This window comes from Ixodes scapularis, unplaced genomic scaffold (assembly GCF_016920785.2).
Source record: "Ixodes scapularis isolate PalLabHiFi unplaced genomic scaffold, ASM1692078v2 ptg000460l_1___fragment_1__unscaffolded, whole genome shotgun sequence".
Taxonomy (NCBI): domain Eukaryota; kingdom Metazoa; phylum Arthropoda; class Arachnida; order Ixodida; family Ixodidae; genus Ixodes; species Ixodes scapularis.
In genome coordinates this window covers 391,470-535,648 of record NW_024609981.1, presented here as the reverse complement: position 1 = coordinate 535,648, position 144,179 = coordinate 391,470, and the positions used below count along the sequence as shown (strand labels likewise).

Here is a 144,179-nt window from a genome sequence, read left to right as displayed (position 1 = left end):
GGACGCGGCATATTGCCTGTCGTCAAGCAATGGCCGCCGGTGAGGCCAGTGACGGGCTCCTAATTCGCGATACAGACTTGCACTGTGAGAGTTCTAATGCATTACACCCACCGGGTGCTGCACGGAGAACAGGCCCCGAATGAACTTGCCAAATGCACCCAGTGCAGACTGATGCTGTCGCCATAGATGTTGTAGAAAAGTACCGACCTCAAACCGAAACTAGCGCCTTTTTGTTCGACGTGATGGGTGGGAATGCCAGAGTGGAGTCGCTGCCATCGTTTAAACGTTGGTTGCTGCAACGTGGAACTTACATTTGTATTTGCGATGACTTCCACTTAAGCAACTCGGCAGTCAGAGATATCTACAGACGGTGTCAGTTTCCGAAACCAGTTGACTACAAAACAGCATACGCTTGAGGAAATTGATGGCACTGTACGCGCAAGAGCTTGCTTTGTTTTAAGCATAATATTATGAGTGAATAACTGAAAGGATACGGCTTATATCTAGTTCTTTGGAACAGCTAGCAATACGTTTCGTAAGACTTCTTATTTCCCTGGCATTGAGAACGAGAGCTTTCTCAAAACAATATATGACGGGGCGAGATAGCTGCCATTCATATATGACTTTGCTTGAGTCTCGGGCAACGTCTCCATGTTTAGCCTTCCCGGACGCTGAGTAAATGCGTCGCAGGTTTCTGCTGTGGGAGCTTTGTCGAAAAATGTTGCACTTTTCACCCATACACAAATGATGCTAGATCTCGCGGCCCCTGTGGTTGTTCTGGGGCTTTCATTGCACACTGGTAGGTTTCAGCGTCTGTACGGCTACAAAACGACTAAAATTTCGCGAATAAAAGACGGGCCGTCGATTCCTCCCTTCGTGAAATATCAGACGCTTACAATTCAAGCTCGCGTTTGAGTTTGTGGCCCGCGGGACGCGATTTCGAGCAGAAAACCAACTTTTTCTTTCAGTTCCGCTGTGCGAATGCCTCATCGTAGCAGACGAACTCTCGTCGTCTGCTCTCGCTCCTCGCCTGGGCGAGGCATGACGGGATTGTCGGCGCTAGAGAGCCCAAAGACGACGTACAGCGAGCGGCGTGAACGCTCGCCTCCCCGCGCTGTCTCGTGCTCTCGTGCATCGCCTAAGGATCGCGGGGGATTTTTCGTCAAAAGTGGCGAAGTTGAGCGCGCGCAGGGAGGAGGAAACTTTGCGGCGTTCTTTTGGTCACTCCCCCCGCTACGTCAAAAAGCGAAGAATGTTTTGCTCCACGAGTTTAGCTACCCTGGAGGGGCACGAGCCCCGATGCCCCCCCCCCCCCCCCCGAAGTCTACGCCTATGCTCAGAAGCAATAAACAATACATTGGAATAGATAAAAACAGGTAATGGAATCGAAAAACAGAGGATTAAGAGGAGGCAAGCGACAAGGCAATGCAATCTCAAGGCAGAGCGGCTAGGCGAGGGACAGTCTCTCCCACAAATCCTCGTGCTTGGGGGATTTTGCAAACGGGCTATTTATATCAAGTTCAAAATGAACAACACTCTTCATTGATGGCTGGTTCACACGACGAACTGATCCACAGACGGATTGATCATGTCCGCGGTTCGTCCGTCTCCCAAGCGCATCCACACGAAGGAGCAGACGCGCAAATGACAGCCAGGACGAGCCGAACATGTTTGCAACCACACTGTGGCACTGTTGTCCAAGATCGAAATCGACGTTTGCTACTTTGAACAAGAACTGTGCGCCGCTGTTACGTGCGGAGTGAGACATAACACCATGATGGGCTTAGTGCGAAGCGCCACTAGCCTTACTAAACCAAACCATGGCAGAGACACAAGCATGGTCCTGCTCGAGGAGACTTTGGCGGGGGGGCGGTGAAGTCCTGGGCCCGCTAAGTGGCATTTGGAGATGCCTTCACTCACTTTGCACTTGCGCCTTCAGTACACCACAGCCACTAGAAAGGTCTTGCTGGGTGAAAGGTTGAATGGAGATTCAAAGTGATTGCGGCGTGGTAGACGCGTCTTTACAGAAGCTTTTCGACGCATATGAGTACCAGATTCTGCGTTGTGTCAGTTGAGCAAAGTTCCTCATGCCAACCTTTTTGGTATGAAAAATAAAATGAAAGAATATTTTGTTGCAATAGTTTGGGTCATTTTTCTTAAAAAGCCTTACTTGCAACTTTCAGGAAAGCACAAGCATTAGAGACCAGCTGCCCTCACAATCATGACCCCCCCCCCCCCTTTCTCTTCCTGGTAGTTGCTGTCGGTGAGCAACCCGATAGCCTTGGGCTTTTCCGCTTTTCTAATAGAAATTAGCGGTTCTTGTACATGTGCAAAAATGAAAAGTATGCTACTGCCATGTTTGTCAGTTTTGTAACTCTTTATTCCCTCAGACCGCGAATTTGTCTTCAGCTTGGTTCACATGCACAGCACATTCATGGTATCTTGTATCCACAAATATCTATTGTGGGTTGGATGTGTGTTTGGGGGGGGGGGGGGGGCATTACTTTGCTGGTTGAGTTGGTAGGCAGGAGATCGCGAGAAACAAAAGGGTAGATAAAATACAACCGTCACTTTTACTATGAAAACCTTTTATTACAGGACTGGCGAAAAAATGTGAACATGAAAAGGTGTGACGTCCTGTTTTCCTCTTACTCTCTACTTTCTGTAATCTAGTCTGGTAATTTAGGATCATATACTACTACAAAGATTCAACGACGTGAAAGGTGTTGGTGCACCTTAACCCATTTTGGACAAGCCTCGCTCGTCCACCTAGGGCCGTTCCTAAACCGTTTAGGATGAGTGTAATTCATCCGCGCACTATACCTCGCCCCTTGGCTCTTTTTGGACATCCCAGGCTTGTTCCGAGCATAGTTTGCGGTGCTGCTCAGAGATGGCAGCATGTGTTATTTTATTGTACACATTTTTAAGGATGGCGACTGATTGTGCAGCTTGGGCCGTATGTGCAATAAGTATAGAAAAAAGAACTTAGGATCAAAAACTGAAGAAAAAATAAACGGTTAAGGTAAACAGTGTGCGACATTATTATGCAGTTTCCTCGTTCCTTAGACAATGTCTAATTGGATACGAGACACACTTTTATGACGTGCAGGCAACGTCAACAGAAGTGTTTGGCGTGAAATGACACGCCAAAAATAGAATATAAGATAGCTAGACTGCTAGGACCCATTCTATGTTCCTGTAATCCTGCTAGATTTGTTTTGAGAATGGCGCGATAGTTTCGTGGACAAATCCACTTATATGTGAATCCCTCGGAGGGCGGATCCATACAAAACTGGAGGCTGGCTTTGTAGCCAGCCTCCAGCGCGATGTCTCCTTGCACGTACTCACAAATTTGGCTATCTTGGCGTCTCGAGCTTCAGCTTTCTCGTTTACCTTCCACGTTTCGAGCATGCGGTTCGTGATGATTACGTCTATGACATCGTTCGCCTTGTCAAAGTGTTCGACATTGATTGCAGCAGCGATGAGTATAATTGCTATCAAGAGATGTTGAAAGCTGTTCATTTTGACTGCGACCCGCTGGCGACAAACTCCAGTGACGGCGAGTTACGGACGAGCTCGTTGTGGTCACTGTCGCCCGGGAATATCTCGCAGGCGCATGCAGGGTGGAAGGTCAACGGGCCGGCGGCGAGAGCGAGAAAAGCATTTGGTTTACCGAGTTGCGCGAGCGGTTTTGATCGTACCGTGGCTAGGAGAGCTTGGGTGATCATGGGGGCCCCTAGAATGAAAGAGCGTTCATGGTCACATGCTTTATGGGCACCATGATGTGACTAACTTGGGCAGTGTTGCCTGGTCGCCAGATGAAAATGATACAAATTCGTAAATTGAATAGTGCAATTACCAGAGCTCTAAAATTGCGTAACTTTGTGTACATACTAAGTAGTCTATGAGCAACCCATTTCAAGAATAATAGATCCGTTTAATTTTCGTGTCATAACCCCTTTAAGTCACTGCAGGCTCCGCTGTCCACTTATGGCCGATTCACATGATGAACCTATCCGCAGATAGATTAATCAAGTGACAAGACGTCCACGGAACATCAGTCCCCCAAGCACATCCATACGGAGGAGACGAGCAGATGACAGCAAGGACAAACTGAACCTATTCCCGGCCCTGCATTTCCGCAAAATGCCTACATCGCACTGTGGCGCAGTTTTCCAAGGTCAAAAGTGATGTTTGCGACTACGATCACTGTGCAGTTATGAAAAAGTATCGTGTGCTGCTGTTACATACCGAGCGAGACAAAGCATTATGACAGGCTTAGCGTGAAGCGCTACTAGCTTTACTAACCACATGACACAAGTATCGTCCTGCTCCAGGAGGCTTCAGCGTCTAAGTGATGAAGTCCTGGTGTTGCGGAGGGGCATTTGGAAATGCCTTCACGCACTGCTTGCTTGTGCGCCACTCTTCAGCACACTACAGCCGTAAGAAAGGTCTTGGCTGGGTTGAAAACTGGGTGGACATGCAGGGAAGCTTGCAGCTTGCTAGACAAGTTTTCACTGAAGCTTCTTGACACCAACCCGGAGGAGTACCAGAACCTGCGGCTTGTCGGCTGGGCAAAGTTCTTGCAGCTTCTTTCACGAGTGGAAAATTAAAATGGTTCGACAAAATGGAACAGCAAACGGACAAAATACAGTGCACTATCTTGTTTGGCTCATTCGAAAACCAAAAATATTGCTCTGCTGTTGGTGCTCTACCGTAAACGCTTTTACTGTTACTCACCCGCTAGAAATCTGGGCATGGGAGGGCACTTTGCCCTTCAGTCTGGGCGTCTGCTGACGAGGTGCAAATCGGAGGAATAGCCGACATGATGGTAACGTGACAAACGGTCCACGGATGAAAATTGCGATTCAATCCATCGCGTGAATCTGCCATTATTTGACAATTGTCCTAATATGATTAATTGATCCCTATAAAAAAATTGTTCTCTGAAACAATGTAATGAAAGGAAGATTTTATAAACAATGCCTGCTCCTTTGACAACGGAATAGTACGAGCCTTGGTATACCAGGAACTTTTCGTAGATCAGACATACGTTTATTCCATGCTCAAAGTAAAGACATGAGTTTGTCTTGGCAATGCCAACCTCCTGTGTATATTCTCTAAACCTTCTTAATGACCGTGGTCAAGGGAGAGGAGTTTCTGCTTTCAAGAACAGGATGGGGTGAAAGAAAAAAAGTGAAAGCCGTTTACAACTCCCTGTAACACCGAATTAGAGCGCAGCTCTTGAGGAGGAGGTGGGAAGGGTACTTGGGGGTGAAGTGACCTGGGGGGTCACGTGACCTTGGGGAGTCACGTGACCATGCCAATGATGTCATCAGTGACGTCACTGATGACGTCATCAGTGACGATGACGATGCGGACTCCGATGACGTCATCAGCGATGATGACGATGCGGATGTCGGTGACGTCATCAGTGACGTCACTGATGACGTTATCTGTGATGATGACGATGACGATGCGGATGCCCCCGGAGTCACGTGACCCCCGCCGAGGTCACGTGACCTCCCCGATGACGTCATCGTCACTGATGACGTCACCGGCATCCGCATCGTCATCATCACTGATGACGTCATCAGTGACGTCACTGATGACCTCACCGGCATCCGCATCGTCATCGTCATCATCACTGATGACGTCATCAGTGACGTCAGCGGCATCCGCATCGTCATCGTCATCATCACTGATGACGTTATCAGTGACGTTACTGATGACGTCATCAGTGATGATGACGATGACGATGCGGATGCCGGTGACGTCATCGATGACGTCATCGGGGAGGTCACGTGACCTCGGCGGGGGTCACGTGACCTGGGGGGGTCACGTGACTTCAGGGGGGGGCACGTGACTTTGGGTGTCACGTGACCTTGGGGTGACCTTGGGGGTCACGTGACCTTGGGATGACCTTGGGGGCCACGTGACCTTGGGATGACCTTGGTTACGCCGACGCCGACGGCGACGCCGACGCCGCTCAAGCCGGGAACGGGCCCCTAAGAGCTGCGCTCTAAAAGTGTCTCGATGAACAATGAATGCTCCAGCTTATCCACTCAGCCAAGTTTCTGCAACATGAACTAGGCTCTAAGAGAAAGACGTAGGATAAGCAGTTTGAAATCTTAAGGATTTGCCAAGGGATAAAATTAATTAAATGCACAAAAAAGTAGGGGGAGGAGGATGGCAAGAAAATTTTGGGGCTTGTGTTCTTACACTTGTATTGTTTGTGCAGGAACCATTACTGAAGCAGCACTTCATTCCTGAGGCAATCATTTATTTCTAGTCAAAGCCTGTTTCCAGAAATGCACATCAGGTGAGCGGCTTTTTTTTTCTCTTAAACATGAGGTGCTTTTAGAGCGCAGCTCTTAGGGGCCCGTTCCCGGCTTGAGCGGCGTCGGCGTCGCCGTCGCCGTCGCCGTCGCCGTCGCCGTCGCCGTCGCCGTCGCCGTCGCCGTCGCCGTCGGCGTCGGCGTAACCAAGGTCATCCCAAGGTCACGTGACCCCCAAGGTCACGTGACCCCTCCAGGCCACGTGACCCCTCCCAAGGTCATCTCAAGGTCACGTGACCCCACGTGACCCCTGAAGGTCACGTGGGGTCATCTTGGGATCACGTGACCCTCGAGGTCACGTGACCCCTCAAGGTCACGTGACCCCTCCCAAGGTCATCTCAAGGTCACGTGACCCCCAAGGTCACGTGACCCCTCTGAGGTCACGTGACCCCTCTGAGGTCACGTGACCCCCGAGGTCACGTGGTCTCCTCTTCAAGGTCACGTGACCCCCGAGGTCACGTGACCCCCAAGGTCACGTGACCCCTCCCAAGGTCATCTCAAGGTCACGTGACCCCAAGTTGACCCCCACGTCACCCCAAGGTCACGTGACCCCCTGAGGTCACGTGGGGGTCACGTGACCTTGAGGGGACCCCCATGTGACACCCAAGGTCACGTGACCCCCAGGTCACGCCTCCCCGAGGTCACGTGACCCCCCTCCCCGAAGTCACGTGACACCCCCCCCCCCCCCCCCCGAGGTCACGTGACCCCCCCCGGAGCATATTAAAGAATGAGGGGAGGAGAAGGAGAAGGAGGGGTCTACCCTCCCCTCAGTACCCTTCACTCCTCCTCCTCAAGAGCTGCGCTCCAATTCGGCGTTACAGGGAGTTGTAAACGGCTTTCATTTTTTAACGTTGCCCTCCAAGCCCAAAATGGTGTCCATCCGTCCGTGCGCCTTGCCGCTAAATTTAGTGTAGACATTTTTGTTGCGTGACCTCTACACAAGTTCAGTTTCCTCTCCAAATTTAGCAGAAAATTGATGTCACAGGACCTACAGACAATTTCAAGCTCTCTGATAAATTTAGCGGAAAAATGGATGTCACGTGAACTATGCAGCAATTCAGTGTTCCCTCTAAATTTAGCGGAAAAATGGATGTCATCTGACCTATGCACCAATTCAGTTCCCCTGCTAAATTTAATGGGAAAATTGATTTCACATGATCTGACATCATGTGACCTACAGACAAATTAGGTTACCTGCTAGATCTAGCGGAAAAATTGATTTCACGGAACCTATACACCAATTCAGTTTCCCCACCAAATTTGGCAGAAAAATTTATAATTCGTGATCTGACGTCATGTGACCTAGAGACAAAGTAAGGTTCCCGCTAAGTTTAGCAGAGCGATTTATGTTACGTGACCTTTGCACCAATTCAGCTTTCCCTCTAAATTTGGCAGAAAAATTGATGTCGCGTAATCTGACGTCATGTGGCCTATACACACATTCAGTTTAAAATAAAATGAACAAAATAAAAAAAACTGCCTTTTAAATACTTCATTTCATGCATTATAGCACTTTGAAGGTAAAAGTCACTTCCAATTTTAAATAATGTTTGTACTTTAAAGAAACAACTTTTCTCTAATTGTTTTGATTGAGCACCAGTGCCGTAAACTGCTAATAGCAGCCTTGAACAGTAAAGTTTGCACATCAGAAGGGTTGCTGATTTTTAACAGTATCTCTTGTCTCTTCCAACTCTTCAGTTCTGGGGGGAATAAGTCATCGCTAGTCAATGCCTGATTCCACAGATGCATATCAGGTCAGCACTTCTTAATGAAACAACTTTGCTCTCATTGTTCTAATTTAACACTAGTGTGGAAAATCTTGTTTTACTACGGTTCTTGAGGTAAAAACGGGTTTAGTATTTCAGGTTAAAAAGTCAAATTTGGGGGTTTTACGTGCCAAACCAACGACAAGCATCTGGCACGCCCCAGCGGAGGACTGAGGATTAATTTGGACCACCTGGGGATCTTTTGACGTGCGACCGAAAGCTCGATTACACGGCGCCTTCTTCGCAATATGCCTCCGTCAGATTCCGGGCACCTCGGCTGGGATTCGAACCCGCCACATGGGGATCCGTAGGCCAGCGTTCTCGCCTCGGAGCCACCGAGGCGGCTATTTCAGGTTATTGAAGTACTTTATAGACACCATGTTTAAAGAAAAACTAAAAAAATAATTGAATTACAAAAAAAAAGTTAGAATGAGGACATCTTAAAAATGGTGTCTTAAGTTTTCTTTTGATCTTGTTAGTAGGAGCGTCATAATCATTCATTAAAATTTCAGCGTAGCCCTGCATGTTGCGGCACTCCGAACAAAGCAGAGCGCAAGAACGGTGAAAAGAAAAACTAGCAAAAGTGACGTTATTGGCAGGGTCCAATAACCCTTGTTCACCAATCGGCTGACTTGGGGATGCCAGCAACGACGTGACGACGCTTTGGACAGATTACAGGTGGAAGAGAGACTCACTGCATGCCCTGCTGCAATCACTGCACATATTTTTGAAAAATAAATGCAGTTTACGTTGACTTTCGCCCAAGTTTAGTGCGATCGCTGAATTCATAAGACAAAATGCTATGGAAGTCCACCCTTAACTCACATGTCTTAAAAAAGTGCTTCAGTTTCTTTTTAATGCTACTTTGACTTAGTTGCACTAGCCAGTTCCAGTTTACATTAAGCCCAAGAAGCTAAGCTATTAATTTGAATGTGACATACGGTAAACTCTCATTAATTCAAATTCCAAGAAGCCACGAATTTAGCATGAATTGTCAAAAGCTCTAGTTATCAGTTCATCAAATATGTTGGAAGATAAATTATGATTTGCTATATGGATGGCTGCACACACAAAACAGATATCTGATGATTTCCTCTACATAGGCCTACTAATAATAAGCAGGTATGCCACTCATGAAACATAGGTAAAATTTATGACACAAGTTTATTCAACCCTCAAAAATGTTGTTTATCGGGGACAGTTTAGACAGCGCATGACACCTCAAAACAAAATTTTGTTCAACCAGCAAAAATGTTGTCTCTTATACAGGGTGATTCAAGGAGAGGCCTGGCTCTTTAAATCGACCGCAAAATTCGGTTTCTTAACCTATCGCGCGACGACTTTGTGCAGCTTTGCCCACAGATGGTGCATTTTTTTGTAAAATTTGCAAAGAGTGAACTTACCTGAGGAAAAAGTAAAGAAAGAAAAAGGCTTAGCTCCTATGGAAACGCAGCGAAGCCACCGGTCTTCAAACAACACGGCGCCGTTTCGCACGGGAGACACGAGATGGCGCAACGAACGCCGCCAACAAACGAGCATACGGCGCCGAGAGCGGGCGTCTTTTGCAGACAATTTTTTCGACTCAAAAGCGGTGCGCGTTCCGCAGGCAGCGACAGTCACAGAAACAAAAACAGGCGCTGTAACAACAAGGAACTGCAGTTCCTTGTCTGCTAAAGACGCCGGCTCTCGGCGTCGTGTGCTGGTTGGTTGGCGGCAGTTGGCGCCGCGACAGCTTGCGCCATCTCTTGTTTCCTGTGCGAAACAGTACCGTGTTTGAGGACCGGTGGCTTCGCTACGTTTCCATAGGAGCTAAGCCTTTTTCTTTCTTTACTTTTTTCTCGGGTAAGTTTGCCCTTTGCAAATTTTACAAAAAAAAATGCACCATCTGTGGGCAACGCTGCACAAAGTCGTAGCACTGTAGGTTAAGAAACCGAATTTCGCGGTCGATTCAAAGAGCCTGACCTCTCCTTAAATCACCTTGTACTTGTGTGAATGCTGCGACGTAAAGCCACGCCTCCACATCGCAGCCTCCACGCAAGTTGCTGTTGAAACTGCCGTGCAGCACCCCTTTTCGTCGCTCCTCTGCTTCAGAGACGTATATAGGGAGAGTTTAACCATTTGTTGGAATGTATACGAGGCAAATGAGGAAGCACCATTGGCTGAAGGTGGGCTGGGCATGTTCCAGAGCATTTTCAGAAATGCAAATATGGTCAGCCAGAAGCTGCGCATAATACCCTGGCGGTGGTTGCGAAAAGCAGAATTAATAATGGCGTCGTGGTAACTCTCGGTGACTGGAAATATGGTGCACATGATGTTTTGATCACGGTCATGCAACATCATGGTGGAAGATACATAAAGATATAGAAGATATAAAAAGCATGCACGACCAACAGAACAATTGACATAATCCGAGCGCCGGGAATCTTCCGTGGAAGCGATCAGACTTTGTTTGAGCAAAACAGAAATCAAGTGGCACACTCGTTTCTTACATCTTCTTGCATACCCATAATCGAAACATTGTGTGCACCATAACCATGAAGAGGTACTGCATTTAACCCCTACGCACTTATTAAAACTGTTTCTCACCACCACGGCTAGGAGATTCTTTTCGGCTTCTGGTTGGCCAAGAGATCTTGTCAAACCCTCTATTTGCGTCCCGGTGTTAGGCATCTGCATTGCCCTAACTTTGTTTGCGCTTTTTTCTCTGTTCTAAACTCCCAAACTTAATTCGAGCAACGGGCGTGGATGGCGACAGTCCCTCGGTCATCGGGACACCATTGCTCGGTTTTAGGGTACACGAATAACGACAGAAAGCGTTAAATACTGTCTGAGGATTTGTGTATCTTGCACGGAATCCGGCAAGGTGAGTGCGGCTGTTTCTACAAAACCCCAATCTCCGGTGGCAGTGGTTAGCTTCTGTAAACTGAAAAGACCTTTCTCCAACGCCATAATCTCGACCGTGCTCGTAACATTTTGTGAATGGAGCGCACACCGAACTTAACGCTGTACCGTTGATGAACATGGGGTACGCTCGCAAGGTGCGTGCAAGTTTTCTCGAGATCATTGCTGTTTCAGGCTGTAACATTTTCTAACTGAATTTATCTTAATATTGATACTTCAAAGTGTTGACAATGACTCAATTTTATCAACTACAACGCTGAGTTGAAGGCTCATTTCCGCCGCCGGGTGTGGTTGAAAATTGTCGAAAAGCTTGTTCTATTGGTCTTCTTGAATCACGAACTCCTGAGCAATACCAGAGAGCCATGAACATATGTTGACCGTCACGATGCAACTAGATTCTTCTTATTTTGAAAATTAGTACATAATGTAGCCGGGAAGAAACCTTCCATTTCTGTTGCTGAAAGTTGAAATATGCTCATGCATCAATTTCGAATCGTTGAATCATTGACCGACTCGCTCCGGCAAAAGGCCCATCTCGGCTTTGCTGTTTTCAGTTCTCGACAAAAGACACACTCGTTGGCGCTGGATCCTCAAATAAAACGTTTATAAACACCGATGCATCAGCATGTTTCTATGTTTATAAACAGTGATGCATGAGCATGTTTCAACTTTAAGCAACAGAAATTGAAGGTTTCTTTCCAGCTACATAGTGTACTAATTTTGAAAATAAGAAGAATCTAGTCGCATTGTGACGGTCAGCACGGGCTCATGGATCTCTGGTATTGCGCAGGAGATTGGGATTCAGGCAAAGCAATGGAACTAACTTCTTGACAATTGCCAACCACACCTGGCGACGAAAATCAGCCTTCAACTAAGTGCTGCAGATAACAAAGTTGAGTCAATGTCACCACTTCGAAATATCTATATTAAAATAAGTTCAGTTCCAAAATGTTACAAGCTGAAAGCAAATATCAGGAGAAAACTTGCACGCACCTTGCGAGCGCACCCCGTGTTCGTCGACGGTCCAGCGTTAAATGTGATGCCCACTCCCTTCACAAAATGTTCCGAGCACAGTCGAGAGGATGGCGTTGGGGAAAAGTCTTTTCGATTTAGGGACGCAAGCCACTACTGCCGGAAATCGGGGTCATGGGGAAAGCGATGGAGCTTAAAGACACTGCAGTCGCACTCACCTTGCCGGATTTCGTGCAAGCTACACAGGCTCTCGGACAGTATTCGACGCTTTCTGTCGTTATTCGTGCACCATATAACTGAGCAATGGTGTCTTGATGACCGGGGGACTGTTGCCATCCAAGCCCGTGGCTCTAATTAAGTTTGGGAGTTTAAAACAGAGAACAAAGCACGAACGAAGTTCGGGCAATGCCTACACCGAACACCGGCAAAGCCTCTCATCTGGGGCTTTCACTGTCTTTAACGCTCCAGCAAGGGGGAAAGTGCCGGTAGCCTTTTTCCCTTTCATCTCTCGCACTCTTTTAGTAAAACAGTTTACACACGGTTCTGCTCTAGTTTAACCCCGTTAAACAAACTTCTTACCAAGCACCGGTGCACTGCGGAAAAGCAACACCAGCGGAAGCAAGCTCCACGGGTGTTGCTTCTCCGCAGTGCACCGGTGCTCCGAAAGAAGTGCGCTCAACGGTGCTGCGAAAACAAAAAGTATGAATTACTTGAAAACATCGTTCGAGTTAAGCGGCTTATGAATACAGTGAAAACGTAGCGGGTCAACCAAAGTTTTGAAATTTGTTTGACTTAACCAGAAGTATTAAATATCAGAGTTTGAATTATCGTGAGCCTACTGTATATACTAAGGGAGATCTGGCTCAATCCATTGTGCTTAATATCACTGAATAGTTGTGCAATTTTAATTGGCTAGCTTAAATTCTCAAGCACTTGATATGTTCGGTATTCAAATCAGTGCAAATTTTTACTTTGGTTCAATTTATGGAGGGTTTATTTTATATGTCATGTCTAGTAGGAGCTAGGCTAGTTGGTAAGCACGTTGGTCACTTACTTTAACCATGCATGTCATATACAATTTGTTGCGATTGTGTATTGAATGCAAATCCTCTTTTGCTCTTTATTTCAAGCTGCCCTTACATGCACCATGAAGATACCGAGGAGGTCTTCAATTGAATGACAACTTCAAGCACAAGCATGGAGGGGCATCTAAATGGCCAGCACAAGGACAACTATAATGTAAATTTTCTTCAAAGTTAAAGCAAGGCATGCCTTCTTCCAATAAAGTTATTGTGGCGAAACTTCTTAATTGGTTCGTTTGTTGAGCTGTCATCTATAGGAACAGCTGAGCTCACACAAACAAAACCCTGGCATTGAGAAGTACAGGTTGTGTGCTCTTTCTCTTTTGCAAAACATGAACTTTTTGGCTGAGGATGAAAAATTATTCAAGGTCATATATTAAATGACGGAGCTATGAACTCTCCATACCAATCTACCCCAAAACTTTCATGTGGCTTGGGCTTGCTTGAATATGGAAGCTTTTTGCACTAAATAATGACGCACTTGACCTTTACGTCTTTTTGAACTGGACTCTCCGTAAAAACAAGGCATATAATTTTGTAGAATGGCGAAATGTCTGTAGCCCACATTATGGACAGCTATCCATATGAAATGTGAAAGCTGTCCGCACTAAATAACGAAGGACTTTACCTTTCCGAATTATATAAGGCCAAAGCTAGGAGTCATGCGCACCAGTCCTGCACCTCCGATACGTCAGGTGACACCCCTGGCAGATCTAGAGCTCTGCCAGGTGAGTCGCCTGATGTATCGGAGGTGCAGGTGGTACGGATGGCTCGAGGCTTTGGCCTTATAAGGCGGAAAGGTATAGTCCTTCGGTATTTAGTGCGGACAGCTTTCACATTTCCTACGGATAGCTGTCCGTAATGTGGGCTACAGACAATCCGTCATTCTACGAAATTATATGCCTTGTTTTTACGGACGGTCCAGTTTCTAGATTACGGCAAACCATACCGGCATATTGAACCGGCAACTTTTGCCCGTAAAATGGGGTGAAATTTTTTTACAGTGTGGAAAGCAAGCGCGATAACCGTTAGGCCACGCGCGCGCTGCCTACTTGGCCAGCTGCGCGCGCGGCTGTGAAGTTCATCGTTCCTGGCCCAGCTGACGCAAGAAATCCTTCGTCTCAGACACACCAGCCATCGCCGCACAACGGCGTACCACCCGCAGACCAATGGTCTGACGGAGAGACTCTACAAGACCATCGCCGACGTGATCTCCATGTACGTCGACGTGGAGCACAAGACATGGGACGAGGTGTTGCCGTACGTGACATTTTCCTACAACACGGCCGTACAAGAGACCACCGGAGTGACACCCTTTCAACTGGTGCATGGGCGCAAGGTAACGACAATGCTGGACGCTATGTTACCCCACGAACCGGCTGTCGACGCAAGCGATGACGCCCAGGTGGTTGCCCAAAGGGCAGAAGTCCGTCAGCTCGCCAGACTCCGTATTAAGGCTCAACAACGCGTCGACACTGGCCGCTACAACCTTCGTCGTCGGGACGTCCACTTCCAGCCCGGAGACAGGGTGTTGGTGTGGACACCGATTCGCCGCCGCGGTCTCAGCCAGAAACTCCTGAAACGTTACTTTGGACCCAACAAAGTGCTTCGTCGACTCGGGGGTCTGAACTACGAGGTGATGCCCGACGGAACACGGACTTCGTCACGCCGCCCCCCACGACCGGAAGTCGTCCACGTCGTGCGACTGAAGCCGTACTACGCTCGATAGGACTGTGGACCTTGTGTGTTCCAAATGACTCTTTAGTTTACCGTTCTTTTTATTTGTTTTGTTTTGTTTTTGGGTTGCATCGGGACGATGCACTTTTTTAAAGCGGGGAGTAATGTCGCGCGCGCAGATGGCCAAGTAGGTAGCGCGCGCGTGGCCTAACGGTTATCGCGCTTGCTTTCCACGCTGAAAGCCAGGGTTCGATTCCTGGCCGCGGAGGCACATTTTTGTTGACTCTGTAAAGCAATGTTCTGGTAAATTTGAGAACCATGTTGCTTGTTCGAGGTAAGAATGTTCTAGACGCCGAACCTTCTACGCCGATTATTCCAGAAGCCCACACGTGTACATAAGGGGCTCCGCGTGGCGATCTGCATTCAGTTTTCGCCCTAGCGTTCGTCTCTGCTGCTACGCCGACTTCGACGCCCGCGACGCTCTGTTATCTTTTGTACCCTTTTATTTTTGGCACAAGTTCGCCACATTAAACGTTTATTTCTTCCTGTTTATTTATTGGTTTTTGGTCACCACCCGTGACAATATGCATATCATACATATAAAACATGAAATGGTTACTGATCATATGACTCCAGCCACTAGTCGTCCTAATGACAGAAGTGCCCCGAACGAAAAATCCATCAATGTAACCCTGTTTGGCAGTTAATGTTTTCTAGTGGCCGCTGGCTTTGCCTGACTGTACGTCAAGCATGTCTGATAGGCTAAAATGTTACTCTGGCCGACAGTCAAACTCCACTCAGACTCCACTTGTCGCTTGTCTGGTGGGTGGTGGCAGTCGGTCGCCGCGAAATGCCGTCAAGGTTTCTTGGCGGCGATTCTGATTGTACATCGATTGTCTCCGACGGTACTTACTGTACGTCAAAAAGCTTTGACGTGCAGACAGACGTAGGGTCAAAGGACGTAAAGTTTGTTCGGATACCACTATTTCGTCAAATCTATGAATACGAAAAAAAATCTATGCACGAGAAAACGATTTCGGGACGTGAACCCATAAATCCGCTGATGTTAGAGATATCGCAAGCAGGGCACCCGACAACCCTGATCAGAAGCCCGCCGAAACGCCAAACACGCCACTTTCTACTTTCGCTTCGCTCATAGAGGCTTCGCCGAGCTTCCATGAACGATCGCTCTCGACTCGTTTTGTTTGCCCGCTTGCTCCAACCTGTCGATCCTGCCCGGGCTCTGCAATGTCTTTTGTTTTAGTAAAACTTCTCCTCGACAAGACCCAGTCTGTCGTGAGTTCCGACTATGCAAGAAACTTTAGCGGTGTAGTTGAAGACGATAAGGTGTACCAGGTGTGCTGGGCCAGAGACGCGCGAACAAAAGGAGGGTTCTACGACGCGGAATTACTCTACATGGCAGGTGAGTAGAACTTAAGTACGGCGATTGATGTACGAGTGCTTTGCATAACATGCTCAAGGCTGAACGGCATATGGAGCCGAACCATTCTTTAGAGCGATGCACTCATTGTCGGAACCTCGCGCTGCAATACTGAAATGCTCTTCAGTCGGTCCGAGAGAGTTAGGCTAGAAAGTTTGTACCTTTCTATCTGGTGTGGGCTATTGACCTTACCGCAGTGGCGCAGCTCATTATTATTGTTTCATGAAGAGCACAGACAGAAAGCATTCGCGTGCGTAGTTCAGATATGTCTGCTGCTCGCGTTCGTCCATTGAAGCCAGGGCTGTCTGTCGTAGCATGCATGCTTGCTCTCTAGCTTCAACGGAGTCACATACGTTTTGTGAATTAAAGTGTTTACGGTCGTCCCAAAATGTTCAGACATCGAGGGCGTTTCTCTAAAACATGCTTAGGGTGCATGTGGGCCCGCTTGTAAACGAATGTCCTTTTTGCCAGAAATACGCAAATTTCAAAAGTGAAAAAAATGAGGACTGGTGCACACTTTTCCTGATTTTTGATGGCATGAATTACATTTATTTTAGGGACTTGTGAGCCATTTCATAGCCCTGCAAGATGGCGCCTTGGTTTGTGAACCGTTTCATAGCCATCCGAGATGGCCACCTCGGAATGGGAGCTTTTATATAAATGCTGCCCTTGTTAATGAAATTCCCTTGGCAGTGGCAGTCAGACGTCATCTGATGGACCATCATGGCACGTTCCACCTGGGCTGTTGACTGGCAGTCAGTGTCCCAAATTACGTATCTTGATGGAATTTTCAATAGGGATGACACATCGCAAGCACATTTTAACGCACAATATATTTTATCAGCCGGTTTTTTTAGCGTGAGCTACACTGGCCGAGGTTGAGCAGTTTCGCGTGGCTCCTGGAGAGCCGTGCTGCGCATGCAAAAGGAGCAGTGACGTCACACGGCGCACAGCATGCGCCCCGAAGCCACCGTCGCCGCGCGCTCCGCCGCCACCGCGCGCGCCTTGCCGGTCTGCGCATTCCAGAGGAGTGACGTCATAGCCGCGGCTGACGCACTGGCGTCGCCGCGTGCCAAGCTCTGCGCCTCCGTTGCGCAGTAGCCAAGTCTGACGCTGCACCGGAGCCGCTTTATAGCGCCTCTCATTTCGTGCGCATGCGCAGAGGTATCAGTGGGGGTATACATATAGCGGGGCGTTTGCCAGTGTGGTATAGCCATGGAGAAGGAGAGCGAAATCACTGCTCAGCGGCGCAGAAGAGAGGAGAAGCTTTACTCATCGGGTCCCGACGTAGCTGCTTGGCAATTAGCAGTTAAGCGTAGGAAGAACGAACGGAAGAAGGCTAAACGTGCTGCGGAGATACCGGAGCAAAGGGAGAAACGTCTGGCAAAGCGGCGTCCCCAGGAGAGTGAGCGACGTGCCCGACCATCTCAGCAGCAGCAACAACAAGACGCTGTCGATGACGCCAAGGCTCGACGATTGCCTGACTATACGGTGAAACGTATCGAAACCGCCAGTACGACTCGGACCTTCGAGACGGACTTCGTAAACAGCCCGCTTGGATATGTGTGCGACGTGTGTGAAATACTGTGGCACATGAAAGACTTGATGCTGGTAAGTAGTGCTATGCGTGAAACGCTGAGTTTAGCGGCGCCGCCTGAGTGGGGTGAAACCGTGGCACGGGTTTGTATAACGTGCAAGAACTTGAAGATTCCTCTCGTTAGCGTTACCAATGGGTATCGTTTCCCGCCCACGCCACCAGGTCTACCGGTTCTAAACGGTGTGGATGAACGTTTACTTTCGCCACGGATTCCGTTCGTTCGGATCCGTCGTTTAATGAACAGGAGAAATGGTTAGTTTGGCATTAAGGGACCCGTGGTGAACGTGCCGGTAGACACGGAGGAGGTGCTAAAGCAGTTGCCTCGCAGTTTGGAAGATGATAAGTGCATAGTGGTCAACATAAAGAGGAGAATGTTTGCCAAGGCTACCTATCTGTCGAACATGGTTTCTCGCGATGTGCTTGGACCATGGGTTGAGGTACCGAGAGACTCGCCACTGTATAAATACTACGGCATAAACATTGACCACGGACGTTTAGAGAGGCGGTATAGGGAAGCCGTCGCGCCAGACGAAGACGTTAAGGTGGAGACTTGTCCGGCTCTCGCCGATTTAGATGATCCGATGAATGTTTCCACAGCTTTGACATTGGACCAGCATTGTTTAGTGTACGATGAAGATGCGGTCTTAACCATCGCACCGGGAAAGGGCAAGAGACCTGTCAGCATCTTTTATGATACACAGGCTGAGGAGCTGTCTTTCCCCCAGATATACTTGGATCATACCACGTGGTGGAAAGTTTCAAGCGCATAGAGTTTCAGCGTAGGGGTAGCCCCCATGCTCATCTGCTCTTATGTCTGAATCAAGCTCCGGATGAGGAGGTGGAAAACGACTTCATGCCAAACACGGTGAGGATGGCAGAGCGCGCCTCCTGTCCGTGGATCACGATGCTTTGGAGCGGCCGAGGTGCCAGTAACACCAGCACACACACACGTGTTATAAAGGTGGTCGTAAGAAGTGCAGGTTTCACGCTCCGCTCTGGCCGATGCCGAGGACTAAAGTGCTTATTCGCTACAGGCCCTTGCCGACGACGACGAGGCCGGTTAGAAATGATATCGCTTCCTGCAGAAGACTCATGATGCGTTCCATAGTGCTCTCGACACCACTGCCTATCTCAGTCCTTCGCTGAAATGCTTCAACATCACGGCATACGTGGATTTGACGAGTATGAGGAGGTGATTCGCAGTGGACTGGCCAGGCCTACGCTGCTGCTTAATAGGGATATTAACATATCGAGTAGGAGGGACCACGTAAAAAAATACGCGAAATAAAATGTCGAACTAACTATATGATGTTTTTTTTTTTTTTTCCGAGAACTATATCGGAATGGAATGAACTGCCGTCTGATATTGTATCAGCTAACAGTGACTCTTTTATTAGCCTTATTAATGCAATGTAAGTTTCTGTGTTAAGTACATCATTGGTTTTTTCGTAATATTGCTATTGTGTGCTGGTGTGAATCATGTTTATTGATGTTGTTGGAAATTGCTGATGTGTGCTGTTATGTGACTTTCCAATTTATAATGATATATGTGAATCATGTAACGCACTCCTCTGCTGTAATGCTCCGGCGCTGCAGAGAATAAATAAATAAATAAATAAATAAATAAATAAATAAAATAAAATAAATATGGATCAGACGAATGTCAACCCCTTTAACCCTGGGATAGCCTCAGTGCTGAAGTTTAACACAGACCTCCAAGTAATTCCTGACGTTTATGCCTCTGCGTCTTATGTGGTGGAATACGTGAACATGGCCAACCGTGGCGTCTCCAACTTGGGCAGAGCCATTAAAGCTTTAATCGAAGGGGACCCATCGGCCCAGCTGTCGTTTAAAAACGCTATGCGACAGCTAGGGGTGAAGATGCTGAATGGAATTGAGATATCGGCCCAAGAGGCTGCCTGGTTTCTCCTGCGGTTTGACATGTGTATCACTAGCCGAGATGTCATTTACGTTAACACCTAATGGCCAGAACAACGCCATCGGAGCCGCAAGACGAAGGCAGTGTTGGAGGAACACGGAGTATTGCCCGCGAGTTGTGACATTTGGCACAAGACACCGATTGAGCGGTACGAAGACCGTCCAGCCGAAATGGAGGTGGTGACGTTCGCCGAATTTATGGTCGAGTACAATCCGAGTAGATTGAAGAAGCGTCAGAAGGCAGCCGTGCTCAGGTGCCGAAACTACAGCATTGACGATGTGGTAAACTATAAGAGGGAACATGTCATGCTGTACGTGCCGTTTCGCAAGGAATTCGACATTCTGGATAGCAATGCCTTTGAGAAAATTTTTTGACGATACCAAAGAAGCCAATATAAAAATCAAGCAGATGTACTCTGGTGGTGTAACCGTTTCGGAGTAGATTTCTACTTGCGAGGTGGTTGGCCGTTCGGAAGCAAGTCAAACAGAAGAAGTGGAACAACCTGAACAGAGGCCGTGTGCAGTGCCGACCTTGGTGGACATGAACGATAATTTCGACTTGGTTCCTGACGAAGCGACGACGAAGGCGCAGCAGAATGAGGTTGCAGCCACGTGCCCGGGAGTCTGCCGTAGAGACGACGTTATGCCGTGAAGCGATTTCTACGCGCACATGAAACTGCTTAACGAACGGCAGGCATCGTTGATACGGGAAGGGAAGTGATACATCGCGTGACTGACCAGGCGGCTAAACCGCTGCAGGTCTTCTTTACGGGGCCTGCTGGCTGTGTTAAGAGCTTTATGTTGCGCCTCATCATGGACGTTTACAACCGTTACTCTCGTAATCGTACCATTTCGTTTGGGAATTGCCAGAAAAACAGTGCGATGAATGCGTATGTGGCCTTAGCAACAGCCGGTAAAGCAGCCGTTGCGTTGAACGGAGTAACCATACATTCGGCATTCAAGGCCGTTATATCCAACAGGACAGAGGACCGGTGACTTTCATGGAGTGATTTGAATAAGTTTCGGATGCTGTATCACGACGTGAAGTGCATCACTGTGGATGAGGTGAGCATGCTGTCGTCGGAGCTTCTCAGAATAGTGGACATGCGCTTGAGATAAATCAGGACTTCGAAGATGACGGAGCCCTTCGGAGGGTTCTTCTGCGGGGGCCTTAGGCAGCTACCTCCAGTGCGAGCAAGTGAGGTATACAAGAGACCGCGGGGCCACTGAAGCGTCTACAATACGTCCATGCTTCTGTGGCGCCATCTCTCATACTTCCCTTTAAGTGAAGTGGTTAGACAGAGTGATGCTAGTTTCTCGGGTCTCCTCACCAAGATAGGCGACGGAAAGGTGTTGAACGGCGACGAGATTCGTGTGTTTACCAATCGTTTCGTCACTCGTGAACAGGCTGCTGTACAGTGCCCCATGGCAGTCCGTCTCTTCTTTAGTAACAAGGACGAGGACGCCTATAATAGAATGGTTGCTGAGTTTTGTGAGTACAAGCATGACAGCGCCGATGGCCAGTCAGACGGGGTGGCTGGCCATCGGAGCACATAAGAAGAACTGGAGGCCCTCGCGCGAATCGAAGACCTCAGTCGTGTAGAGGGTGGCAACTTGCTATCTGTGGTGACGTTCTGTACGAAACGGCCGTATATGCTGCTGAAGAACATTGATGTCACGGATGGCTTTGTCAACGGCATGGTCGGTACGCTAATGGAGGTTGAGCTTAACGTTGACGGTACGCCTAAGATAGCTTGGCTGCAATGTCCCAGTGGTGTGGGAACGTTAACCAAGGCCAAAGTGAGCTACCGTTCGGGCGTGAGGCGGTATGCACAATGGGTTCCGATCGAGCCCATCACCATGCCATTCGCCATGAGGGAAAAGGCTTGAGGCATGTATCGGTGCGCAGAACCCAGTTTCCTCTCGTTCCAGAAAGCGCCATGACGATACACAAGTCGCAAGTGGTACCTTCGACACTGTGATATAAAACTATGCTAAGACTCACCCTCAAAAGCTGGTCTAGGTTGCCCTTAGTCGTGTCACTACCCTCCAGGGTTTGTATCTGACCAACGTGGAGGAAGACCACAGATTCTACCACCATCTTAGCAATCCAGATGAGGCTTTGGTCTCAGAGTTTGTGCGCATAAACAAGCACGGCCTGGACACAGCATATGCTCGCTGTAGAACGCTGATGACAAACCCCGCCACGGTCTACACAATGGCCCTGCTCAATGTCCGATCGTTGATTTGCCATATGGCGTACGTTTGTGGTGACCGTCTCTTGACCAGTGTTGATGCTCTCCTCTTTACAGAGGTTGGTGTTGCCACGGGATCACAATCTGTCACAATCCCCGAGTTTAGCATGGTTGCTTATGCCAGTCGTGTTGAAGCTACCAGAAGCTCGGGAGTTTGTATCTATGTGAGGAATGGGATTGCTGCCAGTGGAACTGCCAAACGTAGCGGTGTCCAAGGGTGAAGCATGAAGCCTGTGCCGTTCAGCTTAACGAAAGTGGTGTGGTCATCGAAGCCGTGTACGTGTCGCCGAACAATTCCGTTAAAGACACTATAGAGGTAGTGGCCACGTCTATACCTAGTCGTGCGGCAAGCGAACTGTGTGTGGTGGCTGGTGACCTGAATCGTGCTCCAGACTCTCTTGGGGTTCATTTGAAGGACATGTTTAACCTAGACTTAGCCAGTGTTCAAACTGTACAGGCGACCCAATGGGGAACCATCATTGATCTTGTGTTTCAGAGAGGGACAATCGATTCCAAATACTGCGTTGGGGCCATAGAGACGGCAGCATGTTACAACACTGACCACCGAGCCGCCTTTGTGGCAATAAAAAAGCAAAGAGGCGTTGAGGGAAAAAATAAATATACATGTGTCACAGAATGCGTATACCGTGTGTGAGTCATTGAAGCAGCAGTATGCATGATAATCAAGCTAATCCGAGAGAACCAGGAAAGCTAAGAATAACCTAAGCTCACGCCACGTATATCCTGGCATGGCCAAGCTAAGCCACAGCAATTTTTTTATGAATATTTGTAAGAGTTAATTGTAACGCCGGACTGTAACAAAAAACCTACTCCAAAATGCGTTACGGTCATAAGGAACCATGGAAAAAAATCAAAGGAAGGCAGTGTCCGGCAATATTTGAAGCCACCCAAGCAGCGCAGATTTGACCGATCGTTGATCAATGGTTTGCAATGGTCTTTTGGCCGGTGGCCAGAGAGTGGCAGCCATTTTCCGATGACTGGCCTTTCTCTGGCCATTGGCCAATGGTCACTGGCCATCAGTCATCGGCTAGCCATTGGCCGAAAAGACCATCGCCAGCCATGGGTCAAGAGTGGGCTCGGGAGCAGTGACGACGACATGGCTCTCATGCCGCGTTTCTGCATTTCGCAGGAAATCCTGGCGTTTTTTTTTGCTCTGGTTTTTACCCTTGGCTTCTGCTTCGACCGGGATCTCGGTTCCGCTGATGTCATCTTCTGAGATCAGCAGCCACGTGTGCCTCTTCAGCAGAATCACCTTGGATCGGCCGTCTCGGATACTCCCAACCTTCGGCAGAACGGCGTCAGCAACGGAGACATCAGTTCCCGTCCCCTACTTAAACAGCATGCCACGCGAACACTACTCCAGTGGGCTCGGGAGCAGTGACGATGACATGGCTCTCATGCCGCGTTTCTGCATTTCGCAGGTGTGTAAACAATTTTCACTCTACGCTAAAAAATGCGACAATCGTTGCCTTCTTTTGCTCCCGAGCCCAGGAGAGCTGAGTGATATTGCTTGTGATTGTTTTTCGATGGTGTTATTGTTGTTGCGCTCCGGCGACGTCGAGACGAATCCGGGCCCTCTTACTCGTTCGGAGGCTGCCCTTGAGGTTGAATCTCTACCTGATGAGCCCTCCGAGCAGATGACTGTTATTTTTAACCTTCTGAAAGACCTTCAGGCCCGCTCTATTCATTCGGCAAAAAGTCAGGCTGAATTGGTCGCCGACGTAAAGTCAATAAAGGCTGGTCAGAAAAACATAGAAACTAAAATCGGTCACATCCAGCAAAGGTTGGATACTTTAGAAGAAAAAAACAAAGAAACTTGACAGTTTAGATCAAGATTTGGCCGGTGTGTTGGGTTCCGTGAAAGTCTTGACCACCCAGCATGACTCTTTACAGTCGCGGCTAGACGAACTGGAGGACAGGTCACGGCGCGACAACCTTATGTTTCAGGGAATTCCTGATTCTCGTGAATCATGGGAACAATCGGGGGAACAATTGCGGAAATTTCTTGCGGGAACTGTTGACACCCTTTCGGGCGGTGCAATTGAGCGCGCTCATCCTTTAGGGTTCTACTCGGAAAATAAATGTCGCCCCCTCATAGTTAAATTTTCAAGCTACAAAATAAAAGACAGCATACTTTCCGCACGCTCCAAATTGAAAGAAAAGAACATCAATGTTAGCGAGTATTTCTCTCCTGCTACGCGTTACGTTCGGAAAAAACTAATTGAGTTTGCTAAAAATCAGCCAGAAGCACCACCGTTTCAGCTTCGCTATAACAAACTAGTCATAAATAGGAGACAGTACACTTATGACACTGCAACTGAAACCGTGATACGACTTGCGTCAGATCATACCCCTGATAACCAACAGCCCAGTCTGCCGACACGTGGTCTAAGATAAGAAAACGCGAGGGGCAGTGGACGAATTTTATCTAATGTTTCGGTACCTTTTTCTAACATTCGGAGCGTTATTAACAAGCGTGATTCCTTAACTTCTGCAGTTGATAGCTGTAGTGACGTAATAGTGCTAACTGAAACCTGGCTGCACTCTCAGTTCCGTGATCATGAAATTTTCCAAGACGCACATCGTTTTTCTGTTTATCGCTGTGACGCATAACCCGTCAGGGAGGCGGTGTTCTTTTGGCGATATCTAAAGAATTTCCATCTCAGTGTATATATGTCCCCAGTGACTTAGAGATTGTGTGGGCTATCATGGAAGTGGGCCACAAAAGAATTGTCATTGGTGTTTGCTATCGCCCCCCCACTATTTCGTCTAGTTTTGTGAACGATCTACACGATGTAACCAACCTTGTCAGAACTCGCTATCCCATGTTACCTTTATTTTTGTTTGGTGATTTCAATATTCCAAATATAACATGGGATGGTGAGACACCCAGTATGGCCCCCTTTTCCACCTTAGCTAATGAATCTTTAGAAATGTGCTCTGTCTTTTCATTCACACAGCTTGTGAAACAACCTACCAGAACGACCTCATCTGTCGCGAACGTCTTAGATCTCATACTAACACCTCAGCCCGATCTTGTATCTGACATCAGTTATTTACCCGGCCTGAGCGATCATTCCCTGCTATCACTACACATAAACCTGTCGCGACCTAAAACCATTAAAAAAGTGAAAACTATTCGAAACTGCAGGAATGCGAACTTTGAAGCCATTAATTCTGAATTATCCGTGTTTCTTGATATTTTTTTGAAGGATTTTGATAAACGTAGCGAACAAAATAATTGGGATATGTTTGTAACCAAGGTATTATAAACCCCTAAAAATTCGGCAAATCTGTTCTAAGGTTAAAGTGCGCGAATTGAAATAGACACACGAACGACCCCGACGAGCGCCAACTTCCAACTAATTTAATGTAACACCAAACATTGTGAAACTGTCGATCACCATAACCTCTAGACAACCCCGCGCAACAAAATGAAGGTTCCTATCACTCATCACACGCCACCATCAAGAAACACAACTTATTTATTAGCGGTGATCTCTGAATACTCTTTCAACAACGCAGGGTGTACTTTGAGATGGTTGACATGGGGCATTGCCCAACCTTTGGGCGTCTTAAGCTTTGACTCGCATGCCGCACATTGCGCCATCGATGCCGTCACCCTCGCGATTCCAAATAGCACTACTCTCTCTTCACGTTGGTGACGTTTCCCGTATGTTCCTCCGCTTCGCAGACGGTTCCCCGCAATCACCTCTATTCGACGTAAAAGGGGTGGGCGAACGCGGAAGTGAGCACAGTTTAAAATGTGAGGAGTTTCAAGGGAACAGAAACTCACAGACTCTCGTTACCGCTGTCAATGGGCCTTGCTTGCTAAAACTGAAACCAAAATGAAAACCTACGCTTGCGAATACGTTCTCGAATGGTCGATTAATTTTGAATATTTGTGTTACGACGAATATTCGAAAAATACCAAAGACTTAGTTTACGAATCGAATACGAAGATTAAATGTATAACATTGGATCAATATTCAAAATTTCGAATGTAAGCCCACCCGTACTTATTACTTAGCAGTATACTATATCGCTTGTAGTTTACGTGTATGATCACTGTAACTCTCAGCCCAGTATAAGTCAGTATTCTGTGAACGGTGTGATATAAGTAATCATAAAAAAACTGGTCTATTATAAATCGAGATTTAAATTAAGTTTTAAATATTGATTTAAATCGTCGTGATTTTATTCTCCCGCGCCAAGGTGAAAAAAGTAATGTGATCAACAACACTTTATTAATATATTAGACGAAAACCATCTTAATTTTTAAGTTAGTAATAAATCTCAATTTGTTTTTTCTTTCCCGTTTCTGACTTTCTTGGAAAGGACAATACTCTTTTTATTTTGTTGTTTCTTTCTTTAGCGTTCTAATTATCCTTACGCAACTGACTAACTGGAAGGTAGAAATAAGGCTCACCGCCCTGATTGCTCAGGCAAGCACTGCTCGATGCCAGTGTTCAGGCTGATGTAAATATGTTTTCTTTGATGATTACTTTATTTAAATATGAAGATACGAAAACAAAAAGAAAGCATCAAATTATAAATAAATGATAAATGAAAATATAACTAAGAATATATTTACGCGAAATATTTGACTTAAATATTAAACTGGTTGAATTTATTGATTCAATAATTAAATATATCAATAATTAAATATTGATTAAGTTGTCTTGATTTTTATTTTCGACCCTGGTTCATACATTTGTTTCCTTCTATAATAAGTGTATGGAACAAGCTACCAAATGAGATTTTGTCCATCACCTCTACAAAACTGTTTTTATATAATTCATGCTCTTTCATGTTTACGTTTTTTCCCCTTTTACATGTAATTATAGCTGAAACTTGTGCATGCTCATGTCAAATAATCCTATATTTGTATTCTTTTAAATGTATAAGCATCCCCTCCTCGCAATATTACATATTAGGCGCTACATGGTAACCTTAATCAATAAATATATCAAAGCATACGTAGTACTTGATCTTACTTAATATTTTACAAGTGGCGCCACAAGACGAGATTAGAGAATTCCAAGACAGCGGAGTTTTATCAAGGTGAGTATAGTCTTCTCAGATATGACTTTCCCTTAATAGTATATATGTTGGATGACGGTAGGTATCATAATTAAAACGGCGCTGTATAATGTTGAGCACACGTATCGCTCATCTGGGTCTGCTTGCGTTTTATTTTTAGTTCCTATGGCTTGGGACGCCACATTTAAAGGAATGTAAGATGAGAATTAGAAATACGCTACATATATTTGTGAGCACGTGGGGCAACGCAATCAAATTGTTCGAGATGAGACCTACCAAGCAATACTTTATTGATAATATAAATATATGTCTCTAACTGTAAACACAGATGCTCTTGCCTCTTCAAGGGTTTCTGCCACTTTATAGAGTAAGTCAGCATGCTCTTAGTAAATAGTTTTGCTTTATTATCAAGGAATACGCAAAATAGCCACGTTTCAAGTTTTTTTAGCACATCATGCTGTTTACACGGCAGAGGACGTGACACACTGAGAGCTTCTCCTAAAAAGCCAGTTCTAATTTGAGCTGTAATCATCCTCATCGTAACTAGTATTGTCTGTATACTGGTCGTTGTTGTTGGTGCGGTCGTTTCGGGTGTAGGCAAGGTGGGTAGCGGAGGCAGATCAGTGCTGTATTTCCCACACTTGTCTCTGAAACATATCTGAAAATAAAATTAGACTTCGAATTAGCAAATCACCACGAGCTTTGTTTTTGACAGCAGCACAATGCAGGCTCATTAAAAAGTAGAAGAATGCAAAAATCAATTTGTGTGAATAATGGATCAGTGTTATGCATAAAAACCGTCCAAAATGTCTCAGAAATCTACTTGGCAAAGCGATCAGTTTTTTTTTTAGTATTTTGTCGTTTTAACGATTTATCATTATAGCGAAGTACCGTTTTTCAGCGTGGAGTATTTTTGCGTTAGGCGAGATCTCATAGCATAACCTTTGCAGGTTAGGCTTAAAAAAGAAACAAAAAAACGTGCACTCTTTCTCGAATACTCGACGTCTGGGCATATCGGCGTGCATTATCGGACAGTAGATGCGCCCTGTTGTGTGAAAACATAGGGGTTGTGAGGCGGTTTTATCAGAAAACACGTGAATTATTGTCAGGCCAGGCCATCAGGGTGCCGTCAGTGACCTTGTCATCGAGGAAACTACAGTACCTAAATTATTTTCGGTGAACTGATTTTTCCTGTCCATAATTTTAGTGTTCTGTGTCCATTTTTGCATTAAATTTTTATAATGTTTTATTAATCACTTTATTGAACAAACTTAAAGAAATGAATCCAGCTAAATTTGCAACGATATTCATTAGAGATGTTATTTTTATCCTTGTGTTTTTTTTTATTCTTTTTATTAAAACGTCAGTTGAGAGTAGAGCTTCTGTCCAGATTTCCACTTGTCTTTTGCCGTTCACGCTTACAACATTTGGGGCGAAAACGTTCTAAAATTATATTTCGTTTCTGTTAAATATTAACTTGACTCAGTAAGCACTTGTATTCAAGAAAGGAAGTAAGAAAAGAAGAGGAAGACTGAGAAGTTAACTTGGCTAATTGTCCCGTTTGGCTACCTTGTGCAGGGGGAGAGGAATGGGGAGATTAAAGGGGAAATCAAAAAAGGAGGAGAAAATGAAATGCGTAAAAGTTGCACGCGTCGTGAACACTAAAGACACGGTAATGTTTACGAACAGCAAGGTTCGTGGTTTATAAACGGAAGCCAGACCTGTTTCCTTAAAAGGTGAGGTTTTGAGGCTTTTGCTCTTTTATGTGGCTCGTTCGAGGCACCAAGCACCGTTGCCACAGATAAGGACAGGGTATCAAGGTATGCCAATGTACTTTTTAGTTAGCTTTTTTCTACATCGTAAACACCATAATCGCAAATGCTGTGCTCAATAGCTTCAATTAGTTCACAACTCGGACACTGGCGTTGTGGTTTGGGCTATTTGGTCAATTAAATTTTGTGCAAATGCTCGACCAAGTGTTAGTCAATGAATGGCAGTCCCCCCGACGTGGCATGTCACGATAAAGGTGGAATGATATATTTCAATCTAAGGCATAGAGGGGTGCTACTGATGTGCAGCAGTATGCAATGCATATCTTGTTTTATTGACGAAGTGTTAATTGATAAACAAAGGAATTTTATTTTGGTAGGCTTGTACTTTGATACATGAAGTCAGAAAATGTGATGATTTTGCACCAGCATCTCCTTGGGCTTTATGAATGGTAACTGATCCCGTTGTAAAGAGGATATTATATGGCTAAACTTAATTAAACAACAAGTTGAACTATCAGAACTTGTCGACCCATCATCATAAACATTACTCGTTGAAGCGTTATTACACAATATGTTACATAAGATAAGTTGCACGATCACAAATTTCTGCGTTTTTTTTTTTCCTGATTACATCTATTTCATCTATGACGTGTGGCACAGGAAGGCTGCATGGTGGCACATTTAAGTATAGGATTGCGCAAGATCATAAAGCAAATAGGGTGTAATTTGGAACATAGCCCTTTAGTAGCTAGATTGTTGCCATTTAAAGTCAATATTAGCAAAAGAAAGATTGGAATGTTTTGTAATGTTTCTTAAATTACAATTCTTACTGTTTCCAGCAATAGTGGGACTTCTACTGTTCTGGCGTGAGCCTCTACCGGTGTGACCACAGTCGAAGTACAAACCGGTAGTCCACGATAGCCAGGAAAAGAGCGTGCTTTTATACTTTTCCTTGCCTTGAGACCTGTTTGACAAGTGCATGAAGTATGGGAAGACTATACCGGAGCAAACCTATGACTAAAGCCCAATATAGCCGCAGCAGAGCCGGTACTGTCGCGCCCCATGTAATGCCCCTAATAAGGCGAGAAGAGTAAAAGGAATTTGTTAGTTTATTTTTATGTAAGCAATATACGGTCTTCATGTCAATCCCCCGCCAATGTATACACCAAGTAACACATGTGTAGCTACATAGAGAATCGTTAGCAATATCGATCCATAATACACCAAGCAAATGCGACGGCAGCTGGTTTAAGTGGAAGAAAGTTCAATACCTCGCTGGCAATTGTATTTATGAAGCTTCTTCAAAGTGATTTCTACTCTTGCCTTCGCTTGCACCCGAGTAAAGCCCGATTCCCATATGCAGTTAAAATATGCATACAATGACGCATTAACGTTGGAGGGTAACACCGGGTAGTCGAATCATAATTATATTCAATAGTGTTAGGCTTAAGACGCCTCCCTAAGGAACACATTAGGTGTCGTAGTGATGGACTGTTTCATCTTCATTTGTTGTCATAAAGATGGCACGCTTTGAAATGGAACTTTTTATCCATGCGTATAAATGACCTCCTACATCAACTTCCCCAGACGCTTGAAAGATAGCATCTCGTGTGGCACGATTGAATGTTCCCTTCACGTCTAGGAAAGCAGCGATCGGAATTTTTACTGGCGTTAGTTCCTCTTCTACAAAAGTAACAGGGTGAATAAAGGATTTTATTAAGCTGCGGCCTATACGGGAACCATTCATTATTTTCGGGAACGCATTTCATTGGAGGCTATCTTTTTTTTTTTTTTTGCCAAGGAACGATTCTTGACCGTTTCCATGCATCGTGTAGTCCAAGAAAAGACGGAAAAAAATGTAGCAACCATTTCCTTAAATCTGTACTCATGTGTATGAAGAATGCATATGTTACGCTATCCGGAGCCGAGCAACATTTGGATTTACTAATATTAGGTTGTTGTTTTTCTTGTTCCACTAGAGTGAATAACTCGTCCAAGCTCATTTTATAAGGTGTGGGTGCGTTACTCCTGTATATTCTGCGGAACCTGTGTATTTTTTACCATCCTGCTTGTTCCCAATATGGTATCCAGTGTGTAATAATAAATAAATATTCGTTTGCTGGGTCGTGTTTGACGTGAAAGAGATGAAGACTTCATTCGCAATAGATTTTGCAGAGCGTTTCATTGACAACGAAAGTGCCCGGAATCGGTGTTATTGTTGGGGAGTTGTATTAAGTCCGCCCGAGATCTTCGAAATTGTGCTAAGTGGTTTTCGGGAAACGATTTATGCCCAGAATCCTGGTTCTCGACCCTGACCAAGTTTATCTAAATGATTACTTCTTTTTTTTTTTTTTCAGCCTTCTCACCACAAGGACATCTGTTGTTTTTTTAGATCATCTTGCACGTCTTTGCGCCTGTCGTCGTTATGTGCAGAGACGTTCATACTCCGTATCAATTACTGTTCGATTGGTTTGAAAATATGTAACTGTGCGTGAATGATTTTGCAGAACAGATAATGTCATGTTACAAATCAGGAGGATTAGTCATTTGTTTTTTTTTATTTATCGCCTCGTCAAATTCCCACCGATTCATCTGTTAGAATAGGTTTTTCTCGTGTTTTTCTTGCACAATTTGTGGAATATTGTATAAGTGGGGATATGGCCAGTTCCTCATATTCATACAACTGTGAACCACGTTACATGCGATTCCAAACTCGATGACATAAACGTTAAGTCAAGGCAACTGCTGCTACCTGTACCATGTATGTACGTGGAGGTTACGATACTCAAGAGGAATAGTTTATTAACATTCCCTATATCAGCAAGCCATCTTCCATGAGGATTTATTCGAACACTCCCTATAGGTTGTGATCGACATTAAAATCGCCAGTTTTGATATAGAGGAGGGGGCCTGTAATCAGGACGTTTTCTAGACGTCCTCTGCCAAATTTTGATATCGGCGGTACTTATATGTAGGGTGCGCACTTCCCGGTGTTTATTTGTGGGAAAAATCGGCGTATGTTTTTCGGCGTTGATTTATTTCCGAAACACCGGTGTATTTCGGTTGAACGTCTCACGACGAGGCTAAAATCTGTGATTATCGGTGGAAAAAAATGCAATTGATCACGGACAGAGAGTTCCAACTTTATTCACATATTTTATACGCTTATTTTCGAGGAAGCATCTATTTCTCACGCTTGGTTCTTATAGTAGATGCAATCATACTTCGAGAGGCTTGCATCCGTCATGGCAGCACGTTCCTTGCGGTTCGCAACCCGCAATTTTGAAAACGCACGTTCCACATTTGCGCTGGACACAGAAATCCCAGAATGTCCAGCGAGGCTTGGGACAGTAGTGGCCAGTCAGGTAAATGAAGTTTCCAAAATAACACTGGATCAACGGTGCTAGTCACAGCCTACTGGCGGTAACAAAGAAACTCTGATTTTAGGCCACTCAGCTTGCGCTCGTCTCGGAGGACCAGCCGATAGATACTTTCATAGGGCACAAATCCCTCTGGCAGCTCCACTTTTATGCACGGATTAGCAATTTGCACGCGGAACCAGAACGACGATTCCTCCATGATGAAGGATGAAAACCCCCACGCCAACGAAACCTTTTTTTCGTTTCCCCAAAAGCCAATGGAAACTAAACAGATAACAATGAACGCATCTCAGTTCTCAAAGGTCAGTAGCCCTGTACGACACGGATGTTGGCAGTGTCTTCCAGGAACCACAGCAACCTCTGAATACGTTGCTTGCACCGACATCACTTGGCCAGACACAATGGGGAAAGCGCACGTGAGAGCGTACCTTTGCTGCTATAATTTTTCCACAAAAAAGGGGGTCATGGGAGACACAATGAGGGAAAGGCGTGTGAGAGCTTAGGTTCCACTGCGTTAACTAGACGCTTTTTACCCCCAGAAAGGAGGGCGGACTGACACCACGTGCAAGCCATGTATAGACACTGGAAGAATGCAGGATCCACGAGATAACACGTTTGACAAACCTCTAGGGGGAAGGGTTTCACTAGGTCGGTGTTTTTCAACCGGTATTTTTTGGTTTTAACCAGGACGAAAATATCAAACCACCGGTGTTTTTCGGTTTTAACCGGTTTTGTATTTTCGTCACCGACGGATGTTTATCGGTGTTTTTCGGTTAAAACCGGAAAATACACACCCTACTTATATGTCGCAATTATCGGGAAAAAGGGGGAAATTTAACGAGCAGAAAGCTCGCGCTAAAGAAGCAGCTTCCATATTCCGTTTCACCTGATGTTGTACCGCAGAGTGCCGCCGAGATAATCCCTAGAGCTAGAAGCTCACCCTTGTAGCGTTTCCCTCGGTACATCATAAGGTTAAACATAGTATAGTCTCAGCATAAGGGTGAACTAGGGTGCCTTCATGTGCGCTTTGCTAAGGGTGGAGACATCTGGCCATTTTTTAACACACTTTTTGTCTTTTTCAGAGGCGCGTACAAGTGTGTTTCCCTGCACGCGTTTGTAGCGCCGACTGTGGTATGGTGACAATTTGTTTTCGTCGATTTCTTTGCATTTTACCCGTGAGGGCGTGCTGTCGGCATCGGGTGCTACAAAGAAAGCCGCTATATGTTTTAAAAGCAACGCAAGTTTCGTCGATGCACGAGGCACGCGCAACGTGCAGCACATAGTGACACAGCTACAGTGTACTAGAATACTTCGGTAGTTTTGGGACCGAAGCGACTCGGCAACGAGAGCTCGTGGTGGCGCGTGTATTAACAGTTTCTGACGGCGCTGTAGTCGAGTTACCCAGAAAAAAAAAAGGGGGGGAGCGGTGGCCGAGTGCGCTAAAGCGCACACCCAGCTCGACGCGCGTGGAGCGAAAGCTCGCGCTGCAGAACCCAGGGATCCTGGGTTCGAGCCCCACCCCTGCCCGTTTCGATCTGGATGGGCATCGTACCGGCGTGCGGTCGTGTATCACTACTGCGTGGCGCACGTTAAGACCCCAGGCTAGCGGTTGTACTGCACTGGCTAAATTGCTCATCTACAGCGTGTGACTCGTCGCAACTTTAAGTGGCTTACCAACTACACGCTGTATAAATATCCCCACAACCCAATTTTTTTTTACCCAGAAAAAGTCGCTCAGCTCGCCACGTTTGGCGAAAAATGCGTTCTTTTTTTTCTATTTTTCTTTTAGCGTGCGCGCGTCGGGAAGTCGTCCATGATTTTATAGGTCCGTGTGTTCGATCAAAATATGTTTTGAATCTAGTGTGTTCTGATTTTGCGGACGGTGAACGCGTAAAGCGTGTTAAGCGTGTTTCACATGCAGCGGTTTTGGCCCTAGAGCGGCGCGATTTCTTCCTTCGCGGAGCTCTGACCAGCACCAGCGGTTGAGCGGCACGAGCACCGCGACGGCAAAAATCGCGCCGCTCTAGGGCTAAAATCGGTGCATGTGAAACACGCTTTAGGGTAGCGCCGAAATGACGTCGACGTAACGGCGACAGAACTCTTGCTGCGCACTTCGTTGCCAAACGGGCTACATTCGAGTGAAAGGCGTGAAACGGCGTTCATTTTTGGTGTTCGAAAGGACGGAGCCACAAAAATATCTGGGAAAAAAATTCTGCAGTAATCGGACAAGCGTCTTGAAGAAACAAGCGCTGTCTGCGAGCTGCACTTCAAAGCCCGCTTCATCCTTCGAGACTACGTCGGCGGAAAGGAAGTGATGATTCGTCGTGGTAACAACCCGCGTTTGCGCCACGAACACCTAGTGGTGGCCCTTCCTCAGGACGAGATGAAAGGAAGCGGAAGGCAAATCAACCAGAGCTCATCGGTGCAAAGCGTTCGGGACTCGCTCGGTAAACTGACCAACTGACCCGTTGTCACCAGCGGTGAACAGCGAAGCTCCTTCCGCGATCCCACAAGGAATCGACCGCGACGCACTCGGCTTTTGAATTTTCTAACTCCGTACTTGGCTGTTCCCAAGTTCAGAAATTTTCGCGGTGTTGCTTATTCGGAGACTGCTCTTGAGCCGAAGTTTAACAAGATCAGAATCGGAAGGGCGGTGCTCTTTTGATTCGAGAACTTCCCTGATGTGGTATGCCAAGTATACTTTAAGACGACTACTTGGTATACCAAGCGCACCTCATGACGACTGCGTCACTATTCTACGCATCATTATCATAACACGGTTTCTGAATCAAGAGAAGAAAGGCAAACATTTAGCGATGAATTTCGCGAACCTCGTTGCCTTTTCGCGAATTTTCGAAATCGTGTTAGCCTTTAATATTGACTCCTTTTGAAACTGTAATTGCAACATGGCCAATAAATCCGTAATGAACAAGTTAACTAAATGATTTCGGTTAATTATTAAACATTGCAACGGTTATTCGTCCATTTATTGTCCACCGAACCCTAAAGGTATAAGTAAAGACAGCATCCACGTATCTGCCCCCTCCTTTATTTTAATCTGTAAAGTTATGTAAAAAATAAAACAAAAGCACCTTGTTTATCTGCGTGAACCAGGTACGACCCATGTGGAACCATTGGTCTTTAACTTCGAATACCCAGTTCAAGCGAGACTTACCTGGCTGTCCGAAAGCTGCTGTCGGTTAGATGTATATTGTTATGGTGTTTCAGATGGTTTACTCTTAAAAGGACAATGCGCTGCATACTGTAACCATGTATTTCAATGCCGTGCTGTAAACTATTAAAAATTTTACCTTGCCTGATTTACGTGTGTTATTTCCTGCTCTAAATAATGTGAAATAGTTGCTTGTTTTTCTTTTTGATCTTATAAAGAACTACTTGTTCAGCCGACGTTGTCGCAGTTTTTGGACTTAAGTTCAATAATAAAACGCGTGATAATATAAGCCATTTCTTACAAGTGAACGTCGGGTGGTCCTCGGATGGTCGTGACAGCCATGAAGAAATATCAGGTTATCCTCTCTTTTCGCATAAATGAACATAATATTGAGTGACAAGGGAAGCGAGTTCATTAAGGTCAAGACGAAAAAGAATACGGGCAGAAAAGAGGAGAGACGTTAACCTCGTGTACTTAAAGATAGACTAAAACAATCTTGGGCATTAGTGCGTGCCGTATCGTTCCACCATAAAATAGAAAAAAATTCTTCCGAGTTTCAGATATTCCCGCCAAATACATAATGTTTGGGCTTTTGCAACCAAGGAAATGGGCATTTCATTTAAAATTCCCACCATTGACGAACTGAAAGTCGCAGCTACTTCTACACTGAAACAACTTGCAATCCGCTTCTTGAAAGTCGCAATTGTTTTTTATGTGAAGGCAGAGTAATGTAGCTTGTACCGTCCAATACGTAAAGCATCATGTTGCCAACGATCGTGCCGCAGCGTAATTGATGCCGCGGTACGACCGCTGGCAGGTCGTAGCTGTATCAAAATTCCTATGTGCGCTCTGCCAAAGCGGCACCGAAAATTCACAGTTTCGCGCTTGCAGCCGCGCATGCGCACATTTTTTGGGGAACACGCCGGTGTCGACACCTCTCGTGATCAATACCACGCGCCTCAGGCGAGCCGCTTCGGTCCCAACACTACCCAAGTATTCTAGTATACTGTAGCACCGCGGAGCACTGATAGAGTGTACTAGAAGTACATTCTAGCACTGAGCTAGATTTCAGACGCCATGTTCTTCCCAGAAAGGGTGAGCGGCACGTGTCTTGAGCATTTCTACAACAATGAATGGCGCCAATTTTCCCAGGATAGAGGTGCTTTAAGTATAAAGGGTAACATCACCCTAAACAAAAGGACATTGAGGCACCCTAGGGTGAATGGAATATAAGCGTTCCGCACATGCGTGACGCCGCCATAACTGTAGTTCACAGGAGGCAAGTTCCAGAGCACGAGGCACCTCGTGTCATCTCCTGTTCCACAAACGCGGGCCAAATCGTTCCTGCTTTGTTCCTGCTTCTGCAGAGAGCGCGTGAGGGGCCGGCACGCAAAACGCGCTGGGCTCGAGCTTCTAACATTCTAGCTACAGTGTAATTCTAGCATTATCGGCCGTCGGGTTTGTGCAACGGCCGATAATCATGGTGTTGATTATGGCTGCGCCCAAGCGCCACCTAGAATCTGTCACACTCCTCCTTCATCCGCACGCACCAGCTGATGTTCTGCCCATGTTCATGGTGGGAAACGCACCACGGTTTTTTTTTTGTCTTGTACTCCTCCTTGGTATTGGGGTGCTAGGGGCAGCCATGCCCTGAGACGTAGCTTGGGCCGAAGCGGCCAAGACAGGCTGTGAGTCCACCACAGGAGACCCTTGAATAGGTGCAGCCTCGACAGGGAAAGTGGCCTGATGTGCTGCTTCTGTTGATGCTGCGGTTAGAGCAAGATCAGGATATTCTCATTCCTGGTGATCTGGTGTTTTAGTGACTTGAGCGAGATCCGGACGCAGGTGCTCTTGGTGACGCCTCCAACACCGGCCATCTGATCGTGTTACGTCTATGATCTGGTCGTTCGGCGTCTCGATCACCGTTGCCGGGACCCATGGCGGACCCCGACGAAAGTGGCCTACATAAACTACATCTCCTATCCGGGCAGTCGGCACCAGCCGAGCGCTCTTGTCATGCGCCATCTTCTGCCTAAGCGGCCTTTGTGACAGTGATGATCTCATGTCTGGATGCAGAAACGTCAGCGCTCTCTTCAACCTACGTTTCTTAAGCAGTTCTGCTGGTGTAGATCCTGTGGTCTCGTGCGGTGTAGTCCTGTAGTTCAACGTGATGCGGGCCAGCTGACGGGCGAAGTTACCGCTAGCGGCTTTCTTCAACTTGGACTTAATGGTCTGGACGGCACGCTCCGCAGCACCATTCCATGCTGGGTGTTGGGGCGGCGTTTGAACGTGCCTTATGCCATTATTTTGTAGGAAGTTCCTAAAAATGCCGCTGACAAATGCTGGCCGGTTGTCGGATATGATAAGGTCCGGCAGCCCGTGACTTGCGAACATGAGTCGTAAGCAAGGAATTGTGGCTTCTGCTGACGGCGGAGACAGTGGAACAACCTCGATCCATTTCGAGTAGGCATCGACCACGATAAGCAAGTACCGATTGTTAAGTGGTCCTGCGAAGTCGATATGCAGCCGAGACCAAGGCTTCTCTGGAAACGGCCATGGCATTATTGGTAGTGGCCGCGCAATACGTTGGTTCTCTTGGCATACACGGCATCCTCGTACTGTCGCAGTAATATCATCGTCCGAAGATGTCCACCAGACATGGCTACGTGCCACGGCCTTCATTTTAGCGATACCTTGGTGGCCTTCATGCAGAAGTCGCAGCACATCTGGTTGAAAGACTCCGGGAATGACTACCCTCGACCCCAAGAGTATGCAACTTTCTTGCACAGTCAGCTGAGTTGCTCGGCCTGCGTACGGTTTCAACTCTGGGTCGTGCAGCTCAGCTCCAGACCACAACGCCTCTCGAAGCTTCGCCAAGGTCGGGTCCTTTGATGTAGCCTCGGCCACAACAGGCGCAAGTAACACCTTGAGATAGGCGTTCTCAAGCATGAGCACCTCGGCTGGCCGCTCGATGGGGTGCGCAGGGACAGGCAGTGGCAAACGGCTGAGGGCGTCTGCGTTCGCTATGCTTGTACCAGGCCTGTATAGCAGCTTGTAGCGGTATGCAGACAGCATCAGCACCCAACGTAGGACACGCGGTGAACAGGTCTCGACCACAGGCTTGTCCGCAGCAAGCAGTCCCAGCAAAGGCTTGTGATCTGTGACAGCTTCAAAGTCACATCGCCAGAGGTATTGCCGAAATTTGGTCACGCTAAAGATGAGGGCCAGGGCCTTCTTATTGAGCTGGCTGTAGTTGCGCTCAGCTGGCGAGAGAGTTCGAGAAGCAAACGCAATCGGCCGCTCAGCGCCTGAATCTTTTCGATGAGCTAGCACAGCCCCAACTCCGTACGGTGATGCATTACAAATCTGCTCAACAGCTTTCTTTGTGTCATAATGCACCAGCACCGCGGCAGAGAGCAGCAACTCCTTGCTCTTACGGAAAGCTTCTTCTTGCTCAGCACTCCAAGACCATGGCGTTTTTGCCGCCAGGAGACGATTCAATGGGTGCAGCACACTGGTCAAGTTTGGCAGGAATCGCCGGTAAAAATTAACTAGTCCCTGATAGCTTTACAATACTTTGACATCCGTAGGCCTCGGTGCTTTCAGAACAGCCTCAGTTTTCTCCGGGTTTGGTTGGAAACCCGCCGAGGTGACGATATGGCCCAAATGTTCAACCTTGGGAATCAAGAAAGCGCACTTGTCTAGCTTAAGCTTCAGCCCAGCTTCCTGCAGACGATTTAGTACCTTTTCTAGGTTCTGCAGGTGATCTTGGTCATTCTCGCTAGTCACAAGGATGTCGTCGAAATACACGACGACGTGCTTGAGATCGTGCAACAGGTTGTTCATTTCGCGCTGGAAAATCGATGGTGCCGAGGTCACACCGAATGGCAGGCGCGCGCATTGGTAAAGACCGCGAGGAGTGTTGATGATGACCAATTTTGAAGATTTTTCATCCAGCGCAGCTTGTAGGTAGGCATCCTTCAAGTCCAGCTTGCTGAACTTCTTGCCCTCACTCAGCTTGGCACACAGATCTTCTACCCGAGGAATCGGGTCCTTCCCAGGCACAGTCACAGGATTTACCGTCACCTTGAAATCCCCACAGACGCGAGTCTGTCCACTCCGCTTCAGGACCGGAACAATAGCGCGTGGCCCATTCCGACGTCCTCGCGGTACGGGGGACTCCCTCCCGTTCCATACGCTGTAGCGCCTCGTTAACCTTGTCGAGCATCGCGAACGGAACTGGCCGAGGCTTGAAAAACCTTGGCGTGGCGTCGTTTTTTGTAGTTATCCTTGCAGCCACGCCCTTGGAAGTTCCTAGGCCATCATTGAAAACACTCGAGTACTTAGCGACGACATCTTGAACAGACGTCGCCACGTTTATTTCTTTTGCCCCACGCAACTCAATGCCGAGACCCTTCATCCACCCCCGCCCAAGTAGGGACGGACAGGCACCCGGAACGACGTACAGAATGTCCTGGCACCGGCGGTCTCCAAGCTGTACGGTTGCAGCGAGGCTTCCGCGCACAGGAGATAGTTCACCCGAGTAGCTCTTCAGCATGACGCTTGACCAGTCGAGCCGCAACGGCGGGAATCGTTCGCGAAGTGTTTCTTCCGACACGACGGACACGCTGGCGCCCGTGTCGAGTTGCATCAGTAACGGAGTCATGTTCACCGAAACTTCCACCCGGAACGGCTGACCATCGACTGCAGGGGCTCCAGTTGCCACATCTCGTAGGCCTCCGGCGGGGAGACATCCCTCACGCTTCGCCCACGGCTTGGACCGATCGTTGCGGCCTGGTTGGCGGCGCTCGGCCACCGAAGCTCGCATTCCCCTTGCAAACTCGTGAAAGATGGCCCTTGCCCCGACATTTGTGACAGATGATACTTGCGTGACGACACTGGGTGGCGAAGTGCTCACCCCCATAGCGAAAGCAGAAAATGGCGCGAGTCCTTTGTGTCCATTTTGATGCAGCAGCACCAGTAGAGGTGGTAGAAGCATCATGCGACACTGCGTTTTCAGCCGTAACGCTCGGCAGTCTCGGTGTCGATAGCTTCTGCGAATCCTTCGTCGCTGCTTCCACCGCGATGGCAAGTCTTCTTCGCGAGGTCGAGGGTCAGGTCCAGAAATTCCAAAAGCCGCCGCTGTGTCGCCTCATCATTGATCCCCACGACTGTACGGTCTCGCAACATCCTGTCACGGGACACGCCGCGCCGCATTCGTCCGCAAGTTTGCTTAGCCCGGCGAAAATATCTGCTACAGGAAGCGAGGTGTATGAAGACAACAGCAGTCCAGTGTGATGCGGAAGCAGTGTTCCTCAAACGCGGGCCAAATTGTTCTTTCTTCGTTCCTGCTTCTGCAGAGCGCGCGTGAGGGGCCGGCACGCAAAACGCGCTGGGCTCGCGCTTCTAACATACTATAGTCGGATGCAACCTAAGAACAATCTTTTAGCTCCACCCACAAGCGCATTGCGCTCATCTGAAGTGCCTCCGCCGTCGAGAAAGTAGTTCGCTAGCAACGTTGCTTTTTCTTCCTCCAGGAAACCTGTCTTAAACTACTACAATATTTATTTAATTCATTCAGGACATTTAAATAAGTTAGAATACGTTTTTGTCAACGAAATAGCTGTTTAGTCATCATACCAACTCGCCCAACTTACTACACTTCTGTTTAGTAAAGAAAGAAAGAAATTCATGTCCAATGTACCGTCTTCCCAATTCATTTTCTGTCCAAGATACTGTCTAACATACCGTCTAACATACCTCTCAGCAGTGCTAAGCCTCGCGCCCGCTTCAAAATTTTCGTTGGCGATAGCGTCGCTGGATTCTCACGTTGTCGCGCAAAAACTGCTGCAAACGCAAGCCGATACCATCAAGATTTCGTGGCGTAACCTCGGGCACGTAAAACACGGTGCAAAAAAGCAGAATAATTGTCACGAGAAACTATAGCATCGCGTTGCTAAGGCCAGCAGCCATGTTGAGCTTTTTTCTTTTTCAAAAGGATCGCGATTGGTCCACAGAATCGTGACGTCATGAAAACAATTGGCTGGCGTTTCTCGGCGTAGGATTACATTTTCCTCTGAGAGGGATTTCCGGTTTTTTCTTAGCTTGCAACCGACTATAGCATTATCGGCCGTCGGGTTTGTCCGACCGCCGATAATTATGGTGTTGATTATGGCTGCGCCCAAGCGCCACCTAGACACTGTCACAGTTAGGTGTCACCACCCTAAGCCAACGTTACTAAAGCACTCAGTTGTGAAACTCACGCTTGAAACCTGGACCGTTCACGTCCACCGAGACCAAACTGGATACGATAACAGCGCTGCGATTTAGATACGAGTCAAAATATGAAAGTTGACTTATGTAGCTACGGCGAAATGGCACTGCGAAATGGCGCCACCAATTGCATGGCTCGACCTGAACCAATACGTGCAGCGGTGCAGTTCCCAGAGTGGCCGCTGCGGGAGAAATGGTGGCGTTGCGATCGCCTTTAGTTTGGTTCTCTAGTACGAATCGGAGCCACCTTTACAAAGCAGGTACTACGGCAGTTTCCCAACTGAGTTGTTCTAGTAACGTTGCCCTAAGAAAAGCGCACATGAAGGCACCCTAGTTCCAACGTTACTAGATTACCACAGTTGTTGAACTCCGCGTAAGGGGGTACCCCCCTAACTCATTTCGGTCCGCCTCCCGTCGTTTGAAGCGCCATCTAGGTTGCCGTTTGATAACTGTGTGTTCCATAGAGTTGTGTGGAACGCCATCTAGACGCCGTAATTCAAAACGTATGCATTCCAAAGAACACTGCAGTTACCATAGCAGCCGTCCGGCATGTCGAACAACGGGAGCCGAGTAGCCGAGTCATGGTGAGTGAGGGGAATAATGCTCGTGTAAGCGGCGTCTATGAGCAGTTCCGTAACTGAGATAATCTAATAACGTTGCCTAGTTCTCACGAGCGCGCAGATCACTGTTCTACCTGCGACAAACGGCGCGACGTATCAGCTTCACCGCCAGTGCATCTTTATCTCACAAGTGCGACGCATGCACGCCGCGGCACCAAGACGCGCGGGTGTGCAGGTTGACTCCGTACTCTCGTCAAGCTTCAGCTCGTGTTCTGCTTTGGGCGGCTCACGGATCCAATGTCGATGATGTAATCCGCAGGTCCGTCTTCTAGTGACATTGGATAGATGCATACGGCTCAAACCATTCAATCGGGCGGCGGCTTGCGCCACCCTGCTGAAGTTTTTAAGTTAAACAATTAACTTCGACCCATTTTAAAAGCGAATGAATGTTTACAAAGAAATTTCTTTTGCCCTCTTTACAGCAACTGTGGCCATCTAGTGGGCACTGCACGGCAATCGTACCTCCATCTTTACTGCACGAAAATTGTGTATAAAGATGAATGTCAAAGCTTGGGTTCCTTCATGTAACTTTGGTTAGGGTGCACTCTAAGAAAAAACGGGTGTAGTCGGGTGTATCAGCAGCACATGCACCCCCTTCCTGAAAAATACACCCTCCGCTGCCGAGCCAGTGTATTTGTGCACCGACAATGAGCATCCTCCTCTCCCTTAAAAACCTCTAGGTGTATCAGTGCACCGCCACGCGCCCCGACCAGCGTGTGCTTGGAGGCCCTCTTGGGGGTCACTTTTTGGTTGGGCAGTTTCTTAGGAAGTATGGAACTGTTTTGTTCACTCGGAATTGACAGTAGAGTAGACGCTATGCTTGTTTTAGGCCAATCGGGTCTCTGGGTAGGATCACGTGACTACAGTCTCCAAGCTAGAGATAAGGCAGAGCACGGCACCTGCCTGAAGGCCAAGGCCACGGGTAGCATCCACCGCACTATTAACTTTGGGTCGAACTTTCAAGAGGATATAGACCAACACGCGGCCCTGACGTCAGGCAGCTGCGGTGGCGCTGTCGACGGCACTGCGCGTGCGCAGACGCTTCACTCCACCCGAGTTCGGTTTGTGCGCACGCGCATTGCCCACACCTGGTGTGGGCAAACGCGGGCTTGTTTGTAAACAGCGTGTCGGTCTATAGGGGATAGATCCTCCAGCTGTGTTCATTGTTGGGATAACCCTGAAGATAAGCCTTCGCGAGGGCAGCCACTTTTGGCCTTGGAGGAGCTGCTATTTAGTATTTTCGTATACTCCTCTCTTTTCTTTCTCTCCCTAAGCTGAAAGCGTGGAAGAGGCTACGCAGTCGTCGGACCAATGAACCGGAGGCTTTTTTTATCCCTTGAGTCCGCTGTCTGAGCGCGGGTAATGGCAGGATCATGATCATGTGGCAAAGGTTTCACGGGTGACGTGGTAGCTCTTTCCGATCCGGGAATGTCTGATTCCCGGCCTAGTTTCTTGTGTGCTGTGCTGGGACCAGCGGGGCTGCCAGAGATTTCGTCCGTGACAACGTATTCGAGTGTACCAAGTCCAACGTACATCGGCAACAAGCGATTTCTTCAAAAAAAGCCCAAGGAATTCATGTGATGGGTTTAGTGTTCGGTTTGGCAAATTACTTCTTCTGCCACATCGTGTTGAATCTTCACAGATCCCTTTCTTTCCGTGTTTGTGTTTGTGTGGTTCTGCAGTGCCCGTGTCAACATCTATCTCGGATTACATATTTCAAGTCCGGTATTTTCATCGTAAGTGCCCTGCAACCTACTCCTATGCAGCTATTGACTGTTTCGTTCCGGATTACGTCTAAAATTAGGCAGCGCCTATTTCCTAGCAGCCGGGAGAATAATTTCCCCGAAATTCTATCGGCAGTCGCCTGCCATTAGCTGTTTACAATCATGTGATAACTGCAGGTGACTTTCTTATTCTCCCGGCGTTTTGTGAACACGCGTTTCATGGACACCTTTTCGTTGATACACGTTTCCTAGACACGTTTCGTCGACACTAACGTTTCACCGTAACTCGTTACGCGAAATACACGCTGTAGGGACATATCGTCGCGCGTGTGTCTCTGAGGCGCGTACTCACCGACCCAGCCAACCCGTTCACGTCGCTTCGTGGCGACAGTATGCGGCGGCTCATTAAAAAAATGTTTACCCTACCTGTGATACCCGTATATATCACCTCGCGCATATAGTCTGCGGCAACTCATTACAAAAAAAGAGATGAGGTGCTTATAGAGGAAAGCTAACCTGAGCTGTCGATGAAACGTCGTTCGATGAAGTGATTATATCGCCAATGAGTGACGACTGCCGGCACGATTTCGGGTAAATAATTCCGAGGGCTGCTGAGAAAATAGACACTACCTAAGAATCATCCCGGTTCTTGTTCGCTCAGTAATCTCCTCACTTGTGTAACAGCTTCGTAGGCACATCTTCATATATCACAGATTGCTTGCGCGTTTGTACTTGTTTACGGAATAGGATGTCTAATAAACTTATAGATTTGAAAATAATCCATTGTGTCTGTTTACCTGCCTTTTTGCAACCATCTGGGCGCGTACATTTTTTACAGGTTTCCTTGAGGTGGGTACATCATTGAATTAGGTGTATATATGTTCCATATGAGCGGGGTTGGTGTAAAAGACGGTGTAATAGTAAACCTTGTTGGCGGGTGTATCTGTATTCCCTATGAGCGGGGTGGGTGTAAACAACGGTGTAATAGCAAACCCTGTTGGTGGGTGTAGAGTAGGGAATACTTGTACACCTTAAATTGGGGTGTACCTGCACACCGAAACGACAGTGAAGGTGTAAGAAAGGAGTAGTGACACACCCCAGTATGGGGTGTATCTGTGCACCCCTAAATGCTGAAGGTGTATAATAGGGTGCACATATGCACCCCTAAAGAGGGTGTATATATGCACCTCGTTTTGAGGTGTACTTGTACACCTTTATGGGTGTAGTATATGTGGCAGCACTTACACCCCCTGTGGGTGTACCCACTACACCCTTTTTTTTTAGAGTGTGATGACATCTGACCTTTTGATTCAAAACACTTTTGTTTGTTTTTTTGTTCCTGAGTGCGTGAAAGCGAGTCTCCTAACGAGCTTTTGGCATTTTGCATGGGTCGTTTTTTTTTGCTGATGTTCCAGAGCGCGCGAAAGCGCGTCTCACAGTCCAAGCTCTTGGTATTTTGTTACCAATTTCTTTTCTATTTTTCTAGAGAGCGCGTGCTGTCGGCTTTGGACTTCATTTCACTTTAACCGCTCATTCACACTGGAAGCGGATCCGCGCTCGCAAAGCGGTTGCGAAGGCGGTTGTATAAAGATCCAGTACAATTGCACGCGCACTTGACGTCATCGAGTGCGCGTGCAATTGTACTGGATCTTTATACAACCGCGTTCGCAACCGCTTTGCGAACGCGGATCCGCTTCCAGTGTGAATGAGCGGTAAGTGTGAGCATAGCAGTAGCTAGAAGGGCGAGCTGCTCTTGGCGTCCTTTCCAAGCATGCACGCTCGTGTGGTACAAACACTCTTCAGGGCCACATGCTCGCGCTTGCAGCCCTAGTTGTGTTTGGACTTGATTGGTTGATTGATTTATACTTATTTGACTCAGGAGAGCCGCGGCGCCACAGAAAGACAAGTTGCCCATTTCGCGAAGGCCTGCGGCACGACTTCTGATGATGATAAAATGGTATTGTACCTATGAATGGTATAGGTGATGATGATAATGATTATGATGATGTTCGAGGTGATTACAATGACGATGGTATAAAAAACAGGGCGAAGAGCGTCAAGCCTAGCAGTGATCATTGCAACAGCGGTCTTCGGGGAGCCGCCTTGGGCTGCTGACTTCTAGCAGGCAGGTCTCGGGCACCTGGCGAGAGCTCCCTACGTGCCTAGCTTGCAGACGAGCCGACCGAATCTCCGGTGATGCAGAGAGTCCAGCACCCCCGTGGTAAGGATCCAGGTGTTGGCTGGCCGGCAGTCTTCGCAAAAGCGGATCTTGAAATCTCTCAGCTTGCAGTCGTGCTTGTAACACACCAGCGTCAGCACTCTGTCGATTGAAGACATGATGCTCTCTGACGATGTAAGAACACGTATTACACTTAGCTGGTTTGCTCTTCATAAGCTGGAACGAAGTATACAAAGCATAGCATCTTCCTAAACTAAAGAACATTGAGGCACCCCAGTGTAAGCTGTGGCGCAGCTCGGGAGAGCAAAGAAGGCGCCGCTCGAAACGTTTGGGTTTAATGCTCTCAAGTTAAAACACACCGGCCAAAAGCCACTGCTGAGCCTTCGGCTAGTACCACTGAAATTACAGCTGAAGAATACCGGACCGTCCTCTCCGTCTACCTACAGATAAGTTGAGCTTCAGTTTGGTATTTCTGCACATAGATCTGGCAGCTCGGTCATATTGAGTACCAGACTTCCGAGACATCTTTGAGATGTATTCGATAGCCGGGAAATCATCAAAATAGGCCAGTTTCAGGTGAGTCACCTGAAACTTTTGTAAAAAGGTCAAATTCTGCGTAGAAGGTCGAACGTGCCTGATTATCGCAATAGACAGCAGAGATGTCAAGCTCAAGCTATTATGGCCTCCCGACCACATTAAAGATCAGCATCTCGAGAAAGCGCTTCCACCATTTGGTGCAGTTTGTTCCATCGTAAAAAAAGCGGAGTTGCGCCGGAACGGAACAGACGGAGATGATCAGGAAAGAAGTGACCTTGACGCTTCGTGAAGGAATGAACACGAGCCAGCATTCATATCAGCTCACATTCTTTGGCTGCCAAAGCTTCGTGCGCGCGACGGGCCGTCATCTATTGCGCTTTTAATGTTATTGAATATGTCACAATCATCGTAAGTGTCAAACCGCACGATTTAGGGAGCGCCGTCGTTCTGGGTACGCTTCGAGTGAGCGTCATCACTCCCACTGCTTCGACAAGAGAGGTGATCACTACCACTGCCTCTAGAGAGAAAACTGAGCTGGGAACATCAACACAACATCGACACAACAACCCCTGCCCGTCAGCTCTGAGGTGATAGCACGTATCGATGGGCCAGGACCTATAGTACAAGACGACTTCATTATGGAATCGAAGTGAAATTTCTCAGGTGGCGAATTCGTTCCCGGGGCCATGTTTCTAGGGTCCTTCGCTGGAGAATACATCGCAATTCGATTGCATTCCGACATCTCTTTGAAGAGAATAATCCGCTTATTAGGTTGGCACGACCCTCATTCTCTTACTCGGCCATCAGTTGTAGGAGCACGAGGCCTCCTTACTTCCTTGTGCGTAGAAAAACGCTGTTCTCCCTTTTCCTGCGTCCGATGGGCACGACCAACACGCTGAGCATCAGTGGCCGTCCCTTCTCTTTGGGGATGTCCGCTTCATTCCTCTCCTTTCACCCAGGAGGCAATGTAGACGACCGTAGGACGTTTTGCAAGGGTATGACTTCTGCCTTATTCTCCTTTCTGAGTCCTCATTTGAAAGCGTGCCCTTAGCTGAAAGCTGTGGAATCCTTGCACAAATGTGGACAGACGCGCGAGCTTCTTGCGCTCGATTGCGCCTCGGCTACACGAGCCCTCGTGGAGCAGGAGCGTCGCGTGATTAAAAAAACGTTACTGAAGTTTAATAACACACGGTTTACGACCAACAGTTCACAACCCCCCGGCCACAGTCAGGGTGAAAAATACGTATAGGCTTGGACATGTTCGGGCGACGGAGCTGCCAGAAAGTGTCTTCCCCTTAGTTGCAAGCTGCGCCACCAGACGGCTCTTCGAAACACGGCAAATGGCAGCCATTGGCGGGCCCGGTTTCCCATACTTCTCTATGAAACACATGCTTGTTTTTAAGGCAATTTCCTGGTTGCGCCACGTCATGAAAGACTTGGCACTTGCGCTACGCGTGGTACTTAGACACTGCTTCGTCACCAGTTCCGTACTTCAATGGCGGCAATAAACGTTTTGTGAACGCGTTGAAGCGGTCATATCTCTGGCGTGACGTTCCATCCGGTGTTTGTCAAGGACAGAGCGGATGATCCTAGCGGAAAAAGCGCACGCTGGGAACGAAACACTTTTTTTTTATTCTATTTTCCACAGTTGTGCTGTCTAAAGCCCCTTGATAAAGACGGTTTTTTACAAGTACCGCCAACCATTGCTGTGGAACCGCGCGAGACGCGTGCTACGAGCGGGTGCTCCGCCGCCATTCGTTTCCTAGGGCCGCTCATTTCAGTGCTGTGCCGCCATACGCTTCCAAGGGCCGCTCGAGACGCGGGTCTCGTGCACTCGCGCATTTGACGCTACTTGCACGACAAACGCAAACATATCGAGGGGCTTTAGTGCTGTCTGGACGGTGGAGAGGCTGTTGGCTGAGCCCACTCGGACGCACGCCAGGAGGACTTTATGTGGTCGATGGCGTCGCAGCGTTCGATGTCCAGCGTGTCCTTACCTATATACCAAATGTACCCCCTCAAAAAAGAATTAGCGGGTTTGTTTACCGCAAAACGTAAACTACGCGTCGTCGAACACTCATTCCCCGCCCAAAGGTAGCGCTAGCGGTCCGAACCCGATGCCAATGTGTCAGCACGAACCATTATTTTATTCAAAGCCGTTAAGTTTTGTTTGAAACTTTCAATTCGAAAATGGCAGCCGAAGGACCTCTCTAATGCTAAAAGCTCTATGGCGATAACTACAGAAAGCGGGCGAAATTGGACCAAATTGTCCAATTTAAATGTTCTGAAAATCGCCTAACTTTTGGATAAGGTAACGGTTCGCGCTGCTACTTTGGCGTTTGATTCGATCCGCTAGCGCTACATTTGGGTAGCGAATGAGGGTTAGAGAGCGAGCAGTTTACGTTTGCAGTAAAATAAACACTCTGCATTTTAGGCTTTGCGACATGTACATTTTGCACCGTGGCAAAGGTGTAGCTCTCGGAAATGCCAATAAGAAAAAGTTGCATTGTCGAGAATAGTGCTGACGGTCATGGGGCAAAGGGTTCGATTACCCTAGGGGTACGTACTGTAATAATATTGTTTTGTAAGTCCGAATAAACGGGGCAAGTAGGGGGACAAAAGAGGAGGAAGAGGACACAGCGCCCAGGGGATCTCAGAACGTTCTACACGTAGTGTTGCTTGTTACCCGGTACGACCGGTACAATCAGGTAAATACTACCACACGTACGATGGGCCCTTTGTTCCCCTTAATTCCTTCACTTATCACTTTCCCGCGCATGCGCATTCGTTTCAAATTACAAAGCCAGTTTTTTTTTTTTTTGAGGGGGGGTGGGGGAGGGGGTGTCGACAGGAATCAGCATCAAGTGGCCGCACCGATGTTATGTGGAAGCATCTAGGTTCTTTGGTTAAGGGTGCTCCTGTGTCAAACACCATTGAAACGTTACTATACAAAGGTGTTTACGTAACCGGTAAAGACTTAGGATATGTATTTAATGATCATTTTGTAAATCTAGGTAGCACTGTCGATGGTTCCGACTCCTGCAAATATATTCAGCAAACGAACTGCAGCTCTATTTTTTTGAGAGCCAATTACCAGCACAGAAGTTACAAATGTGATAATGCAGCTAAAAAATAGTGTAAGTTGTGATGTTGATGAAATGAGAATTCGTCCAATTAAATATGTCATTGATATAATTGCTCCCCTGTTCACGTATATAATTAATCTTTCTTTTGAAACTGGTGTATTTCCTACACGAATGCAGATAGCAAAGGTGTCTGTTTTATATAAAAAAAGGCAATAAAAATGAGCTAGGCAATTATAGGCCCATTTATATATTGCCCGTTTTTTCTAAAGCTTTAGAGAAATTAATCTATCATCGTTTAGTAAACTTTCAATCAAATATAATCTTATTACCTCTTCTCAATTTGGTTTCCGGAAGGACTGTTCTACTGAAACAGCGTTACTTACCCAAAAAGAATTCATTTTGAAAAATTTTGAAAACAAAAAATAGTGCCAGGGTCATTTTTAGATTTCACGAAAGCATTTGACTGCCTAAGTCATGATGTCTTATTTAAAAAACTTGAAATGTATGGTATCCGTGGAGAGGCACTGTTGCTTTTGCAGTTTTACTTGCAATATCGAAAACAATTCGTATGCATCAACAGTAACTCGTCCACGGTAAAACCCATCACCTCAGGTGTTCCGCAAGGAAGTATTTTGGGACCCTTTCTTTTTAACTTATACGTAAACCACATTGTAAACGTTAACAGGGAAGGAAAATTTGTTAACTACGCGGAGGATACAAGCATATTTTTTTTTTCTTTCGAAACAGGTGATGACTTAATAGATATAGCCAACCACACTTTATCAAAGATAAAATCCTGGAGTGATTGTAACTCTTTAAAGGTAAACATTAATAAAACGAAAGCAATAATTTTCTGTTTAAAAAACAAATCTGTGGTTTTATCTTGATCACTGAGTTTAAATTCTTGTCCAATTGAAGTAGTTAGTTCCTTCAAAACTGTTGGCGTATTTTTTAATGAGAACATGTCCTGGGATTGACATATAAATTATCTTATTCCAAAATTATGCCGAGTAATTGGGATCCTAAATCGCAACCGTTCTTTGTTGCCCACGAATGTTAAATTGTTAGTTTACAACTCTCTATTTTACTCTCACTTAATATAATGCCATCTAGTACGGGGTTCATCGACACCAACCAATATGCAAAAACTGTTTTTGTTACAAACAAAATATTAAGAAGCATATGCAATGTCCCTTATGATGCTCACACTTTTGAAATATTTAGAAATTTTAAGAAAATTACTTTTTACAAGTTATAAAATTATAGACTATGTTCTAGTTTCAGGAGGGAAAAAATAAGGGGCTCATGTTTTTTAGAAAACCTTGCAGGTTTACAGGAAACTTCTCCAGCATACCCCACTCGCGGCGCAGAGAAGTGGAAGATGGTCACTCAGCGCACGAACTATGGTTTCTACATGCTTAAATTTGCCCTACCATGCTTGCTAAATAATTTTTATTTTGATGGTGTAGATTTTGACTCTAAAACTTCGCAAGAATTGCATGTGTATTTTTGCTCCTGATTTGTACCTGATTTCTATTTTCTGTTTTATTTTGCTCCATTATTAGGCAAGAGTGCATAGTTTTGTAAGTTTTAATTGTTGCTTTTTATGTTTTTCTATTTGCTTCAAAAACAGGCAAGTGCGTAGTTATGTATCTTTCAGTTGTTACTTTTTGTGTGTATTTCTTTTTTTTTTTTATTTTATTTTTATTTCCGTTCCGTTGCTGCTGACCATTGTAGGGACCCGAGGACCAGTCAAGCTGCATATCGCAGCTTTTTTCCACGGGTCCCACCATCACAATCGATGGAAATGAAAAAAATTATTATTATTATTTTTATAAGGCTATCGCATGTAAGACAAACGCTTATTGCCGATTTTCATTTTTGCTGAATACTTTCAATGCAATAGAACTGTAGCCCCACACCTCAAGACCGGTTTGTATGCCATGCTGAAATTCACACGAAAAAAAAAAAAACCACAAAACAGTACGTTTCAACCAGTATTCATTTATAGCCTTAATAAAAGGAAATACAACGAAAACACGGAGCTATACACGCAGAGGAAAATGGAATGAGGAACACACGCTTTCCGCTTGTCAAATGCAGTGACGTCTGCCGATGAGTGCACTCTCAGTGTCAGTAGAGAGTTCCACGATAATCTTAGAACGTAAGAATGAGCATTTTAAAGCATTTGAAATATCGCGAATTGGTCTTCTGATGTTAACCATAATTTTGTAACGAGGAAACATGTTGTTCGTATATCTAGTTATGTCTGTCACGCTACGCTCGCACATTTATATAATTTTGAAGTCCTGTTTCGCCTTCACTAGCAACAACTGTGTTCATAAACTAAAGCTTGAACTTGCGATTTAAGGATCGTTCATTTTGCTTTCTAAAATGGCCAGATGATAGTTAATAAAGAAATAGTTGGCCTTTAGCCTTCAGTGACGGAAGACTTCTTACTGGCTCCTCAGTTAATCTCCCATTCCTCTCCCTTCAGTAAAACCATACTGGGACTACAAAAATTTTGACAATAACGCATGCACGATAATTAAAAAAAAATTATATGCACGGCTAGACGTTTCGTGAGTACAGGGCGGGATTCTAGAGGTCCACTAAAGCTTTCGTAAGATCAATGCCCTTGACCGCGAACCGTCAACTTTTAGTTCATGTACTTGTTCACTAGGCTGCCCGACCGTCACGAACAGGCCGGCCAAGTGTTCAAAAAAAGAGTAATATAAAATTAGCATTTAATCTTAGTAATAGGTCTTTAAAAGAATCATGCGGAAAAGAAACATTTTCACTCATAACGAGGTAGTTGCCTTTAATTTTCATAAGATATAACGCGTCGAAATGAATGATCGTCAACGGACTAAAAGGCCCACTTCACTTACCTTTCTACCGCCACAAGGCATTCCATCGACAAGGCGGTGAGTGAATAAATAGCGGTCATAATTGATCGTCGTAGAACACAGGAATTTGCACTTCTGGAATAATGTCGAGTTCTGTTGAACAAAGATTTCGATCAATTAGTGGAATTATGCCAGTTAAGAGCAATATTAAATCTTGCTTCGTTTGAAGCAAGATTTAGACCTGCAAACTACGTATTGTTCATTAAGAAATTCGTAAAGCTTGCTGCATCACATGTAAGCTCTATCATTCTTACAAAGGCTGGCAAGCAGAAAATGTGTGATAGACCTTCCACTTTTGGGCGTTCGTGGCTTTGTAGGAGCCACGGCCACCATGGAAGCAGAGAAGGGCGTCCGAACAGCACCGCATACCTAAGATTGGCTCTCATTTCTGGCACACGCCGTGAGATGGCGTAGCATAGCCGGCCGCGAAGCCCGCAACCGCGGCTTTTCGTGCCGCACCAATGTGTTCGCTTTTGCCTGTTAGCCACAACCAAATCTGGGTAGCCCGACAATTGAAGAAAAAAAGAGCTGGATAGCTCGGTCGGTAAAGCATTTGGCTCAGAAATCTCAGTGGCGTGAGTTCAAATCGCGCGGGGACTGCAGTGTTTTGATATGGTTTCCTATGGACTTAACGCTTTTCGGTGCGCGGTTTTCATTACATCCGGCTGCTACAACTGGCCGTTACAGCCGGCCGTTCATCTAAACGTCAAAAATTGCTATAAAATCGGCTGATAGAACACATTCTGCGTATTCATGCAGGTGGTAGATTGGAGAGTGAAGGTAAGAGTCAGTTTGTTTACTTGTTTCTTCACTTCGGGCACAAAAGTTTTGGGATAAAGGACAAAAACAAATACACTTGACGAGGCCCAGTCACAGTAGGACACTGCCTTAACAGGAAATAAAATACCACCGTTAAATAACAACCAAACGAAAATAAAAAAAAACATTATTAGACATCTTAATATATCCACAAACAAAATGATTCTGCGCATCTTGTAGAGGGAATACATTGAAGAGCAGCGCCCAAACCAATTATTAAAAATGCTCGTTACAATGCTCTACAAAATGAATGGGATTACAGTTTATTTACAGATCAAAATGTATACTTCGGCCAGACACTGCATAGTCAGAATGAATAAAACAGCTCGAAAGAGACAAAGCACGAGTAGAAAGCACGCGCACACACACAGCGCTGACACTCATACCAATCTATTATTTTTAATTATAATATTATCATTGTTGCCATTGGCTATGACTACCGCATATTATCTTTTTTCTCACTTTCAATGTAGGGCGTATTTCTTGTTGTTTCACCCATATAGAAAATTGTGATAACTTAATTATGATCGCAAAATTGGCATACACGCATACTGAAACATGTAGTATCGAACAACTGATAACGTATGATGTGACGTAAACACAGTGGATTCATGATGTATCATGAGGGATGAGATTACGTAAGCATGGTGGAGCCATGATGAATCAACCGTGCTTAAAAAAAAAAAAACACCCGTTCTTACTTTTTTCAGTATACGATATGCTACCACATGCTTGTACGCTTTCGCCACCATAATAGTTATCCGAATTTTCCCCTAGGAATATTTGTGATTTGACTAGACGGGGATCAATAATCAGTATCCAACGCACAAAATCTGGATTTTTCCCCATTTCCGCACTAATTATGTACGTGAATCTCTTGCTCATAACTTGCCGACATTGCTTAAAAACGTCGTCATCGACCACGTAGGCATTAATTTAAAAAAAAACAAAAAAACAGTGTGCGCTTATTTTGTTTAGGCGATGGTGTTTTTGTTTCATGTAAAGTTGCACTGCGTTTGTTAGGCGCAGGGACACTGAACCTAGTCTAGCTTTTATTAAAAACTTTTTGTTCGTTGTCCTGGGCGAAATTTTGTTGTTATAAAGTTTGTAGTTGGAAGTACAATCGCCTTTCGTTTTCTTTCATAACAAGCTACATCTGCATAAAAAAAAAAGAGTAAATAACATGAAATTGGACCGGACATCATTCCCTCAAAAGACTAATTATAACGTCAAAACAATCTGTCAGGCTGGTTAACAGGGGACACCAACATCGGAAATAGTAAGTGATTTCATACTAACACACACGAGGAATGAAGAAAGAGAAATACGTCACGAATTCCCCTAACGCTCTTATTTAGAGGTTCAGCCAATATTTGAGTAATATTCAACTGGGGAAAACGGCCAAGCTTAATGCAGTGCACAGCTTAGTGTTTCGATAGAACTCTCCATAAAGGCAAAGAGTCCTCACGAGCCCTGCTGGTCTGGCCTTCCCAAATTTTGTTACAGGAAAGAGGGCTTTTCTAAACTAACAACTGCGCATGCAACACATTTGCAACGACGTGTTACCTCGGCTCCAAATTGGTTTCGTCCTACGTTTTAATTTGAGGAGCATAAGGTATATATTTGTGGAAGTGCAGAAGCGATCACCGCTACATTGAACCTGGCAGCAACTTTAACCCTGTCGGAAATAATTTGGCGGTGCCTAATCACAACTGGACGCGAGGTAGGCTAAAACACTGCTCCACAAATGAGTCAAGAAAAGCTCTAAATACCTTTAAAGTGTTTTCCCCAAAGCCTAATACAAGAAGTTATGTTAAAGGACTACCGACTACACTCTAAGAAAAAAGTTAGCCTCAAGGGACTAGCGGCAGCATTTGGTCCTCTGAACTCCCAGTTGCTCCCCGAAAGGACCATCTGGCTCAAGCTAGGTACCGTCCGCGAAAGCTGGGGACTAACTGCGCTTGACTGGGACCAACCGATAGGCGTGCGCGAGCAAAAGCATCCATTAGTCCCCCTCAGACAAGGTGCATCTGCACGATTTAGTCCCCGAAGACAAACGGAATGTTTGCCAGGAGGACGGGTGATATTTCGCTTGTCTTGGGGATCGGCGAGACTCAGCCCAGCACGGCTGGAAGTGTTGACAAAACTCGGACGAAACTGGCGAATTTGTTTAATGTGCCACGAACGTTAAGACATTACATGGTAGAGCTTCACGCGCTGTGTGAATGCGAGTTAACGAATGTGTTGACTCGACTTCACCCAACTACCTCGTCAAAAAGGATCTGTTGACATTCCACAAGTCCCATTTACGTCATTTGCCTTCGCGCAAAAAATGTGCATTTATCCAAACGCAACACCTCCAAATACTAACACTTGTTTTTCTTTTTAAAATTAAACTTAACAGTTTGTAGAAGCCACGTTTTTAACACCGGTGTCTCGCAGTAAGAATAAATGGTCACTTCAATCGCTAAAACTGAGCATTCCCACCGGCGATCTAGTCGCATCGCGCGACCATAGAGTAATATACACAAGGTAAAGAGCGGACACTGCCATAGGCCCCAGCGGCCCAGATAGACCAGTGACAGGTAGCGCTCCTAGCGGGCGGTATTAAGTGTAATCTAATTCCGTTTCCGGTCAAGTTAGTTTCGGTTTCGGTTTGGGCGTTTCTGCTCCGGTTCTCCGGTACCCTTCTCTCTCTTTTTCCTCCCCGCCTCGCTCGGCTCTCGGGAGTTCCTTGACTCCCGAAGCCGCTGTTTTTTTTTTGTTTTTTTTTTAATACACGCACTTTTGCTTTATTTTTTACGATAGAGTCCGTGCAAAATATATCAAACAATATTTCAACTTACTTCACAAGGCATAAGTATATATATTTCTAGTTCTTTTTCTATTGTAAAGCATTGAAGTTACACAATCGCCGCATTGACTCCTGGCTGGTGGAGCATTTTGGGGTCAACAACAGTAAGTGGTTCCAACACATTTTATTGGACCACATTCATGTATACATGATTTACTTCAGAAGCTCTGTATGTTTTATACGAAAGAGATCGATACTCTCAAAAATAAATGAATATGAAGGACTTCGGCATATCGTACACTTCGTAATAGATTCTTAGCGGAACCAAGTTAACAAAACCTTTCCACGGATAACATGCTGTATGATACATTCACTTTCACGCCGACTCGGGTACGGGAAGTAAGTGCAAAAATAAATAAGACATCGCTGTCATTACCAGTCAGAAGAGTATAATAACAGTGCGAAGCACACGCCGGATAGTACAAATTCCCGATTTCCGGCACATATAAGAAAACACCAATTTGCATGGCCTCAAACCACTGCGGGCGCGCCATTACCAAACAATGAGAACTCTATTCGAAATCTGACAAGATTCAACGTCCCTAAACATTCCCCGAAATTGTTCAAAAAAGAAATATGGCTTCAGAAAAAAGCGGCTAAAAAACTATGGACAGTGGATACAAAAGTGGATACATTTTCTTTCAAATATTTTCAGCCTCTGTACACTATTTTCTATCAAAATTTTGTAGAAAGTGGACAACTATTTTTGTTAGGGAGCCGTGATACACATTCGCTGGAAAAAGGGGAAACAAATATTTGCAGAGCAAGCTGCACCGCCCACTTAAGCACTTTTTTGTTCTTGGTTTGGCAACCGCCTCTGTTAATACACTATTAACGGTTAAACCTGTCTCGTTCTTATTAACCACTGAAGAGTGCAACCGAACTTTGTCCAAATTCCGGTTAAGAAATCAAACATGTCAACACAAGCGTATTCTACAAAACAACTTTAAAAAACCCTTTGTGGTACTCCTCTGGGCAAAGGCTAAAACCACTCAGACCTCAAAGTGTGCTATACAAGGCGGCACAGACTCCTCGAACATGTGTCACACTCTCTATTATGGGAAGAAAGTGATTTTCTAGTTGCTGAATAAAATGAAAGGCAGCCTGTGATGGTACTACTAAGTTCCCGAAGAATTTTCCAGGCACGTGGTATGCTTTAGGAACATGACAGCACTGGTGAGGCCTGGTCAAGTTATTAGACTCATCCGATAGCAGCTGAAAACAGCCATAGCTGTAAGTTGTCTGTTCAAGCAAAAGCTTGATCAAATAGCCCCAAACGTAATAAAAAAAAGTGGACGAGTCATCAATTATGTTAGACCTGATGTCTGATGCCAGCTCAGAAATATCCTCTAGTGGCGGGAAGTTACCAATTGGAAGACATTCTACAATGTCTGAAATTAAACTTTCATGGTGCGAAGATATTTGCAACTCCTTTAGGAGGTCAGCCTTGTCATTCTCTACGTTTTCATTGTCCGACAGTTTGAACAGTTTCTTTATCCAGAGGTGTTTTAGTCCTGAGGTGAACTGATCCACTTTTGGGTTTGTGTTGCAGCCCAGCATTTGTCGTATATAGCTCCAAAAACGTTCTCAAGTGTGTCTTGCTGCAGGCGTCGTGTAAGTAAGAACTTCAAGTCATGGCTGCTTGAAAGCTCATCACAGAGCATGAGGAAACTTTTTATAGTAACTTGCCACCCAGTGATGGCTTATGGCTGCCTCCTACTTTGGAACTGCCATGCTGAAATCCATCCGAGTTACTGGTGGAAAAAATCAAGTATTTCAGATTCTCCCTTCAGAATGGCATGACGCAACTTCTGCCCCGTCTTCTTGAATTTTTTAGCTATTTAGACAGTCAAAAAGTATGCACATCCTATCACAGAAAAAGGCTGTAGCCATGGCTGCCTCAGGAAGTTCCTTGGCATAAACAAGGGATATGATTGCAAGAAAGAGTGAGGCACCCAGTACCTGTGGGGCACAATTTTCTTCCTTGTTACAGAAAGGTTCTTGAAAAAATGTGTCTCTCAGTAAGTTTCGGAGCCAATTGCAAGCTCATCTCATGGATAGAACATTAAAGTTCAACAATAGAAGACCACTCAATAACCTCATTTCAAATGCAAAGTTTGTGGGCTTGGAGATTGCTCTTGGTTGTTTTGGGAAGGTGCGGAACCTCAAAGACAAAGTAAACGTGTTCGTTGTCAACTTCAAGAAATGGCTTATCACCACACACACCAAGCTGATGTTTGAAGCCCCCTAACCACAGACCACAGCCTTTACTGTAAAGCCAACAGTCTTAAAGGGGCAATGCACTGATATTTTTATTTTGCGCAAATACCGCTTAGAACGAATCCCTGACGTTAATGATCTGTGAAATACCCGTTAGTTTTTACCACAGGCAATCGAAGTCGCAGAAAAAAATAAAGAAAAACGAGCAGAGTTCACCCCCTCAACTCGAAGCCATAACAAGCGGCCCCGTGATCTGGAGCCGATTATATGCCGCCAATGTTGATCGTAGCCATGCGCTGAGTTCAAGACATTGTTATGGTTCGGCTGTTGTCGTCATTGCAGCGATTGGACACAGGACACTACACGAATGTTTCTCGAACTATCGATTATCACGAGCCCAAATCGAGTGTCCACGCCATGCTCGGGTCCAATCTATGAGCCGTATTCAAATATCGTCAGTGGGCGGTACTGCTACCGCCCAGCTACGTCATCAGGTTTTTCGAAGGAGAGATTGAATGAAAACACTCGGTTTTGTCCTCGAACTTACAGCGCAACAAAGGAGTTTCTTGGTTAGTGGCGTTGCGTGCGAATATTCTTGAGTCCCACTAGTGCCAGTAAGCTTGCGTAAAGTGAAGAACATTCCCATTGAATATCGTTGCACCGCCCCTTTAAGCTCCCGAATGAGAGAAATGAGGAGACTGCGTTAAACAGAAGACGTTTTTGGAGTGTGCACAACAGGGTATACAAGGGGCTAAACGCACCTCCTGGAAATTTCAGACAGCATAACAACCAAGGCTCTATCTGCAATGTTAGAGGTTCGTTCAACACCGTCATCTGTAAACCCATGGTCAATGTCGTGTGCTGCGTCGTAAGTTAAATTCTTTTTTTTTAAACACTCTCATCGAAAATCAACATGCACACAGGTTCAAGTGCGGCCAGACAGCCCGGCAGAAACAACAGCGCGAGAAGCTCGAACCGATCGGCTCCACGAATTCACGCCGAGCATGCGAGCATGCGGGCGGTCATGCGTCACCTTGATTGATGCAAAGTCGACCGAACATGATGCAGCAGAAAGCACAGATGGACGGCACGCACGGCACAGACGAAAGACGCAGGGACGAGCAGAGGCCATGCAGAATGATGCAGAGGCGACGGCGTGCAGGCAGGCAGGCCATGGCAGGCGCCATTAATCACGTGGTTTTTGTCACGTATTTGATTTAAACTATTTAGCCGTTGTAAGTACTTTAAACAATTTTAAAGCATTGCCAATTAAAAAATAAATACTTTTCACAGAAAGAGTTTTAATTAATTGTAACCAAATTGCAGAAAAGCGCCACGTAGCGGAGGGTATGAAACGCACTATCTGGGCCGCGAATCGGCTCCTGTGTCCTCTCTTTACGTTTACTATATTACTCTATGGCGCGACATCGCAAAAAAAAAAAATAGATGGTCCCACCGGCGTGTGCGATAAGCGAGTCCAACACCTTCGTTGGCGAGTCGTTTATCCGAAACTCTCGCTCCGAACGTCGTTGATTGGCTCAGCCGCTCCGCGACTAGATCGCATCGCAAAAAAGTCGGGTCGAGGAGCGACTGCTCAAATCGCGTCGCTTTTTGCCCGCGATGGTCGCTTTTGCGATGAAAGTTATCGCGCGACTAGATCACATCGCCGGTGGGAACGCGCCTCCGTCTCTGCGTGACAAACCTTTCTGGGTAGTCCAATGTCGAACTCAAAATTCGCAACGACACACTTGAAGCACGGCACGTTCCACCTAAAGAGCACATTCAGGGGCAGTATCCAGACGCCTTCATGCCATCGTCGCCGCTGTTTCCGATAACAATCCAGATGAACAACGAAGAACGAACCACGCCCGGAACGTCACACCTGGCAGCACCGTACTAATACAAAACAAACGCAAGCTAAAAAAAATCCACTCGAGATAGTGCGAGGGACTAACTGACGGGGCGCAACAATTTATCCCGTTACAGTTGCTCCCCTAGGGGACTAATGGTGGTGGCAGCGCATTTGGTCCCCCGAGGGACTAAGTCGCGCTCCCTTTTTTCTTAGAGTGTAGAGTCTCTCGACCTGACTAAGAAATTGTTCCAGCTCTTGTGGAAATGGGGCTTTGCTACAAAAACTCTAATACATAATTTCGCAATACCTTTCCTCACAAGCTTGGACTGTGCGGAGTAATTACTAACGGAATAGCTTCTACTTACGGGTTCATAAGCCCAGTATACTTGTACATAACCTTGCTCAAGGCTGATGTTCCCATCCCGGCAACGCGTGACGCCAGGCACGTTTAATTTCCCGCCCAGACGCCCTGGATAGGCGGGAAATTTACAGCGTTTGCTCCGTACGCTCACGAGCGTCCACTCGTGAGCGTACGGAGCAAACGCTGTAATGCAACGCAACGCAAAAAAAATATCGTTTAGAAGTGACTTGCGCTACTCGACCTTACGGCGTTTACCAAATCTGGTTGATGTTTGCATCCTTCTTATTGACTAGGCTTTAAACAATGACGTCCTGCCCTTTCCATGTCTTATAAGATCCTTGTATTCTCCTCTTGTGCTTCCATCTTCTTGGACCTTGGACCATGATGACCTCTAAGGATCTGTTTGGTGCCGAAGCTTGTCGTGGCGTGCAATGTTGCGCGAATGTAAGACGAAGGGACGATTTAGAGCGCAGATTATTTAAAAAAAAAATCATCATTGTGTGCGCGAATGATTCAAATTGGGTGGATGCCGCGGCGAGCTTGGGAGGGACGGCCGCAGCTAATACGTTCGAAATCGGGATAAAATTCGAACCTAGGCGTCTCTGTAGAAATGTTTTGTTGTATTGGTTGAACTTTGCCGCACTGCCTGCACGTCAAAGGAAATGCTGTGGCAATATTTTTATTTAAATTTTTGTTTCACCTCACATTAAGATTTTTTTCTACATAAAACCGTTCTTTATTGCACTTACACTCTCTCCGTTTCGTTCCTGTCGCCTCTCAGGAATTCCGCCACTATGACGTGGAGATATTGCCCGACAGACATACCGATATATCTTTAAAACCCACAGAGACACCCCAGTTCAATAAGATTCACTGTTTTTTTATGTAAATACGATCACGCATATTACAATATTATGTTTTAATACAGGTCATACAAATCAAATATAACAATTTTAGAAAACAATATTTTCTACGGAAACACACAATGAAGTGTTTCTTTGAGAGCATTAATTTCACGTGTGTAACCTTCTAAACTTCAAGCATTTAAGTTACGATATTGCAGGAAATGACGCGCAAAAATAAATGACTTCAATATATTTATAGTGCTCACTTTGGGCTTTCCATGCACATGATAATTTATCTTGGCTGGTCGCCGACATCATACATTTCAAATCCGAGACGGGTTTGAAATGAAAGTTATTAACCAGTTTTACTGTGTTTTTACCCACCCTTAGCAGAAATAAATCTGTCAACGTTCATACGCAATCAACGTTGGAGGTGAGTTCGACGAATTCTATAAACAAAATAACCTCCTAACAATTACATTAAAGCGATTTACCGGTTTTCACATAGATCTAGACAAAAACAAAGAGAAATCATAAAGACAAAGCCATTAAAAAAGAGAGAGTCAAACATGCTATCTTCGACAATTGGGAAAAAGGCTCATATCAACCGCGGTTATTTCTGGCTTCATAAATGGAGAACAAAGAAGTATTCCCAATTAGTGGCTATCCTCTTTTTTTCTAAATAGATACTTCTCTAGAACATATATATGTTTACTCAAAACTAGAAGTTCGACCTTCTTTTTCCTCTTGATTTGAGATGAAATAACTCATGTAAAGATTGCTAGGTATCTTCGAATACTGAACTAATTGATTTGCTGCAACTTACAGAGAAGCCCCTTATTTCAGGGGCGTGAGGATGGAGCCTCTTGCATAAACCTGTCATGCTCAGTCCCACGCCCGGAAGTTGGCCCGGTGCTTGGACGGCTGTCTTCGACTTTACTTCGTAACATTTCGCCGTCTGACGTCTGAAAATATTAGAATAGTTATGAGCATCAATGCTAAAAATAAGTGGGCACAAATTAAATTATGCTTATGCGTAGTCTAAAAATTCATAATCAAATTATTTTAATCTTATTAACAAAGTCGAAAACAAAATGTGGAGCATATTTAAAATACAGTTGCGTTTCTGTTCGCCTCAATTTCTGAACCCAGGAAGACACGCTACACGTAATTTTTCTCCCAAACTTTCCCGTAAAATGAAGGTTCCGCTAAACATAATCCATTGCCACTCGTGAGTGTTCGTACGATTGTTTAGTATAAAAAAAGAAATGAATAGTCTGCAGGCGAGATAGTGAAAATTGATCATAGTGAAAAACCTGAGAGCTTGTTGCACAAACATTAAGTTACTTTCGAGTCTAGGGAAAATACAACATAGGAGTAGGAATCTGCATGTCCATAGGCGTCTATGACGACCCGTCGCCGGATGCAACTGTGTGATCGCTTGATAAGGACATGTGATTGTCTACTCAGGCTCGTTGCGCGTATGTACAAGTCGTGACAGGTTCCGCTCCCGTCGTCCAGCCAGCGAGGCTGAACGACGAGCATCGGGCTGCAAATCGAGAGGGCTTCGATTCGATTCGCAAGGTAGCGTGGTTACATTATTTTTTTTTTAAATTGATTTCTTATCAGCAAAATTAAAAATACTTATGTTAGTGATTTCAGTTGTGATGTTAAGCGTGTCGCGGTTTTAATTACGTTTTCGTAGCATTAGACTCTTCTAATGAAAATGAGCCCTATAACGCATTCCTCGTTAAAATGGTAGTCTGTGGTGCTACGTATACACTGATGGAAAATAATCTCGTTTTTTTTATTTTCCATGCCCTGCTCAGCTCACGAAGCATATCTTGTGCGGCAGTAGAGGCCTGTGGAACAATTTCGACCAAGTGCGGATTTTTTTAGGCGTTTTTTTGTTTTTGCATGTTAAAATCGCGTGTCATTGAATTCTCGGTTACACGTGGCTCTTTCCGCAATAAGCCTCTACCAGATTGTGGGAACCTCAGTCGGGAATTATAAACCAGCCACCTGGGGATCCGAAGACCGTCACATCCCTCAAAATAACTGCTGTGTTCACGGGTCTAGAAATATTTAATAACAAATTATGCTTAGTGGACATTGACTCAAATCAATTACCGGGAAGTATTGGCGTTGTTAACAAAGAAAAATCGCAAACACGGCACAATCCGCAATAATGCTGATGTTTTTTTTTTCGCATCTATAAACGATAGGATTTTCAAAACTGTGCCTGCGTGTTGCCATATATATATTATCGCTGTGCTAAATATTGGTTTCGTGGTCAACGGTAAGAAGATAAAAAACGCTGAAATGTGCCATTTTACTAAATGCGGATTATTTTAGAAGTTAGTTAAAATATTTCTAACTCCTCTATAATATGTATGTACTAAAAAATCCTTCAAAAACATTTTGCTTTAGTTTTGTGACTTTAAAGTTATAACGTGCGAAATCGGAGCAAACTGAGGCTACCGCAGTACCGCGAATAGGGCATGAACATACCCTTAGTTGACAACTTAATTATTAGTGCAGGGTGTAAAGATGCACCGGGGTTGTCAGAGGGAAACACATTGACAGCACACGTGCAGACGGTAATTTTAAAGGGATAAGTCTAGGAGCGTTTTAGTACTATATATAGATTTGAAAAATGATGAGCATGGGCCAGAGGGATCCAAAAAGGTGATCATGTGGCAAACTTCGCAGGACCTGCTTTCAATAGGCAGTGAGTAACGTGCTACTATGTAGATTCCCTGTGTACGTCACGTTAAGAAGTCTGGTGGCTTGCCAGGACTTTGCACGCGTGTGAGACCACTGATTCGACGAGTCTCTGCCGCTTGCAAGAAATGTCCAACAACACCCGAGACCACTCGCTGCCTGGTGAAATAGACTGCTATTTTTTCGGTAGTGTTCAAATTTGGAATAACGCTGTGCTACACGATTTTAAGCTCTATTCCTACACCCCAACTTCTGTTTATTTAGCGCTGACTTTTGACTTTCTTTGTTATACTCCCCGCATGTAACACGCGATCGAAGTGATGATTGTGTTTAAAACATCTCTATGCATCGTTTGACAAAAGGTCAGAGCGTAGTCGACGCCACGAGTCTCCAGGGCCAATTAACAACGATAGAAGTGCAACGCCACGCCGTTAGTTCCCTTTTTGTGCGATGTCCTTCCCGGCTGAAGTAATCGAGCACGGCGACTTCGCATGCAACTTACCGGTTAAGTATACGCGTCTGTGGTTTAATGTATTCTAGCGTTTGACTGCGCTCTGACCTGAGAATAAATGAAGTATAGATAGAAGGCTACATTTTGCGAAGTCTACACAGAGACAAAAACAAAAATTAAAGTGGCGTACACATTGTAGTAAAGTTGACATCTGTGCTAATTGGTAGTCTACCATATTTAAGTATTTAGCGCACAAAGGAGAGAGAAGAACAGGACAGAAAAGACGCTCTTTTGTCCTGTCCGGTTCTTCTCCTCTCTACGTGGTGCGCTAAATACCTTAAAATGCGTACACATTGGTTTGAATATTTTTGATCCGCTGCCTTAATGTTTGTGATAGTTTTTGCACGTAGATTTTTTTTTTAATTTTTAAGCGAATGCAGTTTTAGGACGTAGAGAAAAAAAATTCTTTAAAACATATTCACATAAGAGGCACGTTACTTACTTCACAAAAACCCTCATGTGTTGCAGAGAACAGTGGGAAAAAAAGCCATCATTTCTGCCGCCAAGTGAAGGTGCCATGAGATATCCCGACGTCGCCGAACATCGTTTCCATGTCACCTTTGGAACATGGTAGGGTGGAATCTGCCCATCGTGAGGCATTCCCAGTCTGTGAATGACAAATGCCGCTGAGGACTGTGAAGTGTGAGCAACACAAAATTCACATTCTCACAAGCAGATGCATCACGGGAAGAATGAGTTAGTAAATACATTTCCACATTTCCAACGCACCAAAACATAAAAGTTTTATATATTCTAAACATATAGTCATTGCTCTATTCTCATTAAGCATCAAAACGGCTGTTGATACGCCGTGGTGCATAGTTAAAGTGTTATCTCTGTCATCTTATTTTTATTTTAACTGTCGTAAATATTTATATCTAACACATCGATGTCAATCACGAACAGTTAAAACAAACCTGCTTCACTTGACATTTATCTCATCCCTTTTCTGCGTATTGTCATCGTAGATCACATATCGCTTCTGGCCGGTTCCCTTTTCAGTGTTTGCGCGTTTGCGCGTGATTCGCTCGCTTTCCCAAGCTACGAATATGCGCGTGCTAGGCTGAGGAGTTCGCACTCTGGGTTGAGTACTCGTAAACATTGGAATGGTGACGACGTACTGCAGCAGGCGACATGGCTGAAGTTGAACGTTTCTAAAACCCAGGACGGAGGCTACAAAGAGCGGACAAACACAAGACGTGTATAGGCCGACGCGCAATTTCCAAACAAGTCCGCCCAAGGTGTGTGGCAGTGCGCGTGCGCAGAACCCAGACTCGCGTAAAGAGGAGCGTCTGCACATGCGCCCTGCCAATAGCAGTGCCACCACAGCGCCGTGACGTCAGCGTCGAGTGTTGGCGCATAGACTCTTTTCATGGCAGACGCCCCCAGGCGGTGCTCCAGCCTTTGACGTCCCAGACAACTTCCGCTTTACAAAGAGAATGATCAACGCCCATGTTAGCACCGCTGCTGGAAATGTCGATGAAACATTCAACCGCCAGTTCTCCAAAAAAGAGAGAACGCGGAGGCGTAAGGTATGGTAACAGTTTTAGCATATTCTTGTACACCAACTTGCGTCCTCCTATTTGTTAAATTGTACACTCGAAGGTCCTGGTTAAACATTCTCCGACTTTGTTGTCCGTGTAGAAGTTATGCCCCCTTGCAGTGGTAACGTGAGCAAGATCGACAGGCTTGCAAACGACGGAGCAACCGGAAGTGGCTTGGAACGTAAGCGGCAGTTTACGTTTCTAAACAACGAAAATGGTCTATAGTCTTTAACACGATGAGAATGGTGGTCCCACCACTATTGGCAGATGCATCAACACTCGTCTCAGAGACCACTTTTGTCGAAGTAAAATGGGTATCCAGTGACACTCTTTAGCTGATTGTGGACCGGAGCCGCATTTGTTCGAACTATGAGCCGAAGCTATCGGTAAATACAAGGACAGCCTTGGAAGATAAATAATTTAATCCTGTAGGATGGCCGGTGATGATTTTACGCTTGCCTCGCCTTCTCTATGGTTATACAAGATAGAAATAAACTTCTTGTGCCAGGTGTAAAGTAATGCCCTCCTTTTCTTCTTAGATTTTTTTTCTCGATTTCTTCGAATACATGAAGGGATAAAAACATAGAGAATGGGGGCGAAAACACAACTTCATTCACTTAGTAACATGATAAAATACACAAAATATAAAAATCATCCTTAAAGATTTCAACGTTCTGGAAGGGGGAAAGAAAGGAAATTGGTGAGGGAAAGCGAAAAATACTATAAATTTAAAAGCTTTAAAAAGCACAAGTGTCACGATGAGGTGTTAGTAATCTGGTCATTTTTTGGTTTTAAGAGTTTGACTTTTGCCTCTCAGTGATACTAAAGGTGTAGAAATATTCTTGTCGACATTCCCCATGGCTAAATAAAATAAGTTCCGTCTTTTTTCCCCATTCTCTATGTTTTTATCCTTTCATGTATTCGCATCTATTTAACCGACACGCTCGTTTTCAAGCAATATTTTTAAACCTTTCTTCCGTTCTTATTCTTTTTCATTTTCTTTCGATAACTGAGCAGTTCGCTTACATTCTTCTTTTTCTCTTCTGCTTTAACACTCTTATTTCTCCATGGTTTCGTCTTTTTCTGAAGGCCTTTTTTTCCTTTTCCGAGGAGTTTTATGGGGCAGGGAAGGGAAGGGCTTACGGCAGTGATGGTGGCATCATTAAATGTCTGTTGCTTGTTTCAAGAACTCTACTGTTCGTCATCGTTCCTACATGTTTTATTCTTCACTGTTTTTTTTTTTTCAAATCTTTATCAACCCGCTCTCAGTTAATTTTCATTTTGACGTTTCGTTTTGATTGTCTTCTATGATGTGCCTTCACCTGGCTCATATAGGACATTATGTTTTGGCTATTATTTTTATTTAGCGATATTTTGGTTCAATATATTATAAATGTTATAATTTTTATATATATAAACTCGTGAAATATTGTATGCAGAATAGTTGTATTAGATAAAAATGATTGTCTTGACCTATTTACACAGATAAAACTACATGATTTTTATATTTTTTTCATAGAAGTCTGTCTTATAGCAATATCGACTATGAGACTCACCGGTACATTAAAGCGCAACTCCGGTCCATACTTTCGATATTGAGATTATGACAGTTTTTAGTGCTGTCAGTGTCACTGAATTGCAAGGTGTCATTTTTCTCGTTATTGTGCGTAGTTTTAAAGATATCGACGCCTCAAAGTTTTGGTTGGGGCGCGGCCAACGAAACCGAAACTAGCCGGTCGAGGCCCCGGCAGCACTGGAAATCAGCCGCTATGTGAACGTGACGTCAGGATCGTTCTCGCTCAACGAGTACGCAGGGCGAGCGGCACCTACCTCTGCTTCGCTTGCAGTTTAAATGTACGAGGTAATCTTATTTTGTTTTAATTCTGTATACGTGGTAGCTATCCGGCATGCGTAGCAAGAGTTAGTGTGTATACCCTAGAGCTAGCGACTGGAAAACCTGTGAACTCGAACGGTGCCGTACTCGGCGGCCACCGCCGTGCGTGCGCTATGCCGTACTCGTCGCTTATATACCCAAAAGCTATAGCGACTCAGATACGAGTGAACTCGTTCAGTGCCGTACTTGGCGGCTTTCGCCGTGTGTGCGGTGTTCCGTACTCGTCGCTAGGCCTAAATTGTCATCAGAGAACGGCGGATGGAGCGGCGTTGCTCGACGCCGCGCTGCTAGTGACGTACACTACTGGGGGCCCTCTCGCTTTCGTGCTGTGGGTCAGTCCAAGACACGAAGTTTTGAGGCTCTCTGGCGCGGGCCGCGGCGCCCGAACACGCGTGCTGGGCTGTACACGTCTGTTTTTTAGTTCTTTTTTCCTCGGGCGCGTAAAAGCCGAAGTCCAAAGTCCACTCGTCGAAGAGCGTTCACCTACACCTTCTCCAATTTCCGGTTCGTCGGAAACTTGTTAAAAGGCACCTCCGTGTTGCGCGGCGGGTTGTTTGAGCAGCCCACAGCGCTACAATTTGCACTCGGCATCTTTCGAGGAACAGCTGGGCAGTCTTGGGCGCACCGAGTTCTCGCTAAAAAGAGTCTTGGAGTCCTCACGAGCAAATAAACAAAAGGCTATATACCGAAGCTACACGGGCTACAGGTAAAAGCAACGGCTAAACACGCCAATCAGTGGTTGTGGCTCAAAGAAGCGCACTCCGCGCAACGTCCGGGCCGGAGGAAAAGAAAAAGTGAACGATAATGACGTCACGGCCCAATGTTGCTTTAGCGATCGGCAACCCGCTGGCCACCTGCTAAGGAGCAGCGGCACGAGGCGGGTCGCATTTTTATTATCGGCGTTAGTTAAGAATGCGGCGTCTCACGGACGTAATATTTTGGCTGGGGTTGTGATTTGTGTCACTACAGCGATAGCAGTAATTTATTTCATTTTGAGTTTTGGCCTGAGTTGCCCTTTAAATTCGTTCGCTAGGGCAGTTTCTACGCACCGTTTCAATTAACCTAAAGGTGGGTTCTGCAATACTCAATTTGATATAGAAAACAAGCAGAAAAACAAATAATATAAAATACCACTTTTTATCCTTAGTTAATGATTGTTCTTATGCGTCATTCAGAAAACACTGCTTGTAAGAATGCTTTACCAGTGACCAGAACTCTTAGATATTATTTGTAAAAAGACTTACATATGTCCCAATTCGTGAGCAGCAGGGGAAACCATGAAGTATGTATGAGGGACATCTGCCACTATACCGAAACGGAATAGTTCTTGGCAGAGTCCGTAAAGGTATGCGACACCTATGCGAAAAAGAAAGAAAAAAGAAAACGCAGGTTCAGCTCAAGTTTTTTTGCCAAGTCTTTGAGACAAAACATATTTCAGCGATCATCTTAGTGGCGTGTAAGAAGAAATAGATTGTGTTTTTTTTTTTAAGCTTTACAGATTTGTTTAAAAAAGTGTGAAAACTACATTTACGCTGTAGGTGCAGGTGAGTTATGTCAGGGGGACATAGTAAGGGGGGGGGGGTAATCGTAACAATCAGTCCTCTAATTAAGTATCATTTGTTAGTTAACTTTTTAAAGGGTGAAATTAGACATAAGGTTCCAATCAGAAACTTGCTGAGCATCATCGGAAACCGCTAAATCAACTCTTTTTAGGGAGAAATATGACAGGGACAGCGTTTTACGGCGTTTTGAAAACGCACTTACCATGAACGCGTTTCTAGATTCCGGTTTCTTATCTGAGCGCATCTTTACGCCCGCGGTCCTGCTCCCTAGTGGTCGCGGCGCGAAGCCACTCCCTCGCCTCCTTCGTAGGATCGAAGGACGTTGTGGGCACGCGTGTTGTGCGTCGCAGTCACTGGAGAGAAGGAACGCGGGCGCAGAGATTCGCTCCAATAAGACATCGACACCTAGAAGTGCGTGCAAATGGAGCGTTGTTATGGAACGCCGTAATGTGCTGTCCCTGCGTTATACCCTTCTGAAAAGAGTGGATTTAGTTGTTTTCGATAATGCTCGGCAAGTTTCTAAGTGGAGTCTAATTAAAATTCACTAATTAAAGAAGGTAATTAACAAATCTTGCGTAACTAACAGAATGAACGCTACGATTAGCCCCCTATACTATGTCCCACTAGCCGTATTACTCACCTGCACAAACCGCACAAGTGTAGGTTTTGCGGTTATTTTCAAAACTAATATGTAAAGCTTATAATATGTAAAGCTTAAAGAGCACTTTGGACGAAGGATACGTTGAACAATGTCCATCTGATGTTTTTGGGGAATCGTAAACTTTGACTGCTCGGGGAAAGAAACTAAAACAGTGGCGTCAAATGAAAGCCCTTGGCTGCGGCATTAAATTCACACTTTCTGGACACTACTCGACGGCTTTTCAAATAAGAGAGTGCAGTTAGTTACCCTTGCAGTAATGTTCGACTGACGTGGTCTTTAAGGGGCCCTCCGGAGCGTTCTGCGATGGTCTATTTATGGCGGTAACTCAATCTACTGGCCCTAAGCATCCTAAAAATCATAAAATTACGGTCTTGCGCGGCGGATTTGTCTACTAAAATTGCTATCAAAGTCCCGGCACCCCCCCTTTCTAAGATGAACCCCGGAAAACGGGAAGGGCATCTCTGTACGCGTCAGCCAATAGCAAGCGAAGGATTCCGGCGTCACTACGTGTCACCAATGTGGTCGACCGCCGACCCGCGGAGGAATCTCTCGAACACGCGCTGACCGTCGTCAAGGAACCCGGACTTTGTGCTCGGCAGTCGTCGTTCGTCGCACCGCACCGTCGCGCTGCTACTGCAATATGCAGTCGCATCCCACAGATGACAAGGAAAGGTTTGACTCGATGACGTGGAAGGATCGCAAAGCTGGCTTCGGAGTCGGGATCCATGGGAAGAAGGAACACGTGTCCCGCAATTGCACGCCTGTAGACGCCCCGGGAAGCAGACAAGCCGACGCGCCGACGCATCACCCCCTAGCAACAAGCTTGCGGGGAGAAAACATAGTTCGCTGGTTTTGGAGCGATAATTGCGGACTATGTTTCCCGCACCACAATCAGTTTCCGTTTTTCTCAAACTCTAATTTACAACAAGCTTAAAAAGTGTTGCAATAATAACGTTCGCATTCACGCCGAGATGCAGCATTTCCATTGGTCAAGTTTTAGCGATGGGTAGGGAATGGGGGATTGTCTTCCAAGAGAAAATAGTCCCGATTTATTTCTTCTGCCATCTGCTTAATAAACGGTTTTGTAATCTAAAACTTTGTATACATATTAACTTGCACCTACTACGCAATATAACACCGTAAACAGACGATCGCAGAAAGCTCCGGAGGTCCCCTTTAAGGCCGGTTCTCAGATTTGCGTTCGGTTGTTATCTAATGCGTTGACTCATTTTGTTCCACGGTACGCGTTACGGAGACTTGATACTAGGTTGGGTCAGTTTTGCAAATAATACTTAAACATTTACGATCGCGCAACCAAAATCTCGGTTACACTACACCTTTACAATTAGCCTCCGTCAGATGGCGCACCTCGGCTGAAATTCAAACCCGCCTATGAGTTTTTTTTTTGTTTGTTTTTTCTTACAAAAGTACCAAACGCTTTAAATGATAACGTTATTTTTGCGACAAAAACGCACACATGAAGATAACTTTTTTTCTCCAAGAAGGTCAAGGCTGCCCAAACGGTCTACCTATTCAGGTGGGCGAAATAAGGCCGCATACGCACTTATTCTCGCCTGAGCGTTCGATCCTGCTGTTTCGCCGCCATCGACGCCTGCGACGCTATCCTTTTTCTGTTCTGTTATTTGGGCACAAGTTCGCCTCATTAAACGTTAAGTTTATTTAGTTATTCTCTGCCTCATCATTTGTCATTCGTGACAGTATGTAGGCAAGCCGGTTAGGAAAAATCATAATATAAAGCCTAAGTCAATGAGAGTTTTCCGTTATTTGATTTATCCTCATCTCAGGGTCCAGATTATGACGGTAACCTAGCCTTGTTTACCAGTATTTCGCAAAATTCTAACAATATTTTTACAAGCGACTCGGAAAGCCGCTCGACAAATTTAGGAACGCGTAATTAAGAGTGGTTGTTGTTGCTGTTTTTTGGCGACACGTCAAAACTTTGTCGGCGGCATATCGAAACTTTCTGCTTGTAGCGCATTCGCACCAATGCCGAAACATTCTGCACAATTATTCTCCCGGCTGCGGGGAGATAAACACGGCCTAAATCTAGAGGTAATCTGGAAGAATACCTTTAGGAAAACGATCAATTGTCGCGAGATACGTTGACGACACGCGACTTGAAAGGTGTTATCCGAGGGAGATGTCGACACGGCCACGGCAAAGCCATCACTCGAACACAGAAACGAGAGGGTGCCCGTGAAGATTCAACACGATGTAGCACAAGCTGTCGTTTGTAGAACCGATCACTAAACGCATCACAAAAAATTCTTGGGCTTCTTTGAAGAAATCGCTTGCAGAAGCAGACATACGCACCAGCTACAGAGGGCGAATTCACTCGCCAAACTGGGTCCGGCTAAACGCATTTCGAGATCGGCAACGACGAATGCGTCATCCGTCAAACCACGTGACCACTCACCTTTTACAACGCTTTCAGCTTAGGGAGAGAGAGAAAATGATAGAAGGAGAGGCCAAAACTGAGTTTCACGAACAAAAGGCTTATCTTATGGGGCCACAACGCGGGGATTTGTCACTTGTAACGAAGGTTGACAGTGCAGTGAATGCTATGTGTGGCCTTGGGCGCCGGGAAGGTACGATGTCTTGCTTTGTCACCAGATTCTTGACTGTAGTCACGTGACCCCAACCGGAGACACGATTGGCCTAAAACACGCGTAGCGTCTACCCTGTTGTCAATACCGAGTTAACATACAGCTCTATGAAGTCCAGCTTTTGAACTTCCAAAGAGGCTGTCTAGCTCGAAAGTGACCCTACAGATGCGAGTTTGAAGATACTATGTTTTACGCTGTATGACTCCCAAATATTCAGTTCGCGTTGGCGTAAAAGTAGTACCTATGGAAATATTAGGTCCTATGGCCCACGTGCGATGGCAAAAACGACAACACTTTTCCCATCTGACAGCCGCACTTGATAGCTCATAAAATATTTTCAGTTTCTTCGCCACTTCAGAAACGCTTGCGTAATTCTTATAAAATAGGGCTTCGACGTATAAATACGCGACCTGTTCGATCTCTCTCTACTCTAGAGCTTAGATCCGTCTATATATTGTTCTTAAGAGCATTTTTACGAAAATCCTCTTAATAAATTCTAAACAATAGAGGTGACATTGCGGAGGCCTGTTTCACGGCAAACAATACATTATTGCGCGTTGTTGTACGTCCGTTAATTTAGGTGGTACATCCGGTCTCTGCCATTTGAACAAAACACATAATAAATTCGCCCACTTTTACACGTTTTAATATTTTATACCATACACAGCGTTGTACGCGATTGAACAAGAGATTGAGGAAAGTGTTGTAACCGATTAAATGTTTTGTTTTATACAATACACTGTGCGTACGATGCTCCTACTGTATAAGTTGTCTTTTGCAAATTATCCGCATGTTTGTGCTTGACCAGTGTCAAGGGCCCGAGAACCACTCAAGCTGCCTACAGCAGCTTTTTCTTTTCCCTTTGGGGCGCCCATCATGATCGATGGAAATATATCAAGTTATTGTTAAAGTTATTATTAAAGTTAAAGGTCCGAAGCAATGCCACCTCATCCAGATACTTTTCACACAAATCTAATATACATTTTGCGAAGTAAATGTTTGTTACAGTACAGCTTCTTTAATGAATCAGGTCTGGAGCTCTTCAATTATTTCAGAAATAATTTCTGTAATATTCTGGCGAGAATTTGAATCAATCCTTTATGATCCACTTTACTGACCGCTATTGGTCGATAGGTCTTTATAGTTTTGTAGCTCTTCATCATCACCGACACTTGGGATTAGCACAATATGGTTTTATATATGAATGAGGTTGACACCTTTTTTGGCGTGCTTTAAGTACCACTGCATGAAGGAACCCAACCATGATGTTTTTGCAATTCTCATATATTTCCGCAGTCAAATCGTTGGGTCCTGGATACCGTTTAGTCAGGAAATCATCGAATGCAGTGAAATTTCGGCCACGCCTATTGGTCCTTTCAGCCTCTCTTTTATCTCGTCATCAAGAATACGCATAACCGCCAGATTAGGGTGCCTTCATGTGCGCTTTGCTTAGGGTGGAGACATCTGGCCATTTTGTCCCACACTTTTATTTTTATTTTTTGTTCAGAATTGCGTGAAGGAACGTGTCCCTGCACGCGCTCGTGGCGCTGGCTGTGCGACGGCGACATTTTGTTTTCGTCGATTTCTTTGTATTTTACCCATGAGCGCGTGCTGTCGGCATCGGGTACTACAAAGGGTGGCATCACCCTTAACAGAAGGACATTGAGGCACCCTACGCCAGATACTCTTGAAATTTTGCGTCATTCTCATGTTCCTTCCCCTGGAATAGATTATACTCTGTTTCACCTTATGATGTACCACAGTAAAAGGTATAAGCGCGAGCTCCTTGCTCTATGTCACATCTCACTGGTACAAGCTCTCGTGCGTTAAGCGCAGCTCCCAACGCTATGAGCTCGCGCTTCTAGCCTTCTCTGCGGTACAACGTGAGATGAAACGGAGTATAGTATAGCATTCAACGAATGCTCCCTAAATGATTTCGTGCACTCTACTCGAATGACCAATGTATTGTTTTAGGGGCGAAGCTCCCTAGGGTTTAGCCTTGTCTGTCCGACGTCCGTGCTCACATTGATCTGGCTGGAGCTCGTGCTCGTGCTCGTGCGCTCACGTGCTCACGTGCCCGTGCACGGCAAAAAATTAAAAAAAAAATGATGAAAAAAATGTTTGCGCAGTCGACAGGATTCGAGCCTGTGCGGGGAGACCGCAATGGATTTCTATACTCCGCTTCACCTTATGTTGTACCGCAGACAAGGCTATAAGCGCGAGCTCAGAGCGTTGGCAGCTACTCTTAACGCACAAGAGATTGTGCCGCCGAGATGTGCCCTAGAGCAAAGAGCTCGCGCTTGTAGCCTTTCCTGCGGAACTTAATCAGGTGAAACAGTATAGTCCATCGCCTTAACCACTCGGCCACGACTGCGGGACGAATAGGGGGCTCTGAGATGTGGTAGTAACTCAAGAGCTTGGGATGTCATGGATGAAACGTTGCATGTAGCCGCTCAACGTCTATACAGGAGAGGGCGCTGCGGTCAAATGCGTATATAATCGCGTTAAACTTCGCATGCATTGGCTCCACGTTTATAGACGAGAGGGCGCTGCGGTCATATGCTCAAATGCGTATATAACCACGTTCCATACCACGCATTCTCTTTCTGACATAGATGAAAACGAACGAAAGGCTTGGCATGCTGCGGCTCAGCGTCTACGCAGAGAAGCACCACCAGAGCTTCGCCCCAATTAACATCATCCACCACGTGGAGATGCGGTCAATTTTTCTGTTTCAAATATTCTTCTGTTTACATGTCCAGACTGAGACCTTAATGCTTTTTAGTGGGACGCTCATCGAAAATATATCTTTCGGCACATACGCGTGCAAAGTCACCTCTATAGACCTCTTGTTTGTATTTTTCGGGGGGGGGGGGGGGGGGCGGCTGCCATGTTTAATTTTGATGTAGCTGAGTTGGGGCGATGGAGCAAGTCACTTTATTTGCCGATGGAAAGGCACAAGAAATCTATGGGTTCGTGGCAATAGTTGTACTTTTTCGTTGGCTATAGGTTTTATTGTTGTTATACATAAAAAATTTACTCTAGGTTTCGTCGCCCAACCCAACTACATCTTATTTTACCATGGCAATCGTCACACTAAAACGGTCTATACTTCTATGCTTTCTGTGCGTATATTGCCACGCGCGCAGCTGGCCAAGTAGGCAGCGCGGCCGTGGACGAACGGTTATCGTGGTTGGCTTTCACGCGTAGAGCCAGGGATCGATTACTGGGAGTAAATTTCAGTAATCGAACCATGGCTCTACGCGTGGGAGGCAAGCACGATAACCGTTAGTCCATGGCCGCGCTGCCTACTTGGGCAGCTGCGCGCGTGGCTATATCACGCACAGAAAGCACAAAAAGCATAGAAGTATCGTATTTTTTTTTTCTTTCAGTTTAATGTTCTGGTGAATTCAAGAACATGGTTGCTTATTCTAGATCCGAATGTTCTACGCGTCGAACTTTCTACGCCGATTATTCCGGGAGCCCACGCGTGTACCTAAGGGGATTCGCATGGCGAGCAAAACCTAGTCTCGCCCAAGCGCTCGATCCTGCGGCGACGCTAGCCTTGTTCTGCTTTCGTTTTGGGCACAAGTTTGCACCATTAGACGTTTGGTTTCTTCAGTTATTCGCCGCCTCATTATTTGTCATTCGTGACAATATTGTTCTTTACTAACCTAATGTCGTTCACTAACTTTCCCCGATATTCGCATTCGAATTTACGGGATTCGCTCAAAATCTTCCAGAAAAGAGACTATCCTCGATTTTTTTTCCAATAAACTGTCCCACAAGAGCGCTCGAAGTTTTAACGAGCGTTTTGAAGTTCGTTTAATTTTTCAGGTGCGCTTTCAACGCCCTCCTGTGTCATACTGATCAGTTTCTGTACTGTTTCATCGTTAACGTCATCCTCCAGAATTCTGCTTCTGAACTTTCACACATCCGACTAATACTTGGACTTCTCAAGTTGCTCACCTATAAAAAAGGAAACTAAGACGTCATAAAAAAGAGAACATATCGTATTTCTCATGCCCAATTAATATTTCGATCGAAGGGTAAATTCTGTCAAGGTGAGAATCGCTCGTCGAATGGAAATATGTAAAGAGCGAACTTGCACTGGCTCTTCGATTGTTCACAACATCATGAATACAAAATATTATGTCATTTGTGTTAAATATTTTGCGTAACTATCATACTGCTAAATATTGGTAGCCCTAACAGTCGCTTCATAAACGCAATTGAAGTCAGCCAGCAGCACAACTTTCTTTCACATTCTAAGTAAGGCAGAATACTCTCAAGGAACACTTTTCTATTATTATTGTCATTCGGCACATACACGTTAATAATTCTATTATTTACATTACTTACGTTACAGTTACAAATAATTATATTATAACTGCCTGATAACACGCTTCCCACACTTGTATTTCCTAATTTTCTTAAAAATGTAAACTTCCCTTGTTCATTTTAGTAAACTCAGGGAACACAGAATATGTCCTTCATGCATTAGCGTCACGTTATAATTTCTAATGCGTGGTTACCGGAAGCTGTGGGTGGATTCCGACGCGCTGCGTTCAAAACACACACTCGTGCTCCCCTGGTTCATCAGATATCAAGGCAAGTTTCATCTTCTTCAGGAGTGCAGTCTCTCATGGGCATCCTTTAATGAGAAGTGTTTCATGCGTTCTGCTTTTTTGTGGGTGCGTGTAGGTCCCAAAATTATTTGTGCTCTTGGTTTGCGAGAACCGTCTTGTCGTAACTGAAGTAATACCGAAGGGAGGAGGTTTATCCTGCTCTTTACGGTATCTATTGACTGTTGTCTGAAGTAGTGACGCTACATAGCGATCTGCTCTATCCCTTGGTACTAAGATAAAACAGCGCACAAAACGTCGGAGGAAGTAAAAAATAGTAGAACGAAAGAGCGCTGACTCCCAACTAATTTATTTATAAAGATGAGAAAAGGAGTTAAAAGAAGCCACGAAAATAGAACCCCACGTGAAGTGACGAAAATATAAAAGAAAACGAAACGGAAGAAAATATGTACGCACATGACAGAAAAAGAATAAATTAAAAAATAAAATAAAAAAGAGAACTAAAGAAAGTGGAAAAGAGAAAAAAAAATACAAAAAAGACACTTTCACGCCTGGCCGGCCAAAGTTAGTGCGAATAGGCGTTGGCCAAAGAAGGCACCTCCTTAGCACTCAGCGACAGGGACGTTGACTGACGCATTGGTGTCCTAGTTTTTGAATTTCAAAAGCCTCGCAGATCTCTCGAGCAGTCCTGTCTTGAAATTTCCCAAGGGCAGTTGTTTCACCAAAAGTCGGTGTGCATAGCAGGAGCGACAGTGTGTAGGCAGGTGCCCTCCTACTGTGGCTTGAAGTGAATAGAAAAGTTCTCTATGCGGTCGTTAAGGCATCGTTCAGTCTGGCCTATGTAGCATCTGCCACACGTCAGAGGGATCTTGTAGACTACACCGTCCGTGCAGGTAAAAACAGGTTCTTGTGCTTCTTTTGGCATTCGGCTCGTGAACGATTGTCAAGGATGTAGCCCACATTTGCGCAGATCTTGGCTAACCTTTAGGCGGGGGGAAGTGGGGTTGCCGAAAGCACCACGGGGAGATCATAGCTGGTTGCGATTTGCTTTAAATTGTGAGACAACTTATGCAGGTACGGGACTGCGACCGGACGCTTCTTTTGTAATTTTTTTTTTCTGCTGCTACTATCCCTTTAACTTTTTTCAGCAATGACCCCATGACCTCCATTAGAACTGCGTGAGGGTAGCCGGATGCCTTAAGGCGTTTAAGTATACAGGAACAACTGGCCTTTAAGCTAGGAAAACGCAATTTTTCCAAGGCCGAGCCTAGAATGGACATGACTATGCCCCTTTTTATAATCTTAGAGTAGGAGGATGTGTAGGGCAGTATGGTCTTTTTTGACCGGGGAGAGTACGACCAGCATAGGTGATTCGTGTGAGCCTATAGCGATCAAGCTAAAAATTGCAGGGTTTCATTCTTGGGTTTCTCGAACGTATACATTAGTCCCGAACAGAACTTAACGAAGGTCTAGACTACCTGATGTGCAACATCACCTTCCACCCCGTCTCGTAGACAATCAAAAAGTCATTAATATATCAAACACTTTTCGTACAGGCAGTGAACTCAGGGAATCATGGATACTTTGATGAAACTTGCACAGGAAGATGTCGCCGAGAACAGGGGCAACGCACGACCCAATAGATACAGCTGACTTTTAGAGGTAAAGTTCGTCCCTTCATCTGATGTACGTAGACTTCAGGTAGAAAGTTAAAAGCTCTAGGATGTCCTCGACGGAGATGCCGGTAGCATTTTGAAATGCGAGCTCGCCGTTACTTTCAATACACGATTGAACCGCGGCAAGCAGAGGTGGATGGGGGATGGAATAAAAAAGATCTTGAACATCCACGCTAAAAATCTCATAATGGCCATATTTCTCCAACAGCACTGACTGCGCCACTGCCTTAGAATTGCGGAACAGAAACAGATCCAAGTGGCTTAATCTGGAGAGGTGCCTTTGGAGGTAGGTGGCCACTTGGCGCTAAAATGCCTTGCTCCGTGACAATAGCCTGGAATGGGCAGGCCTCCTTATGTGTCTTGGCATAGAAGAATACCTGGAGGTGCAATCCTTCCGCTTTCTTGATGTTGACAGCCAGCTGAGGCAACGACATCGTGGAACAGAGGTCCACTGCCCTACGTTTGGCCTCTTTGAGGAAAGCAGGCTCTGGGTGAAAGTTCTTGTTCTCGGCCGCATTAGCTAAGTTTTGGAACATTCCCTCTGATATGAGCGCAGAGGATCCTTCCTTGTCTTTTGCTGAATGCGCACCTGATAGTCTAATGCAATTCTCACCACTGGAGGGGGATCATGAAGACGTGTGGTGCGGGCTGGCATGTTGCAAAGAGCATCTACACATTCCAAAACAAACCGTGGTCTAAAGCCTTCGTTCACTCTGCTGGACTCACTTCGAGATAACTGCAGAAGCTGAGAAGGTTGGAGAGTTTGCGATGTGCAGAACGTTGGGACCAAGGATAATGACCTTGCCTATTGTAGGTGACGAAGAAGAAGCAAACATGGCGACGGTTTGTGCGATTGCTTTTTTGGCTCCGGTGTTGAGTGTCTACAACGTCCACGTGAGAAGATTCCCCTGCCCTTCGAAGTTATTGCAAGCACCACGAGTGGCACGAAAGATGTGGAATCATCGTCTCAACTACAAAATAAGCAGGCCTTCACGAGCAACAGCGATGCCGAGCAGGCGCTCGGCACAGTTGTGTCGTGAGATGTTTTACAACGCCGAGGTATTTTGATTTATCATTTGGAATGGCTTCAAGAGTGGGAAATTAATCTATTTCGCGGATTGTTAACTCCGAGGCGAGTGCCCTCCGTTGCAGTGCCGTTGTCGCGCAAAGTGCAGGGAAAACCGGGTGGCGATGGCGGCGGTGCTCTTTGATCGCTTTGATCTTGCGCCGTCGGGTTCATGGTGTCCGGAGTAAACGTGCGTACCTGCGTCTGCTGATCGGTGTTTTGGACTGTCTTAAAACTCTTTCTCACGTGCATTTTCCTTGTGAAGCTTAGTAGCTCATTACACCTACTCGTCGACTGCGCTCATTTGACTACGACGGACGAGCCTGCGTGATGTGAATTTTACTGCCTAAGATCCTTCGTGTGTTGTAACGAGGGCTCATAAAGTATCACCGCGAACTTCTGAACAAACGAGCCGAAGTTTTGTCTGTTATCATAACTGATCGCCTGTCACAATATTAATCAGTAGCGTTCCTAGACTCCGCCCCCACAGGCACCCTGATTCCTTGCCCTATAGTAATTAAGTGTCTCGTAGAATTCCAGCTCCCACTTCAAGTAAGTACCATCCTTTAGAACTGGCAATTAATAGTTTCGAACCCAGACGCTCGCAGCGTGTGTGTGTGTGTGTGTGTGGGGGGGGGGGGGGCGTGCTAACATACTCGGAGTCCTCGTTTACGCCGCTTCGCGGCGGCAGACAAGGCGGCACATTACAATAGAAAGCTAATCCGAGCTGTCTATGTAACTAGACCCATTCGCTAGTCATTCGATGAAACGTTGTGGTCTCGTTTTCATTCGCTAAAACGGCATTCGATCAAGTGAACGCCTCCCACTTATTTCGGCTCGGCAGAGCCGCACTGCCGCAGAAGGGCAAGCAGATTGCGAAAATCGGTCTCAAACGTGCCAGGAACGCATTGTCGTATACAAGAAGCCAACGATCAAGCATTTGAAAGCTACAAGAAAGCGGTAGCGAAATATTTACTATGCAATGAACCCGGAATGAAACGCGGATGTCAAGGGTCAGCAGACACCGAGAACATTTAAGACAAGAAAGGTTTTTCTTGTTTTCTTGATCGAGATGGGTTCTCGAATGTTCACGACATCTTATCTGTTGAAGAACGGCCCGCGGAGGCTTCGGGTGAAGACATCTTTCACGATGTGTCGGTGCATTCGGACAGCCTGCCGCATCCAGCTCCCCAAAGCAACGCCGCGAACGCAGCCCCCCCCCCTCCTGCTTGCCAGTTCTCTCCGCGTGGTGGCGCGAGCGTAGATAAACATGGCGGCGCCCTGGAATTGGCGCGGACACTGGCCTATAAGGTATAGGGTTCCGAAGAAAGAGGCAGCCTTACAGACTTTCATTTCGGGGCTGCGTTCTGGATGAACATAAAATAAAGCTCTGGATAAAATAACTCTGCCAGTGAAGTTGAGCTTATTTTCTTTTTCAATGACAGCATTAACTTGGGGTTTTGCGGTTTTCCCCGATTTCGATGAAACTGTCTTGCAGGAAAGCTTTCAGGGTTCACTGGTATTTACCGGTAACACGAAACCCTCGCAAGGATCAACCCATGATGCCGTGAGTTCAGCAGCGGACTTATGCTTCGTTATTTAGGAGCCAGTTGCGCGCACCAACGATCGCCGGCGGAATAGCTATGCTGGCCTATGTACCACACACCGCCGATGGTCGCCTGCGAAAAAAGTATGCTAGGTATGAGTGGTAACTTAGTAGCGTACTAAAGTATGCTACTAAGTTCCACTCTTCATCGATCGTAACTTGCGGACTAAGTATGACTAGTCGCAGAGCGTCGCCTGCGGACTACAGCAGGCTGGAACAAATCTGACTAATTCGAAGCCTTCTCGCTTTTGTCGATATTCGAAAATTTCCTCCTTAATTTTTTTAACTAGTAAATATTACTCGCCGAAATACGCTGAAAACAGGGCCCATAAAATTGCCCAATGTGTTTCGGATTACTCCTGCTATTTAAAGAATTTCGGCATACTATCCAATATCATAAAGTTGTAATATAAGGTTTTCTTTGCATTCCGCATAAAAGAGGGTCTATTTGACTGTATTATTTGGGCCTTTCTTTAACGTTGCACCAGCACTTGTGTGTATGAAAGGTTGACATTACTGTGTATCGGGTGTCAATAATTATGTAAGCAGAATAAATATTTACACAAAAGTTTGTAGTTCCGATATATATCTACACCAAGAGTAATGACTTCATCGTATCGCCTACAGAATTACTCCAGCAAATGATGCAACGTTTGTTCGTAATCACTGCTATATATTTCCAACAACCCAGGATGAATGCCTGATGATTACAGCATAATATGGGGCGTAACCTTTAGTTTTTACGGAACGATGAGAAATAGTTCTTGGCAGGGATACTTGAATCATTACTGATATTCACTCAAGCTTTGATTCGAATATTCAGACCGACGCCATTTTCATTGACTTCTCCAAAGCATTCGATAAAGTACCCCACCAACGTATTTTAACAAAGCTTACCGATATTAATATTCATCCCTCAGTTGTTAAGTGGATTTCTGAATTCCTAATTAACCGTAAGCAATATTCCTCCGTTAACAACGTAAAATCTCCCACCTCTACCGTAACGTCAGGTGTCCCCCAGGGAACCGTACTGGGCCCCCTTTTGTTCCTAATCTATATTAATTATCTCCACCTTAATATCGCTTCTTCTGTGCGCCTGTTCGCCGACGATTGTGTCATTTACCGACCCATTCTTTCATACCATGATCATCATGCTCTGCAGGAAGACCTAGAGTCTGTAATCCATTGGTGCGAAAAATGGCAGAAGACATTAAACTTCAATAAATGTAGATTCCTATCAATTTCCCGCAGTTCGCGTGCCACATCATTTTTGTATTACCTCTCTAACACTCAAGTAATAGCATGCTCATCTTATAAGTACCTGGGTGTTCATCTCACCTCTAACCTATCATGGACTCCTCACATAACTTCTGTTATTTCTGATACTAACCGTTCTCTGGGCGACTTGCGCCGTAACCTTAAACTTGCTACACCCTCCGTAAAACGACTAGCGTATACTACTCTTATATGATCGAAATTAGAATACGCCTCATCTATATGGTCCCCATGGCAGTCTTACCTTGCAAATAATCTAGAATCCGTCCAAAACAGAGCCCTTCGTTTTATTTATAACAACTACTCACCATATACCAGCATATCAGGATTACGCCAATCAGCTAACCTTCATTCACTTTCCCTTCACCGCCGAGTATCACGCCTTTCTCTCCTCCATCGAATTTTTTATCACAATAGCCACCTCAATGAATCACTGCTATCACCTCCCCATCGTATTTTCCCGCGTCTAGATCACCTATGTAAATTACGTCCAATTCGATCATCAACTGTTTCTCACCAGACTTCCAAACTACCATTGGCCATCGAGGATTGGAATTCACTACCTCATAACATCGTTTCTATTAATGATACTACTAAATTTGTTGAAGCCATTTACAGTGTTATAATTGTGTTTACTGTTCTATTTGTTTTTGTTCTATTGCCACCCCCCTGTATAATGCCCCACGAGCCCTCAAGGAAAATAAATGATGATGATGATCCATAATTGTTTGAAAGGAGGAACTGAACGCGAATACTCCGTTTTCTTGTCACGTTAAATGAGGGCGTGCCCGCTACGATATAATTAATAAATTAAAAGATAACTCACCGTAAATTGAGTGGAGGGCGAAATAAACTTAGAGGCTAAGCAAATGATTGTTCAATGTAAATTGCTTTCTAGCTTTAAGAACAGGGTGTCAAGCCATATCCAAATTCACAAATAAAATAATAAATATGTGCAAAACCGGAACAAACCCAGTATGTTTATGTAAGCGAAACAAATGAGCAATCAAACATTGCGTATTACACCCAGACCGGAACAAAAGGACAATTTCATGTGGCGGCTGCCGCTTCATTAAAGAAACCGCTCGGTATAATAGATGTGATCCGCGAATGCTTTTACGGGTAGCTGCGCGTTGTAAATTGATAAATTCAAGGCAGGTGGGTCAGCTGCGCGCTGTTGGCTAAATAAACGTTGGCGGGAGACTGCTCAAGAGTACTGAAGCAAATGAAGAAATTCCATGTCTGTCTGCAGCACGACAATTGTGATCAGCGGGTCTGCTGAGAAGCGCACGCCAGCTGTTCGAGCCAACATGATGAAGAACTATTATTAGTTGACTGATGTGTTGCGGTTAAATAAACATGAGAGCATAGTTTTATACGATTTGATTGTATTGAACAGTCTCTTTCTTGAGTCGCTGAAGCGTTATTACTCGACCGAGGAATGCGTTTAACACTTCAAAAACCTTGATCTGACATGAAACGTATAGGCAGCTCCGAACACGCATATGTGGCAGGCACGATTACCCACCCGGAGATACGAGCTGCAATCAGAAAGATTTGATTGCGCGTAAGCTTATTTCATATTTGGTTATGGCGAATGCAGCATAACAGCGTTACGATCAAACTTGGCACCCGTTGCTCTGACATAACATTCATGAGAGGTTACCAGACTGTTACCAGACTCAGTAAAAATATAAAACTATTTTCCTTTCCAAGCTAACCAGATGACAAAAAAATTAACTAGTTGTTCCTCCTACCTATAGTTCTTATCTTTCTGAAAATATATTCACACCAGCGATAGGCTTCGAAGTGTATTTTATATTTTTAGGTATATTTACCTCCATGAAAGAGAATTGTCAGGTTTTTTTTTTTGTTTTTAAAGTTTCACACTGTATGAAATGCGTTATTTCAGGAACGATGGTTTACATTCGTTTGGGAGACATTTAAACAGTCGTGTCCGGAAGTGAAGACACATGTTTAAACTGACAAGCGCGCGCACACTTGTGTGCGACGGTTAGGCGTTTACCGAGCTCCTGTGGGACAAACCGAGAAACATGAATTAGAACAGCGCGGCGGCGTCGGCTAAAACCAGTCACTTGGAGAGGAAGGACAGCCAGATGACCCTCCAGGCTCTCTCTTCCGGCAAGCGACTGAGAACGGCCGCGTTCTTTCATGGACACCCCAAGGCACTCTACCAGATAGGCGACTTCGCGAACTTTCTAAATGCCGCTTTTGAAATTAAGAACGTGGCGGCACTTGGCGCATTCTATCTCAACCACGCGTGGGTGTGCACGCAACACAATGTGTCGTCGTGTGACTGTCTGACTTCCCTCGAAAAGTTATCTTTCAAAGAGAGAAAGTGCGTCATCGTGGACCCCAATGTGATGGAGGCATCACTTCGATTCCACCTACGTGAACAACGAGGAGCACTCTAAAAACGTCTGTGCGTCTACTTCCACGCACAGCACTCAGAGACCCAATCAGCGCAACTTACGGAGGCAGCTCATGGAATGACGATGCCGAAACATATGTTTAGACCAAGAAACGCAGTTTGAGTTGTGACATCAAGCAATGCAAAACGTTACGCTTGCATTGCTTAATGTCACAACTCAGTTCGTGTGTTTTGGTCTAAACAGAAGTTTCGGCATTGTCATTCGCTGAGCTGCGTCCGTAAGTTGCGCTGATTGATTCTCCGAGTGTTGTGCGAGAAAGTAGACGCACATATGTTTTTTAGAGTGAGGTGAGCACCACCTTCCAGCCCTTCGGCAGGCGTAAGATCTATCGGGATCTATGGTGGGTGCCGGCTGGAGATTACGAGATCGAGACTTTGTCTTTGTCTCCGCTGTTAGCAGCTGGAATACAAAGGCCGTCAATGTTAGGCACCCTGGCGGCGGGAGTGCCGTGAGGATGGGCATGTAGAAGAGGACTACATGCCAAGTTACACAAACAATATTAAACGGCCCATGACCTAAACTGCAAACATACCGATAATGGACGACCAGGAAATGGAGGCAACATATATAGACGACCTGACCATGCTTTCGGCCGCGGCGGCAGAGAAAACGGCAACCACGGAAGGCACGTAAGCGAGTGTCGCCACTTGGCCGGTGGACGCACGCGGCACAGAACGCAGAAATTAACGGCTGCTAATTCGGAAAAAAATATAAGCCGCCAGCTTATGTTTCCATTGAGACGGCTGCCCCAACAGGAGCTGAAACAATGAATTCGTCGTCGAAGGCAGATGCTGTAGTGAGAACCTCTTCGTAGGGGATCTGAATATCGGTGATTGAGAAAAAATTTAAAGGCGCCGAGATAGTCCACCAAACAAAGCGCGAGACGACAGAGGCTTAATAAGAAATGGGCGGCGCCATCGGTCCTTTAGTGCGCATAAAATTGGACTTTGCCCGAACTTCCTATCCTTTAGGAAAACAAACTCTGCTCACGACAGTTACCTGACGAGAGGACTGCATTCCTTGGGACGCAATTTCGTTGAACTTGAAGGACAGCTTTTTCTTCTCCCTAACAAAGTCAACAAGGCGGTGGATAAGTGTAACGGTAGCAGCTCGCAGAAAAAGCATCTCCAATCTCTGCTGAAGCCCTTCTCGCCGACGTTCACAGAAAGACATGGGAACCCCGATCTCCAACGGCACTGAATTGAAACCAGGGATGCGTGCACTCCCCGCGGAGGTTCAATCCGAGAGCCATAAGTGCTCACAAGCGGGAACTTCTTGATGCGGCGCTCACGGAAATGATCGACACAGGCGTGGTGATCTTTAATTCGAAGCTTCGCCGGTGATCCTTGGTTCAAAGGACGGCACAGCAAGTCTTTGCGTTGATTACAGGTGCGTAAACGAAGTGTCAGTCGGAGACAGTTACCCGTTTCCCACAATTTCCTCCGTAACTTGCGCTCTTGAAAACGCGACTGTTTTGGCAACTTTCGACCGCAGCCGGAGATTTCTCCAAATGGAAGTTCATCCGGCTGATGCACAGAAGTCTGGATTCATTTGCCGCAGGGAGTTGTTTTAATTCACCCGCCTTCACCTTGGCTTGTTCAACTCTCCCGCAAGCTTTCAGTTCCTAATGACCGTTGCCCTCCGTGACGAGAAGTACGAGTTTGCGATGGCGTTCAAGATTAACGTAGTTTTATTTTCACGAACATTCGAGGTGCATCTCGTGCACCTTCGTGTCATACTTGAACGAATGCGCCAGGCCGACCTTATGATTCATCCAGATAAACTTCAGCTGGCCTCGCTTGTAGTCAGCTTGGTTATAGATAGCGGCACGCTCGGCCCGAATGTGGACAAGCTGCGCTCAAGAACGGAGCACCCACCCCTTCACGGTGTCAAACGCCCACAGAGGATCTCGTGATAATTCCGTTTTATAAAAATTTCATTCCGTAATGTGCCAAAATGGCAGAACCTTTAGACCCAATTGATTCGTAAAAAAAAAAAAAAACGGGGGGGGGGGGGGGGCACAACAAAAAAAAAAAACGCATTTGAGTGTCTTTCATTGGCTGTCACTGAAAATTACGTGTCTAGATCTTCCCCACTTGTATCGTCCGCTCATCCTGCAGACCGACGCAATCGATTGCAGAGTAGGAGCGATTCTTTTACAAGAGCATGACAGCGTTCTTCGTCCCGTAGCCTCTGCCAGTCATGCACTTACTGGAGCGGAACGAAGCTCTTGAAAATATTTTCGCGCTGAAGAAGTTTGACATGTACCTTGACGGTTTTTTGTTTTGCATTCAAAATGACCACATGGTTCTCTCGTGGCTCAAAGGGCTTAAAAATAAACCTGCAGCACCGGCCGCTTCATGGGATCTTTCGCTGCCGCGCCACAATCACGCTATTGACTACAAGCGGGGAGGGAGTAATCACGTTACAGATTCGTTGTCGCGGGCTACACTTTTCGGGCAGGAATTGCATGTGGATCTCGACTTGATGGTACTGGCCAATGCGGCGCTCATCACACAAGATTCGCGCTTGGGAGCCCTCGTGAGCGGGGAGGAGCTCTGAGCGGCCTAGCTGTCTGATGGATTATGCCAGTAGGTGATACATTTGCTGGCAGTAGAAAGCTCATCCGGCATCGGTAGTCTCAGAAACTTAGACTGATTCTTGCAGAGCAGCGACAAATTCATGGTGTGGTACATCCACCGGGCGAACGATGGGTTCTGCGGACCGCTCTACCGAACCTCGCGAACCGTGTCACTCATTCGTAAGACATGCATGATTCCGCCAAGGCAGGCCACAGAATTTGAAGCAAAACTTACGAAAAGTTGTGCCATATTGCAACGTGGAAAAGTTTGAGGCAGGATGTAATTACGTACGCACGTAGCCGCACGGTATGGCAGAAAGCGAAGGCAGGAAATGGCCAAACGACAGGTTTAATGCAGTCAGTCGAAAGCAAAGCGCGTTGCCTGCAACCGTTTTCGGTCCCTTCCACGTAGTCCACGTGACGAACAATATTTGCTAGTAGTGACCAACCACTTCACAAAGTGGGTCGAAGCGTCGCCTTTGGACATGCTGGACTCTAGGAAAATATAGAACTGTCTAGCTGAGACTTTAGCGCACTTTGGATTTCCGGCATCGCTCATTGCGAAAAATGACACTTATTTTGTTAGCAAGATTTTCATAGGTGCGAGTAAGGCACTAGGGATACCGCTAAGACTAACTTCGCCGTACCATCCACAAACAAATATCATAGAAACAGTCAACCGTAACCTGAAGCTGATGCCTGTAGCGCATACAGATCGGCACAAAATATGGGAAGCAAAACTGGCGGAAGTGATATTCCCTACCCGACGATTATCAACCAACTACGGGTTTTATTTCGGCTCAACTTCAACTTTGGAAAGAGCTCGCATCTCCCCTCGGAAGTGGCCCTCTTTGCACAGATGCAGCAAGTATGCAGCGCACCACTATGCACTTCGCAGAAAATCTCCGGAAGCGCTTCACGGAGAATATGCGGAAAGCTGGAGAGAGCCTCGACGTCTCGAGACTGCGGCACGCAACCAGTACAGCAAAGGGAGGAACCTGCAGTTCAAGGTACATCTGGTGCTGAGGGAACTCATCCGTTGAGTGATGCTGCTAGAGGCTTCACGGCCTTTTCAGCAAATAGGTGCGAGGTCCTGTACCGTGTTAGCAAGAAGCTCCCCAACCTGTCTTATGAGTTAATGCATGGCGAATATGGTGACGTGTGCCAGTCCATTATGTCACCAACCTAAAACCTCTTTTAAACGCCAGGAGGTAGGCGTGTCGCAGGTTCCACATGGCAACAATCTTGACCACCTCTCGAAAAATTCCCCACCGTCTCTGCCAAGACACAACCTGCGACGGCGGTGGAGACCACGAAAGGAGCATGAATCCTAAGTGCACTATTTTCATTCCCACTTTGGTATTTTTGTGAGGGGAGAAGAGAAAGTAGCCCTACTCCCGTATTGCAGTTGGGCAGGCGTCGTCCTTGGGCGCAACCACTTATTTTTGCCGAGCCATGGAATCAGTTTGCTTTTAATATCTAGAGCATCGGGCCAGAGACGTCGTGGCGGAGACGCAGCTCGCATCATCAGAACCACCACAGCCACACCGGTACCGTCTGGAAGTACTCAGACCGGATTTCGGTTCGTCGGCGGAGGCCCTCTTTGGCCAAGAAGGAAGGCCACCCTAAGATTTGCTAAGACATTTCCTGTTGTGTTTAGAAGGGGGAGATGTGTGGGCAAGCTGGGGATCCAAAGCGTTGGACAAGTTGGCCCGCATGCCAAATCGCTCATAGTCGTTTCCACCGCGAGGTGTCCAAGTGCATATTTAGGTATTTAGCGCAGAAGGAAGAGAGAACAGAAAGGAAAAGAGGGCCACTTAAACTTATGTTTACTGACAGAAAAATAAAGAGAAAGAAAAAGAGAGAATGACCTACCGCGGAAACGTGCATTTATCACTATCCCCGTGAATGATAGTGGCTCGTTCATCTAGGCTCGTGTTGGCCCTTCATTGTCTGCTGAAGGAATTATCTTTACTTGTTTGACAGCGTCGCGGATTCTACACTAATGCAGTTCATATACGCAAGAAGATGTGGAAGACCTCCAGCAATTCGCGGGTTGATTTGTTATCTTTCCTGCCCAAGATGCTTGTCTCGCCGAATAACTGTCTGCATGTGCACTCCTAGAATGGATTGAAAGATGTCCGCCCACTGTAGGCCCTCAAAGAGTGATCATGTTTACAGAGTCGACCATTGGGGCATCTGCCCGTTTTTCCTATACAGCTCTTTCCACAACAAAGCGGTTTCTTATATATTGCCGCCCGCAGAGCCGAGAAGGCAACGCTTGGTCACGGTCTTCTAGAAGATTCCCGGTCATTCTCGCAGCAGACGTAACTTTCCCTCTGCCTTGTTATTCTCGAAAGTGCCAGTTCATCCTCGCCCCGAGCGCGCGACGCTCGAACCTTCTTTGCCGAACTTTCGAGATAGTGACGCAGGGTAGATAAGCAGCTCCCGCGACCTTGTCGAGTCAGTCCCAGTTTCGCTAGCGCTCTGTAGTGCCGCCGAACCGCCGCCCGCTTTTCTGCTACCTCGACGCTCTTTCGTTATTTATTTTTGGTTGGCACAAGTTCGCCCATTAAATCTTTATTTTCAGTTCACTGTTCGGCTTTTCGTCACCTTCATTCGTGACATTTCTGGTGGAGGTGCGGGGTACTTTGCACGGGTTTCATACGGGCTACTGCCGAAGAAGACCAACCAGTCGACGAAGCCGACCATGGACCCCCAGTCGTCGCAGACCCCGACTGTCGCCCCCGTCGTCTACCTGCCCGTCGCCCCTCGTACACCGACGTCCTTCCACGGCGAGATCTACGAAGACGTCGAAGATTGGTTGCAGCAATACGAACGGGTGGCGCTGCACAACCAATGGACTCCGGAACAGCGTCTTCAAAATGTCTATTTTTCCCTCGAGGGAACGGCGCGACAGTGGTTCGAGAATCGTGAAACCTCGATTACGTCATGGGACCAGCTGAAAGGAGAGCTCCGAGGGACGTTCGCCAGTCACCACCGAAGGGAGAGAGCCAAGGACCTCCTTCGGACGAGGACGCAAGGCCCCAACGAAAGCGTAACCAGCTTCGTTCAAGACGTCCTGCGGCTGAGTGCGCGGGCCGACCCACAAGCCACTGATGACAAGAAGCTGCGTGTCCTCATGCGCGGGGTGAGGGACGACATCTTTGGGGGCCTCGTCCGCTACCCGCCGACCACCGTCGAAGCGTTTGTCACGGAAGCAACGAACATGGAGCGCGCCCTCCAAGCACGCGCCTCCTACTACCAACGACTTCCCGGCGTCGTTGCCTCCACCGACATCGGCGCCCGCACCCGGGACATACGCGACGTTATCCGGGACGTCGTCCGAGAGGAGCTCCGAAAGCTGCTCCCCGCTACTGAGCGCCCGGCGTCGCTGTCAGTCGCCGAGATCGTGCGCGACGAGGTACAGCGGGCCTTGCAGCCTGAAACTCCCGTCAACGAGCAAGCCCCTGAGGAACCGAGGCTGACCTACGCCGCCATGGCCAGACGACCGCCGCAAGCTCCCCGCCAAGCTACGGTGCCACCACGACGTCAACCTCCAGCGCCACAGTACTACCAACGTCGCGAAGAACGACAGCACGTGCGCCCGGAAAAACCAGCACCCAGGAAAACTGACGTGTGGCGAACGGCCGACCGACGCCCGCTTTGTTACCATTGCGGGGAAGCCGATCATGTCTACCGCCGTTGCCCGTACCGGCAGCTGGGGTTACGAGGCTTCCACCCCGACGACCCGCGACCACGCTACGGAGAGCGACCTAGGGACATCGACGAATACCTCCCCCGTTCGCCATCCCCAGGACCGTCTCCCCGCCGCGGTTACCGATCGCCATCACCGCAACGCCTTGCATCGCCTCATCGTAGGTCCCGCCGAGAAAGCCTGTCCCCCCTGCCTCGCCGGGAAAACTGAGTGCGGCAATACCGGGAGGTGGTATTGCCGGTGACGAACGACGCCAATATCCTCCACAAACGTCGGAGGGCTCCCACACTAGCGACAAAACGGATAGGAACGACGCTTCTGTGACGGTGTCGAATAACCTCGACGTTACCATCGACGGCCACGACGCGAAGGCACTCGTCGACACCGGAGCAGACTATTCCGTTTTAAGTGGGAAGCTCTCTCGCCGCCTTCGGAAAGTGATGACGCCGTGGGATGGCCCGAAAATACGAACCGCCGGCGGACATCTCATCACACCAGTGGGAAGGTGTACTGCGCGCGTGGACATCTACGGAGAGTCCTGCCCCGTCAAATTCGTCGTCCTCAAAGACTGCTCGAGAGACGTCATCCTTGGCATGGACTTCCTTTGTGAGTACGGTGCCGTGATCGACCTTGGAGCAAACAGGTTGACGCTGCGAAAGCCCGTGCTACCTCCGGAGGAATCCAAAACGTCGCCAGCCGCCGTCCGAGTCATTGCGGACCACGTGAACCTGCCGCCACGGTCGAGTGTTCTTGTGCCCGTCGTTACCGACGCAGTCGCCAGAGGGAAAGTCCTTCTGGAAGGCAACGTCCAACTGCTTCTCGGAAGAGGAATAGGCGTCGTAAGGGGCGTAGCAGAGCTGCAGGATGGACGTTGTGTGGTCCTCGCGACGAACTTTCGACCGGAGGCGCAGCATCTCACGAAAGGTGCCACTATAGGACACGTCGAGGAACTCCCGGCCGACGCCGAAATCGCCGCGATCTCCGACGAGCCCTCGCCATGTCAGCCGTCCAGTACTGTGCCGCCACAGCTCGACGTTAACCCCAAGCTCAGCGCCACGGAACGACGACAGCTCGGAGACCTCCTCGCCGAGTTCTACGACTGCTTTGCGACGACGTCGAGGGTGCGCCAGACAACAGTTGCGAAACACCGCATCATTACCAACGAGGACGCGCTCCCTGTGCATCGGCCGCCGTACCGGGTCTCCCCAAAGGAACGAGAGGCCATTCATGAACAAGTACAGGAGATGCTCAACGACGACATCATTCAGCCTTCGAACAGCCCGTGGGCCTCTCCAGTCGTGCTTGTAAAGAAGAAAGACGGAACGCTTCGATTCTGCGTTGACTACCGGCGGTTCAACGCGGTCACCAAGAAAGACGTGTATCCGCTCCCCCGCATCGACGACACGCTGGACCGGCTGCGCCACTCCCGGTACTTTTCGTCGATGGACCTTAAGAGTGGCTACTGGCAGATCGAAGTCGACGAACGGGACCGAGAAAAGACTGCCTTCGTCACGCCCGATGGACTGTTTGAGTTCAAGGTGATGCCCTTCGGACTGTGCACGGCGCCGGCAACGTTCCAACGTGTCATGGACACCGTCCTGGCAGGCCTCAAGTGGCAGAGCTGTCTTGTTTACCTCGATGACGTCGTGGTATTCTCGGCCAACTTCGACGAGCATTTGCGACGCCTTCGGGCCGTTTTAGAGGCAATCAGGATCGCTGGACTCACACTCAAGCCGACGAAGTGCCGGTTTGCCTACGGCGAACTGAAGTTCTTGGGCCACGTTGTGAGCAACGAAGGTGTAAGTCCTGACCCTGAGAAAACTCGCGCCGTAGCGGCCTTTCCACCGCCCACCGACAAAAAGGCCGTCCGAAGATTCCTTGGACTTTGCGCATACTACCGGCGATTCGTTCAGGATTTCGCCAAGCTTTCTGCGCCGCTAACGCACCTTACGAAAGACGCCGTGAACTTCGACTGGGGTGAAGAACAACAACAGGCATTCGACGAACTAAAGCGACGGCTCCAGTCACCACCGATTCTCGGCCACTTCGACCAATCAGCCGAAACGGAGGTCCACACGGACGCCAGTAATACAGGACTCGGAGCGGTACTGGTCCAACGACAAGACGGTGCGGAGCGCGTGATCGCATACGCTAGCCGGACGCTGTCGAACGCGGAACGCAATTACTCAACGACCGAGAAGGAATGTCTGGCCGTCGTCTGGGCCATCACGAAATTCCGCCCATACCTGTAAGGAACTCCTTTTCGGGTGGTCACCGACCACCATTCGCTGTGTTGGTTAGCGAGCCTGAAGGACCCATCGGGACGCCTCGCTCGATGGAGCCTACGACTGCAGGAGTACGACGTAACCGTGGTCTACAAGTCAGGCCGAAAACACAGCGACGCCGACTCCCTGTCCAGAGCCCCTGTCGAGTCAGCTACCGGATGTGCCAAAGACGACGACGACGACGACGACCACTTTCTTGGCGCGGTGAGCATTCACGGCATGGCAGCGCTCCAGCGGGACGATCCTGAGTTGCGTGCATTGATCGACCACTTGGAGGGACGAGGGGGCACGATTCCCCGAGCCTTCTCACGTGACCTGCCAAGATTCACCGTCCGGAGAGGTATCCTCTATAAAGAAAACTTCAGGGACAACAACTCGACGTGGCTGCTGGTGATTCCTGCCAGTCTTCGAGAAGAGATCTTCCAAGCCTGCCACGACGACCCAACATCTGGTCACCTTGGCTACAGTAGGACCCTTGCACGGATCCGAGAAAGATACTACTGGCCCAAGCTTCCGAAGACTGTCCACCTCTACGTCCGTTCGTGCCACGAATGCCAACGACGCAAGAAACCACCGACGAAGCCGGCAGGTCTCCTGCAACCGATCGCGCCCCCGATTGCACCATTCCAGCAGGTTGGAATGGATCTTCTCGGACCTTTCCCACAGTCGGCGCAGGGAAACCGGTGGATAATCGTGGCAACTGATTATCTCACCAGGTACGCCGAGACAAAAGCACTCCCGTCGGGGACCGCCGTGGAAATAGCCAAATTCTTCGTGGAGTCTATCGTCCTCCGACACGGCGCTCCCCAAGTCCTGATTACGGACCGAGGATCCTCGTTCATGGCGCAACTGACACAAGAGATACTCCGCCTGAGCCACACCGACCACCGGCGGACCACGGCATACCACCCGCAGACCAACGGGCTGACGGAGCGACTAAACAAGACCATCGCCGACATGATTTCTATGTACGTGGACGTGGAACACAAGACGTGGGATGAAGTGCTGCCCTACGTCACGTTTGCGTACAACACGGCGATTCAAGAAACTACCGGCGTTACACCCTTTCAGCTGGTGCACGGCAGAAAGGTGACGACGATGCTCGACGCCATGCTGCCCCACGATCCAACGGACGACGGCACCGACGACGCCCAGCTGGTCACCCAACGAGCAGAAGAAGTACGACAGCTAGCCCGTCTTCGAATAAAGAACCAGCAACGTGTCGACGCAGGCCGCTACAACCTCCGCCGCCGCGACGTGGAGTTCCAGCCCGGAGACAGGGTATGGGTGTGGACGCCCATTCGCCGCCGCGGCCTCAGCGAGAAACTGTTAAAGCGCTACTTCGGACCCTACAAGGTCATCCGCCGCCTTGGGGACTTGAACTACGAGGTGCTCCCCGACGGAACTCGACCATCAGGACGCCGCCTGCCTCGACCCGAAGTCGTCCACGTAGTTCGACTCAAGCCGTTCTACGCGCGTTAGGATTGTGACACTGGATGTTTGTTTTGTTTCGCCGTAATTGTTTTAGCCATTTGCGTTTTCCTTTCGTTTTGCATCGGGGCGATGCACTTTTAAAAGGGGGATAATGCCGCCCGCAGAGCCGAGAAGGCAACGCTTGGTCACGGTCTTCTAGAAGATTCCCGGTCATTCTCGCAGCAGACGTAACTTTCCCTCTGCCTTGTTATTCTCGAAAGTGCCAGTTCATCCTCGCCCCGAGCGCGCGACGCTCGAACCTTCTTTGCCGAACTTTCGAGATAGTGACGCAGGGTAGATAAGCAGCTCCCGCGACCTTGTCGAGTCAGTCCCAGTTTCGCTAGCGCTCTGTAGTGCCGCCGAACCGCCGCCCGCTTTTCTGCTACCTCGACGCTCTTTCGTTATTTATTTTTGGTTGGCACAAGTTCGCCCATTAAATCTTTATTTTCAGTTCACTGTTCGGCTTTTCGTCACCTTCATTCGTGACAATATGAAGCCCTTATCACATAGAAGAAAGTATTTTGCATGCTTCTTGGCACAATGTGCTGTGTGGTACCCTCAGCGTGCGCATTCATTTCAGGGCAACTTTCACTCTTTCATGCGGTAGTGAAAAACTTACTCTGACTCCATAGCTGCTTGCAACGTTTTTCTTACATTGTGCGACATCCCATGCAGGTACGGTATTACCACTGAGTCCTGACCTTGTTTTCTCGACACTGGTCTGATTCGTCTGAGAGCCTTTTATTTTCTTCACAAGAGCATTTGCCACATCAGCCAATAGGACTAACGAATAGACAGCTTTTGTTAGCCTCTCGGCTTGCCAACTGAAGCTGGCTGCCATATAAGGAATGCAGGACCTTTGTAACGCAGAGCCGTTAGAACTATGCCCCTCCTGATGTATTGTGAGCGGGCCGGACCATGATCTAGGATATTTTCTTTGGATCGTGGGCAGTACGACCAACAAACTTTGGTGACACACTATTAGAGGGAAAGGTCCAAGAAATCAAGTTCCCTTTCTTTGGGTACCTCAAAGGTGGACCGAAGGCTCCCTCCGTTCTGAGCAAATGTCGGCCTAATACCTGCCACTTGTATGTCCCTACGTTCCCCATCTTCAAGAATTACCAGAAAGTCATCAACATGGCGGGCGTCCATGTTCACTTTTTTGCTTTCAAACGCACTTTCTATGGCACAGTCCACTGCCTCCCATGTGGATGTCACTAAGGACTGGTACAATGCAGGAACCGATACATACTCACGACTTCTGCAGATAGCACCAATCCCGCCACCCAACTATCATAGACATCAGGTAGGAATGTAACAGCTCCATAAATCTCGTAGTGGGTACCCCGCTGGAACTTCGGAATGCGAGCTCTCCACTGGATTCTTACACATTATCACCGACGTCAATATCTGGTAATGTGGTAAGGAATAAAATGGTTTCTCCACATCAACCCTGAATACAGTTGAGAATTCATCCCAATTTTGAGTGGCAAGAGCGACATAGACCAAACGAGCAGATGCCTCATTGATTGACTTCGTGAGCATGATCATTCCTTGAAGGCTACAATGAAGGGACATCTCCCATTTCATTGTATGGAGTGCACATGCCCACCATCATTCGGCGAGACAAACATCTTGGGGAGGAACATTGACAAATTGACCCGGCAGGTGCTGGTGGCCTTCCACGTTTTCTGTGAGGACAGGAAGTGCATAAGTGTAGAATCCTTGACGCTGTCCACGAAGAAAGAGAATTCTTTCAACGGACAATGAAGGGCCCACACGAGCCTAGATGAACGAGGCACTATCATTCACCGTGCTGATCGTAGGTGCAGGTGTCCGCGGTGGATCATTCTGTTGTCTTCTTTTTCTTTCTTTTCCTGTAGTAAACATGGTGTTGTGAGTGGCGCTATTTTCTGCCCTGTTCTTTTTCTCTCTACTTTGTGCGCTAAATACCTCAATCTGTTAGACTGCCAACTAGCTCAAATGTCAACTTTACTACGGTTCAAGTGCATTTGGCCACGCGAGTGGCGGCCCGCTGCAGACGAAGGGCAGTCGCAGCGTATGCGTGGGGGGCTCTGGGGATCGAGGCGCTGGAGATAGCGATCAATAAATTTCTGCGTATTGTTAAACCAGTGAGTTACGTCGTTCTCTGAGATGGATAGTAGCAAAGATATTCCTACAAACTGACTTTGACATTCCGTCAAATTAAATGGAGATGCAATAGCACTTGATTGGGTTGATGGGATGGGAAATGTTCATCTTGCTTACTCCGTAAGAGGGCACTGTAGAAGGGAGGAATGAAGGGGAGATGGGAAGTGTCGGCGTTGTCGCGTGACGTGAGGTTTGTAGCTCATGTAATGTCACATGACCTCGATTTTCCTACTGAATTTACCGGGGAAACGAAAGCGTCCTGTAAATCGTGGCGTCAATTGTGTCTTTTATAAATTTAGCATGAAGTACATGAGCGGCTATTCATATGGCATTAGAGCCTTCCGCTAAAAAAATAACTCATGTTGCAAAACAATTTATCATTCCTAGGGGGGTCAGATGGGCAATCATAGCCTTTGGTTTTCGCGTGTAAGTTTTGTGCGAAGCGTCATAATTGCGCGGTTTGTACCGCGCGTTGTCTTTCAAGAAGGTGAATAATCAGGCACATCTTCACCACATAAGGCCAATTGCCACACAAACATGTTTTTTTTTAGAGGCGAGTTCATTCATCAGTATGTTCACTTCATTGTTTTATGGCGTAGTACACAAAGAGTCAATGTTGATTTTACTAACCTTTAACATCGGCATTAACATCTGCACCATTTTGGTTGGCGAGCTCCAACCTGTTGGAAATTGAATTGAAGGGTGAGTTTTATTAACTAAATGATATAAACGTCCCCGTTGTGCAAAGGCTAATAGTCATTATTGAAAAATACAGTTGAATCAAATAATACTCTATAACCTACTCAGTGCAATGTATTTCCACAGTGGCTGTATGGCGCAATTTCGACCAATATTTTTATTATGGTTTATGAAGCTTTGTTAGCAGCATTTTTTATTCTTGGTGTACAGGAACGCCACGCTCTTTTACATGCATAACAAAAAGCAATTCGTATGTTTTTGCGTTATTCCTTTTCAATATAAAAATAATATTTCCCGATACAGAAACAAATTGTCACCCGGATTATTCAAAAGTTAGTCAAAATGTGAGCTGAGTAGAACAGAATAGGAGCGGACTAACTCGGTAGGTAAGGTCTTATTGGTAAATAGGTAACTGAATGGATTCTAGGGTTTATAAATAAGGAAAGTAATGAGCAGAGTTCCGTGTTTTTGGTGAACGGAGATAAAACCAAAACACAAAAATGAGCCACCGAGACGGTTTCAACAAAATGAATCAACGAGAAACAAGTGCAATGTCATTGAATGAGAATGACCCTAAGTTCATGGGAAGGAAACATTGATCTACAGTTTTTGCTTTGTGTAAACCCAGAACAGGGCGCCACTAAACTCTCCCCTGGGCTGCCTGTTTCTTGGGGAAGCACGACTTCGTCGATTTTCTTTCTCTTATTGCTGCCAGGACGTTTTTTAAGCGTTCGATATACATGCATATGTTCTAGGGGTCTATGAATCCCATTCACTAAACTTGTTTTTTTAACTTATGCTCTGATAAGCGGCGATGTTTGTGTGACACTCAATATTGCCACCAAAAAAAAAACCGAACATATAAAAAAATATCTCCTCCTCCCCAAGCCTAAAAAACACCCCAAATTTTGAAGACAATTGAAGACCCTAGTAGTAGACAATCGTTGTAAATTCGAGCCCGTGGGGCTCTACGAAGGTTTATTTTTACACGACGAAATCCAGTATGGTAATGTGAATTAACATAAATCTGGAGCATTAGTAATAATTCTCTCAGTTGCCACTCCTGCCGAGACAAGCCGTTAGACACAAGGTTGGAACGGGTTCTTTCGATCTCACGCTAGCGGGGTGTAGCTGCACTCACTCTCGTGGGTAACTATTAAAATTGCTCGGCGTGTTAGGCTAATGGTTAGTTTTTATGGGGAATGACGTAGATACTTCGCCCTTTAATTTTGTCTTGTGTCCTTTTAGTGAGTACCATTTAGATTCCGCGACAGCAGGTATAACAAAAACAAACAAAAATCAAAGAAACGTCATATTACCATGATACCTCGTGAGGAGGTCAGTTTTAACCTTGATCTTAGTGTGACAAAAGCTCCCACTTCCCCCTCTTTTGTTTTGGCAGTATGCTGCTCTGATTGATGTTTTTTTTTAAAATAGTTTATATTCAGGTCTCCTGTGCGCACTTTACGTGACCCCGGACAATATAAGCTGCAATATTGAATTTGGCCTTGTGTTGGGGTGAGATTTTACCAGCTTTAGTATTTTTTTTGATAAGAGACTTGTAACGATAAGTGCTTGTAACTAAAGTTTAACATTTTCCTATCCAGACAATACCTTCATTCAAACTCTTACAGGTACAGTACTGATTCAATACAGGCTTTTCATATTCATATTTATAGCAATCGAACTTCGCTCACGACTGATTCTAACCTTAAGTCCGTCGAATATTTTTTTTTACAGATCATCCTAATATATATAAGGGGACAGCTCGGAATCATACGAATTGAAAGCACAAATGGATGTATTTTTACTCTCAAACATATCTTAACGTTTAAAAAGCAAGTTCGCAGGTTTACGAGGAAGTGATGCGTCTTTATTTTATTTCACTTTTCATATTATAAAAATTGTTACAAAGTTTGCCAACCAGCTAATAGCACACACATTAGAATGTATCAAGCGTGTATAGTTACCGAGAAGCAAGCGCAATAAATGATTAATAAGCAAACCACTTATGCGTTCGGACTGGCGGCGTGCTTCATCAATGAGATTAGGTATATCTCCCGCGCCATCAAACAAAATATATCCTGGCTACTTATTTCTATTTGGACTTTATATTTATGGGGGCTCAAAGAATTGCTTGTAAGTTTGCTCTTCCAAGTGCAGCTTTAGTATGAACATGTAAAAAATACCAGCAGTCTAATCTAAGCTGATAAAACGTTACAATCTATCGACCTGTTACGTTTTCCGAGTATTCAAAATGCAATTTATATTAACTTGTCAAATATTTAGTATTTTCGCTGCCCATTAGTTTGTTGTTTGCGTATCTCTAAATTAACATTTCGTGTTAAACTAAATGAAGGTCTAAACATTTTCGAATATTTTCAAAATGTTTGAACTTGTTTTATGCTTTTATGACATTATAAATATTATTAGTTGAGATGTGATCATTAAGAGCGAAGCTAGTGGCCGGAACTATTCAGTCCAAAAAACAAGCCAGCTCCCATGTGTTAAACTTAAACTTATACGAAATATTGATTCTGCTCCGCGCTACTTTTCACTTACACTCAAATGATCCACATAATTTCTTTCTTGCATTCATAATAGTATATTTATCTAGTTTTTTTACTAGAAACCATGTGAGACTATATTTTGCTGCGTCCAACACATGTTCTATAAAAATCTTAATTATTTCTTATATTATTTGTAAAATATAATTATAGAAGTAATTCAAATCACGTAGAATATAGTTTCTATATCATATTACGTTTAGTAGATTTCGCACGGCGCAAAGCAAACGAAGACAAAGTAGAACGGGTAACACAGGACAAGCAGTTACTATCAACTAAAGTTTTTATTCCAAATAAACGCCGAACTGAAAAACAGCATTTCACACCATCATGGCCAACTCAGCACGTGTCCACATAACTGATCTTTTTACTATGTAGAAGGACCGATGCCCGGCGCAAACGTCGCCCGGTTCCTTTTTTTTGATCGTGTAAACTTCTAAAATTTTCCTAGTCATCTGACCTCCCCCCGTTCGAGCAATCGTGACGTGATGGAAGTTGGGTTGCCATCCACAATCTGCACAATGAAGCGGCATCTTCATTTGCCACTTCATTGTACAGTTTGTAAATGCACGCCCAACTTCCATCACGTCAGGATTGCTCGAACGGGGGAGATCAGATGACTAGGGAAATTTCAGAGACCCACAAGATCGAAAATTGCGGGACTGGGCAATATGTAAGAAAAACATCGGTCCTACATAGCAAAGAGATCTCTCATCTGGACATATGCTAAATTGGTCATGATGGTGTGGAATGCTGTTGTTTACTTCGATGTTCATTTTCAATAAAATCTTCAGCTGAAAGTAAGCGCTTATCCTGTGTACCCTCTTCGTCTTCGTTTCTTGTGGGCTGGGTCCAATCTACTAAGCATAAAGCAACTAGCCCGCATCGCCACCCTAGTTCATATTATATGTTCGTATGTGTTTCTTCAACATATATATTTTACTAGTTTTCTTACCCTGTGACGAGCATTGCTGCGTCGCACGTGGCGTTCCTGTATTTCTTAGCAAACTGGGGTAATGTTTCGACAGGTGAGGTATAGAATTTGAATGGATGATCGGGGTTGCTTGGATCTGAAACTGAAATATTTCGCAGAAAATCTGTCCCCTAAAAATAATAGAAGGCGCAATTAGATTTCACTCACACTGCTTTAAAATGTAAGAAATACGACCATCAAATGAAACCCACCGGGTCCTTAGTTATATTTACGATGAGCAGTTGTACTTTTGGGTTCCTTGCGTTTGAATATCTGATGTTCACCTTAAACAAAAAGAGCAGGTTTAATTATGCAATTTTATTTAATAATTTAACAGAAAAATTTATTTAGCATAAGTCATTTTGCTTATCTTAAAAGGTCAGTCACGAGCGACCACTGGACCCGCATACTTAGTATACACAGTATGTCTCGCGTGGTAAGGCACCAAGGAATCGATAAACGTGTTTGCCCTTTTCGGTTTAACTTTCACAACCTTCGGTCGGTTAGTAAATCAAAGTGTTCACATTTATTTTTGCCAGTTAATAACCTGAGTCTTCAGAGTACCTTGCTCTTATTCCAAAGCGATCCATGGTTCATACTCCTGCAGAGGTCGGAGACATGGGCGGTTTGTTTAAAGCTAGACTCTCGCGTTTTAAGCGCCTATAAATGTTTCCAGTACTGGCAGTACAAAGGTAATAAATAAAGAAATAATAATTTGCCAGACACAATTTATTGTCTATGTTTTTCTAACCCCATTATAATGAATAAGGTTTTTAAAGTTTTTGCTGTCATATCGGCTATGAGGATATCACAACATTTTTGTACTGACAAGTCATTACCTTTTTTAGTTTCATTGAAAAATTCCCATCAAGACTTCCATTGTGATGCATAAGATATAACAATTGAACTGATCTATACTAATTGGGTTTTCACAATATACTACCTGAGTAAAGTGAGAAAAAACAAACATTATGCCGTCGTCGCCTAAACAGTGGTGAGCGGTGCACAGTCTGCGGCAATGTGAGCTGACCCAATTCAGTGTTTGCCCAATCAAACAAAGTCCTCTCTGGGGTGCCTCCGGCATACTAAGCTATGAAACCGACTTCAACATTGCGACACTATAATGGATGGTAGTTCAGCATAATAGGGACACCCATAATAACCTTGAGACGAAGGAAACATAAAAAAACGGACAGTACAACGAAGTTGTACTGTCCGTTCATTTTATTTTCTTATTTTTCCTTCGTCTCAGGGTTATTATGGATACCATTCACCAGCTCGCCTGTGTTTTTTACCCAGCATAACCTTTGTTCAGACCCGGACTGAACAACGCCGGGCAAGCTGATATTGCAGGACGCTGTTCATTGCTCTGAACAATTATCTGGGCAGTCAGGTAGAAAACTTATATGAGAACGCACATTGGAAAATAAATGAAAACGCAGAGTGCATACCGTTGCCATAGCAGTGGCCATATATGTTACAAGCTGTTCATCGGTGTCAAAGTTTACGTAAAAATACTTGTCGACGACAACCAGTATTTCAACCAAAAATGGGTCTGGAACTTGTACTCGTACTTGTCTTGGAGAGCCTGTAAAAGTGAACTTTGCAATGAGTGGTACTGAATGTTTTGTACACGATTGTCACTCGTAAAGCACGAACTGCAGATAGTTAATTCGGGCCAGACAAGTTATTTCCAAGTAGTATGTTTATCTGTGGAAATCAAAAACACCCCGCAATTTTTGTTTTATGCTACGCTTGTCTCTGCTTCGATTTATGCAAGAGTAAAATATGGTAGGTTGCATCACTGAGTTTCGAAAGATCAATGTATAAACAATGCTGATTGCAGTTTTAGGTGCTCATCTTAATATTTCGCTCGAGGATATAGTTTCTATTATTTGTTACCTGGTAAATGTATCCACTGGTTGCGCTATAGTCGTTTGTGAATGCGTAGAAGCTCAAATTATTTGAGACATCTACGTGCCAGGAGTCCGAATATACAGGATATGCAATATATGTATAAAGTCTTTTTTTTTCGAAACATACGTATATATTTTATTTTTATGCAAAATTCTTCTTCTTTAAATAACCCTCCTTCACACGAAAACTGCTCAACACTATTGACTTTGAAGCAACATACATTTGTATACAACCTTCGTTCCGAAGTTGGTAGCATTGTAAGTAGTGTTCGCGAAATTAAAGAAGAATCAAGTCTTCGTTTAACATCTTTGATGGGACAGCGGCATGCAGATATCTAGGGACATATCAATCATAAAAATTGCTTTACATTGTTTAGCTTTTTTAGATAATAATACTGTATAATTTAGCATATCTCAAGCACATTTAGACTCCATTGAGTGTGTAACATTCTAAGCCCTGGAAAGTCATTTAATTACTTCATAAAATTAACTTACTTAAATTATGTCCATTAAATCGCTCTTCCAGTTGAATGTTACTTGTTTCTGCAACATGTCGGGAAATCATTTTGTTACTATGAACCTTAGATGTTCACAACAAATTACTATGGCTGGGCACTTGGTGAATTAACCTACCGATTAATGAAGTATTGTTGTAATCGCTAATATTCTCTCCTAACTGGTTAATCGGTTAAATTATGAGAAGCATCAAAAGTATAAATTCAACGCTTTCAATACGCAGACGTGGTCGAGTGCACCAGTAGCAAGGCAAACTTTACGTGAAGTATTGCACTAAAGTACGGGCGAGACTGGTAATTTTAATCAAGGGGAGAAGGCTAACGTGACCCAGCCACTTTAACGCCACGTGAGTGTCCGTTTAGGGCAGCAGGGACTATTGTGAACAACCAAAGGATTGTAAGCCGCGAGAGAGTGCAGGCGAGCTGGTAATTAATCGACATCTTGTAAACCCTGAGATTTTTTTATCGTTCCCCATCTCAGGGTTTACAAGATGTCAACCAAAGGAGCTCGTTATTGCCGGAGAATATCAACCAAACTCTGTGAATCTGCGGAGGAATTCATAATCTGTGAGTATAGCTGCTTTTCGGCTGTTTCGACCTATACGTTAAGGTTGATCTAAAGTCCAAAATCGTTCCTTGCGCTGTTTATCACACATTCAGCAAAGGTTAAGCAAAAATGCAATGTTTTATTTCATAAATATTCACGTCAATAACGAAAACGATTAATCGACTAAAATTATGCAAAGGAAGGGTTAATCTGATTAAATTTTTAATTGGCGGCCGGGCCTATAAATTACTAAATATCCGATTAGGTGTGTGGAGCTTTGTGCTTTCCGTTTCATTGTCTCTAGCTCGTGGGTTAAAATGCCAGTATTGAATGAGCTTGCAGCCAGCTTTAGTTTCAATATCTGATAGAGCATTACTACCCAGGTATTCATTATTCACTTTTTTATAACATGTTCGACGACATTTATGCGGACAGAGGTAACATGTAATATTTAGCATCACAGTAACACAGTTTTTATATTATTAATTGAGACTGGAGAAAATGCAAATGTATTTATGTTATCAAACATATCTGCTTTGCAAAATCTAAGTATTTGCACAACAGCATTGGAAAACGCCCGGTCTAGTAACGTTTTTTGTCAACCCAGGCTTTGTGAGTTAATAAGGCGGGGCGAGGGGGGCACTGTGGAAGTGTATAGACAAAGGGCAGGTTGGAATTTGTTCGCCATTTTAATCTTAAATATTTTGACTGTTGGGCCTTTTTTTACTGTTGGGCAAGTAAGCGATTTAGCGAGCGACGAGACGAGGGACGAGAGTCAGCGACGAGACACGGAGATTCCTCTTTTGCGCTCGTCGCGGGGTTTGGTTTTTGGATTTCTAGAAAAAATCGTTCATCACCTTAGTCGCTTGCTCCCGTTGCTCTCATGCGGTTCGCCTTGTCACGCGACTGACCGAGCGACAGCGAAGGGGATCACCGTACTTTGTCTCGTCGCTTGCCAAATAGCTTACATGCGGTTTATACTTTATACTCTTCTCAGGTGTAAAGTGACGCTAACAATAAGGATGCAAAATACATATCGAAAGAGCTTTTCCTCTTGAAATGATCCGAATATTTGTATTTTGCACCTCTCATACCTGCATATTTTTATCTGGTTGTTGAAAACGGTTCGTGCAGTTGAATATGACTATGCATGAAAAGTTACCCGTTCCTTCAGGTCTGCCTGAATGATATGTTCTTCGGCCGCTGCTATTAATCTTATATATTAGTAACATGAATCAAAGATGTTTAGCGGATATCAAAATTACAAGTTTTTCCCGATGGTGCTGTCGGTGGTGTGTTCGAAAGTACCAGAGAAGCATTGGGTGTCCGGAACATTGCTTAGATAAACAGCCTCTATTTTATTGCCTGGCTCGAAGGTCACGCGATAGCGCGACATGGCGATAGCTTGGCGCTGCGCAGCTCGAATTCGTTTTGTTTAGGCACAGTGAGTCCAGTGTATTTTGCAGTTTGTGTGACTCTGACATCAAAGTGAATAGGAGGGCTAGTTGGTTCACACTCTTTAAAAAGTAATAGCGCCAAAAACACAAACAAGAATGAAGACGAAGTGACCAAACACAAGGCGCCTTGTGTTTGTTCACTTCGTCTCCGCCCCCTTCTGTGTTTTAAGTTCTATTACTTTTTTAAAGGCCGTGACGCGTTTGGCTCTACTACAACGGAAATACATCTTCAGAGATATAGACATAAGATGCTCGGAAGAAAATAAATGATCGTTTACAGAAGTTAACAGGCCAGTGGGACGAATGGCAAACGGAAATCTACAAAAATACTCGTGTATATGTTAACACAACGCGAAACAAAGTACCAGCACTGTTTACCTATACTGCTGGGAGACGCCGTTACAACATTGAGAGAAGTGCAAATACCTATAGTGTGGGACGAGTCGAGAAGGTGAGGCGAGGAAGAGAAAGGTGGGAGAGGAGGAAATGGCCGGAACGCTGACGAGGGGAGGAGAAATGCCCCTCCCCTCGCCAGCGTTGCGTCCGCTTCCTTCTCACCCCCTCCCTTTCCCCCGCCCTACGTTCTTAACCTGCAATATACTACAGGTGTTTTTCGCTAATCGAATGCGAACTGGAATTTACACATGAAAAATGTTTCCAATGAATCGCTAAAACAAAATTTGGACACGTAGACAGAAGTCAGATATTCCAGACCAGTGCAAAAATGAACACTAAGTAAGTAAGTGATATTTCCAAATATTGAATATAGAAGCCTCGTTTGAGAGCTATTCATACAACTAAATATTTACGAAATAGAACGCACACAAAGTAAAGCTGTCCGATTTATCTTTAATTGCTATCGATCCACAGACTTTGTCTCCGTAATAAAGTTCGATGCCAACCTTCGGCACATAAGTACCAGTATAATGTTGAGCAGAATAAGGATACATTTCTACGAGGTTATTACTTTGTATACATTCAGAAATATGTTGCATATACAAACTTCAAAAACCCAACTAAACAAAATATGATTCTTTTTTTCATCGTATCGCTTTAATACTGCCTTGGTTAAAATATTGGTTTGATATGTCGATCAATGGAACTGGGTAACCACGAATACTGTAAATAGTCAAATATCTGTGGGTTTTTTTATATCTTTTTTACACTTAGTTGTGCTTGTTCTTTCTAAAATAGCTACAAACCTACTTTGGTCTTACGGCTTGCAGTATGGTAATATATACAAACAAAATAAGTCTGATTAGTATATTCAACATTGGCTTCCTGAGCTGTGCCGAGACTAGTCATTCCTGTACTAGAATAAATTAAATGTTGAATATCTTCGTAAAAGATGACCTCACATATATATGCGTGGGTCCCCTAACTGTACTTTCGTGCAGTCATCCTCCGTCCAAAAAGGTGCCCGGTGATCGTTTTCCAACGAACTTCCTCAAAGTAGCTAAGACTGAATTTAGTTAAGCACTTACAAACCTGAATCTTTGTACTTAATTTCAAACAGGCGATTTTGTTTTTCGACTGGTGTAAATAATCGAGTGCCATAATTTCTCTAAACGTGCTACACTATTAAGAAACTGAATTATTTATGTTGCTGAAGCACTCAGCTCTCGTGGGAAAAATGAAGACTCCATTTTTTAGACGTTACGGTGACATGCGAGACGCATCAGAAGAAAAATAAGCTGATTTATTATCACATATTATATTACTAGATAAAAAAAAATATCATAATATTATAATAATATTCTTATTTAGGTGTCCAAAAACAACCAATATGGTCTTCACTTTGGCACCATCGTCAACAGGTAATAGAGAAAAAAAAACATTAAAAAAAGAATGGACTTTTACCAAGCAACAAATAAAACAAATTAAGAGGCAGATAAGTGCTCATTCAATCTGCTGCGGGACAATGCTATTGATAACGAAATGTCCAGGGAAGGTGAAACGGTGATTTTATACCTTGGCAGGATCCGAGGAAGTGGTGAAGTTTGACACCGCGAGCTAACATGAAAGCTAACAAAATGTCTCGCTACACGGAAAGGAAAATAAAGATTAACTTTCCCAAGAGGCTGCGCACAATAATTGCCCCATTCATAAGTTTATGCAGAAATACAAAGTCACGAACAGTTCTTCTGGGAGACAAAAGTGGAAGGGAAATTGTTTTAAATATATAGTAACAGTTATAAAGCGACGCTCAAAGAATCTATCATATACAATTCGAATAACATATTTCTGAAGATTTTCTGTGCTCGTAGCCCGCGCTTTAGATATCGAGTTTCATGTGACAGACGTAAATTAAAGTAGTGACCTCACTAAATAATTGAAATGCACGTATAAGAGTGGGGTTTTATAAATCCTTCATCAATCGAGATACTATTCATAGCATTTTATAGGCATTGCACGCGATAAAAGATATTTGGTTTCTAAAAGTTCAACCACTCTCAACACACACGCCAATAACATTTTATAATTGACACCTGCTGTATTGGTCTTCCCCGTCACGAATATATGTAAAATAAACAACAGTACGCCGTCGGCAAAAAGGTAACACCTTTGTTCTTTGAAGGTTGAGAGGCAATTTATTTAGCTTACACTAGTGAATTAAAGACACCTTTTTCTAGTATATTACAGTCTTAAATAGTGCGAAGGCTCATGAATAACGTAATATCACCAGCCAAAAGTAGCAGTTTATAATTAATTACACAATACATTATGTTACTAATAAATATCCAAATCAAGAGGGAGCCCATTATTTTTCCCTGAGTAACTCCCGATGTCGAACGATATAAGTCGGAGGACTGTCAGTGACTCCAACAGTGTTCGAAATTTTAGGACCTAATATCCATTCATGACTAACTCTTTTGTACACTTGCGACATATCAAAATGTATTGTGTATACCAGTCTTCTATTTAAAATAGGCGCAGCGTAATCTACAAAAGTACGCAGTACGTCATCCTGTGTATTCCGGTACTCTTTTTGGCTAATACGAAACAAGAAGGAATTTTATTTTGTCTGGATTAGTATTGGCCGCCCGAACAAAAAGAGAAAAGAGAAAGATCAGAAGCGTTTATTTCGCGTTTTACGAACGTCACGTTTGTTATACATTTTACAACGAGTATCAATGACTCGTGGACAAACGATGCTAGAGTACTTTGACCTCTCGGCGCTGCGACCCAGCTTTTTTTTTTTCGTTGCATAAATGTCTGTAAGGGATGATTGAATTTCCTGATCTAACGCTATATTTTAACATTCGTGTTTCGAGATGAGCTTTTGGAGCTCTGCGACGTTTCATGAGACTCTAGGTATCTAAACTAGCCTCATGTCACGCATTCAAGCTGGCTTTAATAACCGTGCTGTAGCAGAGTTTGATATCGTTGACCCATGTTTTATTGCGTTTAAATCGTTCTTTACTAACTAATACACAAGCTGTGCATTAAAATGATTAAATGAATGAATTAAGTAATAATGGTATTTTTTGGTGGCATACATTGAGACCTAACTTTCTTATGCACAGGCTGGAGTCTGTTCGCGAAACGACTGTATTGAAAAGCTTTCACAATTTAGACATACAATTAAATGCTCGAGACACACGTTGTCATTCAATTGGACGCACACAACAAAACACATCAGTGCAGTGATATATTTTGTAAATCTTGAATATACTTAAAACAACAAAATGTACATGAATGGACATGAAGGGACATTTTCTGCCTCATATATCTGGTGCTTAGTATGTGAAATATATATTAATTTTAGTGGGTCGACCTACTCTATCATACTAGAGGCTAGAGTTGTTTTAAATAGAGCGCTTAGCAGTGCGAGGAATATTTGTAACCAGTATTACCATATTTTTTAGCGAGTTTTATTGAGTGTGTTTTAACTTCCTAAACATTATGTGTTGCATAACGCAAATGCATGAACGAGACCTTATCATGCACTTTTAGGTGCGGTCATAATTATTTACTAAACTACATATATAAATTGTTTTCGCTGCGTACCTAAATTAACAGTCGTTTAATACTTACCTTGAAGCTTCATGGCAACGTACTAAAGTTTCTGTCCTTAACGACTTAAGCGAGTCTTAACAGACTTGTAGTAAGCATTACTAGACTCCCACAGAATCCCAGTGTGCTGTGTATGTGACTCCTAGACACGCGGAAGGTGAAAAGATAGTTGCTCGAGAACTAAAAGAAAGATAGTTGGGTGGCGTCGCCTTATGGTCCTTCCCTGCTACGGGACATCCAGAACTTGCTCAAAATGGTTTCAATCATCTCAACAATCGTTAAAAAAAATATCGCACGAAGTGTTTCAGAAGTCCAGTTGAAGCTAGAAATCATAGGACGCTTGTGGTCACGATATGTCGTCGATTGTTTCAGTTAGAGCCCGACGTAAGGGAAGTACGTTGTAAGTCTTTTCACTACCCCAAGTAGTGAAAATACTAGATTAGTGCAGATATGGTAATTTTATTTTATTCACGCATAATTCACTGGGTGTTTAATTCTTTTTGACACTTGACAGTGACCTCATCGATAAAATGTCAAATTGCAAAAAAAAGCGCGTTAAACACATTTATATTTTAATACATGCACCCCAAGATATCTGCAGTACATGTGTTAAAATTGATTCGTCACATTACCAAGGTAGTCATGTGCACGGTGAGCTGGTGCATCCACTTGGAAAATCTTGTGTGCGATAGACCCGTCTTCAGCTCGACCCATAAGGTGAAGAGGGAGGATCCTCAGAGTGTCGCTGATCACACCGCTCTGGAAAGAGGATTAGGCAAATATATATTATATTTAGTTTTGCTTCATAAAGCGTCTCAAATATTGGAATTTTCAAAAAAGACTACCTTATGATTGACCAAAATACATTTAAGTGTTTTTCTTCGAAGGTGGTAACATTTTAGCGATAATCATAAGGGTACCAATACTTGAAAGGATAAAACATCTAGGACGGGGGCGGAAACAGGACTTCTTTCAGAATCCTGTTTCCGTCCCGGTCTTAGATGTTTTATCCTTTCAAGTGTTCGTAACTCTTCACCAACACGCACGTTTTGAATCATTCATTCGGGTGTTAGGTTGACGCTTGCCCTACGGTTGAAGTTCCAGACGCTCTCAAATACCAGTTACTCTGCAAGCTTAAAGCGGACTTCTTTAACTACATAGTGAGTTCGAGAATTAAAGAAATAAATAGGCAAAATATATCCATCAAGCGAGTTTCATTTACTTCGTTAAAGCAGAAATATCTAAAATAAACCATTAATGGCGAATAATACCCAATGATATTGAAAATATTCTACATTATTTAATTATTTATTATACATTTGCGCAGTTGTTTAAAACACCGATATATAGTGAAAAATACAAAATCGTAACTTACATAACATATGCTGTCTATCGCGCATAGAACCTCTTAAAAAAGGCACACACAAGAGCCGGGTGATAGATCGGTGTTCAAACACGTACTTCCTTGTAAGCGCGCGCAGATACATTCGTTAGCAGAGCTTTCTCTTCTAGCAACATACGTAGGGCATTCACGAATTTCAACTAGTGGCTAGAGGAAGAATCGTGCCGGGAAGTGCATTTAAACAACCTGTGAACTGAACAAGCCATGTTTGCCATATCGATATCTATACAAACGTTATTAGCAGTCCTCACTAACTTGTGATGTACAATGAACTGAAAGATATAGCTTTCCGGCTTCCTTTCTGCGGTTAGACTTCCAATCCATGACGCTGTTAGCACGAACGAGCCATCGCGTGTTTTTTTTTTCTGGTCTAAGACTCGAAGAACTGTCTATAAAACTATAGTTCTAGAAAGCAACATCTACTCGAAACGTTTCATCCACAGGATCCACAAGAAGCTACGCCGCCCCATATGTGCAAGCTCCCGGCTCACTCCAGCCGTGTCTGCCTGTCGTAAGCAAGATACGTCAGGGAAACCATTGCGTGTGTCCTTTGTAAACATGGGATCGCGGTGACTCACGAGCCGGTTTCCACCATCCGTCACCGACTCCATTTCCCCAAAGAAGAGACAGGCAAAGGAGATGTCTCAAGGCCTCGTCTACCGCATCCCGTACGGGGACGGGCCTGCCCTACAGGAAGGAAACCAAATATTTCCTGGAACCGCCAGAAATACGATGTGAAAAAATCTCTTGGGTTGCCAAAGGCATGGTAGCGCTTTTTTAGACGAGGACAAAAGAAAGAAAGACAGACACGAGCGCTGACAGCAACTATTTAATCAACATATATACACGCTTCGATCCTATCAATCAGCCAACCCCAGGCCTGGCCGCCATTTGCATGAACTGCACCTCCTTATCGAAAAGGTCGAAAGATGCAACGCTGACACACCCTAGCCCTGCCCTTTTTATCTCGTCCGCTTCGATAGTCTCCCTAATAGATCTATTTTTATGTTTAGCTAGTAAAAATAGAACTGTTAGGGAGATTATCAAAGCGGACGAGATAAAAAGGGCAGGGCTAGGGTGTGTCAGCGTTGCATCTATCGACCTTTTCGATAAGGAGGTGCAGTTCATGCAAATGGCGGCCAGGCCTGGGGTTGGCTGATTGATAGGATCAAAGCGTGTATATATGCCTCATTTCCATGTTGATTAAATAGTTGCTGTCAGCGCTCGTGTCTGTCTTGTCTTTCTTTCTTTTGTCCTCGTCCAAAAAAGCGCTACCATGCCTTTGGCAACCCAAGACCAATACAAACTAGCCCAGCATTCAGCTTTAAAAAAATCTACGTTCAAGGTAAGTGCCCTCGCCGATCACGAAGCAAAATCAGGTCACTGCGAGTCTTTCAACAAAATCGAAATCCTCTGCATAGGGCGGCACTCGCGAAAACGTCTGCACCATGAATCCTGCTCCATCCAGACAACAAAAGAAAACATTAACAGGTCTTCGGTAACTCTCCGACCTGTGTACGTCTCAGGACTCTGCCACATCATCAAAAAAGCAAGGCTCAGCCAACCTACATCAGCAGCACTTTTTCTCTCCACCTGACGGCCACCCGTAAACAAGGGATCGATATGGTTCTAAAACGTCGGGAATTTCCTTTTTCTTAAAACTGTGGTGAAAGTTTTTATCCTTCGTCAACGTACTTCGTTAGAGCAGCAAAGCTCGAACTAAGAACACTTATCTCCACCCGATAACAGAACTAGTGGTTATATATATATATATATATATATGCGTGTGTGTGTGTGTGTGTGTGTGTGTGTGTGTTACTTTTTTCAATGCAACTTAAATTTAAGAGTGGTTGAAATTTAAAAACAAAATAAGGAAAGAAATGAATTCGGTGCTACATAGCTTTGTGATTATGATGCGACTCTGTTCTCCTGCGCCAAATATTTTAGGGCTCATAAACAAAAAAATAACTGTCTTTATATCACAAAAGAAAGTGCATCTCCTTTTTGTTTCTGTTTTGTAATCGGCAGAATCGTGGACGTACCAGGTTCTTGACCTCTATCCTTAGAAAAAAAAGTTTTTCCCCGAATTGAATGGAAGCAGAAGTAAACGTACTAATACAAACTAAAAAAGCGCAGGGAAAAATATCTGTACCCTATTTTCGGGAAACACCTTTCATGCCTGAACAGTTGAGGGGACGTAGAGGGAAAAAGGAGTGCAGAGTAGAACAACCGCAAATCTTATCAGAAAACAGTAAGTCGCACTCAGCTATTGGTGAAAAAGCAACCAAAGTATCCATTTTAATTTTAGAGATTCGACCACTGTCATAGAAATTTAAGAAACAAGTGTAAAACATCTAGAACTACTGTAAAGCTCCTGCATGCAATAAAGCGAAATTTAATGAAACGCAGTCAAGCGATTTGTTGAAACGACGTTCAATCGGTTTTCGAGGAGATGTCCACTTACTCAATAAATTGGCGTTCAATGAAATGTCCGGTGCAGCATTTTATTTGGACCATCAGTGTGTAAATTTTGTCTATATGCTTGGGCATATCATATTACGTGATTGTATTATTTCACTCATATCAACGACATAAATATTAAAAATGCCAAGTCTGATGAACAGGCCAACGCACATTGCCGAGTCAGTCTCCTGATCGTTCGATGTCCGAACGTTCTCGGCCGAATCTTTGAGATACCGGGTGTGATAAATAAGGAGCACAGCGTGGTCTTGCCGACTCATTCACGCGCTCTTGCGCTAGTGAGATGTCACGCCCACGCCCCGACGCTCGCTACTTTCTGGACGCTTGTTTTGTTTTTTTTCTTTTCATTTGTTAACGGAAGAAGTTTGCCGATTAATTCTTTATTTCCCCTTTTACACTTGTCTATCTTCTTTAATATATGACCTTCCTGGTGGAGGTGCATGGTACGCAGACGTCCATTGATGAAACAACCAAGAAATAAGTCGACGAACCCAGAGATGTTTCCCCAGAGCCAGCCGACCGAGAACCGTGCAGCTACATTCCCAGTCGTCTTCCTCTCTGTCGTGCCTCGCACGCCGAAACTCTTCCGCGACGAAGTTCACGAAGACATTTACGACTGGCTACAGCAGTACGGACGGGTGGCAAAGACCAACCGATGGACATCAGATCAAAGCGTCCAAAACATTGCTTCTCTCTGGATGGAACGGCCCGTCTTCAGTTCTAAGATAAAGAACCGTCACTCACCTCCTGGGAACGTGCAAAGAGCAGCTACGCCACGTCTTTGCGAGCCAGCAGCGTTGGAAATGCGCCAAAGAGCTACTCCAGGTGGGAATTCAAGAACCAAATGAAAGCGTTTTCAGTTTCGTCGAAGGCGTCCTCCCACTATTCAAACGCGCGGATCCTCAAGAGAAAGGAGCAAAGAAGCTCAACATTCTCTAGTGAGGAGTAAAGAAAACCATCTTAGAGGGCCTCGTGCGAAACCCGCCTGACATCGTCGAGGCATTCGCGAGAGAGCCACACACATCGAGCGGGCTCTCCAAGCGCGAGCTACCCACTCCTAACGACGGCCCAACGACCCTACACCCCTGTGGCCTATAACCTTGACGCCCGAACTGGCCTCCTTCCCGACATTCCAGAGATGATCCGCGTCATCATCAAGGAGGAGCTCAGAAGATTGCTGCTCGCTGCCAATCGCCCGGTTTCCCTCTTCATCGCCTGAGTACTATAAAAAGAAGTCTAGCGACCCGTTCAAATGAATTCTCAGATCAACGCAGTAACAGAACTTGAAGAAACGCCGGCGGTGACGTATGCCGCAATCGACAGGAGGCCACCAGTAGTGCCGCGTCAGTACTCGGCGCCACCTCGACGTTACACCCCGACGCAAGAAAACGTTCGACGCCTGCACAACCGGGCCCAGTACGCCCGCCCGGAGCCATTTGCACCGAGAGAGACCGACATGTGGCAAACAGCCGACCGTTGACCGCTATGCTGCCACTGCAGGGAAATCGACCACATCTACTACCATTGCCCTTCCGACAAGTAGGGCTGCGCGGCTCTCGCGCGAAGGACGCACACCCACGCTGTCCTGAGCGACTGCGGGAAATCGACAAGCACCTTCGGCGACCTCAGTCTCCACCGTCTTCCCTTCGCGGCGGGTCCCGGTCGCCGTCACCACGACGTCCAGAGTCGCCGATGCACAGGCCCCACTGCGAGAGCCTCTCGCCCCTCGCTTCTCGTCTGGGAAACTAAGCGCGGCGACCCATGCAGGTAGAGTGGCCGAAGACCAGCGACGCAACGAACCTCCACGAACGTTGAAGGGTACCCAATCTAAAAACGCTAGGCAAAGGAACAGCGATTCTGGAAAGACTCCAAACGATTTCAACGTTTTCATCGGCGGTCACGAAACATCAATTCTTGTGTAGATTAACGTGGACTACTCCATTTTGAGTGGAAAGCTCTCCCACCGCCTAGGGAAAGTTGCGATGCCGTGGGTTGGCCCGCAAATTTGAACCGCCAGAGGACACCTGATCACGCCCGTCGGAAGGTGCACTGCACGAGTCGAAATCCACGATGAGATGTGCTCTTTGAAATTCATTGTACTATAAGGCAGCGCTTGAAACGTCAATCTCGGGATGGACTTTATGCGCGAATACGGAGCAGTCATCAACTTAGATCGAACCGTCTAACGTCTCCGGAAGAACCCAGAACGACGCCAGCTGCTGTCTGAATTATCGCTGACGGCATGGACCTGACGCCACGTTCAAGTGTTTTCGTACCCTTCGGGACCGACAAAACTACCAGCGCCGAAGTTTATGTCGAAGGCAACGTTCACGTGCTTCTAGGAAGAGGAACGGACGTCGCAAGTGGCGTAACACAACCACAGAATGAATGCATTGTGATCCACGTTACAAACGTCCAGGAGGAGACGCAGCATCTCACTAGAGGAGCCTCTTTGAGTCAGGTTGAAAACTCCGGGAAATCGCCGATGTCATCGCCTTTAGTGTAGAAACATTGCCATCTCGCCAGGACACCAAACCGCTATCGCAACTCGACATTAGCCCGGAGCTCCCTCCTCTCGTCTCGCTAACGGCTGAGAGACCACATTGCCTACTTTGTGACTTCTTGCCACATCGTCGAAGGCTTGCCAGACAGAGCTTGCGAGGCCTCGCATCGTTACCATTGGTGACACGCTCCCCGTGAATCAAGCGCCGTACCGGGCCTCATTCAAAAATTGAAGTCATACAGTAGCAAGTTAAGGAATTCCTAAACGACATCTTCATCCAGACTTCAAGCAGCCCGTGGCATTTGCAGTGATACTGTTTAAAAAGAAAGACGGCACGCGCAAGTTGTGCGTTGACTACCGTCAGCTCAACGTAGTGAAGAGGAAGGACGACCACCCCCATCCGCGCATCGCCGACGCACTCGAACGGCTGTGCCATTCCGGTACGGTTCGTCGATGAACCTAAACAATGTCTACTAGCATATCGAAGTAGAAAAACGGGACTAAAAAGATTGCCTTCGTCACAGGTGCCCGATGGAGTGTACGAGTTCAAGGGATGGCGTTTTGGTCTTTGTGCAGCATCAACACAATTTCAGTGTGTCATACATACCGTGCTGGCAGGCATAAAACGGCGAAGTTGTGAAGTTTACCTCGACCAAGTCGAGGTATACTCGGGCGACTTCGGCGAGCACTTGAGAAGTCTACGATCCAAAACCCAGGCAATCAGTACCACCGGACTCACCCTCAAGCCGACGAAGTGTCGGTTCCCTCATTGTGAATGGAAGTTCCCGGGTCATTGTGAGCAACGAAGGTTTTCACCTTTACCCTAAGAAGACCGGCGCCGTAAAAGCGTTTCCGCTCCCATCGGACGAAAAGGCAGTAAAGAACTTCTGGGATCTGTGCTATATGGCAGACGCTTTGTTCGGGATTTCGCGAAAATTTCTTCGCCGCTGACCCACCTCATGAAGGACGCCCTAAACTTCGAATTGGGCGAAGAAGAACGACAGGCATTTTAGGAGCTAAAGTGGAGACTCTAGTCGCCCCCGATCCTCTGCCACTGGCATCAGTCTGTGAAAACAAAAGTTCACACGGACGGCAGAAACGAGGACTCCGCGGGTTACTTCTCCAACGGCAAGAGGGACCGAGCGAGTGATGGCCTGCGCTGGCCGCGCTCTGTTGAAGGCGAAGCGAATTTACTTGACGACTGAGAAGGAATGTCTTGCCGTTACCTGGTAAATAACGAAACTCTGCCAGTGCTTGTACTAGTACACGTTCCGAGTGGTCAAAAACCGCCACTCGTTGTGTTCGCTCGCCAACATTAGATACCCATTAGGACGCCTCGCTCAATGGAGAGTACGGTCGCAGGATTTCGAGGTGACCATAGACTACAAGTCAGAGGAGAGCAACCTTCGAGTCAACTCCTACCGGCTCCAGCGTCGACGATGACCAGATATTTCTGGGAGCAGTAAACGTCAATGAAATTTTAAAACTTCAATGACACGATGTTGTACTGCGCGTTCTGATCAAGCACTTCAGAGTACAAGAGAGTACAGTTCCCAGTATCTTCTCAAAAGCATTGCTATTCTTACCCATTCTCCAGGGCGTACTCTACAAAAAGAACTTCGGAAACAGCAACTGGACGTGGTTCTTGGTGATTCCTTCCGGTGTTTGAAAGTATAGATCTTCCAAGCCTGCCATGACAAGCCGACGTCCAGACACCTCGGTTACAGCAGGACTCTTAAATAAATTCGCAAGAAGTGCTACTGGCATAAGCTTCCGAACAGAATTCTCCAGTACACAAGATTGTATCTTGAGTGCAAACGCCGCAAAAAACTTTTAACGAACTCATCAGGACCCCTGTGACCGAATGCGCCGCCAATTGCTCCTATTCAGCAGATCAGAATGAACATAGTAGGACCTTTACCAGCGTCGGCGTCATGGAACCGCTCTATAATCGTACCTACAGATTACCTGACACGTTATGCCGAGAAAAAAGCCTTTGCCTCTGGCACTGCTGCAAAGGCCGGCAACTGTTTTGTAGAATCCGTCGTTTTTGGGCATACCAATTTCATGGCCAATTTCATAAAGAAAACTGCTTGTTCAAAGTTGTGCACCATTGAAATCACTCTTAGAAGTATCTTACCACTTCCACAGCTCCATTCTCCTCCTTCACTACAACCGCCGCCATTTTCTCTTTGTCATGGTACAGGTTACGTTCCATATATTTCCCGTTCATCTGAAAAACCCAACGCGAACTGAATGAGGTATGACAAATTTTTCAGAAACGTTATATTGTAAACAATTTAGTTTTTACAAAGACCTTTTTTTCGCGAATTTCACGAATCGCTTACGATTCGCGAAAAATAGGTCCCGCAAACAATTCCAGTAAAATGTAAACACATTGGAAGCTATATTCAGATTACACCTCGTCGCGAAAATTAGATTCCGCGAAATATTCCAAAGCTTAGGCTTTGAAGTAAATTGCGAAATATTTAGCCCGCGAAATAAATGAAGTTTACAGTATTTTCTAGTCACAACGAACACAAGAGAAATATTTATATTGAGATGAATGAAACTAATATCTCATTTCTCACGTACCCTTTTTCAAACAATATTTTTTTATGATTTTATGCAACAATGTCCTGTCCTTGTCGCTTGCTTTACACAGATAGGTAGGACGCTAACATCTTTAAGAATGACAAAACGTAGAACGATTAGCTCCTGACTGTAGCGAGATTGAATTTGAAAACCTGCAAGCCAATGCTGGGAACAGCGTGCTAAGAACGCGGGACGGAGGCATTGTTAATCATCGTAGAGCCCTGCGCGGATAACAATTGGATTATCCGCATCCGATCCGCATCCGCAGACTTTGTATCCACATCTGAACCACCTCCGCAAAATGTGGAACCAGATCAGACTCTCCATCCAGGCATTTATTGTATATCATACCATCAAGCGAGAATGTAAAAAAATACAAATGACACTTTTTTAGCTGTTTGTTTATCTTTGTGCAAAGAAATCTTCGGGTCACCAGTCAAAGGGGATGTCATTTTATCATTATGAGTTTCATCGTAACTATTAAAAACGATCAGCCTTCCCGAGGCACTACGCGTCGAAGGAGAAATTATCTCAGTTATGTGATCGTCCTAGGATTCCGCGACACTCTGCCCAGAAGAAGCGCACGAAAAAGGATGTCGAGGCACTTCTTTTGTTTTTGGAATAATGACCACACTACTCATTGTGGAGAGGGGGACGTTTCTTCTACTTTCTTGTGACTTGTACGATTAAGGTTTTCATTGCCTGGAGAAAGTTTCCGCTTTTTCCCTGCCAATGAATTATCTTTCTCGGTACGATTGATGCCCTGCAATCTTTGCATTTTCTATAGATAGCATTTTTGACGAGAGGCAACACTCTAACTGAAGCGATCTTCAGTGACAATCAGATATTTTTTAGGATCCCCATCGTTTCCTCGAAACGCGTTTTGTGGAAATACGTTTCGTTGACAACTTTTTATGGACGTACATTTCATAGATACACGGTTCGTCGACGTTGTACGTTTTGTGGGCACATGCCCTTGTGACGTTTTGTTGACAACGAATTTCTTTACTAAGCCGCTAAAAGCTAGCTCGCGATTCACTAAGGCGCTCAGTAAGCCGGAAAGGCTTACTGAGCGCAAAAACGCCAAAAAACAAAAGCAGAGGCTGGCATTGAGCGATGGAATCGAGGCAATTGATACTTTTAACAAACTATATGAATAATGACCAACTGGGATCATGCTCGCAAACCACTGGGCAGAAGACGAAAATCTGGTATAGGGCATAGTAAATGCACGACCGCCATTTTTGCTATTTGTTTCATGTTTTAGCATATCCGACTTGAGCTCTAAAAAAAATACACATAACACTTCTTGCGAAACTACGTTCACATACCCCAATTCAGGATTATATATATTTGAAATTTGTATTTTGCGAGGAGTGACAAATGTCTATGAGGAAACAACTGGAAACTGAACACTTAAAGACTGAATGTGTTAGTGTTTAAAAACGCAATATCTAAAACAAAATTCTACTGGAAGTACTTGCGTACTCGGGTATCGATGAAGACTTCCGTTTGTATTTTTTAATCAACTGTTTTCTTGGTATCTAAATGAATCTAGTGACACGCGTTCCTTCTAGTTAGACTAACGTTGCATTAGTCGAGATTAGAAGTGTCTCGTCGAAGATAACCCTGATTCTGAATCATTCACTGTATGCTACACAACACAAACTTAGGTACATCAAGTATTTTTTTCATCGCATAGAGCTGATGTACACGAACATTAAAGTTAGATTAGTATGTTTTATGGCATGCATTCAATGTTGCTTGCTGAAGTACAGTTGATGGAAAGAATGTGGACACTTATAATTGCTAAGGAGATATTTGACCTTTGTAGCGCAGTCCTGTTTCAAACTTTTATTTTTATCTGGTCATTTAGGACTCTACAGCCAAGAGATGTCATAGTGGAAGTGGAACTAAACAGGATAATTATTCTCCTTACTCTAGCATTCTGGTGCCAAACCGCCTAAAACAAAACAAAAAAGTGCCCGAATTCGACTTTATTGCCTGCTTAATTCAGTTGTTCACTTGCATCATTCATCCTCAATCGCAGAACAGAGACAACATTTACGCTGCACTGCTTTCGGTTTTGTTTTCATCTGGCTGATTTGGCCTTTGGATGCTACATTATCGCTCTTATGGTAAAGCAGTGAAAATCAACTTTTGGCTTTCCGCAGGCAAGTGAGGGCCCATGCAAAGTACCTTGGCCCTGTCTGGCCTCTTGGAGCAAAACACTATTCGGCCCAAGTTAGGCTCTTTGATATTGCTGCGCGCAGACTTGCAGAAGGTTCTCGTTTATTCTTGCTGCGAACATAACTTCTATCGTTTTTGTTGTTCTAGAAAGTGCGTGTTCATTCTCGACCCAAGCGCGCTACGCTCGAACGTTCCCCGCCGAATCTTCGAGATAATGACTCATTCTAGATAAGAGGCCGCCCGCGACCTTGTCGAGTCAGTTTCGTCCCAGCGTTCGACTGTGCTGCTACGCCGACTTCGACGCCCGCGACGCTTCGTTATTATCTTTTGTACCCTTTTATTTTTGGCACAAGTTCGCCACATTAAACCTTTATTTCTTCCTGTTTATTTCCTATTTTTTGGTCACCACCCGTGACAATACGCCAAACTTGAGTCAAGCTAGCTTTTTCCTTCCACGCTATTTGGCAAAGCGAACCGGGATGAAAAAAGTATGTCCTAAAACGAATTCATGAGGGAATTCAAAACACATTTTTTAGAGCTATATTTGCTACTCGAAACGAATATGTACTTGGCGCCAGCGGGAGCCCGCGAAAAAGTGGTCGCTATTGTCACGTGACTGGACACTTTCGTCAAGTGGTGCTTGTGCTGTTTCGACGGCTTCATACGGCTTTCAAGGTTGCTTAATACTCTTCGTTTGAAGTGCAACAAAAGAACGAAGATTAATCAAAACAACTTTTAGTGCACACATACGAAGCTACCGGAAGGGCGCAAGCACCACGTGATAGACCTGTGCGCAGGTCAGAAATTAACGGTTGCGGCGCGCCGCAGTGTTCCCTTCCGGTGACGGCATGGACAAACACGGTCAGCCGGCACTCCACACCCAAAGGGTAGCGGCGGCGTCGGGGTTCTGGTGATTTGAGCGGCGCAGAACGACTCCGGCGTAAAGCAGGGAACGCATGAGGGGTGCAAAAGGGCGCCGCGCTGCAGCAAGTGGCAGCATCTATGACAACCGGTGCCGGCGTCGCTACGTCACTGTGACGTGCGCACCTTAGGGCGCGGTGCCGCTCCAATCTGGACGGCCATATGTTTGCGCGCGGTGTGCCTAGCGGCGAGCGGCGAAGCAAATATGCCGACCGTTTGTTGGATCGGTTCGGTTGGGGTTTTGGGCTGTGTGCGTCTCAAACGTTCTCGTGAGAACGGTATAGTCGTCTTCGAAGTTATTCGAACTCCCAGGAGTGGAACGGAAGGTGTTGTGAAATCGCCATCTCAACTAGCAACAGGCGGGTCTCCACGAACAACAACAACACCGCGAGAAGCGGCGGTATGACTCCGAGCGAGATTGGTTTGGTGTTGGTGATTTCAGCTCAAGGTGGGGAATCAGTTTGCCGGAATGTTACTGCCACTGCCGATGAAGGAGTTAACACGAGGGGTGTAGAAAGGATGGCGAGACGCTGCACTTTGTGCAGGAAAGACTTTTGGCCTCGTCAGGTTTGTCGAGTCAGACATTCGATGCCGCCGGGAGACGAAGAAACGTGTTGTGTGTTTCGGAATATCTCTGCTGGGTTAGTACTTTGAACTGCGTTGGTAGGTACTTACTCTCATGCATAAGGTATTTATGATGCTCGGGGATAACGCTTTGTAACTGCTTACTTCAATGGCACGGTCATAATCCCTAATACTTATTGCATTCGGTGTGACTTCCTTGGCATAAAGTCAACGAAGCTTCTCCATGTACTTTTGAACGAAAGCGCAAGACTCTCATAAAAACTGGTCGCGTCTGATACAACCGATTTGCGCTAGCCTTTCGTGTTTCATCTGGGCCTCTTCGGACCTCTTAATGCCGTCGTAGCGGCGTTCTGGGGTTCCTATACGTTCTGCGGTATGTTTTCTTCAGGACTGACCCGCCGTACGCTTCCAGTTGTCTCAGCGATGTTGGACACGTTGAATATCAATTTTAATATGAATATGTATACAGTCAACACAATTATTCATTGGAACAATTTTTAATTTTTATGTCACGTTCATTGGGTAAATAAGAAACGCAAACACGGCGTTGGTAGTGGTGTGAACACACGTTTTGCGGTAATGCTTTCTTCGACATTATTGCTCTAATAGCGATATAATGGTAGCACGACGCCGTTTGTTCCGGTTTTATTTGTTTTAATTTTAGCCTACTTTAATTTACGTTTTGGGTATAAATATTGCGTTTTAAAGCGACGTACTGCCAGTCGCTCTACGATCGGTGCCAATGGTGGCCCATTTACTATGTGCCGATCTCGCGACGGGCTCTTGCGTGCATGTGTCTCGAATACACAGATACCGCCGTGTATTGCCAGGTGGTACGTCATGCGTAGCGCCGCGCTACGTCCAGTTTCGCCGCTCATGTGTTCCATGCTGAACCTGTGGCGGCGTTGGCGCAGCGCGGCGGCGCACAGGTCTACGACGGGACTAGGGGCGGCATCCGCGAGCGCCAACGACAAATTCTATTCGCTCCTTAAATATAGCTCCAAACATTTTGTTTCTTCGTTGTAAATTGATATATTACGTCGTTTCCCTATCCAGGCTGTCTAATTCTTTTATATATCTTTGCTTGTGTTTTAAAGACAAAGAATACAATTAAGCATGCGTCTTCTTAAGTGCAGTATGTTACTTAGGCTCTCCACACGGAGTGTATCGCCTCCAAAATGCGATCATCTTTTTTTTTTCTTATTTTTTTTAAACCATGCAGGTAAGATTTACGGCTCTATTTCAATTGTAAGGCATGTTTAAAATGTAACGCTTACCGGAGTTACAACTGGCTCTTTGCCACTGAGGTCTGTTAGAAGCAAGTTTTCTGAGAGTATTGAACATTTCTCTAAGTTAAGCGTTAAGCCTTCTTTAATGTGGATTACTTTTTCACTCGAAAGGCCTCTGCTTTCAAGAAGCTTTGGAAAAGCAACTTCGAAGTTTCCGGATTCATCTGTAAAAACACCAATAAAGCTGTACTTAATAGTCAAACACAGCACCTCTTTACCCTCCTACAAGAATAGTGACAGAAATATTCGCTCTACTCTGTTTTATACATGGTATTGGGGTCGCTTCGCGCCGCCATGATATGGTGCAGGAAAAACTTCCGGTTCGGATGTTCTTTGCATGTTTTTACAAAGAAATGTCACCGCTGGTGTGTTCCACAATTTAATCGTGTTTTTGCTATACTTTGCGCGTCAACTGGTTTCTTGAAGTACTGTTATGCTTAGCAATTCGCTGGACAACTTTACTGGGGCATATCTCCATAAAGTAAAAGATGCCGCGGGTGGCGGCCGTCGACCGAAAACGGCCTCTAAGTCGTTCCACCGATTTCAGGCTGAGTATTATACTACGCATCATCATTTAATTTTAAAATCGGAAAAGCACACGTCCGAATCCTCTGGACAGCGAAGAAAATTGATGGAACGAATGACAGTCTAGTTTTTATTCGATTAAATATTTATTGAAATAATAATTTATATGCGCCACTTTCGGACATTCGGACGTCGAATAATATAACTTTATATTATAGCCTGAATCCAGAATTCCGTGATACAGACGAAATTGGTACTGCATAAAATATTTATTGACTAGAATTATAGTTCTTATTATGCTTTTTGTGTCTCATAACTGCATCATTTGCTAACGTTCAACGTTAATTTTCGGGTTTATATGCGGTTTTGAACAGATGGTTTAGGTAATATTTCTGAACTAACTCCATAAAAAAAACACCACGGACGAACTAAGAAAACAACGTTAATTTTGAGAGCTTGTGTCCCCGACGTGGAACTGAACCCCAGGTTCAATTCCACGTCAATTTTCTACACATCAATTTTGAAGTTAGAGAACAAGATTTTTTTTTCTTTTCAATATCCGATAAAGCGCCTCTTCGTGACACGATTAAAGCGAGACCTGAAACATAGCATAGAAGCACTGGTACCATCCTTTCAATTTTAGGAATCGCCCACGTCGTCAGAGGCAACAACGACCACTTCTGTCTGAAAAAAGACACGCAAAAAACATAGCTCTCTGAACATATAGGACATAACCCCGGGAGCGCCGGGTGATCGTAACAAATCGGACGCAGTTTTCTTACCCTATTGCCTGGGTTCTAGAATCTAAAAAAAATAGCCTTTTAACGTCCGCGTCTGCATCTGTCTAAACGTGAATATCATTTACAAGATGGCCGTGGTAGATTGACGTTGTCACAATCGTGCTATCTCCACTAGCCGCCGAAAGCACGTCACATAAAGCTTTTGAGCGGAACGGAACACGCGTTGCGATTGAGCGGAACACGCGTTGCGATTGCAGCGCTTTCAGACGTGCTCCGAAGAAACGAAGACCGGCTTATCACTGCTGCGCTGTCCGAGACGGGGCCTCGTGTTAGCGTAGGCCCCGAGATAGGCGCATTGGTTGCGCAAAGAGAGCGCGCGCTGGTTCTCCCCACGATAACTGGCGCAAGAAAGCCAACGTTGTTCTTCGCTGATCGTAAAAATGCATTCTCATGGGGAGGGTCCAAGATTATTTCACGGCCCTAGTATTGTATAATTGTTTTAGCTTTGAGGCCTGCTCACACTGAGGGGAGATATAGTTTAGTTTCTGGGCCTTGCATGTCGCGGTTCCATTTCCGTCTTGCACGTCGTGGGTTAGCGCATGTCTTCGTGCGAGCGATTTATTTGATTTGTGTCCTGTTGCAATCAACTTGTGCCAAGGCGTCCATTAGTTCTCCAACGCGCCAACGATATTTTTTCGAATGAGGAAAAGGCAAATATGGTCCTTGTTTTGGGAGGGGGGCGATAAGAAAAAGGCTGCCAGGGTACATCGAACATGGCACAGTAGACTGCGACCATCCACAATAATCAGAAAATACGAGACGTTGAATCAGACAGAAAGCTTCACGAGGAAGCGGAAGAAACCTCGCGCTTTAAGCAAAGTCCTCCACACAGACATTTAGGCTTACATGGCAGCTGCAATAATACTTAAAAAAACAAGCGAGCTGGGGATGATTCAGGGTAATAAAACTCGAAATTCAGGAACCCAGAAGGGGACGAACACAACACAACGTCTCATGTGTTGTGTTCGTCACCTTCTGTGTTCCTGAGTCTCGGGTTTTATTAACAAGGCAGCTCATTCGTACGCTAGCGTGCGTGATGTGAGCGCTGATGTAGTGGTACTCAGATCTCCATAATAAAGAACTTAGCTCTCTCGTCCGTCCCCGGGTTTTTGAACGAATCTAAGCTTCACCTTAACCACATTCAGCTGCATCAAAATTTGCAGGCTAGTAACTCCTAAAGAAGAGTTAACTTCGCTAACCGGATTCCTATCCAATCTTAAAAAGAACCAGACCTTTTCAACAACGTGCTGTGAACAGATGATGCGGGCTTTTCACGTAACAACCAAGTAAACCTCCACAACGCCCATTACTGGAGCGAGACAAATCCCCACTGGCTGGCGTAGTCTCGACATCAGTACCAGTGGTCCCTTAATGTCCGGTGTGGGATCTTTCACAACAGCGTCGCTTGTCCCGTCTTTTGTGACCTGACGCTATCTGGAAAACGCTCTGTGAACGAGATCGTTGCAGGGGCAGCGGATGATTTTCGCTGTAGTCTGCCATTGGCACGCCTCATACACGTGCTGTTTCAGCACGACGGTGCCCCCGCTCACAGCTGTAGCCAGCCTCGAGCCTGAATCAACGGAGCCTTGCAAGGACAGTGTGTCGGGCAGTACGGGGCCGTGCCATCGCCTGCTAGGTCATCGGAGATGACTCCCCTTGATGTATTCTAGTGCGGGTACGTGAAAGACCCTGGTCTACAGAAACAAGCCAGCAACGCAAAGCGCATTGAATGTAAACACTACGCAAATTTGCCGCAATATTCCCTCGTGTATAATACGGAGTGCAAGAGCGGACGTGTTCAAAAGGTGAGTGCTGCCCCGCTTCAAGTGGTGACGTATTTGGGCACATTCTGTAGGCAGCCAACACTGTTTTAAAAAAGCCGCTTTAAACCAGTGTCAGTTTAACGTTAAAGCTGGAGATTCCTTTATGTCGCGGTCTTCGTGACATTATTTTGAATAAATCTCCCCGTGAGAAGGATGTTAACATCAAGGACGGCGCTGCTTTTTTGTCTTTTTTATTAAGGTGGAAGCCTTATTGTCTTATCCTATAGTTGACCTTCAAAGTATTTGAGTGAAAACACGTCGAGGACACGAAAACGACGAACACGCGCCAAAACTGCGCCAAAAGTACTTGGTCAAACAGCGTGGTGTCTTCGGAGGCTCGCCATCAGGTTTCCATCGGCGCTTGGGCTTTCGCCTTCGAGTCGTCTTAGGAATACCATAAGAGTCCCTGTGACCTTTTTCGGTAAGACACGTTGCGCCTGTTATGCTTTTTCCTTTTTTTCTTTTGCAGGAGCATTTCTTTGTTCATTACTTTATATTTTGATGAGCAAATAAAATCCCGATTCTCTTCCGTTTTCTCCAACGAACACATCCTCGCGGGTAGAACTTGTGCCCACTCACGTTCTACCCTTTCCACGATTCGGCAGCAATTTGCACCTTGGCTCTTAAATGAGAAATTATAAATTTGCTAAATATTTCTAATTAAGTAAAACACAAGGCGCACTTAAAAAATGGTGCACTTTAACAAAAAGTTATCCAGCAAGATATACAGTTGATTTCACTCTCGCTAAGCGCACCTTTTTTTTTTTTTTTTTTGCAAAGTTTGGTGCCACTTATCGGGGACACTTTGTATATACTCCGCAATTAAAGAGAAGGACGACAAGAACGTTTGTTACGCGAAATAGAAGACCGTTTTATGTATGTTGCGTGTGCAGTCGGTGTGGTTTACACGATTCAAGTATCCTGTGGAAATATTTATATCGACGCTTTCCAGCAGCTGTGCATGGCGACCGACCTTCCGCGTTTACTTCTACTTGTTGCGTTCACTTCCCTTCTTCCACCAATCATTCATCGATTGACCACAGCAGGGAAGGCTATTGCCATGAGAGTTTCTCCTTTGTTCGTCTCCCTAGCAATGGCCTTTGTGGAGGCCTGTCAACGTCCGCGTCAATGGCTACGCATCTCGGTAAGACAAGAGAAGGTCACCAATGGCGGATGTGTAAAGCGTCGACTGGTCAAGCGGGCAGATGTGTAAACACCTAGGCTCATGAGCACTCCCTTTCTTTACGGAACGCTGGATCGGGACATCTCGGGTTACATTTTTGTGAATATGGCTCTACTCCGCAGTTATATTCAAATACTGTCTAAACATCACTGAAAAACGGCTATAGTAATTTAGGTTGCTTGTTGAACCTGTCTTTTGTGTTTAGTGTAGAAATCTGGACGTGAGGTTTGTATAGGCGTTGAATCAATTAACCCTTCTGGCGGTGGATTATATCTTATTAATCCGACCGACACATTTATGTGGCCGTCACTGTTACTGTGATAAAAAAGGCCCCGTACAGTTTTTTTAAAAACCGTTTCCTTCTTTTTTGTGTCAATCAATTTCGCTCTAAAATAAAACGTCAGTCTCGTTAGTCACTGCTATAATTGTTTTTCGTCTTCTCGTCCTTGTGTTCATTTTTGCTGTTTTTATTTCTTCGATCATGCACTGATTAGCCCATCTTCGCCCCATACTATATTTCCTTATAAATAAATACGCTCGAGTTAAAATAAAACTCCCTGTATATTATGTGTGTGAAATATAATTAGTGAAAGTTTGCAGATTGCGCTAATGGTACGCAGGAGCGCAGCTCGCGAGAGTGAGAAGGCTTCTCTCCTGAACAAACATACCGTAAAATTCCGAGAGATGCACCACCCCCGAAAGATAGCCCACCCTTATTTTTGGCTTGATTTGCTTTTTTGTTTAAACACCGAACGATGCCCCCCGACTCCTAGTAATAGTAGTATTGGGGTCAATGATGACCTCGGTGTAAATGCGGCTAGTTAGCTATGGTGGAATATAAGCGAACGTTGCTAGCTGGGAAGTACAGTTATCTTTACGTCGTTGCCCCTCGCCACCATAACAGGCTTGAAAGAAACATGACCTAAAATAGTAATGTTTTAAAATTTTCTGCATCGTACACCGAAAGTTAGGCCAGTCCATATTTCCACCTGATTTGCTTTAGATGTTAGGTGGGTTATCTTTCGGGATTTTACGGTAATTATGTGTGACTTAGGCTTGACCTCCAACCCTACATGAGTGTCAGGCTGGCGTCTTTATCGAGCTAACATAAAATAGCATCGGATTTCTAAAAATTCTCATATATTGCTTCTTTATTTTAGTAACCGAATCGATTAAAACGATTGAGTAAACTGAATTTTGTTTTTAAGAAACGATATGCAGACGAAAACGAACATCTCAAAAATTATTAACGAGAGGACCAAGAATCAATGAGAAACTAAAATATTGACAACAGTATTCTGCCATACATGGGTTAAGGTTTCAAAACACACAGAGGGGACTATTCTTAGATAAGTATAGTGTCATAATATGAATAAATTTGAAAACTCCCCGATTCAAATTCCAGCTGGTTTAATCATAACAGCTTGAGTGAACAATATGTCATAAAGATATTTGTAAAGTACACAATTAGCCACCCATTTCATGATCTTGTCGTGTGCTGACCAGCGGAACATTCCAGCGCAGACTTAGTACTAGTTTCCAGGAAAACAAAATGTGCACAATACCTTTATTTAGATTTACTAAATTTGCAATTAATGATGTTGGTATTAGAGTTAAGCCTGTTGACTCTTATAGGTCTCTGTAATATCCGCAATATCACTAAAAGTCTTAGCGTGTAATAAACCACCCTTATTTTGTGATATCTATATGCGGCAAACGATGAAAAAAAACTACTATCTGAAAATTACTGAAGGGTAACAAATTGTTAGAGCACTTCCATAAATGAAATAAAAACCGACACTTTTGGAAAACACGAAGTTCACAGTGCCTCCAGATAGATTATTATTGACGCTCTAATTACGGTAATGACCAATGGTGTTTTAGTTTGTGGTTATTAAAACCAAGCTCACATAACATTTTTGAACATCGCTAACAGCTCTTAGATAGCGAAACCGTAGACTTGAATTTTCTACACCACCCACCAAAAGCCGTCGTGAAGCAGAGATGAAACCGATAATGGAACACGTGTACCAGCTGAACGCCGACGCAACCGCTCTGCCAAACCGGTTTTGCACCCGCCCAGAGGAAGTGATGAGAAAAAATTAGTACGACAACCTTGTTATATGATGGTGCTGACGTGATCTCATATTCACTGCTCGACTTCATTGATTCGACTGTCGAAAGTTGCTTTTTCGGTTTTGTCAATACTAGAAAAATGGTACTTTCGTCTTCGAACAGATACTAAACAGCTTAGGTTTTAGTTTTATGCCCTTATTTGTTCATTATAGTGCAACATGCTAGCTAGCACGTAAGGGTCTGTTCACAAGGCATCCCGTGACTATGTTTGACTAAGTTACGTCGACGCATAGCTAAAGCTACGCGTTGACGAATATTTGCGGGTGGTATGCTGTGCAACAAGTTACACCTTGGATAGGTTTGAAAGTCTCATAGAAATCATGGTTGTCTCGCTAACAAACATTCGTGTCTTTATGTAAGTACCCACCTTATTACGATCTTGAAACTCAGATTACTGAAAATGTCATACACGATCTAAAAAGACACCAAAAGCTGTCAGCATAAAAAATTTAAAACATGCTGTCATAGCGTATAATATTTTGTATTCAGTTCCAAAAACATAGTGGGGGCACAAAGCGTAATGGTGGTTCTGTGGCATTAGCGTGACAAATGCAGAAGCGTGTATATGCACTAGTATATAAAATATCAACTAAACTTACAACAGCAAGTGGTTTGTCAGAAACAAACCAATGAGTAGTAGTCAAAAATAGACATACCTCTCGCAGTGGCATTTTGAATTAAAGCCGACAAAGCGCATAGAAAAATATACCGCATCATTTTCTTCTCTACGAGGTGTTAGCTGTTTTACCGTGAGCTTTTATAGAAAATGAACATCCTGGTAGTTCAATGAATTGACCTCCAGCATTGAGATTTTTATTTTCTGGCGCTAAAGGGCACCAAAAAACTAAATGAAAATGCTAAAAGAGCATATAGAGTGTTATTTAATGGTCAACGGGAAATTCTGGCGTTCTTGAAAGTTTTTTTACAATAGATTTGGATTTATTAGACGCACTATGAGATATTTGTTTAGGATCTTTGTTTTTGTAGTGTGGTTTTATTTGAAATCGAGCAGGCGTGTCGAGGTGGGTATTTCGATTATCTCAAAAATATACACTTAGCCCCATCTCGCTAATTTACAAAGCCACTCCGTTTTTTTTTAATTGTTTACAAAAAAATTGGACTGGAGCTAGTAAAAGCGCTACGTTTAGGCTGTTTTTTTGCTCAGTTCTGGGACTTGTTATGAAAGGGTAAAAGGAAATCACTCACAGTGATTAATCTTTTCCAATAATTTGCATAGAATTTTTTTTCTCGTTTGCCGAACACTTAAACATATTTCAGGCCAGAAATTAAAAAAAAAAACAAAAAAAAACATCGAACCTTATGGTGCCAAATATGGAGCCTATAATCTTCTGATTCATTGTAAATCTTGCTTAATAAATACCATGTGCCTGTATGCCCATACATATGCTATCGGCTGTTACCATCTTAGATTAATTTACTTCAGGAAATATTAGCAATACATTTTTAAATTGTTTCGAGAAGTTAATGTAGCCATACTATCAGCCCATTTTATTTAAAATAAAGCAATCAGGATTATCCTTGTGCAGCTCTCGGTGGCTAAGTTCACAATCTAGAGGCTAACTTTCCCTGTGCTGTAAAAATGGCACACATTTTGCGCACCAAAGTGGGTCTGCACTTCTGTCCACTTTCCCAGCAAGTACATTCATTATTCGTGGATTAATCGAGAATTACTCTAAGCTGACAGCCGTGAACATCTGAAGCTGGCACCTCTTCCGTCTGAAGAAAGACTTGGCAAAATCTTGACGCACATTGTGTCATAATTCAGAACACGCGAAGCAGGAGATATAAGCTGGGAAGTCTAAGCTATTTAGTTTTGACTAATGGGCAGAAACTAATCTTCAAAGCTATTTCAACCGAATTCAATTTCTAGCTTGTCTTACTACCTTTTCACTTTTGACTGTTTGATTTTTTCTTTACGCTCGCACGAATCTCCGTGGAGTCGTGTTTAGACCTCCGCCGAGAATTCGTCCCTTAGCCTCCCTGAGCATATCATGCTTGGAAACTTGGTCGAGAATTTTCGCTCAACCTACTGGCACAGTGCGCCGAGGTTTCAACCAGGCGTGCGAAGCAATTCTGGTCAAAGCACGTCACAGCAGCGCTGGGAATGGCAAGGTTGACCTCAGAAGATTCGCGTCGAAAAGCTTTCACGTAGAAGGAAAACGTTCACTTCGATGAATCTTTTTTATGTCAACCATCCTAAAAAGAGGGAAAGAAATTTGTGAATGACAGCCATTGATAAAACAGGACAGAAGTAACTTCGAATGTACGATGCTCTAGCATTGCAATGTGTACAAAGCTCTAGCATTTTTGGTTCTGACAGAATGTCGTTTTTAAAGCGTTGGGCATGGTTACTCGCCTTATTTCTGTGTTTCGCGAGCTTTTATGTTTTTTTAGTTTTTTTGTATTGTACAAAAGCCTTATTTTGCCCAACGTAGACTGTTTCAGTTGTTTGGAACAACCTTAGTGCCACTGCTGCAGCGACGTTAGAGCGTGTCCAAAAACGATTTCCACGTACGTATTGTTAAAAATTAAGGTTTAAACGATCCTTCATAGCGCGCGGGCATGAGAGCGTAAAAAGGAGAAAAGGAGGAAGTGGAAGTCAATCGTTCACCAGAGCTGGGTCGTCCTGTTCCTTTCCCCTACGAGCGCTCTCAAGGCGCAAAATTGGGTGCCGAAACCCGGGAGTTGAACAAAGTTCTACGCCGCATTGGTGAATATGGATCGACTAAAGAAGAAACGAGCGGTTCGACGCAGCCGGAACACAGAGCTCATAAATGAGATACGAGCTGCGCTAGAGTCGGACCCCATGGACTCCAAGAGACTTGAAAGTTTGCGGGACAGACTGCTCGCTAGCAACGACGAGCTTCGAAACGTTAACGAGGAGATAGAGCCCCTCATCGACGACAACGACTTGGAGGACGACAACACCGTGGCTGACTTCGAGGACGAGGTCGCAAGGATTGTCAGTAAGGTGGGAACACAGACGACACCGCAACCGCCACGATCCGGAGGCGACAAAGGCAGCAGCTCCCACTTGACTGGAGTGAAGCTCCCGAAACTACAACTGTTGCAGTTCCAAGGTGAGCTTACAAAATGGCAGCCATTTTGGAAGCAATTCGACGTCGCCGTACACCGCAACACACGTCTTTCTGAGCCGGAGAAGTTCCAGTACTTGCGCTCGCTTCTCGTAGGACCAGCAGCCAGTATGATTTCTGGACTACAAGCCACTGCGGAATGTTACCAAGATGCGGTAGAGATGCTGGCTGAGCGTTTCGGTGATAAACAGCGAATCGAACGCGAATATCTGGGAAGACTGCGCAAGCTACCAGCTGTGAAGTCTGAGCGCGACGTACAGGGACTACGGAACGTCTACGATTCGGTGCAAACAAACATCCCTGGCTTGCGTTCCCTTGGTATTTCGAGTGATGCATACGCAACTATGCTGTTTGATATACATCTGACCGGCTTGCCATCACACATCGTAGTGGAGTACTACCGCATCAAGAGCTATATGCCACAACTCGTTCCTCCTAGTCTTCCTGAACAGGCTGCAGCCAATTCCAGTAGTGCGACAGGTTGTGAGGCTATGGTTGATACATCGAGGAATATGGGAGAAGAGCTGGCTAAGCTGCTACAATTTCTACGAGTGGAAATCGAGAGCCGCGAGCGGTCCTCACGTGACCAGCGTCCATTGACAGACTATCTCAATTCCTTCAACAATGGTGCTGCAAAACTCAAGTCATCTAGATGAGACTTCTTTCTTTTGTGGAAAGGAGGATCACGCTGCCAGCACATGTTCTTCCGGGAGCTCCTTAGATGAGAAGAAAATGCGGCTTGCACAGGATAGCCGATGTTTCCGATGCACGAAAAGAGGCCATCGCTCTAAGGATTGTCGCACCAAGGCTCGATGTACCAAGTGCAGCGGGAGACATGCCGTCTCTATGTGCAACCCAGAGTGGCGGCCAAACTCACCTCATCGTGGAGCTCCGGCAGAGAGCGGAGAGGCCACCGACGTTTTAACCGCAGGTTCCACATCTCCACCAGGCGGCAACGGCATTCTTTCGCAGATTTTCAGGGGCTGGATTGTGACTGTCAAGAAATCTGCATACATCCGCGGCATCGTAGATGGGAGAAGCCAGACAACATTCATCCGAGACGATGTGGCACAAAGTTTTAACTGGAGACTATAGGGTACTTCGACTTAAAAGTTAACACCTCTGCAATCACAGAAACAAACATTCCCAGCCAACGATTAAAGGTCGTGCGTCTCCATCTGCGAAGCCAGTACGCTACGGCGAGCCATATATTAGAGGCCGTGGTTGTCCCGTTCGTATGCAAGGAGCTTGCAGAAACATCGGCCCACCACTCGTTTCTACGAACCATCTCAGGCGAACTCGCGGACGAGTTGATGTTCCCCTCAGTGAAATCAGAAGCTGGTATAAGCCTTCTGATAGGGGCTGACCAGATGTGGCGACTTTTCACGGGAGAGATACGACGCGCTGAAATTGCCAACTCAATGGCCATTTCAACTGTGCCCTTGGTCGGCCCTTGGAAGGATGGACCTCCCAAGGGCCGACCAGCGCAGCGCAGGTGCTATCATGGTCTATGAATACAGATGAGTGTGCTCTCAGCGTTAGGGCTAGTCACGAAGATGATTCCATTGCTTTGCAAAAGTTTTGCGAATTAGGCAGCCTTGGCATCGTGGATGAGCCAACGACTACAATGCAGGACCATAAGAACGTAATCGAACACTTCAACGAAAACATCACGATGAAAAGAGGGCGCTATCAACTCGCTCTCCCCTGGAAGGACATCTCACCAGTCCTGGAAAACAACTGTGATGTAGCCCACAAAAGACTACACAGCCTGATCAGACGACTGAAGCGGGATGGCACTGTTACAGAGTACGACGAGGCAATTAGACGGTATATGGTTGATTGGCATGCAGAAAGAGTCGAAGAGGACAGCCAGAACAGTGGACCCGTCTACTACATGCCTCATCAAGCAGTTGTTCGAGCGGACTCAGCGACAACGAAGCTTCGAGTCGTCTTCGACGCCTCAGCTCACGGACCAAACACTAGATCCCTGAACGTCCACCTTGAGACGGGCCCGAGGATGAACACGGAACACCTGCCAGTGCTGCTCCGGTTCCGAATGCAAAAAGTGGCGGTCACTGCCGACATGCAGAAGGCCTTCCTGTAGATAGCCATTGCTAAAGCAGACAGGAATGCCCTTCGCTTCCTATGGTTCTCCAGCGCACCTCGACCGCACGAGCCACTGCCTGTCATAGAGGAATGGCGAATGACAAGAGTAACTTTTGGGACAACTGCGAGCCCATTTATAGTTGCAGCGACACTACGCCATCACCTGGAATCTGCGAGGGACCAGAGGAAACCCATCGCAGATACTCTACTTCGCTCGTTCTACGTTGATGACATGCTGAGAGGAGCGGCAAGCGCGGAAGAAGCCACGAATCTCGCAAGCTGTGCGAAAAGGCTCCTCCAGGAGGCTGGAAATGAGCTTCGCAAATGGAGCACAAATTGTCCTTACCTCCAGCAAGCCTTTGATCAGCAAGAAGGCGGTAATGAGAGAACGTGCAAGAACACGCCTATTCAATCACACGAAATAACTAAGGTTCTAGGCCTTGTCTGGGACAGAACTGCTGATTATTTTACTTTCTGGGGTGTGCACTTGCTCAGTGTACTCAACTCGAACCGAAATACAAAGCGCTCCGTGCTGCAAGCTTCTGCTCGAATTTGAGATCCCCTTGGATTCCTTGCCCCCTATGTCATCCGGGTGAAGATGTTGTTCCAGCGAATGTAGCAGCGAGTAGTGGGATGGGACGATGAGCTGCCAGATGACCTGCGTGAAGAATGGACGGCGTGGTGCACCGAATTGAAAGATGTAAGGTTAGTCACAACACCAAGATGTCTCCTGCGATTGGATGGAGAACTGAATTCTTGTATTCACCGACGCCAGTCCTAGCGCATACGGGGCCTGTGCCTACTAGCGCGTCGTGAACAACACATGAGATGTTATCGTGACTTTAATTATCACTAAAGCCAGAGTTGCTCCTCTCAAGACGCTGTCCCTGCCGCGTCTTGAATTGATGGGAGCACTATTGGGAGCACAACTTGACGTATTCTTGCGAAGAAACGTATTTGAATCTGGAATCGAAGTATGGCACTGGACGGACTCCATGATAACGCTGGGTTGGATCAGGGGATCTTCGACAGATTGGAAACCATTCGTATGCAACCGGGTAACGGAAATCCAAGCCAAGAGTGATCCCTCCAGCTGGCACCACTGTCCTGCAGGGTAGCATGAATCCAGCTGGTTTGATGACTAGAGGAAAGACCGTGAGGTAGCTCGGTGTTCACGATAAATGGTGGTTCGGGCCAGATTGGCTTAATCGTGACCTGGTAGACTGGCCTCCTGCGGCGTCTCCAGCCGATAGACTGCCCAGCGATATCGAAGCGGAAAGACGACATAAAGGGAATGTCTTGCTCAACGATGCAAGTGTGCCTAACCCGCTTCTGACTTTGGAGAACTTTGGAAGCTACACGAGGATGCTGCGGGTCACAGCTTGAGTCGTGCGCTTCGTCCAAAATTGTCGACTCCCGAGAGGGTCAACGGTGCTCTCCCTGTCGGCAGCAGAAATTCGAGACGCAGAGCTCTTGTGGATCAGACATGCTCAGCATGAATGCTTTGACGCTGAAATTCGTGCCCTCTCCCGAAGTGAAGAAATCTCGGCGAGATCAAAGATAAAGGATCTACAACCTTTCATTGACGAGGCTGGCGTTATGCGGATCCGCAGCCGACTACAGCACGCCTTACTTCCGGAGGGTGCTAGGCATCCCATTATTCTGCCGAAAGATCATCACCTGAGTAAGCTAATAGCCGCGTCAGCCCATCAGTGCACCTTGCATGGAGGCGTTCAGGCGACGATGACGGAGATACTTGAGAGGTTTTGGCTGCTCAGCGCTCGGAGAACAGTAAAGGCGGTTATCGACCAGTGTCGAGTATGCCGACGCTTTTCTGCACAGCCAGCCAGTGCACCAGTCGCACCGCTACCGCGGGACAAAGTCTACGAGGGTCACCCCTTCCAAGCCGTTGGAATCGATTTTGAGGGACCTTTGTTCGCCAAGACCGACGGTGACGACGTTAAGGCGTACATTGCCCTTTTCACATGCGCAACCACTCTAGCTGTACATTTAGAGCTCGACACTTCCGTAGCCACGACACCCTGGCTTCTGGCCCTTCGACGCTTTGTGGCTCGTAGAGGGATACCGAGCACGACTTAGGGTGATAATGCTCTTACGTTCAAGAGGGCTGCGAAAGACCTGAGGGCTGTGTGGGAAATAATGCGCAACCCAGTGTTGCAGAATTACTGCAGCTCGCAGCTAATCACGTGGAAGTTCATTGTGGAGAGAGCGGCATGGTGGGGCGGTTGATGGGAACGACTGGTGGGTTCGGTAAAGGTCTGCCTCCGAAAGGTACTTGGATGACAGAGCCTATCGTTCGAGGAGCTGACGGCTATCTTGGTTGGCGTTGAGGTTACAGTAAACTCGCGGCCCTTGACATACCTCCACGCAGATCGTGGCGAGCCAGGAGCCTTGACGCCAGCACATTTTCTCATCGGGAGAAGACTGACCACAATGCCCGAGGTCGAACCGCCCCAGGCGTCGTCTAAGGAAACCCTTTCCAGCCGCTGGAAGTATCGGCAGCGCCTCATGGACCAATTCTGGAAACGTTGGAAGCAAGAATATCTCCAAGAGCTTCGCTCAGCACATCTCGCCCGACCCGCTGGCAGCTGCGCACCGAAAGTTGGGGACGTGGTCTTGCTGCACGATGACAACACCCCAGGTCACCTGTGGGGAACCGTCCGCGTCACCAAGGTCTTTCACGGTAGAGACGGCCACGTGCGAGCCTGCGCGATCAGGTTGCCCTCGGGTACATGCTCACGAAGGCCCGTGCAGCTGCTCTACCCACTGGAGACCTGGTGATCAAATGAGCGGCTTGCTCATTTGGCAAGCCGCTCATTGCTCATTTTGCGCGCTGGCACGAGAGCGCAAAAGGGAGAAAAGGAGGAAGTGGAAGCAAGTCATTCATCAGAGCTGGGTCGTCCTGTTCCTTTCCCCTACGAGCACTCTCAAGGCGTAACACGATTCACGCAAGACAACACCTCTCCAAGCTCTACTCATATGTGAATGTGCTCAATCGCTTAGAATTGGTGGAGTTAAAAAAAAGACGCGGCAGATGTGATCTCATATTTTTGTTCAAGTGTTTTCAAGGGTATTATGACTGTCCTTTTATTGTGTCTTGCATTAATCTAAATGTGCCTCCTAGACATTTTCGAAGCAACCGCACGTTCGCCGTTAATCCCATGCATTGTTCATCTCCTGTTGTTCGCAAACAGAACTACTTTTGTCACCTTGATACGTGCCTTGACTTTTTAATAATGACATCACATCATTCAAGAGAAGCGTTGACAATCTGATATAGTGCGTTGTCGTCGGGTTGGTTTCTGAATTTATTTGTTTTGTCGCCTTCACCTGCGTAGTGTTACTTGGTGCTCTACCGTCCTAGGCTTCTGGCCGTTGGTAGGAACTAAAAATAAATAAATAAATAAAATAGCTGTTGAATGATTACAGAAAACTCAAAGACTACCGGTCGTAGATCTTGTCTTATGGGTTTGAACTGCAGAGAAATACAGACGAGATGATAGATTAAAAAATATTATATCTACAGACTGCGATAAAGGAATATAGGCAGCCAGGCTTAAGTGTCCTAATTAAAATCCCTCCTCCACCTGCAAAATACTTCGAAGAGGGCACCTGTTAAAGTACTGAATAAAAGGTTAAAAAGCGCGAACAAACGAGGACAATAAAGAAACCCTGTGTTTCTTTATTGTCCTCGTTTGTTCGCGCTTTGTAACCTTTTATCCAGTAATGGACCAACTAGCCCAAACCAGAGTTCTAATGCTGTTAAAGTAGTTGTTTAGTGAGTGGCGCCACGACGGACCGCGAGCCATACGGGGTTCGCCCGTCCACGTCTTTCTATGCGGGACTTTCTCGTGTCCGGGGGAAAGGGCACCCTGGTGGTTGAGTGGAGACCGGGGAAAGTCTGGACGATTAGGGCTTCCCGGAGGAGGCAAAACACCACATTGGCCACCGCTTCCCGTAGACCGGTGTCATGGTAAGTACCGACGAGGATGATCCAGGCAGTCGGCTTTCTTTTAATATCCACTCTTTTCATTGAATTCTATCCTCTCTTAACTTTCTGTTCTTCTACTTTCCTCATACTTTTTTACCTTCTTTGGCGGTATGGGCCAACCTTGTGCGGCGATAGATATTCCGATCTATAACCCTGCTTGGGTAGCGCACCTGGACAAATGGTAACATATCTGCAGTTTCATCAAAGTTATGGTCTGTCGACTGTTCCCTCAAATGGGCTGGATGGTGTGCGGCGCACCGCAGGAGCCGAAGTTACTTTTCTAATTTATTTGGGCACCAAAGCTAAATACTTCCTTGATCGGCGCAGGAAAGGGGTCCGATCGAAGACACAATGAAAAAAAAGGTAAACCTGCCAGCTATTCCCTTTCCTGAGTTTCTAATATGCACACTGAAAATGAGAACCAACCACTTACGAAACTTCTCAATTTTTACTTGGAATAACCATTGTTTGATCGGGATATGATTTAAAAGCAAATAAACTTTCAGTTGACGACCTTCTTTTGGAAGTCACCACCACAGCGCAAAGCACAGCACTTCGGGAAGTCAACGAAGTAAGTAACTATAAAACATCCGTGACTCCACACCACTCACTAAATAGCACAAAGGGGGCCATCTCCGAAGATGATCTTTTTGGCATTTCCACGGACGAGATCCTTGAAGAACAAATTTCAAGGGATCGCTGCTGTACGACATATCATCCTCCGTCGCGATGGTGAGGAACGAGACACAAAACAGACTGTCTCAACATTCAATCGACAACGCTCTCCGTAACAGTCAAGGCCTGGTACCGAAACTGCCAAGGTCCGTCCGTTGATCCCCAATCCAAGGCGTTGTTTCCGCTGCCAAAGCTTTGAGATGTGTAGCTGACCTGCAGAGGAAACGCTATTTCTCCTGAATATGCAAGCAACGCTTACCCTACCAACAAGTGCCGTAGTAACATGTGTGAACTGTCGGGGAGCTCACCCATCATATTGCCGTTCCTGCCTCCTCTGTATACAGGAGAAGGAATTTTTTTCGAAGGCCAAAGAAAACATTTCGTATCTGGAACCTAGAAAGCGATACTCTTTTCAACCCAAAAGTTCATTCGCTGATGTCGTATGAAGGGGACTTGCGCGGTCAGCGGTGTCAACTGGAACAGAGACGTCAACAAATGACCTGTGCCCAACCCCCCCCCCCCCTCCCCTGCCCTCCCAGCCCCCGCCCCGTCATCTAAAGTGGGATAAGCCGCTCCACCCACAGAGTGAGATATTGATTCTGGTTCTTTAGGATTCATCCAAGCGCTGGGGTGTGCAACCCCTCCCCTCCCAAAAATTTGCATCCTAGAGGTCGGGAATTACCCCTTCGCATCTTTGGCTGCCTCGGAATCCTGGTCAGCCGTCGTAAGCACAGGCGTCTAAGGGCTAGCCTGTGGCGCCACCAGCTCAACCAATGGACGAGTGTGGGCTTAGCTCTGATGAGTACAGGTCTCAATTGAGTACGGATTTTTTAACTCCGGTCTGGGGGGGGGGGGGGGGGGGGTAACAATAGTAGGCCAAAGGACACTTAAAATGCACGGGGGAAGTAATTTAAGGTCGTACCATGGGCTTTTAATTTTATCTCATACATGATGGCAGACGTATTCCTTAAATAGAGCTGTCGTGGGTTGTTTTGTAACTATGACGATGTATGCTCACTGTTAGGCCTTCATCAACCATTAGCCTTTTGTCTCCAAGAAACACATTTGAACGTCAGTCATTCTAACATCCTATGTCATTTTCAGGTTTTTCGTAGATATCCTTTTTTTCCCCAAACCTCTGGTGGGGTAGCGTAGTTGTCCATTGGTCTACTCCATCTGTTGAGTTTCCTTTAAATACAACATTAAACGCTGCGGAAGTTCCTGTCCTCTATGACCAATTGGTAACTGCCTATTCTGTCCGCGTTCCTCCAAGCTACCCTCTATCTCGCGAAAAGCTTGAATCTCTTCGCGACCAAAGTCCCCAATCAGCCTTAATCTATGGCGATGTCAATGATCATAACTCACTTGAGGTAGTGAAATACGAGGCACGTGTGCCTCAATGATAGAGCAGTTTTTTCCTCAATAGATTTATGCTTGCTGAACAAAATTGAGCCAACATGTACTAGTTCCTCAAGTCGATCCTTTCCGTCCAACGATCTCCCCCTTAGCAACCAAACATGATTTCCTCTCCTTTCTTGGGCTGTTGATTCCAATTCCTAAGGGAGCGATTTTTTTCCGATAAGTTTAAACCAAGTGAATCTAACTGTCACACAACGCACAGGAACTCTCTGGTTGAAGCACGAGGATGCAAACTGTCCTATTTTCAGCCAAGTGACCCAGCTTACTTGCACATCATTTAACAAATGTAAGTTGACGAAGTTACCAATCTGTTTAGAAGTCACATACTTCCTGTTCCTATGTTATCCCAATGATGTCACCTCATCTACACGGTCGTTCTAAACTATGGAATGCTGGCTGTGAAGAATCAAGAAAAATGTGGAACAGATCATGGGGCAATTTTTTACACTGTTTGACAGTGGCCAACCTAACCAGTTTCAAAATAATGAAGGCTTGTGCTATTTGTTCCCGCGCAAAGTGCCAGAGTTTTCAAGGATATGCTTCTTCTATTAGCAGTACTGCCAGCAGCAAAAAAAGGAAAAAAATAATAAAGTCAATGTGTACTTGCGCGCGTTTTTTGTAGCGCTTTCTGAAGATGGACTGTGTCCCGAGAGCCTCTGACAGCAGGCGAATCTCCTCGAGGAACACTTTGATCAGGAATCGAGCTCCCCGAATTCTTCAGCGGCTTTGTTGAAGCACAAGGCTCAAGCAGAGCGGCAATCTATTCGAACATCCGGCTTTACCCGGGAATCTTACGAAAATCTCCTTACTCTGAATGAGATGAAGCGGGTGCTACGCGAAGTAAAGCCTACGGCTGCTGAACCAGACGTAATTTATTATCATATGCTTACCCAGCTTCATCCCTGCACGCTCGATTTAGTCCTGTACCTGTACAACGGCATTTGGCAGGAAAGTACATTCCCGTCATCATGCAGAATGGCAACCACTATTGCGGTGCTAAAGGCAGAAGATGCATCGTGTGCATACAGCTACCGCAGGATTACGCAAACAATTTGTCTCAGTAAAGCTTTGGAAAGGATTGTCACCAAGAAACATGTTTTGTTTAAAAAAAAAAAAACTTTCTTTATAAATACAAATTGGGTTTCCGGCGGTCTTGATATACATTAGACAAACCTGAGTCGTTTAAAGACTACATTTGGTGAGGCCTTTGTACATGGGCAGTACTGCTTGTCTGTCCTTTTCAATTTGGTGGATGCTTACGACACTGCATGACGGCACGGTTTCCTTCAGAATTTGTATAGCTTTGGAATTCGTGGCAGGATAATAGCATTCCTTCAGAGCTCTCTGGTGACGCAAATCTTCCGTGTGAGTTTGGACACAGCCTACTCTCAAGGGTTCTGCCAAGAAAAGAGAGTCCCTCAGGCAGGCATCTTGATTGTCACATTTTTACAGTAAAAAATGAACTCTATATCTTGGCTAATCCATCGTCTGCTCACTATTCTCTTTATATTGACGACCTCCAAAGATATGTCTCCTCTTGCAACCCTACTTTGTATGAACGTAGGGTTGAACTAACGGTAAACAATTTACTAACGTGGGAAGATCAAAATAGGTTCGAAAATTTTCCTAAAAACAATTGTGTGTGTTTGCGTCTCTCGCCTACAGGGAGGGGACCCTTAGCGGGTCCCCTCAGTCAC

The 144,179-nt window shown here is 45.6% G+C and overlaps 2 protein-coding genes across 2 annotated transcripts; one reads left to right on the top strand and one right to left on the bottom strand.

The window, feature by feature from the left end:
- The first annotated feature begins 17,392 nt into the window (after nt 1–17,392).
- LOC120842559 lies at nt 17,393–18,544 on the top strand. The gene is made up of 2 exons (XM_040213697.1): nt 17,393–18,026; nt 18,111–18,544. Exons 1-2 carry the CDS (start codon nt 17,393–17,395, stop codon nt 18,542–18,544), a joined length of 1,068 nt encoding a protein of 355 aa, XP_040069631.1.
- An 8,540-nt stretch (nt 18,545–27,084) lies between these two features.
- LOC115313557 (venom metalloproteinase antarease-like TtrivMP_A) lies at nt 27,085–131,868 on the bottom strand. The gene is made up of 15 exons (XM_040213698.1): nt 131,808–131,868; nt 124,673–124,848; nt 119,245–119,337; nt 111,351–111,477; nt 104,678–104,725; nt 103,718–103,854; nt 102,479–102,550; nt 102,249–102,397; nt 98,658–98,707; nt 69,552–69,663; nt 65,312–65,476; nt 62,461–62,599; nt 52,666–52,776; nt 27,308–27,689; nt 27,085–27,200 (listed from the first exon to the last, which is right to left on the bottom strand). Exons 1-15 carry the CDS (start codon nt 131,866–131,868, stop codon nt 27,085–27,087), a joined length of 1,938 nt encoding a protein of 645 aa, XP_040069632.1.
- Between the last annotated feature and the right edge of the window lie 12,311 nt (nt 131,869–144,179).

What these genes read in the sequence shown, in the direction of transcription:
- LOC115313557 (XM_040213698.1), bottom strand. Translation starts at nt 131,868, where the DNA reads ATGATGCGGTATATTTTTCTATGCGCTTTGTCGGCTTTAATTCAAAAT. An exon ending in GCTCACGAATTGGGACATAT is followed by an intron (nt 65,477 to 69,551) that starts GTAAGTCTTTTT and finishes TGTCATTCACAG; the next exon opens with ACTGGGAATGCCTCACGATG. An exon ending in CACATGAGGGTTTTTGTGAA is followed by an intron (nt 62,600 to 65,311) that starts GTAAGTAACGTG and finishes TAATATTTTCAG; the next exon opens with ACGTCAGACGGCGAAATGTT.
- LOC120842559 (XM_040213697.1), top strand. Translation starts at nt 17,393, where the DNA reads ATGGAGAAGGAGAGCGAAATCACTGCTCAGCGGCGCAGAAGAGAGGAG. An exon ending in TTTAATGAACAGGAGAAATG is followed by an intron (nt 18,027 to 18,110) that starts GTTAGTTTGGCA and finishes GCAGTTTGGAAG; the next exon opens with ATGATAAGTGCATAGTGGTC.